This window comes from Mya arenaria, chromosome 3, assembly GCF_026914265.1.
Source record: "Mya arenaria isolate MELC-2E11 chromosome 3, ASM2691426v1".
NCBI lineage: Eukaryota > Metazoa > Mollusca > Bivalvia > Myida > Myidae > Mya > Mya arenaria.
In genome coordinates, this window is record NC_069124.1 from 35,411,404 (window position 1) to 35,533,299 (window position 121,896).

The following is a 121,896-nucleotide window of genomic DNA, read 5'->3' on the forward strand; positions in this document are numbered from 1 at the left end:
TTGAACTTAAATATAAAAATCTGTGACTTAATTTTTGTCAGCTGTCTTATATAACTGGTGTCCATGCATTTTTATCAAAAATTGGTTCGTTTCAAGACAAAAAATATATAAGTTTTCAAAACGTTCAATCTTTGAGAGTGCAGCTTTACAGTAGAATCAGGTATGTTTACGGGTGTCCCACACAGATATCCAGCTAACTACATTTTAACAAAGTTTGATTGAAATTCAATCATTGAATGGAACTTTATGAACAAACGCTGACTAATGAGTGACTTGTACTAAGTTTAACAGAGTTGTCCATTTAATTTTCTATTTACTGACTCGTATACCATCTTTTGGTTAAATAAATCATTTCATTTACATCTTCATATATCTGTACCTATAACCAAGAGCTTCTTCTGATGACGTCTTCACACATTGTTATATTTCAATATCCAGCCTTATAAAATGTCAAGAGTCCCCAAACTTAAAGATACTTTTACCAGATCTCTGGCTTTCTTGTAACAAATGTTTTAAGTCTGATGTAATAATGGCTGCATGCTAACTTTGATGTATCAATTATAACCGAATATAAAGTTAATGATGTCATTAACAAACAAAATATTTCTTACCGATTTGGATTCAGAAAATATTTGGAAATCCTTCAGAATTAAAATTCCATTGGTCTAAATGATCCTTATTGCCTTATACACAGACATGAAATGAAGAACAATCCCTTTGCATGTATTTGCTAAACATTCACTGACAACAGTTACATACAAAGTAACATATTATTTATCATACTTTAAATAGTATTTGATTGCTGTCAAGGGATAATTTTTCAAAATGAAATATTGTATTGTTTATATCAGAAACAAATCATACTGATTATGATACAGCTTTTTGTAGGCAACGGTTATCAGTGATACATATGTGCCATTCTTAAAATGTATAGAATTGAAATATAAAACATGAACCATTTAGCTGACTGTGCCCACCATTTAAGAGAATTTTCTCTTTTTGATTGTGTTTAAAGTGACATTTGTAGACACTTAATGACACAAATTTTGTGCCGTTATCAACAAATCCGGGTTGTTTATTGTTGTTGTTTTTTCAAAGAAAAAATCTTGATATTGTCGTAGCCATGGTGTCGGCATTTTCATTTTATGAAGTATTTTATTAACCTTGGCCGTAACTTAAAAGCTGTTAAAGATATTCATATGAAACTTTGTACACATGTTACTGGTGAAAATACACACATGTACTTAAAGTCCCATTACTCTTGCTTTAATAATAATAGTTGAGCGTAGGTATCCGCTTGGGGTGCTCTTGTTTTCTGTATAGCATTTTCCTGTGTTCATTTGTTTGTTATAATCCCATGTAACCAATGGTGCCAAATTTAACTAACAAATTATGTGTGTGATAGAATTGTTTTAGTTCTATGTATTCTTTTGTGCCGTGTTTGTTTGTCCCATGTACTCATGTGTTTCAGGTAGTATATACATTTGAATGCCTGTAATGTGCCTTTATAGATGCCCTTGTTATTTTTTATGATTTTATTTATGTTAGTGAGTTTCATGTTAGTTGTATAAGATGTTATAGTATACAGTTTAAATTATATTTCGGTAAGAATAATCCATGATATGCCCGTCATAAGACAGAACATATTATGGACTCACCTGCTGAAGGAGGTCGGGCGGCCATCACTAAGTTGTTAATGCTCTTACTCAAGAATTACTTGGGTTTGGCAAGGTTTGACAGCCAACCATGTTACCTCTGTCACGTCAGAGTTATGGCCTTTCAATTGCTTAAATAACTCAAACTTTAAAAAAAAACTTCAAAATTTTGACAGGTTTATCTTGGGATATTTTGCCACTCTTGTTCATATGATTACTCCACTTTTATCATAACTTGAAGAACATCATATGTTTGCAATTTTAATTTGTATTTAATATTCCGTCCAATATGATCATCTATCTGTTGTGGTATTGTAAGAATTGTAGTAAAATGATTACTATTATTGTAATCATAACCTTAACAATTCATTTAATATTACCAAATGATTATATTCTGATTTTTATTCAAAGACAAAATTTTCTCCTGTGAATCGATATAAGTTTACTTTTCTTCATTTGTTTATGCATGACAAGTTTTTTCCATAGCAGATTTGTTTCATTCCAGTATTAGTCTGTGATTTTTTTTAATATGTTTTAATGACATTATATTTAAAATGTTTTGTTGCTATTTCCATTGCGACAATTGACACTGGTTACATTTGGAATGCTATTCCATGCAGACAATTGCCACTAGTTACACTTGGAATGTTACATACCTATTTCCATTGACACTAGTTACATTTGGAATGTTACATACCTATTTCCATTGACACTAGTTACACTTGGAATGTTACATACCTATTTCCATTGACACTAGTTACACTTGGAATGTTACATACCTATTTCCATTGACACTAGTTACACTTGGAATGTTACATACCTATTTCCATTGACACTAGTTACACTTGGATTGTTACATACCTATTTCCATTGACACTAGTTACACTTGGAATGTTACATACCTATTTCCATTGACACTAGTTACATTTAGAATGTTACATACCTATTTCTATTGACACTAGTTACACTTGGAATATTGCATACCTATTTCTATTGACACTAGTTACACTTGGATTGTTACATACCTATTTCCATTGACACTAGTTACACTTGGAATGTTACATACCTATTTCCATTGACACTAGTTACACTTGGAATATTGCATACCTATTTCCATTGACACTAGTTACACTTGGAATGTTGCATACCTATTTCCATTGACACTAGTTACACTTGGAATGTTACATACCTATTTCTATTGACACTAGTTACACTTGGATTGTTACATACCTATTTCCATTGACACTAGTTACACTTGTAATGTTACATACCTATTTCCATTGACACTAGTTACATTTAGAATGTTATGTTCCTATTTCCATTGAGACGATTGCCATTTGGAATGTTATTCCTCTTACACAATTGACACTAGTTATATTTGGAATGCTATTCCATTGACACAATTGACACTAGTTATATTTGGAATGCTATTCCATTGACACAATTGACATTAGTTATATTAGGAATGCTATTCCATGCAGACAATTGACACTAGTTAATTACACTAGGGGGTATATAGGAGTGAGCTTGTCGGTCGGTCGGTCGGTCGGTCTGTCGGTTTTCATGGTTTCCGGACGATAACTCATGAAAGGCTAGACAGATTTGAACAATTTTTGGTACACAGGTGTAACATCAGAAGATACAGGTCAAGTTCGATATTGGGGCTGGTGGGGCCAAGGTCAAGGTCACTGTTACTAAAAATAGAAAAACGGTTTCCGGACGATAACTCATGAAAGGCTTGATAGATTTGAACAATTTTTGGTAAACAGGTGTAACATCAGAAGATACAGGTCAAGTTCGATATTGGGGCTGGTGGGGCCAAGGTCAAGGTCACTGTTACTAAACATTTGGAATGTTTTATATCTATTGCCATTAGCACAATGTAAATGCTTAACAGTGCAAAGTACTGCACTAGTTTTGTCATGATTAAAGTCGAGCTATTGCCATCACTTTGGTGTCTTTGTTGACCTCGAGCGAAAAATTTGAACCTAAAAATACCTGAAAAAACATTCACAAGAAACTTTGAGCATGTGATACCAGTGACAATACACATACTTAACACGGCAAGTAATTATAGCTTTGATAATAAGAATGATAATAAGAATAATAGTGAAAAAATACTTTTGCATAACTAAAAACAATGTCACAATATTTGTATGAAAGTTGGTACATATTGCCAGTAATGGCCCTTGAATGGGCGGGAAACCAACCAGAGTGTAGTTGAAAACCGCTTCTGGTGCTCAAGTTACTTCAGATATTGTATAGAAAATCCATTGATTACCATCTCTACATGGCTTGTGCATGTTAATTTCTTAAAGATCTGTTGAAATGCAATGATGTATGTTAATCTCATACAAATGCATACTTAATATCAACTTGAGAGTTTCTCCTACTTATTGATGAAAAGCCATACTTCATCTTTTCAGAAATATTTATGAAAACATATTTGTGAAACCACACACACACACACACATGTTAATTTTATTTACAAAATAATGGTTGTGAAATGTTTAAAAAAAAATCTACTTAAATGTGTATACTTGACACATAATTTATGTTGTATTCTATATGCATTTATTTATATTTACATAATCTGTAACTGTTATTTATTTGTAATAAAACAACAAACACAGCAATACTACATTTAAGTGTGCTATTTTGTGAAACATTTCTTGTAACTGCATTAATTAGAGTATGTTGACAATGAATGAATTGTCCAGTGAGGCTGTGAACTAGGTGTTAATGGAAGGTTGCAAAATGTAACTTGTATGTGTTGCCCACCAGCAGTGTGTACGTGTTGCCCACCATGTGTGGTGTATGTCATTCAGTTGTGTGTACGTGTTGCCCACCATGTGTGGTGTATGTCATTCAGCTGTGTGTACGTGTTGCCCACCATGTGTGGTGTATGTCATTCAGCTGTGTGTACGTGTTGCCCACCATGCAGGGTTCGAATTTAGACTCGCATACTCGCAAAATGCGAGCGACATTTGGAAATTGCGAGTGATTTTTATTCAAGCTCGCAAAATTCTGCGAGTGGCTTTTTCTAGACCACAAAATGTTAAAAGGAGAGTAGAATAAACATGAACTTAATTCCGCTGTGTAGTCGAGTGTAAACAGCCTATAAGTGGCATGTTTACACTACCGGTATAAAGAAGACAGTACGGAGTCACGCTCTAGTAGGTTTTCAAAAATAGAACAAATACGGAAAAGGCCAAGTTTTATCTCGAATCTTTCCGGGATGCTCCGAGGCGTGCGTAATACAAAGTAAATACGAATGACGTAATCACCTAGCTCAATCATTGGCTAAATTTAGCGCTTTTGCGCACTATATGTAAACCCCATCATCCTGTCAAAATGAATAGACATCGTTGATCGATATATTTCATGTTGCAAAGTATCCACGCTACATTTACTGTTGCTTTTTTATTTTAATTTTATTGTTTTTAATACTGTAGCTTGCTTGTCAAATGGGTATTAAATTACCCGATGGCGAGGGTAAATATACAAAGTGAACAATGTCAAATTATTGGACAGCTTTGTTATCAAAAAGCTGCCAGCATCAGACGGGTCTTTCCATACCCCCCAAATAGAATAAGCCATCAACAAGTTCTAGTAGTCGAGGCACTCAAGATTGATACTTTTTAATATTCATAATATGTCTTAGGTGTTAATTTCTACTTTAATTATACAATATTATAAGGGAATAAAGCAAATAATAAAATTGCAAGTTGATTTGTCATTTTGCGAGTTGCCTCAAAATGCACTCGCAAAATTTTCCGAGTGCTCCTCAAAGTTAAATTCGAACCCTGCCATGTGTGGTGTATGTCTTTCAGCTGTGTGTACGTGTTGCCCACCATGTGTGGTGTATGTCATTCAGCTGTGTGTACGTGTTGCCCACCATGTGTGGTGTATGTCATTCAGCTGTGTGTACGTGTTGCCCACCATGTGTGGTGTATGTCATTCAGCTGTGTGTACGTGTTGCCCACCATGTGTGGTGTATGTCATTCAATTGTGTGTACGTGTTGCCCACCATGTGTGGTGTATGTCATTCAGCTGTCTGTACAACATGCCCACCATGTGTGGTGTATGTCATTCAACTGTGTGTACATGTTGCCCACCATGTGTGGTGTATGTCATTCAGCTGTGTGTATGTGTTGCCCACCATGTGTGGTGTATGTCATCCAGCTGTGTGTACGTGTTGCCCTTCATATGTGGTGTATGTCATTCAGCTGTGTGTACGTGTTGCCCACCATGTGTGGTGTATGTCATTCAATTGTGTGTACATGTAATACACCATGTGTGGTGTATGTCATTCAGCTGTCTGTACAACACGCCCACCATGTGTGGTGTATGTCATTCAACTATGTGTACATGTTGCCCACCATGTGTGGTGTATGTCATCCAGCTGTGTGTACGTGTTGCCCTTCATATGTGGTGTATGTCATTCAGCTGTGTGTACGTGTTGCCCACCATGTGTGGTGTATGTCATTCAATTGTGTGTACGTGTTGCCCACCATGTGTGGTGTATGTCATTCAGCTGTCTGTACAACACGCCCACCATGTGTGGTGTATGTCTTTCAACTGTGTGTACATGTTGCCCACCATGTGTGGTGTATGTCATTCAGCTGTGTGTATGTGTTGCCCACCATGTGTGGTGTATGTCATCCAGCTGTGTGTACGTGTTGCCCACCATATGTGGTGTATGTCATCAAGCTGTGTGTACATGTGGCATACCGTCTGTGCTCTATGTCATCCAGCTGTGTGTACATATTGCCTACCATTTGTGCTCTATGTCATCCAGCTCTGTGTACATGTTGCCTACCATTTGTGCTCTATGTCATCCAGCTGTGTGTACATGTTGCCTACCGTTTGAGCTCTATGTCATCCAGTACATGTGGCCTACCGTCTGTGCTCTATGTCATCCAGTACATGTTGCCTACCGTTTGTGCTCTATGTCATCCAGTACATGTTGCCTACCGTTTGTGCTCTATGTCATCCAGTACATGTTGCCTGTTGTTTGTGCTCTATGTCATCCAGTACATGTGGCCTACCGTTTGTGCTCTATGTCATCCAGTACATGTTGCCTACCGTTTGTGCTCTATGTCATCCAGTACATGTGGCCTACCGTTTGTGCTCTATGTCATCCAGTACATGTTACTTACCGTTTGTGCTCTATGTCATCCAGTACATGTTGCCTACCATTTGTGCTCTATGTCATCCAGTACATGTTGCCTACCATTTGTGCTCTATGTCATCCAGTACATGTGGCCTACCATTTGTGCTCTATGTCATCCAGTACATGTGGCCTACCGTTTGTGCTCTATGTCATCCAGTACATGTGGCCTACCGTTTGTGCTCTATGTCATCCAGTACATGTGGCCTACCGTTTGTGCTCTATGTCATCCAGTACATGTTGCCTACCATTTGTGCTCTATGTCATCCAGCAAATGTGGCCTACCATTTGTGCTCTATGTCATCCAGTACATGTGGCCTACCGTTTGTGCTCTATGTCATCCAGTACATGTTGCCTACCGTTTGTGCTCTATGTCATCCAGTACATGTTGCCTACCATTTGTGCTCTATGTCATCCAGTACATGTGGCCTACCGTTTGTGCTCTATGTCATCCAGTACATGTGGCCTACCATTTGTGCTCTATGTCATCCAGTACATGTGGCCTACCGTTTGTGCTCTATGTCATCCATTACATGTGGCCTACCGTTTGTGCTCTATGTCATCCAGTACATGTTGCCTACCGTTTGTGCTCTATGTCATCCAGTACATGTTGCCTATTGTTTGTGCTCTATGTCATCCAGTACATGTTGCCTACCGTTTGTGCTCTATGTCATCCAGTACATGTTGCCTACCGTTTCAGCTCTATGTCATCCAGTACATGTGGCCTACCGTTTGTGCTCTATGTCATCCAGTACATGTTACCTACCGTTTGAGCTCTATGTCATCCAGTACATGTTACCTACCGTTTGAGCTCTATGTCATCCAGTACATGTGGCCTACCGTTTGTGCTCTATGTCATCCAGTACATGTGGCCTACCGTTTGTGCTCTATGTCATCCAGTACATGTGGCCTACCGTTTGTGCTCTATGTCATCCAGTACATGTTACCTACCGTTTGTGCTCTATGTCATCCAGTACATGTTGCCTACCGTTTGTGCTCTATGTCATCCAGTACATGTGGCCTACCGTTTGTGCTCTATGTCATCCATTACATGTGGCCTACCGTTTGTGCTCTATGTCATCCAGTACATGTGGCCTACCGTTTGTGCTCTATGTCATCCAGTACATGTTGCCTACCGTTTGTGCTCTATGTCATCCAGTACATGTGGCCTACCGTTTGTGGTCTATGTCATCCAGTACATGTGGCCTACCGTTTGTGCTCTATGTCATCCAGTACATGTGGCCTACCGTTTGTGCTCTATGTCATCCAGTACATGTTGCCTACCGTTTGTGCTCTATGTCATCCAGTACATGTGGCCTACCGTTTGTGCTCTATGTCATCCAGTACATGTGGCCTACCGTTTGTGGTCTATGTCATCCAGTACATGTTACCTACCGTTTGTGCTCTATGTCATCCAGTACATGTGCCCTACCGTTTGTGCTCTATGTCATCCAGTACATGTGCCCTACCGTTTGTGCTCTATGTCATCCAGTACATGTGGCCTACCGTTTGTGCTCTATGTCATCCAGTACATGTGGCCTACCGTTTGTGCTCTATGTCATCCAGTACATGTGGCCTACCGTTTGTGCTCTATGTCATCCAGTACATGTGGCCTACCGTTTGTGCTCTATGTCATCCAGTACATGTGGCCTACCGTTTGTGCTCTATGTCATCCAGTACATGTGGCCTACCGTTTGTGCTCTATGTCATCCAGTACATGTTGCCTGTTGTTTGTGCTCTATGTCATCCAGTACATGTGGCCTACCGTTTGAGCTCTTTGTCAACCAGTACATGTTACCTACCGTTTGTGCTCTATGTCATCCAGTACATGTTGCCTACCGTTTGTGCTCTATGTCATCCAGTACATGTGGCCTACCGTTTGTGCTCTATGTCATCCAGTACATGTTACCTACCGTTTGAGCTATATGTCATCCAGTACATGTTGCCTACCGTTTGTGCTCTATGTCATCCAGTACATGTTGCCTACCGTTTGTGCTCTATGTCATCCAGTACATGTTGCCTACCGTTTGTGCTCTATGTCATCCAGTACATGTTGCCTACCGTTTGTGCTCTATGTCATCCAGTACATGTTGCCTACCGTTTGTGCTCTATGTCATCCAGTACATGTTGCCTACCGTTTGTGCTCTATGTCATCCAGTACATGTTGCCTACCGTTTGTGCTCTATGTCATCCAGTACATGTTACCTACCGTTTGTGCTCTATGTCATCCAGTACATGTTGCCTACCGTTTGTGCTCTATGTCATCCAGTACATGTTGCCTACCGTTTGTGCTCTATGTCATCCAGTACATGTGGCCTACTGTTTGAGCTCTATGTCATCCAGTACATGTGGCCTACCGTTTGTGGTCTATGTCATCCAGTACATGTGGCCTACCGTTTGTGGTCTATGTCATCCAGTACATGTGGCCTACCGTTTGAGCTCTATAACATTCATATGTGTGTATATGTGGCCTACCGTCTGTGCTCAACGTCATCCAGTACATGTTGCCTACCACTTGAGCTCTATGTTATCCAGCTGTCTGTACATGTGGCCTACCGTTTGAGCTCTATTACATTCAGCTGTGTGTACATGTTGCCTACCGTTTGTGCTCTATTTCATCCAGCTATGTGTTCATGTATCCTACCGTTTGTGATATGTCATCCACTACATGTTGCCTACCGTTTGTGCCATTTGTCTGGATTCCGTTTGTGCTCTACATCTACATCAGGTATGTGCACATTGAACAAGTTCAAAATTGAATGTACAATGGTACAATTCGAAGAAAGAGATTGATGCGAGTATCTGCGTGACTACAAGTGTAAGTTAAAAGAGAATTTCGAAAATAACCTTAGGCTTTTACAAACGTATGGCTTAACGGTGTCTTACTAATCCTGTTTCATGTGAATAAAAAAAAGCTCTTTTTCTGATACAAACTTAATGCTTTTAAAAGAAAAATATTTTCAAATCTTTGCATGTGAAAGGCTGAATCACCACGTGTCAAAAGCATTCGAAATATTAAAATTGTGTGCAAGATCCGATTATCCCTATACCCTCTGGATATGGTTGAAAAATATTGAATTATAAAGTCAGGGCTGATAACATTCAGGAATAATTCTAAAATCAGGATTGAGAGCTTTCCATTTCAAACAATTGTACATTCATAATGTCTTACCCCTAAATGGGAAGACATTGTTTTTGCTCGATTTGTAAGTCTGTCTGTATGTCCCTCACAACTTGTGCCCGTTTCATAACTCTTAAACTGATTAAAAGATTTTGAAATAACAAATGTTCACCATATTGAGACGATTTGCAGAGCGAATGTTACAACCAGCTTGGTTCAAGGTCAAGGTCACACAGCTCAAAGGTCATATTACTACATTTCGTGTCCGCTCAATACCTGAACTGCTTGAAGGATTGTGAAATTGCTTACAACAAATGCTAATCATATTAAGACGGTGTGCATAAGGCATGTTACAACCAGCTCTGCTCAAGTCAAAGTCACGCTTACAGGTCAGAGGTCTTATGACTATATTTTGTGTCCGCTCCATTTCTCTTAAACGGCTTGAATGTTTTGAAATAACTCCCCACAAATGTTCACATTATTGAGAGTACCTCACACTTAGTGGTCAATGGTTATTATATAATTGTATTCAACATATGTGTATGGGTGTTGGGGTGTGTGTGGGGGTAGGGGGAAGAATACGAAAACAACCGTCTAATTGCATTTGATTTGCTGGTCATTTGTATTGAAAATAGTAATTGTATATTGCAATGGATATAAATAGATGTGGAAACAATTTTAACAGGGTCTAAGCCTTGGGTTCGAATTTCTCATACTCAAACTAAATTTTCAGGATTCTGAATGTTGATCTGTTCTTATGCATGACAGAAGAAAATTAGGAAAATATTGCTCCTATGGTATTTGGAACACACAACAGAATACGGAATCAGAATATGCGGCAGAGGGGATTTTGAACCCACAACATAAAGGATTTGACACATACAATAGAGGGGAATTGTAACACACAGCAGAGGGGATTTGGAAGACACAACATAGTTTGAAATACACAACAGAGGGGATTTGGAAGACACAACAGACGGGATTTGGGATACTTAACTGAGGGAGTTTTGAACACACAACAGAGGGAATTTGGAATACATAACAGACGGGATTTGGGACACATAACTGAGGGGATTTTGAACACACAGCAGAGGGAATTTGACACAGACAATAGAGGGGATTTGAAACACACTAAGGAGGGGATTTGGAACATACAACAGTGAGGGTTTGAAAAACACAACATAGAGTATTTTAGAACACACAAATAAATAAAGCAGGGGATTTGAAATACACAATAGAGGGGATTTTGGACACATAACTGAGGGGATTTGAAACACAAAACAGAGGGTATTTGGGACATACAACAAAATGGAAACACACAACAGAGGGTATTTGGGACACACAACAAAGGGACTCAGGACACACAACAGAGGGAATTTGAAACATACAACAGAGGATATTTGAAACATACAACAGAGGGGAATTTTAATCATACAACAGAGGGAATTTGAAACACATAAGAGAGGGGATTTGAAACACACAACTGGAGTACATGACACACATAAGAGAGGGGATTTGAAACACTCAACAGAGGAGATTTGGATCACACAACAAAGAGGAATAGGAACACACAACATAGGGGATTTGGAATACACAACAAAGAGTAATAGGAACACACAACATAGGGGATTTGGAACACACAACAAAGAGGAATAGGAACACACAACATAGGGGATTTTGAACACACAACAAAGAGGAATAGGAACACACAACAGAGGGGATTTGGAATGCACAACAAAGAGGAATAGGAACCCACAACATAGGGGATTTGGAATACACAACAAAGGGGAATAGGAACACACAACATAGGGGATTTGGAATACACAACAAAGGGGAATAGGAACCCACAACAGAGGGGATTTGGAATGCACAACAAAGGGGAATTGAAACACATTACAGAGGGGGTTTGACACACACAATATAGGGGATTTGTAACAAACAACAGAGGATTTGACACACACAATAGAGGATTTGAAACACACAACACACAACAGACGGATTTTGTAACACACAACAGAGGGGATGAGGAACATACATCAAAGGGGATTTGTAGCACTCAACAGAGGGGATGAGTAACACACAGCAGAGGGGATTTGGAACACAACTGAGGGGATTTGAAACAAAATACATGTAGAGGGGTTGTAAAAAAACTATTTGTACGACTTCATGTACTTGTGGGCTATTTTTTGTGCACTACGTGTCATCATCAAGGTATGTGTACACTGAACAAGTTTAGAATGACAGTACAATATCACGAGGAAAGTGATTTATGCGTAGCCTATAAGTACTTTCGCCAACGACTTTTAACTCAACTGCTATTTATATGTGTACACTTACCTACACACACAAGAAAAGAACATGCTGTGTTTCGCCACTATTCCAAATATTTAAACGTTGACGGATTTTTTTTACGATTATTATACATGACAAATCCTTCAGATTGGAAGAAACCCGTGAAACGCGTCTATTATTTTAGACTAATTGTCCATGATACTTCAAGGGCAGTTTATGCTTCTTTTTGAGAAAAATGTATCTGATATGAATCCATTTGTGGTATTTTGAAATTAAACATTGATGCCCTTTGCCATTTGTCGCATAATTAAACGTTGATGCTTTTTGTGGCATAATTAAACATTGCTGGCATGTGTCGCCTAATAAAACATTGATGTCATTTGTGGCATACTTAAACTTTGATGCCTTCTGAGGCAAATTTAAACCTTTATGCCATTTGTGGCATAATTAACTTTTGATGTCATTTGAGGCATAATTGAACATTGATGTCATGTGACATGACTTCACATTGATGTCATGTATCCTTATTAAACACTGGTGCCATGTGTGGCATAATTATACGTTGATGTCATGTGGGCTAATTAAACATTGCTATTTCTTTTTTTCTTTAAGCCCCACTTGTGTTTGTTATGGTTAAAATATTAAACATTACAATGATAATACCTTACCTCCATTGCTTAAACTTACATCAATGCTACAATTGCAATGTTATATGTCACTTATTTTGACATATCAGCCTCATATATCAGCTTGTCCTTTTAATCGGTCTTTTTAGTTGTTGTTTTTGTTAATTTATTTCAAATTTAAATTTGGTGAAGCAATTAATCATAAATGATAAATAAGTCGTATTTTTCTCTCTGGAAATTAAAATCGTCTGAGAGGAATTATTTGAAGAAAAAGAGGGTTATTTTGAATATTTACAATGAATATTTTAATGAGTTAGATTGTAAAAATATGATAATGTAAGCGCTTAACATTTTCCTATTTTATAGGTCCGTGATTTTATTGTGATTTTCAATTGCAGCGGTATACAACTATAGAGCGCTCGTTGAACTTAATGCATGTCACATATTGGAATGCCAAAATGGTGTTCAATATTATCCATGTAGAAAGGCAAAAATAACGGAAACGAAACGAGTACTTGTAATCTATATAGAACATGCAATACGAACGCCAAGTAATATATATTGGATGTAGTGGGAGAAATTTCCCAAATGCAATTACAAAATTAGTTCGTCTGGCCTTTTCCCTATTTAGTCAATTCATCCATCTTTTCTTCTGGTTTGTTTGTACAAAATCATCGTGGGAACTCTGAAACACTGATCTCTCTACGTTTACACGTGGGGAGTCAAGGCTCAACAGAGCAGTGCTATCAGGCTATCCAAGTTCACGTATGTATATCTTGGTTAAGGTTTGGAGGATGTTTTCTTTCAAGAGTGTCTGTATTCATATTAGGATCATATGGCATGCGGGGGTCATACCCGGGACTAGGGGTTTTCTCAACCTCATTCAAAATGCTTAAGGACTGATCCAGCGATTCACTTGATCCGAATATCCAGTTCCACGGGGATGACTCTTGACTCACACTCAGGTCAACAAAGATATCCACCTGATTGTCTTCTATAGGATTAATGGACATCCGCCGGAACCACGCTGGCCCTTCCTTCTCTATGCCAACGGGCCGAAGGTGTTCAAGGCTTTCCGAGAACGCGCCCGCGGGAAGCAATGTGTTCCCAAGTGTCGGAAACGATGGCACTTTACCAAGTGTCTCTTTACCATTCCGCTCTTCTTTGTTTTCTGTTTCATTGTTTTCTTTGCTATCCTTTTCGGCATCGGGTTTCTTTGCATTGTCTTTATCATCGCCGCCGGGTTTGTCCTTATCTTTATCTTCCCCTTCTACAGGTTCATCGACAGCGTTTGGATCATACCTTTCAATGATCATGTCATAGATGGGCCATCCTTGTTTATATTCTGACACAATTTCATCAATTTGGCCTTTAAAACTCAACGTTTTGAGGTTTAATTTCGTGCCTTTACTGGACAGTACGTTTTTCAGAAGCATTGGAACAAATCCACCCGCGAGGGTTGCTAGTGTCTGATTGGTCGAGGACATTTGGTTTGCGCTTCCAAATGCCATTACGACGATCATAACGAAGAACAAGAATACAACAATTATGGAGAACTTGCCCGTCGCCTTAAGAAGGTTTATATAGATCGGCCCGGGCGCCCCGTGTACTCTGACTTCACACAAGAGTTTGAATAAGTTCAATGGAATTCTTGGAGTATCATTTGAGTCTAAAAATAGCACAAGATGGCCAATTCTCCACTGAGCATCTTTCTTTTCTAAGTTAAGTGTTGTTGGTATTTCATCCACAGCTTCCACTGGCTTAACCTGAAACAAAAACAGAGCTTGAACAGAGTTTGACGAGGTATTCTCATAGCTGGTGTAGCCATCGCCAAAGTTGTGCAAAAGTATAAAATACGGGTTACAATATACATGTATATGTGTTTATTCTTACTTCAGTACATATGCTATCAATCACAAAACACATGGCGTATGTGTATTAATGCATCAGGTACGCCCATGCATGTTTATGTCGCAATGCCAATCACCCTTAACTTAAGTTATTGTTGAGTTATGCCCCTTGATTGACTTGGAAAATCCTGCTAGCGATGCTCACGCTCAAGATAGTGTTTTCTACTGACCAGACTATGTTTTCCATTCAATGAATACCTGATTATAAAAGGGATAATGAAGTAATCAGCTATCTTAATGGATTGTCATAAAATAGTACTGCTGCATCTCAGAAAATCTAGCGATGCTAAATAATTAAATAGCAGCGGCAAAACACATGATCATTCTTCAGTTTAGAGGGTTTTATGGACTGGGGAAACAATTGATCGACAGTCATGAACTGGGAGTACTTTTGAGTTGGCTGTACTCAATTAACTTTTTGATTCCGCTTACATAGTTCATGTAACTAACTCTCACCAAATAGTGTTTTAACCGATTTTAGACATTGTCACATTGCCCCTGTTTAACAGTACCACCAAAATAAGCCGCATATGATTTTTATGAGCATACATGTACATCTTCACCACAAATGACATGTAACATTTGCCGTATAAACTTGTAAAATGATTACTATAAACTGGTCATACCGGGAAAGCCATGTTTTCCTGCATACTGGACGGTAGGCTGGCCACCTTCTTCAGGTCCTCCACCTTATCCATAACCGCGTCGATAATCGTATTGTTAAACATCAGGTAGTTCTCGTACACATTATCGTAGCAACTATGCATGTAGACGATCACCAACAACGCCATGCTGACGTAACGTAACGTGGAACCAGCGTTAACGATGATTCCCATCATTGTGAAGACCAACACCTCCACAATGACCCCGGCAGCCTCCACAAAGAGTAAAACGGACGCAAGCAGAACCACGAGAAAGAAAAGGCTGACAAGCATCTGCACGAGCAGTCGTCGTAGCGCCGCCAAGCGGCCGAATCCGGTGATACAAGGACTTTGCCCTTCTTCTTCGGAAAAGGTGGTTCTAGTAATGTGAACATTCTTGTCAATTTTTGCAAGGTGTTTGTGGAACTTGTACGCTGTTCGCTTGGCTTTTCCTAAAGGTTTGCCTGAATCAAAGAAGTCATTGTCACTGCCGAGTCTCTTTCGAATATGGAATAGTAGTCTGTAGCCTAGATACACGGTTGGGACACAGTATAGCACAAATAGTATGGTCCAGAGGGGCGCTGTGACGGCGCTTATGATTGGACACGAGATCAAGGCAAATAAGCCCATCTTGCGGAATGGCCACAGCAGGAAACCTATGACCTCTTGTAGCACGTTAGTTCTTGACACATTTTGCATATCATGGAAGGCTGACCTCACTATGGCCTTCAGTTTGTCTCTTGTGGCGTCTGCGGAAAACCCTATCACCATGCCTGATATGATGTACACTGAATATGCACTTATAAACAGCGAGTGTGTGGGTGACAAATACTGAACTATGTTTGAACGGAATGGATTAAAAGTCCGTACAAGGCCTAGTTCGTTTATAAGTTCCTTCCTTGCGTCGATTTCCTCTTTTTCAAACTTGTAATAAATGAACGTTCTGAGATAAAACGGAGCTGGGACCAATAATAAACATATTATTTTAATTATCATCAACACAAGATTTTCCCACGTGCAAGTGTGCTTAAATAAGGGCGCCAATGACGCATATATGCTTTTATCGCAGCATGCTTTAAAAGGCTCAAGACGCCGGATTTTGCATCTTATTAAATTATCGTATATCGTCCGCATTAATCCTGTCGGCGGCTCGTTCGCTGGAATAATTCGCTTGCCTTTAACCTTAATCCGTAATTCAGGCATTTTCACATCAACTATTTCGTCTAGAGGAAAATTTTCAACGCACTCTCTGAGTCGATGCCATTCTGATATATCGTCAAGGGTAAACCTATGTTTGTACCGAACAGAAGTTGTCGTGCTTTCACTGACGAACATTTTGAATTTCAGCTCCTTTGCGAGTTTCACGACGTATTCTGACGCGACATAAGAGGCTGTATACATGTTGGATGGCACCAGAAGTGGACAAAACATGAACAACATTAGTTTTACCAGAAATATGCAGATGTACAACACGGTTATCCACAAATTGTCCTCCTGCTCGGAACATGTGACGTCACCTTCGGCGTCCCTCGCACAACATCGGTTAGCAAACACCGCTTTGCCAAGCACATCTCGCACAATCTCGTTACACACATAAGTCACTTCAGGCTGGGTAACCTCGTATTCAAGTTCTTCTTCGTCGTCTGCTGGTGTATTTCGGCGCGATTTTCTTTTCTTAAAGTTATCAAACACTTTGTGACGAATCATTGCTACCCTTTCTTCAGGTGTTAGTGATTTAAAACAGCCCTCTGGGACGTCTTTGATTTTCAGAGGTACCCTTTGAACACCAATGGTCAAAATGGACATTGAAAGGATGTCATAGTTGAATGATAACGTCAATAACGTCTTGCCGTGCTCTGACGTCGTCCTGTACCATTTCCACGGCTTATATGTCCGAGATTTGTCCGTTCTTAGCGGATCATCAGACTCATTATATATTTGAATTTCAAATATGTACATAACAGAGTATCGAAGATACTGGACTTGCTCTCTATCGAATGGCTTGATACGACAACTGTCGGATTCGCTGATGACCTTGTTAACAGTTTTGTTCCCGCGGACATCGTTTGAAGTTGCTTTTAAGTCATTTAAGTCTTTAGGAGTGATTTGGTTATAAACCGTTGGAGTTGTTGTTAAAAGTAATTTAGTTCCCGGGGATCGCGTGATGTTTGTAGCTTCCATCGAGGTCAAAGTCAATGTCAATATTACCAGCAAAACGGCGGGGAAACGGACTGCATTCACGAAGATCATCATTGCATCTTTATCTTCTATTCATCTGAAATAAAGTTAATATTCTATTTGTTGGGACTGTTTAATTGTAAATATTCATTAATGTACCGTCAAATGATATTTTCACAATATTCTAAAAAGGATAAAAAATGCATTAAATCTAATGGCATGAATTTGTAATTTACACGCCGCTCTTCTTGTGTCATATTCAATATGATAAATGTTCTGCAAGGGGTATCGTATTAGTTTCAATGCATCAGACACAACATCTCAACAGGTAAAAAACGCTGCATTGAATTGTAATATCAGAATCAATTAGGATGCTGAATTTTGATATTCCAATTTCATTTTGATATTTTCAAAACGCATTCTACTACAACGGATGGAAGCATTTGTAAAATATGACAACTTTTCATTAATATGAAACGGAGCTCCAACACAAATATTAAGATGTAAAGATAAATTCACAAGGAATTTGGTTCAGATTTCCTTTTGTCATGGTAAAAGCTTACTTAAGCCATTTAGGAACAATTTAGTTACCAGTGTACAATGAACACTATTCTGATAATATAATGTGTGTCAAAAAACGAATTATTAAACTCATCATTTTTTAATTTTTTTTTAAATCAGACATGCTGTAAAAGGAAGAGCTATAAAAATGAATGAACTGGATTTTATATTAACGCCTTAGGTTTCAGTATATTTGCATATACATTGTAATTCTTGAGAAGCACCAGTGAATGTTCCCACTTCTATTTCCACCGCAATAACTACCTTCTGGTAGGTACTATTACAAGAATGTCAAGTACAAGTGTACTTAAAGGAAGGGGACTGTGAACTGTCTGAAACTTTGAAAGTATTTTTAAATCAGCTATAACTATATACTCGTATGTTCTTTTCTGTGTTAAAATATGTCCCTTTAATGCGCCCTGATTTTCAGGGGCGGATCCAGAAATTGACGTTAAAGCACGAGTAACTTAGGGACGCAACCTTTTGACATGCACCCAGCTCACAGGACTGAAATTCATATGGTTAAAATATTTGGCAGGGGTGTTTGAGGATAATTCCCAAAGATTCTCTTTTTTCAATTCAAGTCCAAAATAATACATTTCGATCGTATTTTATTACCTTTTTATCCGATTTCGACATTCAAAGAAACGATTGGGGGGGGGGGGGGGGGGGGGGCTAGGACTTGAAACTTAAACAATGAATTTTTATTCTTACTGGACACTTAAAGTTTGATTGTGTCGCCATTCTAGTTTTAAGGTTAATAAGCCCTAAGTAAAAATGATTGATAAGAAACTATTCAAGTGAATAGTTAAATGTCGCAGTGAGTGACTTATAGAATATTTCAAAATCATAAAACATTGCCTGTCCGCATTAAATGTCAAATTTCCAGGTGGGTGTTTTACAAACTGTGAACGCCCATGCCAAAGTCAAACTTGTTGGTGTAACACTCTGTCAATATTTACCTTTTCCTTTTAATTCTCCAGAATCTGATAAAAAATGCAGTCAGTTATTATTAACTAATTAAACAGTCTGTACTTGTTTTCATTGATGTCAAAATCTAAAACTGGTTCAGCTGTTTTGTCGAAAGTTTCGCGTGGGATGTTTAAGCGATCGAAAAGAAAGCTTAATAAAAAGTATAGTTTGCACAGTTAAGTGTCTGATGTATTAAACTTGTCTTTTATGTGTAAAATAGCCATGTTTATTTAACTTTCCTCTAAAATTGGAACCATAATGTCTTCGACAGCATATATTTTGTTTATTAAACCAATGTATTTGTGTATACTTATTAACTTTGGAGGTATGGAAGCGCATATCGTTTATCCCGATGATGTGATGTCTTGTTGACTTGTTTTAGTCGACCTTAACTTATAAGCTGTGTATGCTGACCTGATCTAGTGGGGGGGGGGGGGCGATCGACAAATCGACATACATTTTGATTTTCTTTCGACAAAAACATGTTGTCAAGAGTACATGATCACATCATTGATAAATACGATATACGCTTCCATAATACAGACAAACTCAACATAAAAGATGATAATATCGTACTTTTAATTTTGCGTCAAATCCACTTTAAACCTCTTAAATGTTGAGTAGGAAGGACATTTTGGGGCGTGGGCGAAAGAAAATTTTAATAAAATTTCATTTCAAAGACCGTCAGTTCAGACCTATATAATGAGTCCTATTCGCTGCATTGTTATATAAAGTGCATGGACGATGAGAGATGTCTTGAAAGATTGTTGGTGTATTCCTTTTTAATTTGTTTGACATGCTCACATACTAGCAAACCTAGTTATTATTTGTTATCGTTAAATTAAATACTAATAGATAGTTCAATTATACAATTGCTTTTATAAACCCCGTGTTGTCATAGCAAGGCGGTTGTCTGTAGAGGTGCATCAGAAAAAGGTTTAAAGAGATTCATGAATTTTATTTTAGCATTTTTTTTTTCAAATTGAGCTACTCTACATACTTTAATAAATTACCAAATTGCACAAAAGAAGCACGATTTTATTTTTATTTAGACGGTTTTAGGTTTTACACTCAATCGTTTTGAAGCGTATTACTTGTATTTGCACGGTTTTGCACTCAATTGTATTGAAGCGTATAGCGTATGTACCGATGTTGGTGTGAACATGTAGTTATGTCGACATGACGGGATAAATAACAACATGTTGTCCAAAAATATCGACTTGTCTGCTTATTAATTATGTTGCATTTTGTCGCGGAATTTACAATGAACATGACACGTTGTGTTTAAATAGTCTTTTCGAAAAAAATAGGTCGGCATTTCGAATTAATACGTGAACAAGTCGACATTATTTTGACAACTTATATTGATATATCAGTATCACTCGTGAAGTCGGCGTAAAACACGTACCGACAATCATGATAACATGATCTCAATGAAGAATATACGATATGCACTTCCATACACTCGGAAAGAGACCCGTGTAAAAATATGTGAAACAGGCTAACAGCCTGAACCGCCTGTACCTTTTAAGTTGAACTTTGAAATACAATGTACTTCTAAAAATGTCCTCGATATTAATGTACCCCATGTACAATTCTGTCAAGTTTGGATATTAGTTTTGGGTCATATGAACGGGTTTATAGAGTCTAAAAACTATGTAAAATCGCTCCCGAAAATAATATTGGAAACAAGCTCTTGCCATGGTAGATTGCAAAATTGGCAATTTCACATACAATTTCAGTTGAAATAAAAAGACAAAACAAATATAATAATGTAGTTTCGGTCCTTTATTTTACATATAAGCCATGGGCGTAGCTAGCCCTGTCACTGTTTATCCACATGACAGGGCTAGCTGTTTATTAAACAGCCTTCAGCGAGCAATATCCTTTGAAATGAAACCTAAATCATATGGGCTCACAATTCAACATCATTTAAAATTACGGTCAATGGCATGATAACACGAAAATCTCATTTGTAAAGCGGATGTCTTAGTTGTATAGGACAAGTAAAAATGTATAAATTATAAAATAAGTCAAATGATATAAAAGCGATTGAGAATTCATTAAGAATACATTTATATCTCTTATCTAGATCGCTGTCGTTGGGAATTTAAATAAATTAAAGCCTTATTTATGAAGTTATTTCAGAAATGGTGTAATTGAAATGTAAAATGGTTTATGTATTGCCATTTGCACTATATTTTCCACTTCGAATGAAACTGCAGAAGTGCACAGTGCAATTGATATCAATAGAGCAGAATACAAATTGTTTTCATATTTTTCTCTTTTTTTATTCAATTTGAAATATTAATGTTTTACACTTTTCAATTATTCACTTTTATGTATCGAAATTGAAATATTAATGTTCTCAATAGGCGTTTTTTATCCTATTCAGGCACTTGTCAAAATATAATTATTCAGTCAGAAATGTGAAATGTTTGATACGCTGTACGGGTTTATTTATTTCCAGTGAAATGGAACATCGACTAACCTTAGTTGATGTGAGTAGGATTACTTTATAAATCATGAAATCTTCATTCACTTCTATCCCATTTGTTCATCTTTTGGCCATAAATAAGAAATTAAATTGCGCGGATTGTGATGAAATGTGGATCTTTGTGTATTTTTTGACATGTACTGTAAAAACGGTCACATTGTTTTATATTAAATACGAATGTCGATGAACATTTCAGTCTATGACTTTTAAAAATGCATTAAGATTCAGAATTATATTTATTGCATATAAAAAGCAGTGACATCAAGAATAGCTTAACGGGCTGTGTGTTTGTAAAGATGAAAAATGATTACATTTAATGATTTGTTTCCATAATTGAAGATGCAGTTGTATAGGTAAAAAAGGCGACAGAAGTATGCTATCTTGACATGATCCAGACTAAGTCTAATGCACGTATTTCATGCTTGTCTTATTTAATTGATTGCCAAAATAGTTGTTCGAAAATATTTCCGTTGCGAGGACGTTCTTTACAAAGCTGAATAAATGCAGTACGAATGTACGGATGAATGATTGAGTGAAAAAATGGATGAATTAGTTTATGAATGAATGAATGAATGAATGAATGAATGAATGAATGAATGAATGAATGAATGAATGAATGAATGAATGAATGAATGAATGAATGAATGAATGAATGAATAAATAAATGAATGAAAAACGAACGAACGAACGAATGAATGATTGAATGAATGGATGAATGAATGAATGATTGAACAAGGACTGGCACAAAAAAGAAACAAAAAACAATAAAACAAACGGGTGAACGAAATGATAACTATTTAAATGTCATTAAATCGAAATAAAATGTTACGAAGAGAAAAAATATTTGTACAATTATAATGTATAATTAAAAGTTTTGTTAGTATCAATGGAACTGGAGCATGAGAGGAACATCAAAAATCTAATTTAATCTGAATTATCAAACGTTACACATACCATGTGCCAAAGTGTCCGTCGTTAGTCCAGATAAAGTGACCAAGAAGGTCCGTCCTATCAGAAATCCCAACGCCAATTGAGGTTAATCATCCCTGTTCAAACATTGCCGCACAAGCCCCACATCACCCGGCCCTAGAAACTCACTACATAAGATAAGTGGAAGGCCTTTACAACTAGATATGATCTCCTCTTAAAGCATGGTTGCACCCATTTTACCTATTACGGTTAAGGCGTGTTAGGCCTAACAATTAAATAAAAGTGTTTGTTTCCGGTGTAGCATGTGAAAAAGTATATAAACTTGTTACCTATCACGGTAAATATCTCATGCATAATAAGCTTGTTTCAAATTATGCTTGTTACGGTCACATGACTAAATTTTTATTCTAGGTAGGACCCATGTAACGAATTACGGTCATGATTGTTAGGCCGACACGTTTATTTTTGTTTGTTTCGGGTAACATGCGGCCATACATTCAAGTTAGGCTCGTTTGACTTGTGGTTATTTGTGTTTAGATTTTCATTTCATGTCTTTCGCTTCCTGTTACGGACCTCCTTCACCGCCGCAAATGGTCGGTGGTCGCGTTTAAAGGAAGGAGCAGCGTGGTTACCCGGCACTAACATTTTCTATAGTTCGCCCCTTAGCCCAAGTGCTCATGTTCACGCAACCACCTTGAGGGGGTAACCAACTCAGAAGAGAAAGATCGATGAAGCGGGAATGCTTGATGAACGGCACCATTAACAAGTCTTTGAGGGATCAGACTGCTTTAAATACTTGAGATGTTTTAAGTGTAGAGTGACACGATCAATCAAAGCGAGGAGTTCATCGTCTGTGTCGTTCACTCTGTTAAATATGGTTCATATTTTGATCCACGCGGTGCAGTTCAGTGTTAAAAATAAAATTTCAATACCTTTGCTGAAGTAGGGCAGCCGATTCAGCTTTTATGTTAATTTCTTCTACTCTTCAGAACGACAAACGGAACATTAAAGGGACTCGCAAATGTTTTGGCCCAAAAATAATTTCCCGGTAATGCATCTCGAGAGGTGAAAGCGAAAAGGTTCTATCTTCTTCTTGATTTAATGTCACTTAGAACCTTTTCGCATTCACCTCGATCTGAAACACTGGTATTATTGTTATTTTACTCTATAAAAGCGGTACTGCAGAAAAATACAACTAAAGTATAAATAACAATGACATGGTTGTAGTGGGGAGCTAACCCACACTTTTATCGACAAGAATATAATAGAAAACCGGTACTTTATCCACTCACCCACAGGGACTCATACGAAACCTGTCGATATTTAAAAAATTATAGAAAACATTAGTAGCAGTTCGTGATGATGTCAATCAACAAAGCACACTACATTATTTCGTTGAATCTTGTTAGTAACACATTTTAAAAATTGTGGATACCAAAGACAATATTAGACTATATATATATATATACATTTGTTAAAGGGTTCCAGCCGTCAGTAACTAAGTTTTAATACCCCAAATGTTTTGCCACTCTTTATTGTTACTGTTACAAAAACGTGCATTTTACAAACCACGAACTAGTCCCTTTAAAGGGCGTAAAATACTCCATCTATGATAGCGGCGGCCGGGGGTTCGATTTCGTAAGCTATATTGTTTGGGGTGGGGTGGGGTGGGAGTGCGACAACGCGTCATTTGGGTCCGTACCACATCATTCGGAGCTCCTCGGCCATTTTTATCGAACACAACCTCGGATGTATTTGGACGGTGTACATACTCAGAAATTGATATGTTTAAACGTAATGACTTACATCTTTGGATTCTCAATTATGTTTGCAATAATACACTTCACTGGCAATCAAATTAAACTTAGATCAATAAATACAAGCTAAAACACTACATTTAATTAATAATAAAATTCAAATATTTACGAACTACTTCAACTGATGTACCGGCATACATCCTAGGTTGTTTTCGAGAAACATGGCCGAGGGGTTCCGAATGTTGCCACTTAGCTACATACTGTACATTATGTTATGCTACATGTGATCAATCCGGAAGACATTGGTTCGAATCCTGCTGATGCCAGTCATCTGTTTCAGTATTTTCGAGTAATCTGCGTCATCTTTATATCTACTTTTTTCTGTGTTTCAAACCGCCTGATTTATTCTGTATTTCAAAGATTTTTAAACATAAATGATTCGTATTTACAGATCCGATGTATCTTAAAAAAATCATGATTAACCTTCCACCGACGTAAATTAAGTAATGTGCTATTCATAGATTTAGAATTGAAACACAAAATCAAGAAATTAATATCGATTTAAGTACTGTAACGGCAATTAAAATTAAATAACTTTAAATTCGTTTAAATAATGGCATGCAAGTAACTTGGCGGGCATAATGGCGGTGGAATAATACAGCGATTAGTCAAAGATCAGACGCTGACGCCTCCCCCACCCCCTTCACAACCCCTTCAGGAGAGTAGATAGTTTTATAGAAAATGTGTGAACAAATAGAAGGCTCAAGACCACAGTTATCTGCCCCCCGTTGACCAAGATCCGGATGTGAATACAGAAACAAAGAGTGCTTGTGTTCAAGTATCAATATTTTATTAAAATTGAATGAAAAAGAAGCAAAAAATGTTCTTTTTGCAGAGAATTTGACACTCTATTGCAGAAATTGATAGTTTTCAATGTAAATATTGGAAAAATCATAGCTTGTGGAAGTCTGAAAGTTAGTTGTTTGTAGCCGATTGACTCCCTGGCGGAAGGGTTATGTATTTGAACTCAATTTTGACAGTCGGGTCAATGGTCAACATGGTGTTTTCTTGTGATTATATTTTGTGTCTTGAATTGTTCTAGAGATGCCATGTCCTTGTTTTTCAATTGGGGTGTGTATAAAGTCAAAAGCCAGGTCAGTGTCTATATGAAACATATAGTAAAAATAACTGTGGTCTCACGCCAGAACGTGCCAAACTATTTTACCAACCACAAATAGTCAAAACGTCCCTACTCAATATCGGGTTTCATTTACTTGCGAGATGAAAGCATTTTCAAATATCCTACTTCTATGTGTTTGTCAGTGAACTGTTATGAAATTAGCTCGTTGTATTTAAAATATTATCAATTTCCACTACCTATTCTAAGATAGGGACAGGCACATTTCGGTAACAGTTTGGGACCACTCAAAATATTTGTTTTGATTTTTATTATTACCTGTGAACAGAATTTTAAAAAAAGACTAAAATCACGCTCGTCGTACAGCTTTTCGGGGCTGTATTGGTAATCATTTACTGCAACCTTTTCAGTTTTCTTTTGCATTTTTTTTAAAACGGAAAAAAAATCGTAAGGTTTTGAATTAGAAGAATGACTGTTTTGTCTATATACTGAAATACACGCTTATTTTGGACTTTCATTTGAAAGGATGGCCTGTACAGTATATATCTCACTGGAATCAAGACCTGTCTTTCGCAGAAGCATTGGAATTATTTAGGTGTCCAAATTATCCTCATTTTTCATGAAAAAAAAATGTTTGAGATTGAGTGTTCACGGTAAAAAATACATAACGATTTGTCTATTTTGATCATATTTATTCAAAAGTTTAGCCCGTTCTGTTGTTCGAACGTCGCCGCGTTCATGGATGGAAGACAATCTAGTTCAAATAAGTTTTTTATACAGTTATTTTATCTAGTTATTTCAAACGTTATTTTAGATAAAATGTTTTGGAACGCTCCGGTTTCAGTATAAACCGCAGATTTAACAGCCTCATTGTCTCCAAGAGTATTAAATAATACATCAGTCAATTGTTACGACGGCCACCTCAGGTCAGAAGAATAGCGGGGACTTTGACTTTCGGTCCAGCTTATCCCAGGCAAAATCCCGCTCTGCTTGGACAAACTTCTGGTGGAAACCCCGCCTAATGCCCCCGCTTCCCCGGGACATCCTAGGTAAGACACCCCGCTATTTTCGACGCGAAAACAAAACCATTGAATTCACTCGGCACTGCGAGGCCACCTGAAAGGTAAAAACACGGCACATTTTCTCCGCTATCCGCAGTATATCCCCGGACCTGGGGGCGTGGTTACAATTGACTTGTGCATAAGTATCAACTTCTGACAACCAGGAAATGATCCAGGTTGCTATGAGGTGGAAGGAAGGCAGGGTTGGGACTGTGTAGTAGACAATTCTAGTGGTAGACCATTTCCAACCATTCCTCTGGAGAGCCGTCTGTCTATCCGGTTCTGCATCACTGAAGTTCTTAATGAAACACAAGTAATAACACAACACAATAGTGTTTTAAATAACAATAATCAAGTTATTAAACTTAGAAAATATATTGGAAGTGGATTCATGTAACACGAATGTAACACGAATAGTTTATTGAATGTGCAGATATATAAGCAGCGCACGTTTGAATTCTGGTAGTTATCAGATAATAGATCAGGAGGAAGTATTGTACTACTAGTATGTAATGTGTAAATACAATTACAATTAGAGGGGGAACTTTAAGGGATTTAATTGCTGTTGTTTTTTAACTGTTTACCTCTATATTAAATAAACGCCGCGGCTTACACGGCCTAAGGGAAGCTACGCCCCTGAGAATATATAAATGAAAACAAAAGATATCTTTTCTTTTACTACACAATTTTCTGTGTAACAAATGACAGTCTATGACGCTTAAGGTGGTTTGTAAGCTTATTTATACTCGCACTCGGGCCTTGCCCATTCGGCGAGTGCACCGTTTAGATTGTTAGTCATTTTAGTTTTTTGGAGCATAATACACAGACAAGAATGTAACCCTGGTTAGAGCTACCCTGGTTCTTTAACGTGCACCAGTGTATATCACTGCCACTCGGGACCCCCATTTAGCGTCCCTTTCGGAAGACGATTAGTATTTTAGTGATGCGACGAGGAATCGAACTTGCGACCGTTGGATTGTTAGTCAAGTGTGTTACCACTAGACCACGGATCCGCCACATGCCGCTTAAAGAGCGCCGCCTTCGTTTTATTACCGGAGTTTGGTAAGGTGGATCAAACACTTCCACAAACCTGTTGCCAAAATAATGCGTTGTCAGTGCTCCGTCAGACGGCCGTATTGTGAAAAGGTTTGTCGAAGTGTTTAAAGAAACTAAACTCTCAGTCAAACTCTAGTTAAAGACAGAAAGCGTGGCTTTGTAAGCTCTGTTTTATTTAATACGGTGAAGAAAGGGTGAAGATATCTTTGTTTAAAGTCTCCATTCGAATCAAAATGCTGCCTTCCGACGTAGCATTTATGACGCAATTTGTCACGTGGTATACACACACTGTAGGTGTCACACACTGCATGCGTCAACCACCTAAAATGACTTACACTATTATCGGAACACTCGCCGAATAAATAATCTCAAACACCCCTAACCCCGACGACATGGCCAATTAGGGCAAGACGTCACATGATGTTCAACACCATTTAGATATGCGTTATGCATTCTGTAATAGGGGTCTTGAAGTTAATATTGCAAAAACTAAAATTATGGTATTCCGTGAACGTTTGCGTTTGTTGCCTAACGAAAATTGGATATATGGTCGCAACCGCATTGAAGCCGTGAATAATTAAATGATTGCTGTACTCTGTTTAATTATATTAGTTATTATTGTTTAATTTGGGAATATCTAGCGGGAAAAGCTCTTAAGGCTTTATAAGTGTAAAGAATTTGATCTAAACTCTCATAGAGTTTGCCAATTATTAAATGTTTTTGTAGATTCTATGTTAATTTATTCATGTGAAATACGGGTTTATACTCAATCAATGATTAATATATTTTTACATAGGGGTATTTTTTTAATCTTTGCCCGTGGGCAAAAAAAAAGGATTTCCAGCATGGCCAAACATTTGAAATAACTTATCTGGGTTGGGAGGAATAATAATGTACGTAATGAATTCATTGTGACGAAAATGTTCTAGTCTGTGTGTATATGCCCATATTATATAGTCATTAGGCAGAACTACATAAAATATAGCAATAAAAGCTAGTTTAACATTGAATTAGTTAATTATTATAATAAGTTTAATTCAATGCTTGATTCAGGTAGAAATAATTAAATGTCTAAATTTTAAAATAATTCATTTCTAAATAACATCGGAATTTTGTTTAAGTAGAAAGGCGGTCTATTGTTAACCTCAAATTTATGAAAACAAAACATAAATTAATTTACTTTACAAAAGTCAATTTATTGTTGACATTTGTTTAGATCAAATTGATTCTGCTGTTTGTCTTCCTTTCTCCATTAAAAAATCATCTTTTATACAAGTTTAGTGAATTATTATTATTGATATAACTACCGTAGTATTCCTCTTAATGAATTAATATCCGTATTAAATGAAATGCGAAACTGTTCCTACAAGGAACATACATGTAGGAGTAAGAAGTGATCATAGTCATTATAAACGCATAGGTTTATACATTGATTTGCGTCATTTACGATTGAAGATGATTTTGTTTTATCTATGCGTATCTACGGTTTGTGACCTTTAGATATATGATATTTGATCTTTTATATAAATTTAATAAAAAAAATGTAACTCAAAATTAACTGAATTGTCTTTTTCACTAACAGTTTGTCCAAACAAACTTAAAAGCAAATGCATATGCTTCGGATTTAAAACTTTACGCACAAGAGGGAGAACAAAATAAAAATAAAAATATATCCTAAGATGTCGTCAATATTATGCACTAATACTCATAATTATATTTCTTGTTTTAAGACTAACGAAAAAGGTACGTATGTTATGTACGGTCACATAAAGAATTTGGAGGGTTGAAATAGTCTACCGAAAGGTCACTTTGTTATCAAACAAATTCCCCAAAAATGCATAATTTAAATAATAATTTGAGCAGCAATAGGGGAAATGTCAGTATTATGGATTTCCTTGTCTTTACTATCTTTCAGATAACATTTTTTGTGTTAATATATAGAAAACACTACTGTTGATAAGTGCAGATTGTCGGAGGTCATGGCGGATAGCAACGGACAACTGATAAGCCCCGCCTAATCTGGACGCTGATTGGTCAGTCGGTTATCGTCCGGCCAGTTTGACTGACAGGCCGCGTCATGTTAATTACCTCGCCCCTCTGTATTTAATAACACCAACTATTAACATCTGTTAATAAATGTGAGCATATTTAATACGCTCTGCAATCATCTTAAAGAATCAAACATTCCTAAGGCTGTTCTTAATAATTCATCTTAGAATGTGCATCCTCGTTGTACCGTACTGTTTCCCATAATGCAACACTATTACATATATTAACATATTATTATTTATTCTTATACAACAATACTATATCCTAATCCTTGTTGATGTAAAAAGAAGTATGCTTATTTTTGTACTAACAATGTATATACACTTGACATATAGAAGATAATGCCATGTGTATAGATGACGAGATAAGATATACTCGTAAGTTTTAAAAACGTGTGTTATGTTCTGTTAAAAAATAATACAGGTTCATGTACACCATTTGCCACTTCTAGATGTTGTCCTTAAACCAAAATAAATTAATTGCTAATGCACCAGTCAATTGTAACCACGCCCCCCCCCCCCCCCCCAGGTCCGGGGCATAGCGGGGACTTTGACTTTCGTTTTAGCCAACCCTGGGTAAAATCCCCGCCCTGCGAGAACGAACTGATGGTAAAATCCCCGCCAAATGCCCCCCGCACCCAAGGGACCCTAGGCAAGGCCCAGTCCCCGCTATATTTTGCGTGAAGCCAAAACCACCGCATTCACCCTGCACTGCGGAGCCACCTGAAAGGTAAAAACACGGCCCATTTCCCCGGCTATCCCCGGCATACCCTCGGACCTGGGGGCCGTGGTTACAACTGACTGGTGCATAAGTCATCCATTATTTTTTAATGGAAGCGGGGGTGACATATTTTTGTTTTCTTTTCTTAGATGACTGTTTAACCGTTGAATATGATTCGTGCTCTTTTTTATTGCATATCACCAGGACCGTATACATGTGTTTCCGGACGAACCTCGAACACGATCAAAAAACATGTCTTCTTATTTACATGTGAATGATATACGTTCGTCGACACCGTAGGTATGAATAAACGCCGTTCCCCTTCAGTACCGGACTGATACGCAAATACAGACCATAATTCAACATTTTTATTTGAGTCAATGCAACTTACGAGGCTTATTTATATGGTTTCATAATGGTCCTTTGTTATTTACAATAGCGTATGCGATGACACCTACTTGTAACCAGCTGTTGTACGTATTGATGTTTTCGACTGTATTTCAAAAGCAGTTTCAAAATGAATAAACATATTACAACCATAAATACAACAGCTGTATAACATATGATCTTGTCTATATGACTAAAGGCCCACCAGATGACCTGTCCGTCCAGTTGGTGCCACGTGGAGCCCCGGATGTGACGTATGTACGGGTCAAGCTCACGGGATGTTAATAAGTGCAACGTGTCGCGCCGTTTGAACGTGCGTTCACGTACCGTTAAGTAGCCCGGCCCCGTCGACATCATGGTGGTCAGGTAAGGCAGCAGCCACCATGTGTTGGCGCTCAAAAGTCCACAGAGAATGTACCAAAGGAACGGATCTCCAGGTTTTGCGATTAAGAAATCGCCACCTACACCAGCGGGCTGTGTCTTGTACATTATCATACTGGTGCGATTGGACAGTTTGCTAAAAATGCCATACAGATCTTTTCCCGAAGTTCTGATATCCAAATCAACATATATGCCTCCATATTTGTGTAGAATCGCGTATTTGGCGGCATCAACCCGCCTCACCCAGTGTCCATAACTGCTATATGTAGGCACAAGCCAGGGATAGTCATTACGTATAAGCCGTTCGACCATTCCGGCATTCCAAAGCGTGTAGTTGTAACCAAATTTCAAAGAATATTCTTTGCTCCAAACATATTTCGCACGCCCAAAACGTGCCGGCATTTTCAGCGAATCAACTCCAAAGAAACACTGGTGAATTCTCCTCGGAAATTCTACATGTGTTAAATCCAGGCCTGTGTCGATCTGTGTGTGGCACGTTGAATCTCCCACCCACAGTCGCCATATGTTGACTAGAATTACGCTGCATAGGACGGAGATACTAGTTACAATTAATAGACACAATATGCAACGACACTTTCGGTGGCGAGAGGTCATACTTCGGAATACGTTACAGGTGCATTTGGAGCGAGACACTCTAGAGGACGCAACGAGTGAAGGCGAAAGGTACTGAAGCATATTTTCAACGTTTTATGTTGATTTATCACATTTTATCTTCCTTGCCTTCTGATCTGAATACGATTCGATCTATAATTAAAAACAGAGTACATTACATTATAAATATCCACGTAAACCAGTTTAAACTCTCACAAAGCTATATATTTGACAGTTAAATATAAATTGGGTGAAAGGTGACACCACTAACTATCCACCATTATCCTTTCCTTTTTGAATCAATGGACCAGGAATTAAAAGCAAACATGTATAGAACAGACAACGATAAGATTGATCATAACAAGATATTACGGTGTTCCTTTAGGGTCATTGAGTCTTCGCGCTGGAGCGAAGACGCGAAGGGACGAAGGCGAAGACATGCAGGCGAAAGGTCGGAAATACGAAGGCAAAGGTAACGCTCCTTACTTTCGCCCTCGTACTTTCGCGTCTTCGCCGTCGTGTCTTTGCCAGCGTACCTTACGCTCCTCGGCCTTCGTTTTTTTTCGGACGACGGCGAAGACATGACCATACGAAAGTACGAAGGGATGAAGGCGATGACACGATGGCGAATATACGAAGGCGAAGAAGCAAAGTTACCTTTGCATTTTCGCCTTCGTACTTCAACACTTCCGCGCCTTCGTCTTCGCGTCTTCGTACTTTTGAGTACTTCGGCGTCTTTGCCTTCGCGTCTTCGCCTTCGTACGTAAGTACTTCCGCGTCTTCGTCTTATCCTTCGCGTCTTCGCCCTCGTACTTAAGTGCTTCCGCGTCTTTGCCTTCGCGTCTTCGCCCTCGTACTTAAGTACTTCCGCGTCTTCGTCTTATCCTTCGCGTCTTCGCCCTCGTACTTAAGTACTTCCGCGTCTTTGCCTTCGCGTCTTCGCCCTCGTTCTTAAGTACTTCCGCGTCTTCGTCTTATCCTTCGCGTCTTCGCCCTCGTACGTAAGTACTTCGGCGTCTTTGCCTTCGTGTCTTCGCCCTCGTTCTTAAGTACTTCCGCGTCTTCGTCTTATTCTTCACGTCTTCGTCTTGTTCTTTAGTAATTTTACATATTCGCCTTCGTTCTTAAGTTCCTTCGTGTATTCGCCTTTGTCTCTACGCGTCTTCGCTCCTTCGAAAAGACACGATGGCCTAACAGAACATCATGTTAACATTATTATATCATTGAACCTTTTAGCATAATTATGTAGCCTCACTTTAGCGACTCAAATTAAGAAAAAAAATAATAATATTATGTTTAGTTACTAAAGTATGCGATTTTAAATACCCCATTTCAGATTTGATCCAGTGTGAAAAAAATACTTTCTATTTCGTTCAATTACATGCCAAACATAAATATTTTTTCATTGACCTTAAGGATAGTAATACAAAATGAACACATATATAGGGGTACCACAGACGAGATACTTTAATTGTAAATGCACTCACATACACAGCTAAAAGTTCAAATGTTCCAGCTTAAGTACCTGGCTCCTATGCTCTCATACATATCCCAAATATGAAAAACAACACACTATTAAACACTGACGTCATATGTAAAATCACTGCTGCACCCGCTCTAAGACAACATCCCTTGAACTTCCATAATAATAGAATAAAAGAAAGAAAACAAATAAAAATACAGCGTCACGGTAAAAAAAGATGTATAGAACAACAATTATATGTAAAAGCAGCCAGAGTCAACGCCAATTTGACATTAATGAATTCGATGCTTAGTTTATCATTTCTGAACGTCGAATAATCAATTCAATACAAGCATTACACGAGGAAACTTCCTTATTTACGCACGAGTTACCAAGCCCATGCCTAATATTACTCTTATAATCCTCAAGTTACCGCTAACGTAGTAAATACATTTACAGTTTTTAAACATTTTGTTCAACCAAAACACGTTTTCAAACAAGTATATAAGACCATGAAATAAATTATGCAATTGCTCCTCCGTTTTAAAAAATCTATTGTAACGTGATCAATTTTTAAAATTGAAAATAATTTTTCCATTCAATGAATAATCTGATATATTTAAATTAATACTTGAATACTAATGTTTCGAAAATTTCAATATGTAAACTGTATACATATTATGATATATAGTTTAATGGTCACTGTCTGCAGTACCTTGAAGTATTCTCATTCTCTTTTGTCATGTACTTTATATGCATGCACCTATAACATGCTATAATGTTTGTGTTGAATACCCACGCCATTGCTTTTTGTGGTGTTAATTACAGAGTATTTGAGAACTAGTAAACAAAATGGAACATTGATTTACGCGCAGAATTAAACGAAGCATAACGATGCATTATAAATGTCGAACATTCAATGTTTAACTTAAAATTACAGGACAACAAAAACAGAGACATAAGTTTTATTAACAACGCGTTATACATCGATATGAAAACACCTAAACATTATTAACACTACTTTTATTACATTTTGATGAAATTAAACTATCTTTGACAATCTAAGTTAAATTGTATGTTCGGTATTTAAGAAAATGCACAACCTACAAAACCCTTTAAAAACCGCATTGCTGTCAGTAGCAACAGTATAAATATAACATATAGTAATTTAACATATATACAATACAAATAACTACCAACCAACAGTGTAATAACCATGACACTAACCTTAGTTTTCCCTTTATTACTTAGTTTATTCGTACTAGTATGTCATAAGGTAAATATGTAGGCGAGGTGTCGTCTTACAGTCAAGTGTGTGTTCATTCGGAGCTCCTCGGCCATTTTATCGAAAACAACCTCGGATGTATGCAGGTACATCAGTTGAAGTAGTTCATAAAATTTTGAATTATATCATTAATTAAATGTAGTGTTTTAGAGTTGTATTTATTGATCTAAGTTTAAATTGATTGCCATTGAACTGTTTTATTGCAAACATATTTAAGAATCCCAAGAGTAATGTCACAAAGTTAAACTGCTAAATAAAATTACTACGCGATCTACTTGCAGCGGACTTAAACGTACCACTTTTTGAGTATGTAAACCGTCCAAATACATCCGAGGTTGTTTTTGAAAAAAATGGCCGAGGAGTTCCGAATGGTGAGTGTTCGGTTTTTTTGTCACGTGATCGCTTTGGTCTATTGTCATTGGATAGTAAGTCCGATATTTAAAGAAAAGGCGCGAAAAAAATCTGGTGTCATCGATAATTGTAAAAATACCGGTGTCAAATACTATAATTCATGATGATTAGTTGAGCTGTGAAGATGAAATAAACACTCGTTTATTTACTCAGACGCATTGATGTATTGTTAATGTTTTGTAACCATGTTTTTGTAAAAATACATTATGTTCTGATAGCATGCGTTTAGTAAATGGCAGAATGGTTTGCTGATGAGCTATAGAAACAGTCAATATGTGTAACGATGGTAGCATTCATTAAACACTCAACACATTTCTTCAGTAATTTTAACACAAGCGTCTTCCTCATTACTTAACTCGTATTAGATATTGTTTTACATTAACACAAAGATGAAAAAAAAAAACGTTAAGTAAACTATTTATATTCCATTTGCCCAGAACAGAGACATATCGTCTATTAAACATGAATATTGTAAACAATTATAATGTATGAAGAAATATATGTATTACAAATATAATACAATTCTGAACGTCAGCATCGAACTACGTCAAGTTGATTACGAAACCATATTAAAGGGGCTAGACACCAGAAGATCCCACAATCGGCATGTATTTATTTCCACAAAACAAGCCTAGAATTGTCAATACGAATTATGCTACGTATGCCACGGCAGCCCCGTTTCAGACAACCGTGGAGAAAACGGGATAAACGTGAGACAGCGCAGGGGAACGGGATATGCAAACTAGTCAGACCGTTATTGCCGTGCATGCCGGGCCAGAATTTTAAACTGTCAAAAAATTTGCCACGGCAGCCACGGTGTGGATGAGAAACGTAGTAGGTCTTAGTAAAACGGGGTAAACGCAATGACACGTGACAGTAAGTGACAGTACGTGACAGTTCGTAATAGGCCGTTACACAACTTTTAAATCGTCCGTAGAGGGGCGGGAATCATATGTAATCCCCGGCATCTGACGTTCCTTTCTAGTTGTGTCACGTTGTGCTTCGTTTTGTCACGGTTTTCACGGCAAGCTAGGGAGGACGATAGCCGTTTCGTTACGTTTCATTTGCGGTGAAAACACAAAATCTTCTTCATCTTGGGAATTCACGTTTACTTGTCGAATTATTCTGATACAGTGATTGCTGTTGCCTGGGGGATTTTCTTTATACCGTGGACACAAACGTAATCCAAAGGTCTGCGGTGTTCGCGTTCGATGCATAGGAGGCCTTGACAAAACGTGGAAAACGCATCAGACCTGGATGAAGACGTGAACAACGTGAGGGATCAGAACGTATCGGACCGGGACGCAACGTACATGCATCGCTGGTAGACCGCGCCCGGACCTTAGTGCGCCTTGGACGAACCACTTTTTCGCCCCTACGGCTTGTCACGGTTACCTTGATAAAACGTGAGGAAACTTAGCACAACCTAACAAAACTTGATTATGGAGACAGAAATGGCCAAAATCCCACGGCGCAATACGTTTCGGGCAAACGGGGCTGCCGTGGACACCGGGAACATAGTGTAAACGTAGCATAAGTAAGAGGCCAATAATACATCACTTTACATGATTAAAAGAATATTGCGGTGAACTTAAAATATCGCATAATAGTTTCCCAGTTTATAATGTGTATATTTAGCATGCGAAAGTCACGTGCTTAATACAGATAAATACGACACTATTTTTAAATTTACTGGAATTAACGTGGTAGACAAAGGGACAATAAAACCACTATCGTACAGTTGAATACCCAATTTCTGGGCATCGATTTTCTACATATTTTGCATTAATGTTCAAAAAAGACCAAAACATATTTTAAATTTATTTTTGAAAAGTGCATTTGAAAGAGAAAACAATTCTGCATCGTAATCCGCTGGAAGATAAGGGATCGGATGTCTATAAATAGCTTTAAAAGGCAAAACAAGTTTTAGCTTCTTCTTAATTCAATGTAACTTTGAGTGACCAACAAAACCCTAAAAAAGGACCAAAATGTTAAAATCATACTATTAAAACAAACCTATCATCTTCAAAAGTAAGAATTATCCTAACACATATATAGGAAGTAAGTTGATCGGTTGAAAAAGTAATTCGTGAGAACTGTTTAACCATATTTTCCGTGTATATCTCTACAGGCCTTTTTGCTTCACGGGATTTGTTGGCAATAGCCAGTAAATTTCGAATAACGCAACAACTGTGAGAGATTCGAATAACACAACCACTGTGAAAGACACATGTATCGTAAGCGATGTAATACATCAGTTAGTAAGATTCAATGCGTTTTACACAACGATATCAGTTTTATGCAAGTATTTGACTACTTTACGGTTTCTTTTTTCTTGTAATTGTATCATCTGGTGTCTAGTCCCGTAAAAATGTTATAAAGGCGTTCTAATCCTATAGAAATAAATAGCACACATTAGGTTGACTGGAATAGTTCGTATTTTGCATAAAGTCAATAAATTTCATTATAATAGGCCAAACGAAGTATATTCGTTTTAAATATATTCTACGTAAATCATCGTATACATTACAAATACAAACGAAATGAAAATCATCTTCAATATCACCAGTGTTACAAATGGTGCAATTGCTTTGATTATGGGCAATTTCATTTTTTACCGCCCAGTTTCAATACATAACTGGTGAGACGAGAGTCTTAAATTAGAAATCAAAAGACAAGATTGTGTGATGATAAAATAACAAGCACACACGTATGAATAAAACCAAACTGGGTCACAATGAGTTATATACAATGAGAACTTCAGAACGTCTCCGGCATCATATGCCTAGATACTACTAACAAGAAGTCTGTTAGTAATTATATTTCTGATAAAGTATTAAAGGATTATTTACTATTTTAAACAATAACATGACAATCATGTATATTGATGATTTCGAATAATTTTGTAATAATCTTCCAATCACTTAACGGGGATTTGAGACTGTTTGGAACGATTGATAAAACAAAGTATTTGCTGTTGATAAATTGCTTTATGAATATCTTATCGTATCATGTGACAGTTTCAAGCAACTCTAAAACTAAAACTCTCATCCCCTGACAAAATTTCCTTCTCTGGAGTAGGCGAACCTTTCTTACATCAATTGTGTGGCTACCATTTTCCCGTTTACTCCTTTCTGAAATACGAAAAGATACCCAATCCTGCCTTAAAAACGTTATTTTGGAAATAAGCAGTACTTACTGAGTTCATTTAAGGAATGAATTGCGGGGTTGATGTCATTATCGGGGTATGAACGCAATTGGGTTGGTCAATGTGTGTGGGGGACTCCACGCGTACTTTGACCAACCCAATTGCGTTCATATCCCCGATAATGAAATCAACCCCGCAATTCATTCCTTATACTTACACCAATAGTTCATTATTTCATCCAAGAATTGTTAAAAAAACACTTCATTTCATTTAAGAAAACCTTTCAGTAATCCGTTCTTACCCATTCTGTAAATAGAACGACCCGACTATAACCGGAAACATATTTTTTCAAATGACGTCACAATAACGCGGGAAAAGATCAACCACTTGAAATCACTTTAAAACGTAAAATTGAAACACTTCTGGTACCAATATATTTAAAATATAATAAACTAACATCGATTGATGAACGCAAATGCCGAGATGAACGCAAATGCCGAAATGACGTTCATTTAAGGAATGGAAGTTGAGGTGTAAATATTATGATTTTAACTGGGATACATGTATTGATACTAATATAGATGTGTTCACGTGTAATGTTGCAAACCAATTAATATTGCTGTTTCGCTTATATGTATAACGTCCAAACTGTCACCATTCGAACATCAGATCCACCTTGGTTCCATAATGAAATCCGTAAATCTATTCGCAGAAAAAATGGTGCTTACAAACTAGCAAAACATAAAAACATCCATTCAGGTAAGTCAACCCACAAACGCATACGAAATCAAACAAACACACTGATACGCTAAGCAAAACAATATCAATTTAACAAACTTGCAGAAGCAATAAGTGATCCATCAAACCAATCCTCAGATATTTTGAAACTCATAAAAAATACAGCGCTATACAAAACTATAGCACGCAGCATCCCGTCACACAGACACAACAATCAGTTATACGAAGACACCTTGGACAAAGCAAACATTTAAAAAAATTCTATTGACGTGACTCCACTTGAAATTGAAGATTACCTTCGTAATCTAAAAAGGGGTAAAACTTCTAGTCCTGACCTAATTAATGATGTTGTTTTAACGGAAGTCTCAAAGGCACTGCCGACCCCGCTTGCAAATCTATAACATTACTCGCTGCGTACAAGGAAAGTTCCCCCACTGCCGACCCCGCTTGCAAATCTATAACATTACTCGCTGCGTACAAGGAAAGTTCCCCCACTGCCGACCCCGCTTGCAAATCTATAACATTACTCGCTGCGTACAAGGAAAGTTCCCCCACTGCCGACCCCGCTTGCAAATCTATAACATTACTCGCTGCGTACAAGGAAAGTTCCCCCACTGCCGACCCCGCTTGCAAATCTATAACATTACTCGCTGCGTACAAGGAAAGTTCCCCCACTGCCGACCCCGCTTGCAAATCTATAACATTACTCGCTGCGTTCAAGGAAAGTTCCCCCACTGCCGACCCCGCTTGCAAATCTATAACATTACTCGCTGCGTACAAGGAAAGTTCCCCCACTGCCGACCCCGCTTGCAAATCTATAACATTACTCGCTGCGTACAAGGAAAGTTCCCCCACTGCCGACCCCGCTTGCAAATCTATAACATTACTCGCTGCGTACAAGGAAAGTTCCCCCACTGCCGACCCCGCTTGCAAATCTATAACATTACTCGCTGCGTACAAGGAAAGTTCCCCCACTGCCGACCCCGCTTGCAAATCTATAACATTACTCGCTGCGTACAAGGAAAGTTCCCCCACTGCCGACCCCGCTTGCAAATCTATAACATTACTCGCTGCGTACAAGGAAAGTTCCCCCACTGCCGACCCCGCTTGCAAATCTATAACATTACTCGCTGCGTACAAGGAAAGTTCCCCCACTGCCGACCCCGCTTGCAAATCTATAACATTACTCGCTGCGTTCAAGGAAAGTTCCCCCACTGCCGACCCCGCTTGCAAATCTATAACATTACTCGCTGCGTTCAAGGAAAGTTCCCCCACTGCCGACCCCGCTTGCAAATCTATAACATTACTCGCTGCGTTCAAGGAAAGTTCCCCCACTGCCGACCCCGCTTGCAAATCTATAACTTTACTCGCTGCGTACAAGGAAAGTTCCCCCACTGCCGACCCCCCTTGAAAATCTATAACATTACTCGCTGCGTACAAGGAAAGTTCCCCCACTGTCGACCCCGCTTGCAAATCTATAACATTACTCGCTGCGTACAAGGAAAGTTCCCCCACTGCCGACCCCGCTTGCAAATCTATAACATTACTCGCTGCGTTCAAGGAAAGTTCCCCCACTGCCGACCCCGCTTGCAAATCTATAACATTACTCGCTGCGTACAAGGAAAGTTCCCCCACTGCCGACCCCGCTTGCAAATCTATAACATTACTCGCTGCGTTCAAGGAAAGTTCCCCCACTGCCGACCCCGCTTGCAAATCTATAACATTACTCGCTGCGTTCAAGGAAAGTTCCCCCACTGCCGACCCCGCTTGCAAATCTATAACATTACTCGCTGCGTACAAGGAAAGTTCCCCCACTGCCGACCCCGCTTGCAAATCTATAACATTACTCGCTGCGTACAAGGAAAGTTCCCCCACTGCCGACCCCGCTTGCAAATCTATAACATTACTCGCTGCGTACAAGGAAAGTTCCCCCACTGCCGACCCCGCTTGCAAATCTATAACATTACTCGCTGCGTTCAAGGAAAGTTCCCCCACTGCCGACCCCGCTTGCAAATCTATAACATTACTCGCTGCGTACAAGGAAAGTTCCCCCACTGCCGACCCCGCTTGCAAATCTATAACATTACTCGCTGCGTACAAGGAAAGTTCCCCCACTGCCGACCCCGCTTGCAAATCTATAACATTACTCGCTGCGTACAAGGAAAGTTCCCCCACTGCCGACCCCGCTTGCAAATCTATAACATTACTCGCTGCGTTCAAGGAAAGTTCCCCCACTGCCGACCCCGCTTGCAAATCTATAACATTACTCGCTGCGTTCAAGGAAAGTTCACCCACTGCCGACCCCGCTTGCAAATCTAAAACATTACTCGCTGCGTTCAAGGAAAGTTCCCCCACTGCCGACCCCGCTTGCAAATCTATAACATTACTCGCTGCGTTCAAGGAAAGTTCCCCCACTGCCGACCCCGCTTGCAAATCTATAACATTACTCGCTGCGTTCAAGGAAAGTTCCCCCACTGCCGACCCCGCTTGCAAATCTATAACATTACTCGCTGCGTTCAAGGAAAGTTCCCCCACTGCCGACCCCGCTTGCAAATCTATAACATTACTCGCTGCGTACAAGGAAAGTTCCCCCACTGCCGACCCCCCTTGAAAATCTATAACATTACTCGCTGCGTACAAGGAAAGTTCCCCCACTGTCGACCCCGCTTGCAAATCTATAACATTACTCGCTGCGTACAAGGAAAGTTCCCCCACTGCCGACCCCGCTTGCAAATCTATAACATTACTCGCTGCGTTCAAGGAAAGTTCCCCCACTGCCGACCCCGCTTGCAAATCTATAACATTACTCGCTGCGTACAAGGAAAGTTCCCCCACTGCCGACCCCGCTTGCAAATCTATAACATTACTCGCTGCGTTCAAGGAAAGTTCCCCCACTGCCGACCCCGCTTGCAAATCTATAACATTACTCGCTGCGTACAAGGAAAGTTCCCCCACTGCCGACCCCGCTTGCAAATCTATAACATTACTCGCTGCGTACAAGGAAAGTTCCCCCACTGTCGACCCCGCTTGAAAATCTATAACATTACTCGCTGCGTACAAGGAAAGTTCCCCGCTTGCAAATCTGTAACATTACTCGCTGCGTACAAGGAAAGTTCCCCGCTTGCAAATCTGTAACATTACTCGCTGCGTACAAGGAAAGTTCCCCGCTTGCAAATCTGTAACATTACTCGCTGCGTACAAGGAAAGTTCCCCGCCAATGGAAACTTGCTCATGTCAGTGAAATATTTAAAAAGAACGACCCTCAGGACGTCAGCAACTACAGACCCATTTTTCTGCTGAGCGTTCTCAGTAAGGTCCTTCAACGCATAACTCATACACATGTTTCCAACTTTTTCATTCGAAACAATGCTATATCGACTCTCCAATTTGGGTTCGTCCTGTCAATTAACTAGTGCCCGTGTATCATTCTGTGTGTATCCAAAGCTTTTGATAGAGTATGGCATCGTGGTCTGTTATTTAAGTTACAAAAAAGTTGTATAACAGGGCGTCTTCTCTCATGGTTTGAGGAAATCTTATTACGTTAAACAGTTTTATGTTACTTATTAAGTGGGATTCGCAAACCATAACTAATTAACCTGTTAGTGTGAAACATCTTAAAAAAGGTAATATGTGGCAGTTCTGGGCACATTCAAGCCTGTTTTTAGTGTTATGATATTTATCTAATTAAAAGGGTAACGCAAATATTAACTAGATTAGCTAGATAATTATCGCGAAAATTAAGTGGTTAAAACGGATCAATTCGTACTTTCGGGAGCATTTTCTGATATAGTTTCCATCTCGGCGGGAGTTCCCCAAGGTTTAATTTTAGATTCATTTCTGTTCCTCATAAATATTAACGATATCGTCGACGAATAACAATCAAAGATAATACTTTTTTGCTGACGATACGACACTATACATCGTAGTTGATAAATCTGTTGAGGCTGCTAATACATTGAATTCTGATCTTTCGCTCGGCTTTATATGCTCGTGAAGTACCTGCTCACAATTACCAAGGGTCTAGGGTAAACAACATCCACCATGCTCGCCTTCGAATGCATTGCAACATTCCAAATGCACATCTCTTTTCTAAGAATATCGTAGAAAGTCCCCTGTGTACATGTGAAGCAATAGAAGACACTTACCACTTTTTTCAAACGTCCATTATATACTATCCAAAGAATGGTCTTGTTTGGAAATCTCAGTACCATTACCACTATAACTATACGCATATCTTCCACCAAGTACAAACATTTATTGCCAACACCAAACGTTTTACAATTAATTTCAATATCAAACATACTCACCGTCTCTGACTCGGCTAAGCAACTTCTCCTTCCCTCAAATCGCTTTTCCGTTCTATTCGTTCACTCTTGTTCTATCTTCCGCACTAAACAATGCGAAACTATTCTTTAATTTTATGCAAATAGAAATACATGTATGGCAATTTCTGTTTTGCCCCGCGATAACGACATCCGCTGTTTAAATTATCAATATTTGTTTATTCTTCTTTGGTGACTTATTGTGAATTATGAACCACACATGTCAACATGCATGTCAATTTTGGTATTTCGCACCACATGTTCATTTTTCTAATGATATATAGAAGAGAGACTTATAAAAAAGCATTTATGCTTACTTCTCAATTCTGTAGATGCGTACTTTAATTGCTATTAGGACTTATTCTTGCTATCTTAAATTTTCAAATATTGACTATCATAATTACTATGTGATTATCTGACTACTTGGTATTATACGTGTTTTGAACTTAATATATTATCAAAATAAATACTGGTTCAACAAATCATCTTGACCTCTTACACGAGTAAAGGAAAATGTGGTTATATGGATATAACCCCCCTAGAAGCTGTGAGATAATTTAAGTTATCATGCAAGTTCGACCAGTTCCTCATAAAAATGTAGGTGAAAGGCTCGTGCCGGGTGCGCCCAACCACCTATGCCGCCCGAATATGAACATAATGATGAAACAGGCGCGTCAGTCTCTTTGACACACTGATCAGTGTCAATAACATTGAATTCATCGGAGAATGTTTATACATCATCATGTAACTCAGCTTGAAAACGTGACAAGCTTTGGTAGTGCTCGGTACACAACGCTCAAACATCGGATTAGCTCAGGCCAGAGTTTTTCTATCTTTAGATTTACGGGAGATTTTTCAAAAAGTTGGGTAAGGAGGAGGAAATAAAAATAAAAATAAAATGCATAAAATGTCTCAAAGGAGAAATAAATAAAAAATAAAACGGATTTTTCTCCGATTTTTTTTATTTTTTAAATCTTCTTATATCATGAAGACAAAACACACCTTACTTGTGTCAGCTATTTCATAGGCTGAAAAAAGGGTGATAGATCACCATAAAGTTTCAAAAGCATAATTAAAAGATCCTTTTAATCACTGAAAATATTGACCTCAACACTGTGAGTTCAAGCGCTCATTGAAATTAATTGTATATATTTGTTCGAAAGCATCTATGCATATGAGGTGCATATATTATCAACCCATGGATTTTATGAAACATGTCAGTGTAATAAAGAAGTTTAAATGGCCAATTCTAACCTTTTGCCCACAATATAAGCATATCCTTTCCATTGTGAAGTAATCAAACATTGAACACAGTTTCAGACACGGTATAATAAGGAGGTCAAATGTGTTTTTCTGTCTTTAACGAAATAGCACCGTGACAATTTACCGTGATGTGGTTTTTATATAGAAAATATAACCAAAAAAAGTAGAAGCCCTGATGGAAATTCCTCTTCACTTCAAAGTTTGACAGGGCTTACGGATACACAGACAGTCAAAATCTACATTTATGTACTTCACCAAAGAAAATTCGGGAGCATTAAGATAAATTTTACAAGTGTTATATGTTTCAAAAAAACAGGTCTAAGAACTGATTTTAGAATCAGTCCTGAAAAATATCCTTCTAATTCCAGCTATGCCCGTTGGCAATAAGCAACGGATAAGTTTGACTTCTTGCACTGACTGCCAGATATCTTATGTTCAGATTTTTTTTGTTTTATCGGAAACACACACTATGGTATTATTACATCATTTTCAGTATTCTATAACGATTTAAATTCTAAATCATTATTAAACTAATTAACAACTACGAATATCACGATACCTTGTGTTTTTCTCTTCAAATATGTGATCGTGAAGCAGTGTGTTCAATGCTCCCCAGAGTCAAATTCAGACAAAAATATCCATTTTGACTATGATGAACACGATATCATTTTGCAGTTTGTGTTTGTCAGAAGCTATACATTTTTGCGCTGTAATCCAATTCATCCTTGTTAATATACGACGTGCGCCAACGACTTCTAATAGACAAATATACAACCCACGAATTTCTGTCTCCTTATTTTGACCGGAAGTTTCGCAATCATTCCACGAAACGCGAACAACATACTGAATCTACAAAAAAAAATCACAATAAACACGCTCTAAGTTCACCACGGTTTTATTTAAATAATGAAACATAAACATCGGAACGTTTTTGTAGTAAAACATTTCTATATAGCTGCAGAAATTGTGAGAAATAAGGGGTATGACAAAAAGTACTTTCACTTTTGACAGGACGTTGTTATGGTAACGGGTACCTGTTCTGTTTCCCCGCGTATTTCCGACTGGTTTACGTGGTTTGTGCAGTAAAAAGACCGATAATGAATGACAATTGGTACACCAGTTCTGAGATATGGGTTATAGAACACTAATTTTATTTTTTTCTTAACCTTGGAGCAACGTTCGTCGGAAAAATAAAAATAAAACTACGAAAATGAATTTTATTTTTATTTGGGTTTTGCAATATTTAGGTACGGCGCTCCCGTAAATCTAAAGATATAAAAACTCTGGCCTCAGTATCTGGTGATTTTTTTCAATTCATGTAATTTATATATTTCATGTCAAATGATAAGGAGAAGTGAAATAAAAGAGAGATAGGGTTTAAAGACTGCCCGTCGAGATAAAATATATTTTCCGCAGTTTGTATTTTGCGTAGGATTCGTGAATGGGGAAAACCCATTAAAAAGTATTTATTATGATTGAGGTGAAAGCATTTATTTCTTCTTTTATTTGAATTATTAGGTCGTTAATAAGTGAACAGAGCAAAGGGTAGAAACGATAACTGAAGTTTTGTGTACACTGTCCTATTGACATTTCAATAAATTCAGGCTCCGTCACTGTCAAACCATTTAAATAGTTGGTGATATAGTTAAGCAATCTTGCTTTACAATGAGACGTAATTAAGGTCCTATACGAGGGCCATTCAAAAAAATACGTACATTAAACATTTACCAGAGGTAATAATCATATTTATGCATACGAAAGAGATCGTCAGATTCTGTTCGCTTAATGTGTTTGATAGTAATATTTTTAAATAGGTGAGGTCGAGTGATTTGGAGCAACCCTGCGTATGACGTCAAATGACGTTTTTTTTATCATTTGTGCATGAAGACCATTATTCGGCTTCAAAATTTATATAGTTGTTTTGTTAATTTGTAAATATGATTTTGACTACAAAGTAAAATATGCCGTAACAATAAAACCAATGCCCTCTTAGTTGCATCAATCATGCGGTTTCTTTTCTCAAACAGCACCATGTTTGCATAGTAAGCACAGTCCGCTGAGAGAACGTCTCTATCTCATGTTTCTCAATTTTCAATAGGGGTTGTCATTTTGTTGATGTCAAAAAGGAGAAAATTGCTATGACAACTTCTAATTGTATCATTAAACGAATGTATAACTGTTCTCGCTGTACATACATGTTGTTTTAGAGCACCTTTTAATAGAAAACTTTACAGAATGGAGTATTTTACGAATAATTGTAAAAGTTGTTGCCCCGTACGCACATCTTGCTGTCATGAATTTTTATCACTCACTTAAGTAAAAAGGCCTGATTTTCAGAAAACTTCATTCAGGTTGGTCTTACACCTTTATATTTTATCAATACTTCATTCATAGGGCATTCATTCACTATGTATGCTGGTATTATACGCATGTATATATTTTAAAGTTACTGAAATACATACACACAGCCCCATTTTATACAGTGTGTTCCGTCGTAGCCATTTATTGCTTAAACAATCACTAAACTACAAAGAAATGTATTTTGTCTGTTTTCCTTGAAGAAACTTTAAAAGAATATCTCGATTTCTATAACCAAATATTAGAAAACGACGTAATAAACAATAAGAAAGCTTTTAAATATAAACCTAAAGCTGTCAGAGGAGTGATGAATACGCTGGCTTGACACTGGAATGGTAAACTATTTCTTTGAAAGCGGGCTCTAACTCCGCCAACCATTGGAGATTGTAATCAAAGTCAAACTTTACCCGTTGTGTATGCTGCTAAACATGTGTACCAAAAATATTGAAATCCGTTAACCTTTTCATTAGCTTTCATGGTCCGAACACCATATTTTGACAAATTTTAAGCTGTAACCAAAGCCGTAATTTACCGGTATTTTATGGCGTTAAACATGTATACCAAAAGTTTAAACCCGTCGACACTTTCTTGAATTATTATTTTTTATAGAATAATCCACACTGGTTTGGTGAGGATATCATATAAAAACATTGCCTGACCAACTTTTTGTCCATTTTAATGAAGATTGGTAATGTAATCAATGTTTTCCTTCATTACTTTTGACCCAGTAACCTATTTTTTATTTACCATAAAACATGTGCCAAACTGATCTCGATGTCATAAACCCTAGGTCAAGTGGTAATTGATAGAAACTATCTAAATGATCAACTTTTGGAAAGAAGGTGCTCTTAAATTCTAGGACAAAGACCTTCACCTTTAAACATTTTGATCCCATTATCATGTTGGTCATCTTCCGGCCAAGGACATCCAAGTTTCAATATTTAACGTTTTTTTATATTCAACAATCCATTCCCTAAGTTCTGCGCAGATAGACGTTTCACAAATATGATGTAAGTGACCTTGACCTACTGACCCCAGAGAAGCGGTCATATTCTAAATATAATAATAGTGACTCACACTGACTTCGAAAACTATATCACGCAGAACCTCCAGTTATTGTTACAAGGTTCAAAGTTCAAAGTATTTGGGTTATTTTTCTGACAAACATCTTTTTCCGTGTCCTTTGGTCCTGAAAGGATTAGAGGTCATCCCCTTTTCAAGTGCAACCGTCCACTATAGTTTCGGTAAAAGTTATTATTTTATGTGGAGTTTTTCAAAACACTGTTGGCCATGCCCATTCATTCCCTGTTGACCTTATCTATCCACAAAGCAATAGAAGTCATCTGACCAATGGCGACCTATTAGTGAAATTTCATCATCATGGTACAAACATTGTTCAAGCTATTGTTTCAAAACTTGACCTTGACAAAACTGATCCCCCAAAACTGCAGCAGTCAATGTGGTCAGTGGCAACTTGTGGAATTTTTATATTTTTAGGTTATTGCAAGGATAAGATATGGTCTACTCGCTAACTGACAATCAAAGAGACTAACATGTACATATGCAAACCAAAATGGCCCTCTTTTCAAATGGAGCATAAAAGCACTCTTTTGACCAGGTATTTGCTTTGCAAAACTGTATTTCATAAGCATTCATGTACATGTACGTAAAAAAGTTGTCATGTTTTGATAACACTTAAAACAAATATAAAATGTAATTGGTCTAGGTTTATAAAGCTGTTCCAGCTCAACAAAACACTTATATATTAAAATTAAAAACACAACTACTCGTATACATTTTAAAATAAAAATATCCATCTTCTGTAAAATCCACACAATATCTATTAAAAAGTTTTCGCAATTTCTGCCAGAGATGAATATGTGCCAGTGACAAAACCCAGCAAGCCAAAGACAACAATCACAATGTTCTTGATCCACGTCCCTGCTGCGCATTCGAATGTAAACAGTTCTATCACAGGTGGGATTATGAGCGCAAGGAAAGAGCTGGCAAATGCACCGACCAATGCCAGTAAGAGATCCAGGTGGGGCACTAACGCTGAAAGGCCAGCTGAAAAATAAAGACATGGGTTTACAGAGGGGGGTTTCTACCTAATATGGGGATGTAATTGAGCCCTGTTCACAATTCAAAATATGCTACTTTTAGAGAATCATGAAGCATTAAAGCAGGATTTTCATTTGACAATGGCATTTTTTCAATAGGATGTATGAGTAGTGGGCAGTAATTAAAAAATGCTTTTTACTACCATTTTTGTACTGTTCAGAGCAGAGCTAAATGTTTTTTTGTTTTGGATTAAAACAGTAAAAGTCATGAAGATTGGATAAAAAGGTTAAATTGTGTATTGGTGTTTATATGTTTACAGAGAGCAAGTGAATTGAGTTGTTGACCGATGTTGATAGGTTTTATTTTTCTAAAATTTGACCTTACGTCCAAGTTTTTGACCTGAAGTAACCCATATTCATATTTTATCAAGACAACATTCAGACAAGAATTCTGTCCATGTTAAAAGTTTCATAACAATTGGATAAAATTTATTACTTATAGTTTTCTCTCCATCAGATTTAACCTAGTGACCTAGTTTTTGACCTGAGATTTTTACCCATATTCATAATTGTTCAAGACAATATGCAGACAAGTATTCTTACGGAGTTTCATAATAATTGGATTAAAATGAATTTATGACAAGGATTATTTTCTCCCAAGGTGTAGATGGGAAAAAAATCTGATGTGAGGTTACATGCAAATGCCACTAACATGCTTGAGACTACATTCCATTGTTTGTTAAATGTGAGTTTGCTTTTAATAATTATCATGAAATGGTGAGTTGTTGTGTGGGAATCATCTCCTATGTGAAGATCTATTATTCAAGCTCTGATCAAAAGCACAAAAACACATTTCCAGTATGCAAGACTAATCTGCCCTCATGTTCATATAAATAGAAGAAAAGTGTGAAAGAAGGACACGTATACCACAAGACCACTCTAACCCTCTATATGTTTCATTGTGGTGCCCTAAACAAAGACTTATCATGCACATTTACTCATATACCTTTATATAAAAATCATACTTACCAATGCATATAACAAGAAATATTCGAAACACAATCTCTCCTCGATCTCGGCCAGATATTGTTTGAAGTTTGGGGTAACGATTCTCTAGTTTTCTCACTATAAAAGGCCATATAATGTTGACTGGCACATATAACTGAAGTCCATATGAAATAAACAGCGACACAGCGAACATGAGCTTCACTGACAGGAATAACCTGCAAATAGAATCAATTGGAGATGAAATATTGTGAAATGGTTAACAAAGCATCCATCTCTGGGGCTGTATTACAGAAGCATCTTTGCTCATGCACACAAGGTCAAGCCAACAATTACTGTCAAATCCAACCTTTCTTCATGCACACAAGGTCAAGCCAACAATTACTGTCCAATCCAACCTTTCTTCATGCGCACATGAACAAACTAATGTTTGCCGGAATTTTTAGTTTTGCTCATTCACACATGGACAAACCCATCTGTGCATATGTCTGTATGGACAAACCCATCTGTGCATATGTCTGTATGGACAAACCCATCTGTGCATATGTCTGTATGGACAAACCCATCTGTGCATATGTCTGTATGGACAAACCCATCTGTGCATATGTCTGTATGGACAAACCCATCTGTGCATATGTCTGTATGGACAAACCTATCTGTGCATATGTCTGTATGGACAAACCCATCTGTGCATATGTCTGTATGGACAAACATATCTGTGCATATGTCTGTATGGACAAACCCATCTGTGCATATGTCTGTATGGACAAACCTATCTTTGCTGAAAATTTAAGACTATTTTGACTTAAGTGTATATTATGAAATGCTATATTTTTTTAACAAACTTCTGTTTTTATAGAGTGTTTTAAGTTTTTAAATCTTTAGTTATTAAAATGTAATTGAATAGTACGGTATTATATTTGCCATAGCAGTGTCTACTTTTGGCTTTAAACTGTTAAGGAAAATATCAAATATGAGGAAGATTTTGTTTTAATTTAAGGTGGTTCTTTACTACAGCCACAGGGCTCTGACCCTTCCTCAGATCATGTATCCTTAACATGATAATTCCAAATCTAATTCGAAATGATTATCAAGTACATAATAACACTTGTCTCTAAATTAGCAAGTCGACCAATTATCATTGTGTATTTAATCTTTTGATTTGGATTCATATCATAATGATATTTTTGGCGTAACAACCTTCACATAAACCTGCTTAACAAAGAAGAGTGTTGATTTTTTTTTACTTATACTTATTCCACCATCAAGCCAGTCTATAGATGCAGGGCGAGTATGAGCTCTTCGTTTCAATAAAGATCTTAGTCAACCTTGGTCTTGAATTTAAATAAATTTAGTCTCATATTGTTACTATTTTCCTATATATTCCATCAAATGAACTAACTCAGTAATATTGATGAACAATAAGAAACTGTTGATGAAATAAATGAAATTAGCTTGTCACAATTTGTTATGTTTATTCAGATTTAAAATCATTTGAGTTGCAATTATGATCCTTGAATGAAACTGGCCCAGACCCCAATATCATGAACATACTTAAGTCTTGTCTCAGCTGAGAACTTTATTTGAATCTTGTATATATACAGTAATGTTAACGGAAGAAAAAGCGTTAAGTTCTTTATTCATATTCTTATTTGTAATTGTTCTTACAAATACTCTTTAGCAAAATATATATTTAAATAAGATTAATATAATTGTGTTCAATTTTTGAGCTATTACTCGAGAACAATTTTTCTCTAGATAATTAATTTTCTTTAGAATATTTATCAATGATGTTGATCAACATAATAAGAGAATGCACTAACAAAGAGTGAATTATTCATGATTTTTAAGCAAGCCATGCTGTTATGTGGAAAAAATTAATTGAGACTGAGAAAAGACTATGTCCATGATATTCGGGCCTGATCTTTCATGTGACATATCATATTGTATAGAAGTCAAGTATAAGATATATTTATAATCATCTAATAAAATTAATATAAATAAAGTTTTTCAAACCAGTTATCAGATGGTAGATTCAGAGTCACACTGCCTTTGGCATCGTCGCCATATTTCAGGAATCCATAGAAACCCACAGCCACGTAGAGGGACACTGTGATTGTGAGACCGAGGTTAAGAATGCCTGCTTTCCCCAGGAATGCTGTAGGTTCCCGCATCTTGTCATACAGTGGCAAAACCTGGTAATAAACGGATGATATAAGTATGGAATTGTGTGAGACTAAAACACAGCAGTTGATAGCTAAGTATGGATGTTTTTGGTTTTGTTTGAAATGAATGTTGTAGACCTTTAATGTCATTTACTCTGTATGTTTGGACTGACCATTAAATATATACAGGAAATATATAAATTGCATTGTTGTTTTTACAGAAAAGTACATAAAGTATTAAATATTTTATAGGATTTTACCTTAAGTTCTAACTTATAAATCATAATTTATAAATGCATTGGTAATTTTATGGTTATGCTATATTACTTTAATGTACATGTAAAATTAAATGTACATAAGATACAACAAATAATAAATACACACTATATATGAAATATGTAAAAATTCTAAAATTAATGACAGGAATGAATCAATTTTAAACATTACAAACCAAAAATATTAATACAAGCTATCATACCAAACCAATCCCTTCAAACGCAAACACTGCTTGCCCGAAGAAGAGAGGCAGCGTTGATAAATTCCCAACAGCTGGACGAGCCAGGAAGTCTGGAAACGTGTTCAGCAGGTGAACGAATATTACCACAAGACCAAAAAGGTTAAAAACATTTGCGACTGCAGAGAATGGAGCAAGGGCTTTGAGACTCCGCACGAGAACGTATGGGATTAGCAGCACGCTCACAAACACGACGTACAGTTTATTGTCGAGAGCCACTATGTTCTGATGCTCCACAACCTGACAATATAGAGCATAACATAAACAAACTATGAAATAGATGTCACTTCAACTGTATCTTGGTGTAAAAATGGCCTTCCTTTGGGCATTACGCCACCAAAAGCAATGTTATAAGCCTATGGCATTCACTCATGTCTTTTTTATGAAATTTGAAAGAAAACAGACAAGCTCAAAAATACAAGTTTGTTGCAGCCCTATTTACACAATAAACATCTTTTTTATAATTTCATTATTTTTATGTATTTTTTGGCATGATATGAATGTTAGTAACAATCATATTTAGTTTGCTTAAATAAGAACCATATATGATTCTCGGGTGATAACAAGTACTATCATTGACAAAGCCTGGACTGAGGATTATACCTGGAACCCTCTGAGCCAAAGTCCAATACACTTACCACTAAGCCATCTACATTTCTAAACCTTAGAGGAGCACAAAAGAGGTTGATGTTAATTTTAATGCATTTTCATGACTGTGTAACTCATTTGACTTTAATAATTAAGACAAAAAAGCATATGATTTGTGTACAGGTAAAAAAATATAAGCGATATTTTGGCACTTTTTTAACAAGGGAATTTGCAGCCACATAGCTTTTAATTGATTTTCCTTTTTAACAAAGGTTTATATCTTTTTATCTGTACTTAAACCTTGTGCTTTTTTATTTTGATCATTAATGACAAAGAAGTTAAAAATAATAATACATTAAAATAAACAAACATTGTTTTGGCATGAACCTATATTGTGCCCTTTTAAACTTGATCTGATCAAGATAATGCAACAACCCAGGGTTCCCCCTGTTGCATGCAATGTGCCAAATGCAACAGATTTCCAAAAATGATTACCACTTTTTTTCATTCAGACAAATTTACTGCAATAAGCTATTTTTCGTCATTCATTTATTATTATTAATTTGTATAATGACGTACCATAAGCGCCCTTTGAGCAGCCCACGCTAGAGCATAACTAGAGTTATCACTGAAGGTGATTAATACCCCCGAACACCGCCTCTCATTATGATTTATCATTGTATGAAGTTTAATGCTATTCCATCAAGTAGTTTTCAAGTTACTGTCCAGACAAAAGTTTGACAAATCCCCCACAGAAAAGGGCAATAACTCTGTAATTTGCAAAAAATAGTGTAGTGATTCATGTACACTGAACTCCTTTTCATTGTGCTGTACCATTGTATAAAGTTTTATTACATTCCATCCGGTAGTTTTTAAGTTATGTTCCCGACAGGAAAAAAGGGCAATTACTCTGTAATTGGCTGAAATAGAATTGCAGTTCCTGTACACTACACTTCCTCTCATTATGATATATCACTGTATGAAGTTTTATTAAATTCCATCCAATAGTTTTCAAGTTATGCTCAGGACAAGAAAAAGTAACAAAGGGCAGTAACTCTGTAATTATCTAAAATAGAATTGTTGTTCCTGTACACTGCACTCCCACTCATTATGATCTATCACTGTATGAAGTTTTATTAAATTCCATCCAATAGTTTTCAAGTTATGCTCCGGACAAGAAAAAGTAACAAAAGGCAGTAACTCTGTAATTAGCTGAAATAGAATTGTTGTTCCTGTACACTGCACTCACTTTCATTATGATCTATCACTGTATGAAGTTTTATCAAATTCCATCCAATAGTTTTCAAGATATGTCCCAGACAAGAAGAAGTAACAAAGAACAGTAACTCTGTAATTAGCTGAATTAGAATTGCGGTTCCTGTACACTGCACTCTCACTCATTATGATCTATCACTGTATGAAGTTTTATTAAATTCCATCCAATAGTTTTCAAGATATGTCCCAGACAAGAAACAAGAGCCGTCGTAAGACAGCGCGCTCGACTACGCCCCTTTGACTTAGAATACAATAGCGATGTAATATTACCAAGTTTGGTCTCTTTATGTCAAACCTAACTAAAATTATTCGATACATAAGGTGACTTTAAATGCTGCCCTCCCACCAGCCTGCCCAAACAATGACGCAAGTCATTCAAATAACTTGATTTCCCATTATGAAAATGTGGTTAAGAATATACAAATATGCCTTTCAAAAAAATAAAAAAAAAAATAAAAAAAAAAAATAAAAAAAATTTCAAGGGCCATAATTTGTATTTAGGGTTAAAATGGAGTTATGTTTCTTGTTGTAAGATGGTCGTAAATAATTTTGAATTTTATTAAGTGCATTTAATGAACGGTATAGAAGTTTTTTATTAAAATCCCAACTTGCCCTTAACTTTTACTTGCCTAAAACTTTAACCTAAGTCAATCAGGGGCCATAACTTGTATTAAGGATATGGAGTTATGTAACCTCATTGGGTGATGGTCCTGAACAATTGTGTGAAGTATTAAGTCAATTGAATGAAGGGTATAGAAGTATTTATAAATAAATATCCCAACCTGCCCTAAAACTTTAACCTAAGTTCCATAGTCAATCAGGGGCCATAATTTGTATAAAAGATAATATGGAGTTATCTAACCTCATTATGTGATGGCTCTGAACATCTGTGTGAAGTATTAAGTCAATTGAATGAATGGTATTGGAGTTTTAAGTGAAAATCCCAACTTGCCCTTAAACTTACAACCTGCCCTAAAACTTTAACCTAAGTCAATCAGGGGTCATAACTTGTATTTAGGATAATATTGAATTATGTAACCTCATTGTGTGATGGTCCTGTACAACTGTGTGAAGTATTAAGTCAATTGAACAAAGGGTATAGAAGTTATTAATAAATATCCCAACATGCCCTAAAACTTCCATAGTCAATCAGGGGCCATAATCTGTGTGAAGTATTAAGTCAATTGAAGGAAGGGTATTGGACTTATAAGTGAAAATCCCAACTTGCCCTAAAACTTTAACCGGACGCCGACGCCAACGCTGGGGCGAGTAGTATAACACAACTATTCTTCGAATAGTCGAGCTAAAAAGTAACAAAGGGCAGTTACTCTGTAATTACCTGAAATAGAGTTACGGTTCTTGTGCACTGCACTTCCTCTCATTGGCTTTACCATTGTATTAAGTTTTCATAAATTCCATCAAGTAGTTTGCAAGTTAATGTCTGGGAAAAAAAAATTGACAGAAAAAAGGGCAATAACTCAGTAATTAGCCAAAGTAGGGTTATGATTCTTGAACACTGCACTTCCTCCCATTGTGCTTTACCATTGTATGAAGTTCCAATGAGTTCTATCCAGTACTTTTCTCAGGACAAAAAAAAAGTAACAAAGGGCAATAACTCAGTATTTAGCAAGAATAGAGTTATGGTTATTGTACACTGCACTTCCTCTGATTATGCTCTACCATTGTATGAAGTTTAATTCAATTCCATCCAATAGTTTTTAAGTTATTCTCCAGACAAGGTAAATTGCAACGGACCGACCGACAAACTGACGGACAAACTGACGGACCGACAGACCGACCGACCACAGGGTGACTCCAATATACCCCCTTCAAACTTCGTTTGTGGGGGGTATAATAATCAATTTTAATATACTGCATAGTATCAGAACTGTCAAAATTTAGGATTGTTACCTATATGGATGAGTTTGGAAATTCTAGGTAATAAGATGAAAATGTTACCTGTTTAACATTGACTGCAACAAACACACAGTAGACGCAGCAGAAACCAAACTGGGTTATGATAAGAAATCCATTGACAAAATTCCTGAAAGTAAAAGAATTTTTGCGTTCTATTCAACACCTTATAAAATATTTATGCTAAATGAAATAAGATATATCAGCATCTTATGCTTTTGCCTTTCAAGATATTGGAGCCATGTCGTCAGGAATGCTTAACAAATACTGTAGAAAAGTATTTATGCAAAATGAAATAAAATATAATATTTTTTTATCAACATCTTATGCTTAAGCCTTTTGTGAAATTGAAGCCATTGTGTCAGATATACTTAACAAATACTATAGAAAACCTTGCGAATATGATTGAAACACAAAATTGCTAAGAAGGATCTCACAAAGTTATGTTCAGTACAGCGAGTTAGTCAACCAATTACATAATCAAACAGTATTTTCTTACTTCCCAAACTTGCTCCAACCCTGCATGCATGGCGTTCCTGTTGCTAAAGACTCTTCCATAACAGATGCATAGTCAAGGTGCTTCACGCCTTTCCTACAAGTACGTACGTGTTAATGTTTATATCATGACCTAAGTTAAACCCCTAAGAGTAAGATGGATACAATAAAAATAAGGTAAACAGACTTAAATATTATAATAACTGTATGATTCATAATTTGTTTGGCTAAACAACTTTAAATCATTTTTTTTTTTGGGGGGGGGGGGGGGGGGTGAGATTAAGAGTTTTGCCAAATTTGACTCATCAGCCATGTCTGGTAAACTTTTACTAAATAAATAGTCTTGCCAAATGTACAACAGAGGAAAAATAACATGGAAAGCATGATTTGGTCTAGTTAAAGCTGGCGATTGATTCCAACAACAAAACAAACTGCATACCATCTTACCTTTTACAGAGCTCATTTCCGGAGATAACCAGAATGTGCATACAGTGGGTGGCGATGATGCCCAACAAGAGGACGATAACAAAGCTCACCCAGAGCCCCCCATTCTTGAAAGCGACTGGCATTGCGAGGATTCCCGTACCCACCATCCCCTTCAACAAATGCATCAGGCTCTCCATGTTCCTGGAAATAGACCCAACAAATCTTTTCATTTTTGCTCTATAAAATTATGGTACAAATATATTTTTGTTTTAAGTTTAGTAAAGAATGTTTTAATTACCCTTGATAAACGTAAAAAGGCAGCTAAAAGCTGACATGCATGGGTTATTTTTCATTATATTTCTGGTAATCTTCTGTCACATTTATTTCATGATCAGTCATAATACAGAAGAATGATAATTGTTCTTGTTCACTCATTACTTTTTTTACATATACATTATGTATACCGGTATATATCTCTTTAAAAAAGAGAAAGCGAATTGACAAGCTATTTATAAACATGTCAAATGGGTAACATTTAATTCTTGACTATAAAATACCACACAATGACATAATCTCAGGGTGTGTTTTTCGGCAATTGTTATAGCATATATGAGGTTATGTTCTCAACTTCCCAACATCCCAAAAAATGATTTTTTTTTCAAAAAGTTGCATAAATCATGTTTGGTTTTGTATTCAATTGAAGAAGTTCTTGTTATAAAACAGTTTATAGTCTATGGTTGTTTAAGTTATAAATGATTACAAATAAATTGTTAAAGAGTATTTGAGTATACCCCATTTACATAATTATGTGAAAGACAACAAGTAAGTTTCTCCCAAACAAAGGAAAAGAAACCACTCTGAATTCATACAATTATAAGTGATTTAAAATCATATTTGCAATTTGATGGCATGGACATTTTAGATGCGTTAAAATTGGTGCACTTCATGAGTTAAAATCATTTTATTATCTATGGACTGTTGGTAGGTAAATAGTTAAGTTGTTATCAACTATATGTAACTACTCGGTACGCCAGAGCTCATAGTTTATCAATGAAACATTTCTTAAGTTAACATTAATTGATAATGTTACACGTGAGCTTCATTCAGAACATACCATTGTACTAAAGAAATATGTAAATCATGATATCAAATTGAAAATACTTTTTTTATTGGTTTAATAATTTAAAGAACACTTGTCAATCCCATACACATAGATCTTTCTTTTAAATACCATACATATCTTCATCAATAGTTCCATGTCAACTTCTGTATATAAAATCAACACTATGTCAAAATTTTTATTAAAACAATTAAAAAATATTTCATGCACAATTTGATTATTTTTTGTCAGAGAGCTTACGTGGTTGATGTGAGAATTACGCTTTCCTCAATGCTTCCGAATTCCCCTGATTTGCAGACAATATGACTACCAGACGCTGTCAAAATGTTAATGTCTACCGATCTCCTACTGTCAACATCCTCATTGACCGATCGTGATCTTGGAGTGGCTCCCCGTGGGTGGGGTGAGCGCTGTGAGGGGCGGGGCGACTCTCGGATCGGCCCATTTTCCATAAGGCTGTCCTCTTCTTCCTGGCACATATCGTACGAAATGACAGACTCCCCACGTTTCTTGTCCATAAGAAATGGTGTGGACTCATCACTGGCCATTTTTACTCTTTTTTCTTGGTTCTATATCACTATCAGTACAATTATAATAAAGCTTACTGTTTAGAATGCTTAGTTTTACACTGATGTAGTAACATCATGTTCACAACATGCTTGATTTATTCCATAGGTCATGGTGCATGATTATTATCCCAAATATCCTTCTTAACTTCTCTGAATCATCACCCTCCAGTCTGAAATATATTATTTATTTAGATGTAACTACATTGTACTGTATAACAATTGAACATCAAGCGTTTTACACAATGCAAGTGACAAATTAGCCTGTTTGAACCCACTCACAAATGGTTCAGGTTCAAGTGGTAGAATGTCACATATAAATGTATCATTATACAATCAGGCTATATGTACCATGGGATGCGGATACAGCTGGTTGCAGATAACACTATTGAAAACAATCCTTTCTAGTATTTGGTCATAGTGATAAACACAATTAGAAAATATTCTGGACACAAGGGAGTAACTAGATTAATTTTGCACAAGCTACAGAGTGAAAGGCCTTATTAATATTTTAACCCATATTACTGGTATAACAAGTCCATTAAACCAAATTGATGATTCTTTAAAAAAATATGTTTAAAGTGAATATCATTATTACTATTGTATAAACATGTATATATTTCAGCAAAGATAATATCCTGCAGCTAATTGTTTAAAACTGGGTTGTTGTTTTTCTTTTTTGTCAAAGTTTGCCTTGTCAAAGTTTGCCAAGATGTTTATTGACTAGTCAATACATACTATCCTATAAGTTCTACTAACCAATCAGATCATTCAAATGTGCAAATTTGACTAAGATAACCGGTGGATAACTTACACAAGTTTTATACAATTGACTCATGTTTTTTTCCTGATAATCTTTCCATGATGTTAACAATTTTGGCACTTGAAAAGATTATATCTGTTTATTATAACCTTCATGTACAGCCAATGAGATCACCCTCCAAAAAAAACCTTGCCTAATCATTAAAGGGGCACACTATAAAAAGATGCCAAAAAATAATGCCGTATTTGTTTAACTCATTTGACTCAAGTGCCACAATGAGACAAAAACAAGATTTTTAATATGGAGAATCAGAAATTATGGCTAATTAATTACTTGTATGAGTTAGGAAAGAGGAGCAGCCTTTACATTCTATCTTTACTTTTATTAAAAAGCTTAAAGTAAAGTGATGTAACAGAAAAATACTCTAGATAAGTATCCTATGTGCCTTATTTCCATTAATTCTAACTAAAGTTGTTGCGAGGAAACCATTTTTCTGTTTTTAGTAACAGTGACATTGACCCCACCCTAAAAAAGCAATCCAAAGTTAGCTCTTCACATAAGCTACCAACACACCAACTTTCATTACTATCCATTAATTCTAACTAAAGTTATTGGGCAGAAACCAATGTTTTACACCCGCCCGCCTGCCCACCTGCCCGCATCTCTACCCAACAACATCCCCGTTCAATAACCTGATTAACAATAAATAAATATCACCAATATGTTGGCACTTTTGAAGCTGAATCTCCACATGAATCATATCCTGTTTTTGTTTGATCATTCAAGTCCATCCAGTCAAGGTGAAATATTACATGATGTGCTGATATAATTACATAAAACAAGCGTAGCTGAAACAGATGTCTCAATATTTGTGAAAAGTTTCACAGATCAAAATAATGTGTGTCCATGAAACAATTGGAGAATTTATAATTTGAACGGTTACAATGGTCTAGTTAACAACTTTATAACTCTAACAAAGAACAATCGGCCCAATATGTTCTAACTATCACTCAACACTTACATTATTAACATCATTGTTATACTATCATTTTCAAATAAACTGATTTCAGGAAATTGGACGACTAAAGAAGCTGACAGAGTGAACAACCCCTTAACGTCATGAACATTTTACACAAAATGTTTAAAATATCTAAGATTATGATGTGTTTTTCATAAGGGCAAACCAAATGTTGACGTTATATATCTGTTAAGGCATAAAACTGCAAAAGCGAATGATTGAGGGTCTTTTTTGAAGGATGGACATACAAAAGTCATAATTTCAAAGATAAAACTCAGGCAAGTCAACTCTTAATAAGTGAAAGAAACTATTCTGAAAGAGTCTTCTATCATAATGTAACTTTGAAGTTTCTCAGAATCTGAGAAATACATGTATCAATAAATATGAGGGGTGATAAAAACATGCAGAACTAGAACTCCGCGAGTCGGATGTGTCGCCTGACGAATTATTTACTGTCGACATTATAGCTGTTTGATTGGCATTTTATTCATTTATAGACAATGATGTTGCCATTTAACTTTCAAGTGTAGGTGGAATTTGAACCCTCAATCAGATATACCTACGGAATAAGTTTCAGGTTGAAACCTCCTATAGTTTACGAGATATGCCGTGGACAAAATTAACAAAGGGCAATAACTCTAAAAATATGGCAGCAAGAGTAACGGTTCTTGTGCACTGCACTTGCCCTCAATGAGATCTATCTAGCTATGAAGTTTCAAGTTGATACCTCTTATATTCTTCAAGATATGCCCCGGACAAAACTTTAAGCATGAAAATTAACAAAGGGCAATAACTTTAAAACTAAGAAAGCAAGAGTTACTGTTATTGAGCACTGCACTTGCCCTCAATGAGATATATCTAGCTATGAAGTTTCAAGTTGATACCTCTTATATTCTTCAAGATATGCCTCGGACAAAACTTTAAGCATGAAAATTAACAAAGGGCAATAACTTTAAAACTAAGAAAGCAAGAGTTACTGTTATTGTGCACTGCACTTGCCCTCAATGAGATATATCTAGCTATGAAGTTTCAAGTTGATACCTCTTATATTCTTCAAGATATGCCCCGGACAAAACTTTAAGCATGAAAATTAACAAAGGGCAATAACTTTAAAACTAAGAAAGCAAGAGTTACTGTTATTCTGCACTGCACTTGCCCTCCATGAAATCTATCTACATATGAAGTTTCAAGTTGATAACTCTTATATTCTACAAGATATGCCCCGGACAAAACTTTAAGCATGAAAAATAACAAAGGGCAATAACTCTAAAAATATGGAAGCAAGAGTAACAGTTCTTGTGCACTGCACTTGCCCTCAATTAGATCTATCTACATATGAAGTTTCAAGTTGATACCACTAATAGTTTAGGAGATATACCCCGGACAAGCGAAAATGGGACGCGGACGCCGCCGCCGCCGACAAAAGTAACCCCTATATGTCGTCTTTTCAGGCGACACAAAAATGCTCTTAAACAAAACACACTGAAACATGATATGCAGACCAGAAAATATAACATATTCATTCAACAAAACTAACATTATAGGTCTGGGCTAATTTCATAATGCATCTTAAAATAGTGAAAAAAATTTAGTGTTCAATTCAAAGAAAACTAGCAATGTTTTAAAACAGAAAATATGAAAATAAGAAAGGAAAAGTTCAAATAATAAAAACTTCCTGGACATCAATTTTGAAAGTTTTTGTCTCTCAAATGTTAAGAACTTTCCCACTACACGGCCTGTAATCGCCAGCTCCACCACTGTATGGTGGTGCAAAGAAAAAGAGCTGTCGACACTTCCGTGGTGGAGCTGTGCCCTATGTATACATGGACAAACGTGAGTATGATTTATATTTTATTTGATAATTTCATTTAACGGACATATTTCGAAAATCGGAGAATGTGGTACCGTGTAAGAACACTTCTACTGTAGGCTGGTTACTATTTCGTTTCAATATTGTGCAAACTGTGGTGCCAGGAGCTTTTCTCCCGAATCAGACTTGTGCATATTTTGAGATCTGATTGCATAGCAAGTACATTTCAGTGCTTACACACCCCGTAAGAACATTCTCACGCATGCAAACATAACTGTTATGTATAGTACCTATGCCGGAACACAACAAAATTAATAAGCACTTCTTAAAAAGGAAAAATGCACATATTTATTAAAGTGGTGGCGCTGTTGCCCTAGTGGTGGCACTGTCGAGTAGTGGTGGCGCTATCGAGTATGTTTTGCACATGAAGTAATATAAAAGATTAAGGCTTTTGAAAGAAATACTTAAATTGCTATGTTTATCATTCATTGAACATGATGCTGGTATGCATACTACTTGCGGAAACAAAACTCTTCGCGAACTACCTTATCCTTACTTAAAACTATTTCGAAAACAAACGGCTAGGTGCTGTTTATTTTTACCATAGAACTATAAGTATCTATCATGTGTGTCCGGTTATGAGGGAGGTATTCTTGCATACCGGACGTGTGTTTCCGGTCATTTGACCAGTGCTGGAAAAACGCATCTTACACCCCCCATGTAAAATGAGTTACGCGCAACAACGCGCTTCTTCTTATTTCAATACTAGACAGACTAGTCATTCTAAAATGACTACAAGACAGACTAGTCATTCTAAAATGACTACTAGACAGACTAGTCATTCTAAAATGCCGTCCAGGCTTTTATTAATGATGGTTAGCCTGGACCAGGCTAACCATCATTAAAAAAAAAAGCCTGGACGGCATTTTAGAATGACTACTAGACAGACTACAGTTTCAGTTTCTAATTGAATGAATATTAAAGTTAGAAGGCGGGAAAAGTCAATTAGTATAATTTGGCAGTTCAAGATGCTGAGCTAAACAAATAATGTTGATCACTTCGTACCATGATATGTTTTTCCACGAACTATATAAATAATTTACTACACAAACTTTTCGTCTCCCCAAAGTGAAAGTTGAATTCATTAAATGTATTCTACCGCATGTTTTCGAAATACACAGTTCACAGAATCAAACAATTGCAAAAAAAAATCAATGAAGTTTATAGCAATTTAATCTTATTGACTGAATTATATTAAAATCGTATAGTATTTTAACTTCATAATCCAACTATATTCGTGGTAAAAACGAACTACTTCGTTTCTCTGCGTCTAGTTTCCAAAATGGCTGCCAAAAGCAGGAAGTAGGATTGTCTGCCTAAAAATGAACGTTTGGTGAGTAAGATTCCTTTTTGTACCTTATTTTATAACACAAAATAAGCCGATATATTGAATTACTTTAAAATTCGTAATTTACTGACCACTGTGCGGAAATACACAATTCGGGATTCTGCCATGAATAGATTTCGGACAGAATAGTTCGGACATTTTCTTCAGTAGTGGGTATGTTTTGTGTTTTAAAACAGAGTTATGTATATTAATATCATAAAATTTATTATTGTGTCTCTGTTATGAGCCATGTGGCGAGTTATCTCAGTTTGCATAGCACTTGATGGCCTGAAAACTTACCGCCACACTACCTTAACTGACCTGTCATTATACAAAAAGCTAATGTAGTCAGGGTAATCATGACTAGGTGTGACTTGCTTTTAAGTGCTCTGAAACAAATAACCTATACAATGTTAACGGTAGCAGATTATTTCCCAAGATAGTATTTTGCTGTATTGCAGGTCATTGCATAGAAAATCTGCATCTATAATAAGGTGTTACTGTGTAAAAGCCATGTGGTCTTTCTGGAGGAGGGGTTTTAATCCTTACCCGCTCTTTTTCTATTCGTATGCTTATTGGGGAACAGGAGAAGTCATTCCATTATGAAGTTGTGCAATTAGAAAATTGTTCCAGTTTTGGAGAAGGCATCCTAAGTATTATCTATTAAGGGCCAAAAAATTGGTTTGGTTGGGGTTATGCACCAGTCAATTGCAACTACGCCCCCCCCCCCCCAGGTCCGGGGGTATACCGGGGACAGCCCTGGAAATGGGCCATGTTTTTACCTTCCAGGTAGCCCCGCAGTGCCAGGTAAATGTGGTGGTTTTGTCTTCGCACCAAATATAGCGGGGAATGGGCCTTACTTAGGGTCCCTGGGGTGCGGGGGGCATTTGGTGGGGGTTTACCAGCAGTTAGTCCCCACAGGGCGGGGATTTTGCCCGGGCTTGGCTTGACCGAAAGTCAAAGTCGCCGCTATTCCCCTGACCTGGGGGAGGTGTGGTTACAATTGACTTGGGCATTACAACCTTTTCAAAACCAGGTAGGGTAGGTAGTTTTTTTTATTATTGTAAGAACGTTATTGTCATACTTGGGAGTGGTGTTAAAATAATTTTCTGTATAAAGCTTCAAAGGTTTTTAAACAACATATTAAACACACACTATTTTTTTAACCGACAGACTATAAAAACGGTATGGTTGACACCTATTTTGTAAGTAGGATCAGGTAACCCAAACCAACTGTTTTGATTTTTGGGCTTTGTTGCCATCTTAGTTCTGATTAGATCAAAGCCAATTTGTACATGTGCCATCATTTTATACGAATAGCTAAATTTGTTGTCCTATTGGGTTATGTTGACTAGACCTGTATACTCTTTGTATTGGATGTACTTCTCCAAATATGGTACCATACTTCTGGGAATAGAAAATGTATGCTCGCACGGTAGTGAAAATATAATGTGGATTGATAAAAATCCCCTGGTCTGATCTCCACAAATATGGCACACACAATGGGTACAACTTAGTGGTGGTAAATGACTTCTCTTGTAATCATTTTTTCTATTTTTAACCAAAGGGCCTTTCAAATTCAGGTCATTACTTACTGGTAGGTTAGGTGGGCTCTTATGTGGCAGTATCTAATAGCACTTTGACTTCACAACTGAAGAAAACAGCAGTTGGTTATACGCTCTACATTGTTTTTGTATTCCATTTTGCAATGGTTAAGGCTGCACATAGCAAGATATAGATAAAAAACTTTGAGATCACGTATCGGAAAAGATAACAATACCTCACTGAGGAATGGACATATAAATACATGTTTGTATAAGCTTTTAACATTACTAAGTATCAAAATCCCTGGCAATGTAAGGGAGCTACTGTACCATCAATGATGCTACTGATTTAAGATTTAACTCACTACATTATAGTTACAATGTACCTCCCTCACTAAAGCAAGACAATGGCAATGAATGGTAATTCAAAAAAATTATTCCAGGAAAGTTGCATATGGATGAGCAACAGCTGAATTTGCTGCTGGAGTGTTCAGTATGCCTGGACCAGCTAGATGATACCAGCAAGGTATTGCCCTGCCAGCACACCTTTTGTAAGCGATGCTTGGAGGAGATTGTGAGCACCAAGCACGAACTGCGGTGTCCAGAATGCAGATTTCTTGTTAGTATTTAATTATTATGCTTCATAAAATTTATGAGTTTCACTGTGTCTTTTTCAAATTTGTAATATTGGTTTATTTCATAATGAAGCAAAAATCATTGTGTTGGCATCAATTGTATCTTTGAATGTATGATTAAAAGTATTTTGTGTAAGGAATGTTTGCAATAACTTTGTTGATAAATTAAAACAGTTATCTTTATAAAAATTGAAGGATTACTCATTTCTTCAATTAAAGGAAGTTTGGAAGTATATTACTCCCAAGAAATAAGCTTAAACTTCCAAGATTGATGCCTTGAAGGTACAAAAACTTCCATAATTTTTTAGTTAAAGTTCAAAATATCATACCTGGTGTCAATTCTACCTTCATGGTGATATTTTTAGTCTTAACGTAACATGAATTATTTTAATATAAAATTGTGAAGTTGGCAATTCATAGTTGCATTATTTTTTTTACATAAAAAATAAAAAATAGTGGAATAAATTGCTGTGTTCAAGAAACTTAAACTTCAACATGTCAGTAAAAAAATCCAATATAGATGGTAAGCAAATTCATACTTCCAGTTTCAAATTCTTAATGGAAGGCCTGAAATTTAATTTACTTCTTGTATTGTCTTAAGCCTATAAAAATGTAGCATGGCCTGTTGATTTACTAACCATTTTATTAATGCCAGACTTACATATATTTTGATCGGTGGGATAGACGCTAATCTGTTTAAGTCTTAAGGTTTTTAATACCAGTAGTTGTGCATAAAAATTTATGTTGATTAATTGCAGGTTGAGATGAGGGTGGAAGATCTACCCAGCAACATTTTGTTGATTAGATTACTCGAAGGTCTGAAGGCCCAAGCCCGAAGTGCTATCGCCCAAAGTCGTAAACGTGAGAGTGTTGGCTCCCCTGGAAGTACCCAAGCCGATACCTCAGCTGTTGCTACCTTCGCCCGTCAGCAGCAACAGCGACAGGCTGCTGCTGGCAACAGGCCACATGCCAAAGCCCTTTTTAACTATGATGCGAAGGATCCTGGGTAATCCTTTAACCGTATTAATTGTCAGTACTCAGTAGTGACCTTAGCATAAACTTGTAATATGGTATACATGCACCAGCACTTAAAGGGGCACAGAATGGGTTGATGCCAAAAAATGTTTTTGCATTTTTAATGCATTATTATCTTTAAATCATTTGACTGTAATGATCACAACAACAAAACATCTGATATGTATTTAGATAAAAAAAATATAAGCGATATATCGGTGCTTTTTTAACGAGAATTTGTGGCCTTGCAGCTATTAATTAAAAATACAAACATTTTTCAAAGGCGTATATTTTTTTAACTGTACTGAGTACACAAATCATATGGGTTTTTTGTTTCAATAATTAAAGTTAAATGAATTGAACATAATAATGCATTATTGATTAAAGAAAAAACAACAACATTTTTTTTTATCCACTTGTACTGTGCCCCTTCAATGATAATTCCATTCTGTTAAAAATGACTAATGATGACATAATGCTTTATTTAGTCAGAGCAGAACTTCAGGTTGAGAGAAGAAGCGTTTAATTAATAATTTTAATGCTGCTATAAATTTCTTAGACTTAATCTTGCTTGATTTATTTATCATTTTGAAATAAAGTTTTTTTTAACATGTCTAATGTTTTTCTTCTGTCATCTGCAGGGACCTTTCATTCAAGAAGGGTGATATTGTTTACCTCAAGAAGCAAGTAGATGAAAACTGGTACCATGGTGAACTGAACAATCAGCATGGCTTCTTTCCTGCAACTTATGTGCAGGTAAAACATGGAAAATTTGTATATCTGCATTGTACATGGCAATAATTGTTTTTAATACAATACTAGGAATTATCCCACAAGAATATGTGCACTTTACATGTATTTAATTGTTCCAATACTAGGAATTATCCTAAAGTAATATGTGCAATGACATGCTTATAATTGCTTCAATACTAGGAATTATCCCACAATATTATTTGCATTGTACATGTACATAATTGTTCCAATACCAGGAATCATAGAAGAATATGTGCATTGTACATGTACATAATTGTTCCAATACCAGGAATCATAGAAGAACATGTGCATTTTACATGTACATAATTGTTCCAATACCAGGAATCATAGAAGAATATGTGCATTGTACATGTACATAATTGTTCCAATACCAGGAATCATAGAAGAACATGTGCATTTTACATGTACATAATTGTTCCAATACCAGGAATCATAGAAGAATATGTGCATTGTACATGTACATAATTGTTCCAATACCAGGAATCATAGAAGAACATGTGCATTTTACATGTACATAATTGTTCCAATACCAGGAATCATAGAAGAATATGTGCATTGTACATAATTGTTGCCCCAAGAATCTGTCCATTTAGGCCTAAACATTAAATGCTATATGTTCAACAAGGCCTTTGTGAGGGAATTTGTCACATTCTGGTGACAGCACTTGATAAATTATATAAGATTCATATCAGACACTTTGTATTTAATTCTTATATTGAACATAGTGGTTTTGAAGTTGATTTTGACCAAGTCAAACGTCTTTGTTTCAGGTGATCACTCCGCTACTCAGCACAATCCCACAATGCAAGAGCTTGTACGACTTCAATCCCGACCACGAGGATGACTGTCTGGCTTTCAAAAAGGTAAGCCTATTCCTAAACCATACAATTGTTATGGTTTACTTGGGTCTAGGTTTGTGAACGTTGAAATATGTAATTTTTATATTGAACGTCACCAAGCTTGAACATATTACATTGTAAAAAAACAATGTTAAAATCTTAATATATGCTCTCTAGTGGTTTAACGAGATTTATCAGTGAAATAAAAATGATTTTAAACAGTCTAATTTCTGAAATGACTTTTTTGGCATACAATCTAATGGGGTTTCCGAAAATCAACATTTAAATGTCCTTTTATAACCTTTTTAGGCATGTTATGAAAAGAAAATTATTTGTTGAGTTCATGTGAACCTCAAAAGTAATTCTTACACTCGTGGCTATGCCACTCTTGAAGTATAGCTTTTAGCTCCCTCTGTGAAGTATATTGTGATCAACTGAAACAAGAGATGTTTGTCAAGCATTATGCCCACCCTGAGCGCCATGTTTTCAGGATTATTTTGACAAATGGTCATATCTTAAAACTGCCTCAAAGGCATCCAATGTCAAATCAGCTGTCATTTCAGTTCATGCATATTTCATTCAATTGTCCAAATATTATTGACAGTATGGCATTCAGGGGGGGGGGGGGGGGGGGGCATAATGTTTGACAATTATTTCTTGTTTCACCTCTATATCTCGTCTTATTTCTTCAATTTCAGGATGAGATAGTGACAGTGATAAGAAAGGTGGATGAAAACTGGTTGGAGGGAAAGAAAGGGGACAGGATTGGGATCTTCCCTCTCTCGTTTGTACAGGTAGCAAAAACAAAAAGTTTTCTATATGCAATTTAACTGTATGAAAAGATGTTGACAACTGCAGACATTTCAAATGTTAAAAATACAAAAAAAAGAAGTAAGGATTGGGACACCGTTTTAAAGACATCATTTGGATGTTATCTGAAATTCATGTACTGTTTTGAGTATTTTTGGGATAAAAAACCATTGTAATTTATATCCTTTTTAGGCTCATAATAAAAATAATTTGTTATGTTCAGTGTAAGATCACAACCAATTTTGCTTTGTGATAACCTCAAAGTAAATATTTCACTCCTGGCATTTAAAGCTTTTTGTGCTCACTTAGTGAAAGTTATTGCGATCTTGCACTAAATGACCCTCCAATGAATTATTATTTCTGTTACAGTTAAATGATCCTGCAAAAATACTCTTAAGGCTCTCGGACAAAACCAGGTAAGCATAAAAAATGAAATTGTTAACCAGTTTGTCAAAAGATAACTGTTGAAAACAATGTCAGGGTTCATTTGTAAACCTTCTTTGCTTAATTTGGAGCAATTTGATCAGTGAAATGAACACTGTGTATAAAAATTTAATAGTAAGTCTATTTGAGAAAAGTAATTTTTGAGTAATGTCAAAGTTTTAACTAAAATTTACATGACATTTTTGTGTTATGCGAGATTCCTATTTACAGTATTGTGAGCAACCATCAATCAGGCCCTCCAGTCACCCCCGCCCATCCCGGGCCATCACTCGCACCAGGGCCCTTGCCCGCAGTCCATCAAAGCCCGTTACCGGCCCGGCCAGGCCTTCCACCCGCCCACCGATCCTCCCCACACAGCTCAAAGGAAGGATCCCCCGTCCACAATCAACATACTCAACAGAACAAACGACATTCACTCACTGCTTTACCACAAAACATCCGTCTACCTTCACACGCCATCCAGAGACGTTCCCTTGATAGTAACACAGTTGCGGCGGACCTCCTGGCTTCTGGCGGTCAGTCATCAACCACTGTGACTGAACCGTCGTCATTGACCATTTCATTCCCATCGCCACTTGCCTCTACTACTGCCAGTGCTAGTACAAATGCTGGAAGATCTGACGATGGAAACATTGCAGGTTGGTTTGTTGGAGTATATATTTGTAAGTGGCATGTTTATTAAATGAAAGAGAAAAAAATATCAATTACCATTTACATTTTAGAATAATTCTAAATTTTTGTATGTATGTTTGCTACAACTGATGAGATTGGAATGACTTGAAACTAAGAATGTTGGATAGGCCAGTGTGAAGTAAAGGGGAAAAGTAGTAGTTTGTTTATTAAATAAAGTCACTATTTAATGCATACTGCATTATTCTGTCTGATGAATGTCCAGAAAGATTGTGTTACAATGATTGGGTTATGATAACTGATAGCCAGTTGTGCCTCGAGAGCCAAGGTTTTTTAGTATCATTTGAAAGGGTTTTGTGATAGAGTAAGAAAAACAATATTACAAAGATTTGGCATTTAATGATCACATAATAGATTATTTCATGTCTGATTTCATTTGAAATAAGGATGAAAATAAAAAGTGGAATATCTTGATCTATAGTTAAAGTATATTTTTTGACATATGAGTTATCAGTAGGCATTACCATTTCAAATGAAACCAAAATAATACAGGGTCGCCAGGCATAAAAAATAACATAACTGCCAATGGCTTGACTGAATGACACACTTGTTTGTGCATTAGAGACCTTAGATCTGTATATGTAAAACACACCACAGCATTCTGTGTGATATAGATGCAGGACGGACTGCAGACCACCATGCCATGGCCATGGAGCCAGCTCCCATCAGTCTTCCCACCAAACGTCTGCCACCAGAGACCCCTCATTCTGCCTCTAGCCCACCAAGACCCTCCCATGATGCACCCACAGCCAGTGGCTCATCAGCACCCATGTAAGCAATATGATTATACTGTCTTACAATGCCCCTACAAGCAAAAATAAATTATTAATATTAAGCAGGATTATTTCAAAATATTCAGTTTTGGGCTTCCTGTGAAATTAATTCTACAAGATACAAGAATCTTTATTTAAAGTCGGGTATATTCCAACATACAGAAAAACAAACTTGATTTATCTTGAAAGTACTAATGACATTGCCCCGCTATTCTTTTCTCAATCTCATGACATCATGACATTATATTTTTTGCTTGTGTATTATCATTGTCAGATACCCCTGATACACTACCATGCTATGCTTTGTTTTTGCACCATGGGAAATTTGGCAAGGAAAATCTGGTAATCATGAATAATCAATGAGGCAGTTTCACTAGTTTTGCAAGGTACATATACCAATGCAGAAATATGCACAGACATTTATACTAACGTTTTTCGCATAGAAAAAGTATTATGATTATAGCTGGAATAAAGCTCTTTCCGCCTCTTCACGACAAATTTTAAGCAGCAGCTTAGATAACTGACAATACAGAGTTATTGAGCAGTATTTAGTTCTAACATGCAATTTTGTAGAGTTGTCTCCCCTGCCTCATGCATATTCATATAAATGAGATTTTGTCAGTAATTTCCCCACGATATAAAGTGTAATGGAAGAAAGTACCATGGTTGCTGACATTGACGTTACCGGTATATTGACTATGAGATCCATTTATGTTTGTCACTGTTTAACCTATGTTCCATTACCAAATCAGATTTGTGAAAAATATAAAAATTCAAATCTAATGCACTTGAAATTATTTTTGTATCTGTCTGTATTTTTTATTAATGAGTCTAAAAAAAATGTTTGCCTTATATTAAAATATAACTAACTTGAGAGAAAAAATATGTTTTGTTGTCATTTGATGACAAAACATGCCTCCAAATTATATGCCAAGTACATGTATCAGTACTTGTAATTTGTACTTTCTGGGTAGTTCACCCTAATATGAATAACTATAACAGTTAAGCCAACAGAATCATTGTCTGAATCATTGTTGAATCATGTGATAACTCTGGACAAAATAAAACCAATACACGAAGAACTGAATTCAATACAATCTCATTAGATATAGTAGGTATTCAGAGCGGTCTTAATGTGATCTAGCATCATGTCAATTGCTGCCTTTTTCCATTACACAGTTACATAGCATTATACAACTACAAGCCTCGAAAGCCAGACGAGCTGGAGTTAGTAAAGGGAGATTACTACAGCGTGTCTGAGAAGTGTATGGACGGCTGGTTTAAAGGGGTCGAAATCAAATCTGGCTCTGCAGGAGTCTTCCCTGGAAATTATGCGCAGGCTGTCAAGTATGTGAAGTAAACTGTTCTGTCTGACACTTTACACCATAATGTTGAATTTAAAAACCATTGAGGAACATTTTAAACATGGTTATGAAATTAATGAAAAAAGGAGTTGTGGGTTATACCCCAACAGAGGTTCTTTTTCATTGCATCTTGATAAGGACACCATTACTGCTTTTACCTAGGATTTTGACTCGAGAGCGATTCATGTCAGCTTTGAACTTAGAGAGTATTTTGTACATCCTCTCATTAGTAAATTTGTCCCGGTGGCAGCCATTCCAATTGCATTAATTTATAAATATTCATTAACTGTTAATAATTATTTCAACACACCTGAAGATCAAAAGCCATATAAATAAAGCAACTTGGTGCAATCAATCCTCTTATTACTGGTACATTTGCATTGTAAATACTGCCCAAGTCACCAGTATATCTAAAATGTTACTTTATACAGAACACACACAAGTGGCAAGAGTACCAACAAATCTCCGAGTCTTAAACCTCAGCCAGCATCCCAGTCAGCAAGCCCCAGCAGCAACAGCAGCAACAGCAGTAGTCCGAAAGTGTCCAAGCCAGGCATATCCCCACCCCGTCCCAAAACCAGTAGTTCAGAGGCCTCAGGGAGATCTCGGAGTCGAGGTGAGGGAGAGAGGAGATCTAGTAGCGTGGACAGGGGCATTCAACCCCCACCTGTCATTCCCAGGATTGCCCCACCGCCGAGTAAAAGTATGCAGCTGATGTTTTATATGTCCATCTTTAAATGTAGAGAAATAGTGTTATCGTTATGGGCATTGACTACTGTATAGCTGCAAATGTTGTTGCATTTTAGCTGCTCTGTTTAACGAAGAAACAAGGGGTGGTATTGTGAGATATTCGTGGCATAACAAAAACTTGAACCTTGGTTGAATTCAAATATTTAAGATATTTAAATGAAACTAGGTACACCAGTTTCATGAAACATGTATAGCAAAACCACCTATAAGCCTTAAGTGTTTGTCAAATCAATGAGGAGATTAACTATATAACCCTGTACAAACAAAATAAATGCACTTTGAGTTGGACTTAAGTGCTCATTTCTTAAATTATAGTTTGTAATTATCAAGGGGATGTAATCAAGTAAAGCCTCATATTGAGGAAATGAGAGATTCCATGTACCTCTCTAGTTGTGCACAGAAATATCACCTTATCACATTTCAGACAAGTCCTCGGCCTCCAGTCCCAACAGCCCGGTTCTAGCCACTGGTCCTCGCACCACCCGGTACGTACGAGCCTCAAAGTCTACAAGCCCTAATGTGGGTGCCCGCTCTGAGCCAACCACTGCAACAAGCGCAAGCAGCCCCGTGTGGAAACACTCAGTTACGGCTAGCGCCAATGTCACTCCGCCCAATGTGATGGTGGGAGCTACAGCTAATACTGGGTCTGGTGCAAAGGAGAAGGAAAAGGTGATGATTTATTTTTCATTTAATAAATAGGTCATGCTGTTGAATATTAACCATTAAAGTTTTATCCCTAACCTAACGCGAAGTCATTTGCAGTTATATCTTTTAAATTGACTCATTGATTTTATAGCCATCTTGAGAAAAAGAACATGTTTTTACTCTTACAAAATGTAACTTTTAATTCATTTTCACGTTATACACTAAAAGACTTTAAAAAGCAATTCATGTACAAGAATATTATTATTTACAAAACAGAAACATGTTCAGCAGATCAATGAAAATTAATTCACAAAGGAAGTTACTGGGCTGGACATTTTTTTTGTAAACCCGTTACATGCATGACTTTCAATCTTTCACAGTCTTATCATTTACTTTTTCAGAAAAAGGACAAGGAGAAGATGAGCTTAATGAAGCGACTGGCGTCAGCGGGGAAGAGTAGGAAGTCGCGGTCAGGAGATCTTGATGCCTCACTTAGTGAAAACAGTGTGCAACATAACAGGTATGACAATTCCAGCATTATTCCAATATGGGCACTTTCATCCAAAATATTGTAAGATCACCAATTTTGGATTTATATTATGGTGATATCACATTTTAAGTGGAAAGCTTGACTTGCAAAGTCAAATAAACATTGTATTATGTCCTTTATCTTAAAATTTGTTTCAAACTACAGTTGAAAACCATTGATCTGAAATGTTAAGGACCAAACAATTTACTTCGGAATAGCGGTGTCCAGATTCACAATTTTCGGCAAATGACAGCATTTGCGAATTATAAATACTAAGTTGTTACGATTGCAATGTTGGTCACACGTTACCAATATGATACACACAGATTGAGTTGTCTTTCATTTACAAAAATATTTGTTAATTTAGTGTTTATAATTTTGTTATTATACTTCTTTATTAAAACAACATAAACATTTAAAACAAAATGACTGCACATGTATGCATTTGGATTGTTCAGTAGCAGGTCTAGTAAATAATGCGGCGATCAAATCAGATGAGATAGACATTTTCGAATGATATTTAGATTTGTTAACCAGCAATTACTACATCTACATCACTACATCACCTTAATGAATCGCTCATTTTCTGACATCGATGTTTGTAACATACGCGTGCTCAATGTCATTCTTTAACAAGCGCTAATTGTGCTCCATTGTCACTCAAGCCGATGCCCGAGTGCATTCGCAGTATGGTGTGAGAAAACTTTGACACGATTGAGTTTAAAATAAGAATTGATAAATAGGTGTGAAAAAACAAATTGGGACCGTAATATTTACTTCGAAATAGCGATTATTTCGGAACAGCGGTTTCGGAATAAAGACCCCAAAAAACAAAGAAGGAGTAAAATCGGGACCGAAAATAATTTTAAAATAGTGATAATTTTGAATAAACGGTATTCGGAAAAGCATTGTTCAACTGTACATATCATTACTCCTTAGGGATACTGATTTGAAAAAGTGATATTAATAAATGCAGTACTTAAGATGGTAAAACCATCCCAATACATAAATTTGCGTGTTTGTGTTCCTGTGTGGAAAAAACCTAGTGACAATAAATTTACTGTTACTCAAATTGTTAGCCTTTTTCATCTGTTTTAATTTACCTTTGATGTTGTCCGCTCAAAATCTCCAACATTTATTGAAATATCTTTATGAAGCTTGGGTCTCATGTTCTACCCATGAAGAAAATGTGCAGAACCCATGTTAGAACTGTTCAAGGTCAAGGTCACAGCCTTAAATCATGAATTGGAAATTTTTGTTTCAACTAGGGATGGAAGCGAATATCCGAGTATCCGGATATCACGCAAGTATTCGGATACCAAAATGGGTATTCCAATATTCGTTAAGAATTAAAATTTCAATGAAATAGCTTAGCAGAGACATAGCAATTGTTATAAAACTTTTCAGATGAAAAATTTCAGGTGATCAACAGTGTCTGTCGCGAAGTGGGTATGTGTCACAAATCGTTTGCTAATTTGGTGTTTGTACAAGGCATGATATTGTGTCCTTGTGCAGCACCCTGTGAAGTTCTATGACCTTGTTTACAATGACAAGTGTTGTTTTATGATATCAGATGTGCTTAATTGACACTAATTGGCACTAGTTGGTATTAAACGGATTGATCATTAATCCGCAGGAATTGATCGTCCAATCACAAGATAAGGGTTGTGCAATCAAAGCTATTAATGACCAATCGTATTTTTGATGAATATGCATGAAGAAATTATTGCTATCTGAACAATAAATATAAAAACAAATTTGTTTATCTTTTCACTTTTCAATCAAATTTCCATCATTTTGCATCTTGTAATTGTGTTTTGAATTATTAATCGTTATTCCTGTATCATGACAACGGAAATATGCCTCCAACATTGACTTCAATTTTTGGAAGTATTTCACAAAATCCGAGGATGGTAAGTGTTGTGTGTCAACTGTGTAATGTTAAACTGGTATATTGTGGTGGAACTTCAAATCTTAGAAATTACATGAAAAAACACCCCGTATGCCGTCCACCGACCACGCCTTCAAAGTCCACCATGAGGCAGACAACTCTTGACGTCACCATGTCCACTATTTTTTTTATACGATATGTAAACATGTTTAGTTTATTAATAAATAAAAAAAGTACACGCATGTAAATAAAGAAAAATCAGATTGCTTTTTGTCTTCTTATCTTTTCCGCAATTATATCCTTCATCAAAAAACACCGCAGAAATTGTAGGTATTGCATTAAATCAAACAATATAATGAAATAAAATTACAATCGACTAATCAAATAATCAAAGCGTCATTTAACATGAAACCTGCTGATAAATAACAAACTCGAAAGCACGTGGCAGTAACCAAGCAACCACCTCGGCCGAAGTGACTATCAAATTCGCGAGGTGTTTATGTGGTATTCATCATGAGTTTTATGACGTAAAATGAGTTGTTTAGCTTTGATTAATACATTATAAATTATTAAGACTGAGAAAGAATGAATGAAAAAGTGAAATTGCCATATGACGAATTATAAATTAAGTGGACACTTGTGTCAAATAACAGAAGGTGGGTGACATATAATAGGAAATTTACTTATTATGAAAACAATTTGATACGAGTATCCGGATAGTATTCGAATACTTGATACGAATATCTGGATACCGATTTGGTATCCGGTTTCCATCCCTAGTTTCAACCCCCTATATAATCATTCTTACAATAATTGATTTTTTTCTGCAAATGTCCTTGATAACGAAATCATAAAGAAAGCATCATGTACCTCTTCAGGTTCATACCAACTAAACGTTTGTCATATATTTCGTGACTAAGAGAGGTGTTATATTACTTAACTTGAAAAAAATAATATTTCTTATCTTAATTCAGACTTTTTTGTAAAAGGGTTCTTTTTATTCTAAAGACCATTGATGCTAAACATGAAATTAATTTTTTATATAAACCTATCATATTTTACAGGTCAGGATCGTTTCCGAGTGACATGAAAGTGACTGTTGTGTCAGAGAGTAGTCACAAAAAGACTGGCTCCTTTGATTCTTCTTCCTCCTCTGTCCCACCGCAGAAACCAGTCCGCCCAAAACCACTTATTAGAGAAAAGTGAGTATTTGGATGTATACTCTTTTGTCATTTTTAACTAGGTTTTCAATTAAGGAACGAGACACATGAGGTTCCTATGAAATGTCTATAGTTGTCTTCACTATGAAGCTAGAATAAATTAGAATGACTAGAGGATTCTAAACAAAATTTTATATAGTCGAACCCCGTTGGCTTGTACTCCCACGGACTGGCGAAAATACATTGAGTTTCGGGAAATTCTAGCCAAGCGGGAATGCTTACATTCAGTAGAAAAAAGTGGTCCTTCACATCCAGTTTGAGCCAACGAGGAAATCAAGCCAAGCTAGTTCAAGCCAACAAGTTTTCTAAAAATCATGAAATTGGGCAGAGACAAATTCTAGAAAAAAACAACAAGTTTAATATACATCGTATTGAATGTGATATTTTATTTATATCTTAAACACTAATCTCATGATTTCATTGCATAAAGTGTTGCTATATAATTTTCACAATTTACAATGCTATTTATTTCTGATGGCACATCATAAGTTGATTTACTAGTTATATTTCAGAAATATACAAATAATTATTTATGATATAAACTCAATTACAGGGACCATATGTTTATCAACTTATTAATGAGGCATCTCGCTATAGGTACCGCTGTACAGAAAGTTACCCTGCTCAGAGCGAGATAGAGCTGGAACTTAAGGTTGGCGACATCATCTATGTCCACAAGAAGCGTGACGATGGATGGTACAAGGGGACCATGCAGAGATCAGGGAAAACTGGTCTCTTCCCGGGAAACTTTGTCGAGAAGTGCTCTTAATCTTTAGTGTGTGTGGGGGGGATCTTCTAGTAAGAACAGTTTAATGCAATACTGTACTAACTAAATAGGGTAGGGGACAGATATTAATATGTGTGGGACAGCTTATGATGGAAAGCATTTGATTCGGAGAAAGTGTTTTGAAGCTAGTTTAAGTGAATGCAATAATGATCCAGTGTTTAACTAATATTAACCAGCCATTGAAACCTGTTGTTAAATATCTTTTTTATAATTATTTTTATTTTTTATCACCCTGAAATTGTGTTAAATATAAAACTATTAATTACAGAGATTTTCATGAATAATCAAACAATTTTTTAGCTAATCTGTCATGTTATTGTCATAGCCTTTAACTCTTTTAACCTCAGCTATAGTTCACGTTATTCACATGAAACTTGATACACATGTTTCTAGTGTTGATATGTACATGTGTAGCAAAGCCAGCAAGTCTTGCTTTATATTTGTCAAGCTATGCCCTTCAATGTCATGCAAATACTTTTAACTTGGCAATTATTTTATTACCTTCAAGACAATCACATGAAATTTGGTCCAGGAGTTGAACCTGGCAATGTGTGGCAAGGCCAATAACTCTCTGCATAAATGTTATTCCTCTTGTTTGAAGAAAACCAGACAAGCCCCGCAACACTCTTGTTAGATATACCAGTATGTGTGCATGCAGCAGATCTGGTTATTTATTGTGAACCACCATCCTGAACATTATCATTTAAATATGCTTTTATAATGTTGAATATATTTTGATGTCATAGATTTATAGCTTTGGCAAGAGAACTTGCAAACTTTTTTCTTAATAATGTGTAATATTAATCAAAAGATCAAAAACAGCGTACTGTCTTTGTTACTTGTGTACTTGCTTGAAACCAGGTCCAAATTTCTCAACATATCGTAAGCGTAACAGGGTTAAGTATCATTTTTCATTTACTTCCTATATTACCAAGCAAAGAATTGTAAAGATTATCTTAATAATTTGCTCTTAAGTCTCGTAATGCTTTCAGAGAACATTATACAATTGATAAAAAAATGGTATGCTGAGTTGATCTTATTATAAAGGACTTACATGTAAGGTTGTTTGAGAAACTGAGGCATGTTGTAACTGATTTAAACCATGTTTTCTGACCAATGGTGTACCAAGCATCTGTGATCTTGTTATGTTGACCATGACAGATTGTTGTACAATTGTTATTAATTGCATAATTTTTATTATTTTTTGTTCTTCCGGTAGTGCTTTAATTGGAGTAAGAAATATAATATGTATATATGGTTGGAACTTATGATTGCCACGGTAATGGCTGTAAAACCAGGACCCATGTTTACTTATATCTCAAGACTCAAAATAAAAGGAATGGTATTAAAATGTGTTTTTTTTGTCTTTAAAAAATATTTTCTTTAGTTTGGACTTGAGACAGTTTATAAATATGGGCTCTGCATGGGTCCATTTTCCCTTTAAGTCTTGAGCTTGATATTACTCTTTATTTATTGGATGTGTGAATACTGGTGAAACTTGGCGTAAAGAAGTAATTTGGCCATTATGGCTCTTCTAATGACAAACCTATAACAAAATAAAGATATGTCATTGTGAGTCTTGAGTTTCAACTTCTCAAAACTTGTATTTTTCAGATATTTTAGCAGAACGTTACTTTGAAAATGATAAGTGTGCAATGAGACTTGTTGTCAGTGGCAATTTATCCTTGTTGTGCAATGATCAAAGATGGCTTAATATTTGATGGACGCACATATTTATGATCTATAAATAAACTGTTGATGTACATGTACATGTTTATTTCGAGTGCAATCTGAGTTATTACAATGTTATGTTTTGTCAGCTTATGAAGCCACCAAGGACTTTATTCTGGAACACATTTTAGACCCTGTTGTGTTATGAGGCCTAGTTGATCAAATCTTTAATAAAAAAAAATAATTGTATTTGATATAAGTAGATTCATTTGGTGTATGGTGCATCAATATGCAGCTGATAGTTCTTAAAAACAGAGAGTCTATACTCCTAATAACATACACAAATAATCATATACAGTTTGTCATCTGCAAACAATTAAATGCCTGTGTTTGTGTGTGGGAAGGCCAGCTTAGCTTCAACAGGTATGTGGGCACCAACACCCCAAATAAGCCTGGCGGAGGGCTACAACTCCATAAATGGGCCTGGCAAAGGCCACCAACACCCCAAATGGGCATGGTGAAGGCTTACAACACCCTATATTGGTCAGGCAGAGGCCACCAACCCCATATTGGCCAGGCGGAAATACTGATGATCACCTTATGATTATTCAAATGTTTCATTGATATAATATTGTGCCTCATTATCTACTTATTTTAAACCACTGTAATGTCTGTATGAAATTAAACATTTAACATTTATGTTGTGAACTGTGGAGATAATTGTGTTGGATTCAATTTATTTCAAGCCTGAAGATTGCTTCGATTTTTTTTTCTTGTTAACATTTCATTTTTTGAGCTACAGGAAGTATCTGCTTACACTTGCATTTATGTAACTAACAATGCCCAATTAGTCATTTCACAATTGTTCTATATTACAAGCTGTACTTTTTGCATTGTCTTATAGATTTTTTTTACGACACAAGAGTCTAATAAAAATATAAAAATTCATGTTTCCATTTATCTTGCATTGCTCCCTACAGTTCAATCTTCACACTGTGCTTGAACACTGTGTGTTATAGGACTTACTGTTTTTCAATGATATGAATATTGGGTAAAAACTATCTAATATGATTATAGCCTTGGTGTCATTGCATGATATTAAACATTGCCATATTAGCAAAATAAATGATTAATGAAGGACTGATTCATTCCTATAACTCTGGGTAAAATATTTTGAGTTATGCACAAAGAAAAACGTCAAATAAGTTATTTGATTTGTTCATTACTGATGTTTGCAAAGGACAGAGACTATTTTAAGTTAGTTTTCAATATTGGTCAACTTTATCATGGGAGGCTTAGAAGAATAACGAGGGCTGTCGTACAACAGCACTCTCTACTATACACCGCTTTGTCTTAGAAATTAATACAATTATTTGATTCTTGACAAAGTGCCCTAAAAAAATGAACCACAGTTCATAAGTCAATCAGAGACTCTAATTTGTATTAAGAATATTATGGAGTTATGTAGCCACATTGTGTGATGGTCCTGAACAACTGTGTGAAGTATTAAGTGAATTGAACCAAGGCTATTTGAGTTATAAGTGAAAATGCCAACTTGCCCTTAAACCTTAACTGCACAAAGACGCTTGGGCGAGCAGTAAAGCCTCCTTATTCTTCAATTAGTCGAGCTCAAAAACATAAGCCTTGACTGTTATTCAACTGATATTGGGTTATGATGAGATAAAGTATTTTTATATGAGCGCTCATAGAAGGGAATGTATTATAGTTTCACCTGCAGCATATGACCAGGCGGTATCCAGTATGATGGCTGAACAATAGCTTTTATATATACCAAGTACCGGTAATAAGAAGCATTTGTACAATCATCCTCAAACTTGGTCAAATGTGTATGAGCAGTATATCTTGGATAATTTTGATAACCAGCCATAAGCAGTCACTCTAGAGTTACTGCCCTTTCATTATAGAAATTACCTAAAATCAGCCTTGTTCGAACAATAACATAAGCCTTTGTCCAATCATCACCAAATTTGGTCATGTGTACAGGCAGTCTCAGTTTTGGTTGGGTTCAATAACCAGCTATGTATCCTCAGTCACTCCAGAGTTAAGACCCTTGAATTGGCAAGCTTTCTAAACTTGGCTTATGGTACAACCACTTGTTACCAAACTTGGTGTCTTAATAATAGGATGGGCACATTTTGCGACAGTTGGCACTCTTGTTCTAGGATGTTATTGATATAAACATATTTTCACAAATTTTATTTGACATAAACATACAAATATATTAACCATAAAAATATACTCTGATATGTGTCATTGCAATGTACGATGGGTGCTAAAATAGGCAGAATTGCTCTTATTTCTTATTAAATGAATGAAACATGATAAAACTTTTATGATGAAGTAATGAAATGAGAGCACATTTCCGTGTATTTTTATAACACCCTTTGCAAACATGTACATAAAATACATAAACTTGTAATATACAAACATCAAAAACCATCAATATAACATTCTTTAAAATGATTACTAGTATTACTATATTCCACACAACAACCATAAAATGTTTAATTTGTGATAAACTGCATTTATTATGAAGAAAATAATTACACTAGTCAAAAACCTACTGGTTTTCAACAAACTTAACTTATTGCTAAAGTATGCCTAATTGAGAAATATGTATTATTCTACTTTGCTATAACTTTGTAACCAAACTGTGCAAACCAATTTAAAAAAAGAAAAAATACACAAGAAATCTCAAATTGTCAGGTAAAGTTAAACTTTGACCTGAAATAGACCTTCACCTTAATGGTCAGTTTGAGAGCATTACATCTTTATTTACCTCAAATATGTTAGTATTCAATAGTTACCAAAAATACAAGTAATACTAATCATGGCTCCAGAAAATGATGTGATGTTTTTGTAACCATGGTAACCACCATGATGTCACATGTCCACTTTTGCTAAATATGAACTTGAGAAAAATATACCATGAACCAAAAAAAAATCACACAAATACCTCTGGTACTGTACAAATGTGTAATTTTTTCCAAATTCAGTAAAATACAAGTTGATTCATACAATCATGTCTTTATAACATTATATTCTTGTCAAGCATTCAAATATTGGTCTATGGATAAAAAGTCATTTTTGTTCATATCATCATGGCAAAAATATTCAATAACAAAAACATGTGAGCTAAATCATGCCAATGCAAAAACTAGAGCGCTGCAAAGTGAATGCCAACAATTGTCTGTATTTTTTGCAATCAAATAAAGGGCATAACTCAATAATTATTAAATGTCAGAGTGAGTGCCTTGCTGTACATTGTGCGAATTTTCTCGGGCAACATGTGTAACAAAACTCATTTGAATAACCTGAAAGTTTTTTGAGTTGTGGCCAATTTCAAGTTAGAGCAAGCTGACAACAGACACTGCAAAGACTATGACAATACCTTGAAAAACAGACAAGCTTAGAACGAAGTAATGAATGTATGTATGCATATGTTATATTTAACATTGAAATTATAAATGATCGCATATTATGTAAAAAAATAATGCTGCCCTATAATAAAGTACATGGTACTTCCAACAACTTTCTCCATCTTGAGATTCTAGTCAAAACCAATAATACCCTTTAATGACCTTGACCCTTAAAAGACATTCATCCCACAGTGACCTTGGCAAGGCAGTTATCTGGTTGGCTGTGGACTTCCAGGGTTGCTATGACGACCTTTATCATAAGTTTTGTTGTAACCTGTAATGATGAGATTATTACACATTAAACAAAGTAAGTTTATCTCTGACAACATTAGGCCAGACAAAGAGAATGTTTTTTGCAGATTTTCATCCGGATGTTTAAGGAATGGGACTGGTGTGGTATTTTTGCAGATTTTCATCCGGATGTTTAAGGAATGGGACTGGTGGGGTATTTTCAATTCTAAGTTAAAAACATATGGTTTGTTTAATGTACAACTCTTTCCAGATTTTCAACAACTTGTTTCAAAAGTTGATTTTTTTTCAAATAATAAAACATTTGCATAGAATTTTCGGACCGCGGGGTGAAAAATCTAAGATTTTGTCATTGGCCGAATCAAAAGTAAATTATAAAAAACAAAAAAAATAATCAAGATACAAAGTTCAGGTGGTTGCACAAAAAATCATACCAATTTTATTGCACTATTATGTTGAACTCAATTGACTTCCATGATAAAAATAATGCATATGATTTGTGTACAGATTATAAGTTCCTTCTATGAGTGTTTTAAAGATTCATCCCAACCTGAGCATAGGGTGTTTTGCAGAAACGAGGTTTGGTATGAACCTATAATACACGTCTTGTGGCCATGGATGATGCTTTTTCTCCCACCTCAGTTAAACAAAATTAAGTAAAAATGTATTTTTTGCTGGAACTCTTTTGTACATAGTGAAAATAAATGTGTATGGATATGCGATCATTTGTGGTTGTCATGGATATGCGCACAGTGATTCAGATTTTGTTAACAGTCAAATCGGTCTTTAAATAGTTCTAAGGAGAGTAAAGCATTATTTCTTGAAAGGTGCATGAAAACTGTTTTATGGTGACATTGAAGAAATAATTAATTAGCATTCTTAATATTGCCACAAGACAAGGTTTCCATGATGCTACAGGCGAGCCTTCATCAAGGGAGGTAATTACAATGTGAGATCCACACGGGTATTTTATCTTAGCACATGGGCAAGATAAGAATTTCTAGCATGGTTCATAAATTATTGGATCTACTTAACTGAGGTGGGAGAAAAGGATTTCCAGCAAGGCCAAATATTTGGATCAACTTACCTTGAATAGGAGAAAATAAAATATTTGCAATAATTTGGTGTTTTATTAAATGGAGAATTTGTGGCCACATAGCTATTATAATTCAAAACCCCATTTATAAAGGCCAATATTTTTTTATCTGTTCATAGATGTATACCTTTGTGTTGTGCATCTATCTAGTGTTTGCACCTTTTAAACTACCAGGTATTATTGTGAGCGGGTTGGGAAATATCAAACAAATGAGTTATAAATTGTGGCCGTACGTGTACAGTAAAAACTTTTTTCCATTGTCTAATCCGACTGATTAGTGTTCTGTTAAATAAAATTCCTTGGAAAAACTTACCATACGGGAAATATTTCACAATCATCCAGATGGAAGTGTTATTCTTCAGGATTTTCACAGCCTGAAAAAGATGTCATATATCAGTACCAAATAGAAATATTCTCTAGGAACAATATCATTCCAAACCACAAAATACATTGAATGTATAAAACAGCACATACATGCACATGTATACATGTTCATATAGTCACTGGTCACATGGGTTCCAGGTATCATTTGAATATCTGGAATGTTGTTTTTTCAAGTATGGCCTAGGTTTAGTTTTGGCAAGATGTCAACACCAAGGTTATAACAATACTACAACCTTTTTCCTTCGAAAAAGAGACAAGCTAAAAAATGTGTTTTCTACATTATTTTTAATACAAATGCAAAAAGTATATACGAAAAAAAATCAAATATGTCAGGATGGAAAAATCTGACCCTCGAGCATTCTGCATGGCATGTGCCCTTGGGTTAGACTTTTCAATCAGGAAAGTTGAAACATTGAAAATATGTTGTTGTTTTTTAATATTCAAATTAGTAACGTGTACTGTATACACAGACTAAAAAGGTGAAAAGAAATTATTAATCCTGTACCACAGATCATGTGACAGCTTTAAGATTCTATGAGCTTTTACCTCTCCATGATCTATGTGTTCCAAATTGGTATCGTTCACCGACAAAATCTGAAAATATAATAATTTAATAAAAATGATAAAGAAAGGTATACCTTAACACATTGACAAACAGCTGATTGCAACTACTTATTATTCAATCAAACTGTAAAAAAGTTTTCTTAACTGAAAAACTACAGTAGCCATTGTACCAAACTGGTTTAGAAAGGATTAAGGTGGCCAAAATGTTTATTGAGACTTATAAGTTTGTCTAAATTTAAAAGAAAAACAATAGTTGTAAAATTGCTGGTATAGTGATGATTATTGATGTCAGCTGAGTTCTGGACAGGGTTTTAAATACCAGAATGTTTTTAGATCATAATTTTGTTGGCGAAATCATAGTAGGTTTCATCTTGGTGCTGGTGTGGTTGTATAGAAATTTTCACTGATGGTTCATAACTCAACAAGTGTTTTATTACTACTTCTTGGTCAACTACATGTGTAGTATGCCAAACCTCATCAAGAACAAAAAAAAAATCGTCAAAAGACTAATGAAAATTTTGACCTGATCTCCTTCTCTCAAACCTAGTCTGTCAGCCTCGCTGTTCTGCATCACCTGTAAACACAATGCCCTTGTAGATAAGTGTGATGTGAAACCAATCCTTTTACTGGTCATTTAAGATAAGTTAACCTTTAGACACTAACACAATATTTTACTGATTAAAGTATTGACTCTTATCTTTTCGTATGCCTTTCTATACAAAAGGATACAATCCCCACCCCTCCAGACAAAATCCCTACACCTCTTTCTGCAAAGGCAGACAAAATCCCCCAATGTTTTTTTTTTTTACTATGTTTTATGTTTTTCTCTGTATAAATGTTGTAAAATGTCAAAACAAATTTATTTACACTGTGTACAACATATATATATCTGGTAAAAGATCTTGGAACAGGTTAAGAACAGTGAAATATTATATGGGTAGTATTTGTCTGCCTGTGCAAAAACTGGTGTTGGTGGTGGTGGGAGGAGGGGGTGGGGTCTGTCTCCTTAAACAAACAGCATACCTTGGAAACAAATATTCCACAGTTGTGCTCTTTGCCTCCTCTTATGTTAAAGCCAAGCTGAAAAGTTCAACAAAAAAAATAAATAAAATACATACGGTAAGTAAAGGACAGCATTGTTAAATAACTAATATAAATATAAAAAAAGTATCATAATTATTACAATACATCCTTAGATAGGATATTATTACATGCCAATATTGGAAAAAGTTGTCTCGGCTGTTTTGATTTATTATGAATACAAACATGCTAACTAGGCAGCAGTTTATTTTAAGATAAAATCAATTTATTAAACAGTTAACCTACCTGTTCCGATGTTTTATTTCTTTGCAAACTTATGTTCCTTGGTAGAAATCGTTCCAAGTCTGAACAGTAGTCTGGGTGTTTGTCCCTCTGTTAACAGAAAAGAATGATTATGTTAATAACAATTCCTATTTATAATATTTTTCTACCCACTTATCATGCATATTATTTTTTTATAATTACTGATATAATATTATGTGACAAAACATATCGGTATTCAGAATCAGAATTATTCAATAAAAAATCATGATTTTATTTCTTTCACTGATGTAAAAAACTGTATATGATTTTCTAATATATAGACACGAGGTATTATTGTGGGATGTTAAAATTTACTTTCCAATCTGATGGGCATCTATAAACCATATATACCTTTCTTATTTCGAATAAAGTAATAATGTAATACTTAATTAAAATCAGGGTGTTTGGTGTGACCATAGTCAGTAAGTCAATAATATTACACTGCACACAAACAGCATATTCACAACATCAAATAATATTGAAATACAAATGTGTTATGCCACAGATTAATTCGATGTTACAGGCAGAGCTAACATTTAGTACATAATCTAGCCAGTCGAGACATAGATATATAAACAATGCAGAAAAACAGGGTAAACATAAGCTTACAGGTTGGGCATAACCACTCGTACCATATGTATTGACTGCACTAACCAGTGTTTTTGCACCCCTGTTTTGGGAAGCGGTTGGGGAAAATGTGTTGTTTAGACTACAGGGTATATGGTTGAAGGCCTTTATGCCTCATTTTCTGTGGAAAATACCCTGAAACATCACTAGTTATGTTTTACCAGTAATTTGCCTCGCCAACAGCTCAGGCCTGACAGGCCATGAAGGCCCGACAGAATCCCTGATTATTTATTGGCCAGAAATTTCAGAATGTCTAGAACTTGCAGTATCTTTAACATTTTGTTTGTTTCATTCCTTAATAATGAGTGGATATTGTATAGTTTGCACCAATAAAGTTTGAACAAAAGTATCCGAAATTTTCAGAATTCAATAGACAATTTTCACAATCACTTAACCTCTTCCGGTGGACACCACGGTGGTGGACCCTCATACGGCGGCAAGTATTGGGGTATAGACTCCGGGGCCTCTTGACCTCGCATCATTTCCTGTTTACAAATTTGTTAAAACAAGAACAACAACAAATAAATAAAAGTATCAAACGGAAGTGGTAGCAGGCAATGGTGGTGTGGTTGTCAGTTTTTCGCTGGAGACAGACAACAGTTTAGTACGGTGGGAAAACGCTGAAACAGAATGAGCCGACGGTTTGTTCACTTTAAAGTCAAAGACATGACGTCAGTAGCAAATCATAAAAAAATGAATTAAATGTATCACGTACGTAGGAATTATTCTGTCGAAATGGTTTGCAAATGTTTGCATACGCACTGTACTGTGGATGTGTACGTGGTATGTGTGATTATGTTTTATTTGGTGGCCACGACACACTAACTTTTCCTACAACTGAGTATGTAGTGGAGACTACTTGCTATTTCATTCCTACGACTAAGTGATCTCGTAGCCACGACTTAGATTGTCGTGACCACGAGATGACTTAGTAATGTGAATGAGATAATAAGTTGGCCGAGAAATGACTATGGACTATCTAAGAGCATTTCTATCTTAAGTTGGATAATTAATTTTAAACATAAATCCAAACTTAGGTTATAAAGGTATACACATAGAAAAAAATTCTAGAGACACAAACTCAAAATACTTTTTACTGTAAAATAAAGAGACGTTCTATGCACATGTTATATGTCGTTTTTAATATATAGCAATATTGACTATATTCCTTAAGACTTATACATTGTATAACTTTAAAATCACTCATGTTGTCTTATTCTGTTTGCTGATCTCCCATAATTAATCAATGTGAACAATTATAATAATTATGAAATCCAGCCTAAAGATGAAAAAAACAATAACTTGATTAATTGAAATCCAACCAAGTGATTATTAAAGTAATTGGTTACAATTACCTTCATTGATTGGCTAAATTAGAAAAGTGTGAATCTTTGAACTTCCTTTGATCAGGCATAGATAAAAGTGGTGGTGTTTGCCAATAGTAAGCTGTGAAAGTGTGAAGTGTGAAAATGATTCTTTTTGAAAATAGTATAAAAATAGTGAAAGACCAGGTAGCACATCACATTCAGTGACTGCCCTCAAAAGCACACACATACAATCAAATATTGTACAAAACCTGAAACATGGAGCTAGTAAAAGTAGCCTCAACCATGAGAGAACAATTAGTGTCTCTACAGGCCAGCGACAGCAACATAGCAGCCATTGGTAAGTAATGCCGGTATTAAACAAATGTTATATACATGTTCTCAAATATGAAATGAACGAATATTAAATAAGAACTTTAATACAAATTGTATTATCGATATTGTACATGATGAACTAATGAACCACCAACGAATATTTATTTATATATATATGTAAACACCCCTTACACCATGTATTTCTTCTCTTTGCAGACTGTCATCTGTCTGAGCTGGGTGGAGCGTGTCTGAGAGCGGAGTTGGAGGTGAACCAATACCGGCAGCTACATCTGCTCCTCCGTCTGTCTGTCTGTGAGGGTGTACATACCATGTTCACCACATACTCTAACAAGAAATGGGCTCAGGTTGGTTTCCATTCATATCATTTCAATATCTACTTTGTAAGTCATATTTTTTATTTGTATTTTAGTTTCATGATCTTTAGCGTTATTTCTCCACTCAAAGAATCTCTTGTTTTCTTGTAGGTGCAGTCCACAGCCCAGTCCATCAAGTCTCATTTGGAAGCAGACGACAGCGAGCCGATGATATCACCAGTGACACCATCATCACCAGTACGAATTAGCACAAGGCCTGACAAGGCAGCAGCCCTCTGGGCCAGCATGGACTCCACCATGTACAGGACTGAATAGATGTGTTGTGTGACCATTATGGTAGTGCCATGTCGATACAATGTTAATTTATATTTGTTTAACATGCTTTTTGTATTATTTATACATGATGTTTGTTATTTGATGATTATGGATGAAGGTGATTAAATGAGATAAAATCATCCATGTGTTCTTGCTTATTTTATTGACAAAGATACAGGAATCTTTACTTAAAGTTGGGTATAACACGAAACATTAGCTTAATGAGCTATTTTCTTAAATAAAAAAAAACATACATAACATAACAACTTAAGAACGAACTGGTGACCTGGAAATAAAAGCATATGGTTTTAAATTATATAAAATATTGAATAAAGTATTTACAAAATTTATATTCATGGAATTACAATAACGAAATGGAGTAAATGGAATATAGCACTGTATACATTGATTACATGAACTAGTTTTCCCGGCTGTACGGCCAGTCCACACGCGCATGGTTCCGCTAATAACCACTGTGAAATGGTTAGTTCTTTCAAGAGTCTACTCATTAATCAACTCGGTTTGTTGCACCAAACATAAAATACAATACAAAATGCCCTATTGCGTAGGGTGACTCCATGGCATCTAAGTTAGTTTATTTATAATTCACAATGAAATAAAACAAAAACAAATAAAACACATGTCACCTCTATCCCTATGTAGCATTGTTTTGCAGCGCGCCATATACAATTTCAATCCCAAAGACCATATTCTAACTCCTGTAAAATGTATGTCATCAAGACGTCACCGTAGCACAGAAAACTTATCGTATATAGACATAAATTGGCGTTTATACAATGCGTCATACAGCATCAACGTGGATTGGTCATTAAGGACACAAACTTTACAGAGCGAATAGCCGATGTCTGCGGATTGTATAATGTGCATTATTTAAGCCTTAACACGTGTTTGTGATTTTTATTAGATTGCAATGTACATGTATAATTAAGTATGTGGTTAATTCCTTTTTTCGAAATAATCAAATACAAAAAAGATTTCAAGTGACGGAATTGTGTTTGTAAATTTTCTTTAAATTCTACCAATGAATATCGAATTTTAAAGAAATGCAGTTGTTAACGTGAATTGTATTTATGCTGTTGTTAACATGAATTGTATATATGCTGTTGTTAACATGAATTCTTCCCAGCTAAATAAAGCAAACTATGTTTGAATGGTATACTCTACAAATTCAACCTACCCTGCATATTTTATTCTATTTTATAGTTTGATTTACTCTCTCAACTTTGACCATAAGGACAATAATTATGTGTAATAAGAACTTGTCATTTATTTCATAAATACTGACAGTCAATGAAGACGCACCACAAATTGATCCAATGTGACTCAGTAAGATTATTTTGACTTGAATTTACTTTAAATTAAGTCAGTAGTATATGTCCAACACATTACAAATGGACAAAATGAGGTTTGTCCACCTCAAAGTCAAAGACATGACGTCAGTAGCAAATCATAAAAAATGAATTAAATGTATCACGTACGTAGGAATTATTCTGTCGAAATGGTTTGCAAATGTTTGCATACGCACTGTACTGTGGATGTGTACGTGGCATGTGTGATTATGTTTTATCTGGTGGCCACGACACACTAACTTTTCCTACAACTGAGTATGTAGTGGAGACTACTTACTATTTCATTCATACGACTAAGTGATCTCGTAGCCACGACTTAGATTGTCGTGACCACGAGATGACTTAGTAATGTGAATGAGATAGTAAGTTGGCCGAGAAATGACTATGGACTATCTAAGAGCATTTCTATCTTAAGTTGGATAATTAATTTTAAACATAAATCCAAACTTAGGTTATAAAGGTATACACATAGAAAAAAATTCTAGAGACACAAACTCAAAATACTTTTTACTGTAAAATAAAGAGACGTTCTATGCACATGTTATATGTCGTTATTAATATATAGCAATATTGACTATATTCCTTAAGACTTATACATTGTATAACTTTAAAATCACTCATGTTGTCTTATTCTGTTTGCTGATCTCCCATAATTAATCAATGTGAACAATTATAATAATTATGAAATCCAGCCTAAAGATGAAAAAAAACAATAACTTGATCTATTGAAATCCAACCAAGTGATTATTAAAATAATTGGTTACAATTACCTTCATTGATTGGCTAAATTAGAAAAGTGTGAATCTTTGAACTTCCTTTGATCAGGCATAGATAAAAGTGGTGGTGTTTGCCAATAGTAAGCTGTGAAAGTGTGAAGTGTGAAAATGATTCTTTTTGAAAATAGTATAAAAATAGTGAAAGACCAGGTAGCACATCACATTCAGTGACTGCCCTCAAAAGCACACACATACAATCAAATATTGTACAAAACCTGAAACATGGAGCTAGTAAAAGTAGCCTCAACCATGAGAGAACAATTAGTGTCTCTACAGGCCAGCGACAGCAACATAGCAGCCATTGGTAAGTAATGCCGGTATTAAACAAATGTTATATACATGTTCTCAAATATGAAATGAACGAATATTAAATAAGAACTTTAATACAAATTGTATTATCGATATTGTACATGATGAACTAATGAACCACCAACGAATATTTATTTATATATATATGTAAACACCCCTTACACCATGTATTTCTTCTCTTTGCAGACTGTCATCTGTCTGAGCTGGGTGGAGCGTGTCTGAGAGCGGAGTTGGAGGTGAACCAATACCGGCAGCTACATCTGCTCCTCCGTCTGTCTGTCTGTGAGGGTGTACATACCATGTTCACCACATACTCTAACAAGAAATGGGCTCAGGTTGGTTTCCATTCATATCATTTCAATATCTACTTTGTAAGTCATATTTTTTATTTGTATTTTAGTTTCATGATCTTTAGCGTTATTTCTCCACTCAAAGAATCTCTTGTTTTCTTGTAGGTGCAGTCCACAGCCCAGTCCATCAAGTCTCATTTGGAAGCAGACGACAGCGAGCCGATGATATCACCAGTGACACCATCATCACCAGTACGAATTAGCACAAGGCCTGACAAGGCAGCAGCCCTCTGGGCCAGCATGGACTCCACCATGTACAGGACTGAATAGATGTGTTGTGTGACCATTATGGTAGTGCCATGTCGATACAATGTTAATTTATATTTGTTTAACATGCTTTTTGTATTATTTATACATGATGTTTGTTATTTGATGATTATGGATGAAGGTGATTAAATGAGATAAAATCATCCATGTGTTCTTGCTTATTTTATTGACAAAGATACAGGAATCTTTACTTAAAGTTGGGTATAACACGAAACATTAGCTTAATGAGCTATTTTCTTAAATAAAAAAAAACATACATAACATAACAACTTAAGAACGAACTGGTGACCTGGAAATAAAAGCATATGGTTTTAAATTATATAAAATATTGAATAAAGTATTTACAAAATTTATATTCATGGAATTACAATAACGAAATGGAGTAAATGGAATATAGCACTGTATACATTGATTACATGAACTAGTTTTCCCGGCTGTACGGCCAGTCCACACGCGCATGGTTCCGCTAATAACCACTGTGAAATGGTTAGTTCTTTCAAGAGTCTACTCATTAATCAACTCGGTTTGTTGCACCAAACATAAAATACAATACAAAATGCCCTATTGCGTAGGGTGACTCCATGGCATCTAAGTTAGTTTATTTATAATTCACAATGAAATAAAACAAAAACAAATAAAACACATGTCACCTCTATCCCTATGTAGCATTGTTTTGCAGCGCGCCATATACAATTTCAATCCCAAAGACCATATTCTAACTCCTGTAAAATGTATGTCATGAAGACGTCACCGTAGCACAGAAAACTTATCGTATATAGACATAAATTGGCGTTTATACAATGCGTCATACAGCATCAACGTGGATTGGTCATTAAGGACACAAACTTTACAGAGCGAATAGCCGATGTCTGCGGATTGTATAATGTGCATTATTTAAGCCTTAACACGTGTTTGTGATTTTTATTAGATTGCAATGTACATGTATAATTAAGTATGTGGTTAATTCCTTTTTTCGAAATAATCAAATACAAAAAAGATTTCAAGTGACGGAATTGTGTTTGTAAATTTTCTTTAAATTCTACCAATGAATATCGAATTTTAAAGAAATGCAGTTGTTAACGTGAATTGTATTTATGCTGTTGTTAACATGAATTGTATATATGCTGTTGTTAACATGAATTCTTCCCAGCTAAATAAAGCAAACTATGTTTGAATGGTATACTCTACAAATTCAACCTACCCTGCATATTTTATTCTATTTTATAGTTTGATTTACTCTCTCAACTTTGACCATAAGGACAATAATTATGTGTAATAAGAACTTGTCATTTATTTCATAAATACTGACAGTCAATGAAGACGCACCACAAATTGATCCAATGTGACTCAGTAAGATTATTTTGACTTGAATTTACTTTAAATTAAGTCAGTAGTATATGTCCAACACATTACAAATGGACAAAATGAGGTTTGTCCACCTCAAAGTCAAAGACATGACGTCAGTAGCAAATCATAAAAAATGAATTAAATGTATCACGTACGTAGGAATTATTCTGTCGAAATGGTTTGCAAATGTTTGCATACGCACTGTACTGTGGATGTGTACGTGGCATGTGTGATTATGTTTTATCTGGTGGCCACGACACACTAACTTTTCCTACAACTGAGTATGTAGTGGAGACTACTTACTATTTCATTCATACGACTAAGTGATCTCGTAGCCACGACTTAGATTGTCGTGACCACGAGATGACTTAGTAATGTGAATGAGATAGTAAGTTGGCCGAGAAATGACTATGGACTATCTAAGAGCATTTCTATCTTAAGTTGGATAATTAATTTTAAACATAAATCCAAACTTAGGTTATAAAGGTATACACATAGAAAAAAATTCTAGAGACACAAACTCAAAATACTTTTTACTGTAAAATAAAGAGACGTTCTATGCACATGTTATATGTCGTTATTAATATATAGCAATATTGACTATATTCCTTAAGACTTATACATTGTATAACTTTAAAATCACTCATGTTGTCTTATTCTGTTTGCTGATCTCCCATAATTAATCAATGTGAACAATTATAATAATTATGAAATCCAGCCTAAAGATGAAAAAAAACAATAACTTGATCTATTGAAATCCAACCAAGTGATTATTAAAATAATTGGTTACAATTACCTTCATTGATTGGCTAAATTAGAAAAGTGTGAATCTTTGAACTTCCTTTGATCAGGCATAGATAAAAGTGGTGGTGTTTGCCAATAGTAAGCTGTGAAAGTGTGAAGTGTGAAAATGATTCTTTTTGAAAATAGTATAAAAATAGTGAAAGACCAGGTAGCACATCACATTCAGTGACTGCCCTCAAAAGCACACACATACAATCAAATATTGTACAAAACCTGAAACATGGAGCTAGTAAAAGTAGCCTCAACCATGAGAGAACAATTAGTGTCTCTACAGGCCAGCGACAGCAACATAGCAGCCATTGGTAAGTAATGCCGGTATTAAACAAATGTTATATACATGTTCTCAAATATGAAATGAACGAATATTAAATAAGAACTTTAATACAAATTGTATTATCGATATTGTACATGATGAACTAATGAACCACCAACGAATATTTATTTATATATATATGTAAACACCCCTTACACCATGTATTTCTTCTCTTTGCAGACTGTCATCTGTCTGAGCTGGGTGGAGCGTGTCTGAGAGCGGAGTTGGAGGTGAACCAATACCGGCAGCTACATCTGCTCCTCCGTCTGTCTGTCTGTGAGGGTGTACATACCATGTTCACCACATACTCTAACAAGAAATGGGCTCAGGTTGGTTTCCATTCATATCATTTCAATATCTACTTTGTAAGTCATATTTTTTATTTGTATTTTAGTTTCATGATCTTTAGCGTTATTTCTCCACTCAAAGAATCTCTTGTTTTCTTGTAGGTGCAGTCCACAGCCCAGTCCATCAAGTCTCATTTGGAAGCAGACGACAGCGAGCCGATGATATCACCAGTGACACCATCATCACCAGTACGAATTAGCACAAGGCCTGACAAGGCAGCAGCCCTCTGGGCCAGCATGGACTCCACCATGTACAGGACTGAATAGATGTGTTGTGTGACCATTATGGTAGTGCCATGTCGATACAATGTTAATTTATATTTGTTTAACATGCTTTTTGTATTATTTATACATGATGTTTGTTATTTGATGATTATGGATGAAGGTGATTAAATGAGATAAAATCATCCATGTGTTCTTGCTTATTTTATTGACAAAGATACAGGAATCTTTACTTAAAGTTGGGTATAACACGAAACATTAGCTTAATGAGCTATTTTCTTAAATAAATAAAACATACATAACATAACAACTTAAGAACGAACTGGTGACCTGGAAATAAAAGCATATGGTTTTAAATTATATAAAATATTGAATAAAGTATTTACAAAATTTATATTCATGGAATTACAATAACGAAATGGAGTAAATGGAATATAGCACTGTATACATTGATTACATGAACTAGTTTTCCCGGCTGTACGGCCAGTCCACACGCGCATGGTTCCGCTAATAACCACTGTGAAATGGTTAGTTCTTTCAAGAGTCTACTCATTAATCAACTCGGTTTGTTGCACCAAACATAAAATACAATACAAAATGCCCTATTGCGTAGGGTGACTCCATGGCATCTAAGTTAGTTTATTTATAATTCACAATGAAATAAAACAAAAACAAATAAAACACATGTCACCTCTATCCCTATGTAGCATTGTTTTGCAGCGCGCCATATACAATTTCAATCCCAAAGACCATATTCTAACTCCTGTAAGATGTATGTCATGAAGACGTCACCGTAGCACAGAAAACTTATCGTATATAGACATAAATTGGCGTTTATACAATGCGTCATACAGCATCAACGTGGATTGGTCATTAAGGACACAAACTTTACAGAGCGAATAGCCGATGTCTGCGGATTGTATAATGTGCATTATTTAAGCCTTAACACGTGTTTGTGATTTTTATTAGATTGCAATGTATAATTAAGTATGTGGTTAATTCCTTTTTTCGAAATAATCAAATACAAAAGATTTCAAGTGACGGAATTGTGTTTGTAAATTTTCTTTAAATTCTACCAATGAATATCGAATTTTAAAGAAATGCAGTTGCTAACGTGAATTGTATTTATGCTGTTGTTAACATGAATTGTATATATGCTGTTGTTAACATGAATTCTTCCCAGCTAAATAAAGCAAACTATGTTTGAATGGTATACTCTACAAATTCAACCTACCCTGCATATTTTATTCTATTTTATAGTTTGATTTACTCTCTCAACTTTGACCATAAGGACAATAATTATGTGTAATAAGAACTTGTCATTTATTTCATAAATACTGACAATCAATGAAGACGCACCACAAATTGATCCGATGTGACTCAGTAAGATTATTTTGACTTGAATTTACTTTAAATTAAGTCAGCAGTATATGTCCAACACATTACAAATGGACAAAATGAGGTTTGTCCACCTCAAAGTCAAAGACATGACGTCAGTAGCAAATCATAAAAAATGAATTAAACGTATCACGTACGTAGGAATTATTCTGTCGAAATGGTTTGCAAATGTTTGCATACGCACTGTACTGTGGATGTGTACGTGGTATGTGTGATTATGTTTTATTTGGTGGCCACGACACACTAACTTTTCCTACAACTGAGTATGTAGTGGAGACTACTTACTATTTCATTCCTACGACTAAGTGATCTCGTAGCCACGACTTAGATTGTCGTGACCACGAGATGACTTAGTAATGTGAATGAGATAGTAAGTTGGCCGAGAAATGACTATGGACTATCTAAGAGCATTTCTATCTTAAGTTGGATAATTAATTTTAAACATAAATCCAAACTTAGGTTATGAAGGTATACACATAGAAAAAAAAATTCAAGAGACAAAAACTCAAAACACTTTTTACTGTAAAATAAAGAGACGTTCTATGCACATGTTATATGTCGTTTTTGATATATAGCAATATTGACTATGTTCCTCAAGACTTATACATTTTATAAGTTTAAAATCACTCATTTTGTCTTATTTTGTTGGCTGATCTCCCATAATTAATCAATGTGAACAATTATAATAATTATGAAATCCAGCCTAAAGATGAAAAAACAATAACTTGATTAATTGAAATCCAACCAAGTGATTATTAAAGTAATTGGTTACAATTACCTTCATTGATTGGCTAAATTAGAAAAGTGTGAATCTTTGAACTTCCTTTGATCAGGCATAGATAAAAGTGGTGGTGTTTGCCAATAGTAAGCTGTGAAAGTGTGAAGTGTGAAAATGATTCTTTTTGAAAATAGTATAAAAATAGTGAAAGACCAGGTAGCACATCACATTCAGTGACTGCCCTCAAAAGCACACACATACAATCAAATATTGTACAAAACCTGAAACATGGAGCTAGTAAAAGTAGCCTCAACCATGAGAGAACAATTAGTGTCTCTACAGGCCAGCGACAGCAACATAGCAGCCATTGGTAAGTAATGCCGGTATTAAACAAATGTTATATACATGTTCTCAAATATGAAATGAACGAATATTAAATAAGAATTTAAATACAAATTGTATTATCGATATTGTACATGATGAACTAATGAACCACCAACGAATATTTATTTATATATATATGTAAACACCCCTTACACCATGTATTTCTTCTCTTTGCAGACTGTCATCTGTCTGAGCTGGGTGGAGCGTGTCTGAGAGCGGAGGTGGAGGTGAACCAATACCGGCAGCTACATCTGCTCCTCCGTCTGTCTGTCTGTGAGGGTGTACATACCATGTTCACCACATACTCTAACAAGAAATGGGCTCAGGTTGGTATCCATTCATATCATTTCAATATCTACTTTGTAAGTCATATTTTTTATTTGTACTTTAGTTTCATGATCTTTAGCGTTATTTCTCCACTCAAAGAATCTCTTGTTTTCTTGTAGGTGCAGTCCACAGCTCAGTCCATCAAGTCTCATTTGGAAGCAGACGACAGTGAGCCGATGATATCACCAGTGACACCATCATCACCAGTACGAATTAGCACAAGGCCTGACAAGGCAGCAGCCCTCTGGGCCAGCATGGACTCCACCATGTACAGGACTGAATAGATGTGTTGTGTGACCATTATGGTAGTGCCATGTCGATACAATGTTAATTTATATTTGTTTAACATGCTTTTTGTATTATAATAAAACACATGTCACCTCTATCCCTATGTAGCATTGTTTTGCAGCGCGCCATATACAATTTCAATCCCAAAGACCATATTCTAACTCCTGTAAGATGTATGTCATGAAGACGTCACCGTAGCACAGAAAACTTATCGTATATAGACATAAATTGGCGTTTATACAATGCGTCATACAGCATCAACGTGGATTGGTCATTAAGGACACAAACTTTACAGAGCGAATAGCCGATGTCTGCGGATTGTATAATGTGCATTATTTAAGCCTTAACACGTGTTTGTGATTTTTATTAGATTGCAATGTATAATTAAGTATGTGGTTAATTCCTTTTTTCGAAATAATCAAATACAAAAAAGATTTCAAGTGACGGAATTGTGTTTGTAAATTTTCTTTAAATTCTACCAATGAATATCGAATTTTAAAGAAATGCAGTTGTTAACGTGAATTGTATTTATGCTGTTGTTAACATGAATTGTATATATGCTGTTGTTAACATGAATTCTTCCCAGCTAAATAAAGCAAACTATGTTTGAATGGTATACAATACAAATTCAACCTACCCTGCATATTTTATTCTATTTTATAGTTTGATTTACTCTCTCAACTTTGACCATAAGGACAATAATTATGTGTAATAAGAACTTGTCATTTATTTCATAAATACTGACAATCAATGAAGACGCACCACAAATTGATCCGATGTGACTCAGTTAGATTATTTTGACTTGAATTTACTTTAAATTAAGTCAGTAGTATATGTCCAACACATTACAAATGGACAAAATGAGGTTTGTCCACCTCAAAGTCAAAGACATGACGTCAGTAGCAAATCATAAAAAATGAATTAAATGTATCACGTACGTAGGAATTATTCTGTCGAAATGGTTTGCAAATGTTTGCATTCGCACTGTACTGTGGATGTGTACGTGGTATGTGTGATTATGTTTTATTTGGTGGCCACGACACACTAACTTTTTCTACAACTGAGTATGTAGTGGAGACTACTTGCTATTTCATTCCTACGACTAAGTGATCTCGTAGCCACGACTTAGATTGTCGTGACCACGAGATGACTTAGTAATGTGAATGAGATAGTAAGTTGGCCGAGAAATGACTATGGACTATCTAAGAGCATTTCTATCTTAAGTTGGATAATTAATTTTAAACATAAATCCAAACTTAGGTTATGAAGGTATACACATAGAAAAAAATTTTAAGAGACAAAAACTCAAAATACTTTTTACTGTAAAATAAAGAGACGTTCTATGCACATACTATATGTCGTTTTTAATATATAGCAATATTGACTATGTTCCTCAAGACTTATACATTGTATAAGTTTAAAATCACTCATTTTGTCTTATTTTGTTGGCTGATCTCCCATAATTAATCAATGTGAACAATTATAATAATTATGAAATCCAGCCTAAAGATGAAAAAACAATAACTTGATTAATTGAAATCCAACCAAGTGATTATTAAAGTAATTGGTTACAATAACCTTCATTGATTGGCTAAATTAGAAAAGTGTGAATCTTTGAACTTCCTTTGATCAGGCATAGATAAAAGTGGTGGTGTTTGCCAATAGTAAGCTGTGAAAGTGTGAAGTGTGAAAATGATTCTTTTTGAAAATAGTATAAAAATAGTGAAAGACCAGGTAGCACATCACATTCAGTGACTGCCCTCAAAAGCACACACATACAATCAAATATTGTACAAAACCTGAAACATGGAGCTAGTAAAAGTAGCCTCAACCATGAGAGAACAATTAGTGTCTCTACAGGCCAGCGACAGCAACATAGCAGCCATTGGTAAGTAATGCCGGTATTAAACAAATGTTATATACATGTTCTCAAATATGAAATGAACGAATATTAAATAAGAATTTTAATACAAATTGTATTATCGATATTGTACATGATGAACTAATGAACCACCAACGAATATTTATTTATATATATATGTAAACACCCCTTACACCATGTATTTCTTCTCTTTGCAGACTGTCATCTGTCTGAGCTGGGTGGAGCGTGTCTGAGAGCGGAGTTGGAGGTGAACCAATACCGGCAGCTACATCTGCTCCTCCGTCTGTCTGTCTGTGAGGGTGTACATACCATGTTCACCACATACTCTAACAAGAAATGGGCTCAGGTTGGTATCCATTCATATCATTTCAATATCTACTTTGTAAGTCATATTTTTTATTTGTATTTTAGTTTCATGATTTTTAGCGTTATTTCTCCACTCAAAGAATCTCTTGTTTTCTTGTAGGTGCAGTCCACAGCCCAGTCCATCAAGTCTCATTTGGAAGCAGACGACAGCGAGCCGATGATATCACCAGTGACACCATCATCACCAGTACGAATTAGCACAAGGCCTGACAAGGCAGCAGCCCTCTGGGCCAGCATGGACTCCACCATATACAGGACTGAATAGATGTGTTGTGTGACCATTATGGTAGTGCCATGTCGATACAATGTTAATGTATATTTGTTTAACATGCTTTTTGTATTATTTATACATGATGTTTGTTATTTGATGATTATGGATGAAGGTGATTAAATGAGATAAAATCATCCATGTGTTCTTGCTTATTTTATTGACCCAAGATTTCAGTCGACAAAGATACAGGAATCTTTACTTAAAGTTGGGTATAACACGAAACATTAGCTTAATGAGCTATTTTCTTAAATAAATAAAACATACATAACATAACAACTTAAGAACGAACTGGTGACCTGGAAATAAAAGCATATGGTTTACAATTATATAATTTATTGAATAAAGTATTTACAAAATTTATATTCATGGAATTACAATAACGAAATGGAGTAAATGGAATATAGCACTGTATACATTGATAACATGAACTACTTTTCCCGGCTGTACGGCCAGTCCACACGCGCATGGTTCCGCTAATAACCACTGTGAAATGGTTAGTTCTTTCAAGAGCCTACTCATTACTTAACTCGGTTTGTTGCACCAAACATAAAATACAATACAAAATGCCCTATTGCGTAGGGTGACTCAATGGCATCTAAGATAGTTTATTTATAATTCACAATGAAATAAAACAAAAACAAATAAAACACATGTCACCTCTATCCCTATGTAGCATTTGCAGCGCGCCACATACAATTTCAATCCCAAAGACCATATTCTAACTCCTGTAAGATGTATGTCATGAAGACGTCACCGTAGCACAGAAAACTTATCGTATATAGACATAAATTGGCGTTTATACAATGCGTCATACAGCATCAACGTGGATTGCTCATTAAGGACACAAACTTTACAGAGCGAATAGCCGACGTCTGCGGATTGTAGAATGTGCATTATTTGAGCCTTAACACGTGTTTGTGACTTTTATTAGATTGCAATGTATAATTAAGTATGTGGTTAATTGCTTTTTGCGAAATAATCAAATACGAAAAAGATTTCAAGTGACGGAAATGTGTTTGTAAATTTTCTTTAAATTATACCAATGAATATCAAATTTTAAAGAAATGCAGTTGTTAACGTGAATTGTATTTATGCTGTTGTTAACATGAATTGTATATATGCTGTTGTTAACATGAATTCTTCCCAGCTAAATAAAGCAAACTATGTTTGAATGGTATACTCTACAAATTCAACCTACCCTGCATATTTTATTCTATTTTATAGTTTGATTTACTCTCTCAACTTTGACCATAAGGACAATAATTATGTGTAATAAGAACTTGTCATTTATTTCATAAATACTGACAGTCAATGAAGACGCACCACAAATTGATCCGATGTGACTCAGTAAGATTATTTTGACTTGAATTTACTTTAAATTAAGTCAGTAGTATATGTCGAACACATTACAAATGGACAAAATGAGGTTTGTCCACCTCAAAGTCAAAGACATGACGTCAGTAGCAAATCATAATCAAAGCGCGAGGCGCTGAAAGACTATCTGCGGGCAAATATATGAGAGGTGCAAATTTTATTTGAACTATGGGAATGGGTGAAGGGCACATTGATAAAAGTGAAAAATGTGCCGAGGGCCAAGAGCGCTTTTGCCCACACTGGGCGAGGAAACAACAACATCTTTACCTATTTTATGCCGTCTTGTGTCATTTTGTTTATGTAAATGTCACTTCAATCGTCGTACCCCCCCCCCTCCCCATGTATTTAATGTGACAATGCATGCTAAATATTTTTCGTTGCTTTTATTAGATATCATACGATAGGAAAATACAATACATCATATATAATTTCCTTTAATGAACATACACGTTTTGTTTAAGGAAAATCATTTTTTTACAAACAACTTCAGCAATAATTCCTTTCAAGATGCACAGCTTATCACTTAAGTCGACGTATCCCCATGTATTTAAAGATTCAAACTGAGCCTTAGCAGACTTTACCGAATGTTACGCACTAAAAGGGGGAGGGTGTGGGATGGGGAATGTCCCTGTAGCCGGTTGGGGGTTCGGAGGAGGGGGTATACCCAGTGGAAACAATGGAAAATGGAACGAACATGTTGAGCTCTGAAGTGTATTTGGAGGGATTAATAGGTTCGATGCCGCGGACTTTGTAGTTACCAAGTGATTGATTTCGGCTCAGAAAGCTATCTATCACAGGGAAGCAACGTTTTCTTTGGCTGCTCTTCCTTTTATTCTGATATCAATTTTTAGCTTAGCCCTCGACCTTTCATTTTTCAAATTAATGTTACGCACATGCGTAAGTGTGTAACGCTGGCTACGCCCTTGACAATGCATGTCCCTTTCAATCGCTTCTAAAGATTTTCAGTGCTTTGATTACATAGTATACGTTATGCAAGTTTTATTAACATACACGTTTTAACTGTTTAAGGAAAATGATTTTATTTTTACGAATAACTTTAGCAATAATTCCTATCCGATTGAAAATGCAGAGCTTATCAGATGGTCGTTTTCCCGCGGTGAGGGCAAGCATGTGGTCAGTTAATGTATGTAGAAACTATTTTTAGAAAATCAGTCAGTTAATGTAGTTGAAACTATTTCTAGATTATCGGAAATTGTCTGTTCTAAGAATGGGAATATGATTGTGCCTTTTCAAGTATTATTGATAAATAAATGTTATTTATGTTTTATGTAAGTATCTGTGTAGAAATAATACTAGTGCTGTTATGAATGCTTCGCACTCTTTGGGTTTTTACAGGTTAAATCCGAACTACTTTGCTTCATCAAAAGTATTCATAACTCACTGTCGTATCAGGGAATGTGTGTTAGAATAAATTGAAAGGCTAATGTCCAAAACTATGCCAAGAATACACCGGAACGAAGCTTCTACGCAAAAAATGTGAACATCTTATTAGAAAAGTATACGCCTAAAATCATAGAATGAATAGTCTTTTGTTTTTGTACAGCAGGCAAATCATAGTATTTGAAGCATTAGCAATGCGAAACCTGGGATACAACTATTTTGACTTTCAGACAATCATTTTTGTTTCTTATCTCATAAAAGTTATATTAGAAATACACCCTTACAAATGAGCGTGCTTCATGGTTACAATAACACACCCTGCAGGCGATGGTACCTTTGCGGTCGGTAATAATTTCTAAAACATCTTGGTCTGAACTTAGAGTGAATATCAGTATGTTACCTTCCTACCAGAGCATCTATTATTTTGCCCACACTAATCTGATAAATATAACGATCTATAAATAGTTATATTCTGCTAAAAATAAAACGCCGGAATACAGCGCGGAAATAGCCGAACAAGCAAGAACTCATACTCGGATAATCTATTTTTATGGTTTCGACGTCATCTTTAGCGTTATTTCTCCACTCAAAGAATCTCTTGTTTTCTTGTAGGTGCAGTCCACAGCCCAGTCCATCAAGTCTCACTTGGAAGCAGACGACAGTGAGCCGATGACATCACCAGTGACATCATCATCACCAGTAGGAATCAGCACAAGGCCTGACAAGGCAGCAGCCCTCTGGGCCAGCATGAACTCCAGTCCATGTACAGGACTAAATAGATGTGTTGTGTGACCATAATGGTAGTGCCATGTCGATACAACGTTAATCTATATTTGTTTAACATGCTTTTTGTATTATTTATACATGATGTGTGTTATTTGATTATTATGGATGAAGGTGAATAAATGCGATAAAATCATCCATGTGTTCTTGCTTATTTTATTGACCCAAGATTTCAATCGACAAAGATACAGCAATCTTTACTTAAAGTTGGGTATAACACGAAACATTGGCTTAATGAGCTATTTTCTTAAATAAATAAAATAAAGCTAACTATGTTTGAATGGTATACTCTACAAATTCAACCTACCCTGCATATTTTATTCTGTTTTATAGTTTGATTTACTCTCTCAACTTTGACCATAAGGACAATAATTATGTGTAATAAGAACTTGTCATTTATTTCATAAATACTGACAGTCAATGAAGACGCACCACAAATTGATCCGATGTGACTCAGTAAGATTATTTTGACTTGAATTTACTTTAAATTAAGTCAGTAGTATATGTCGAACACATTACAAATGGACAAAATGAGGTTTGTCCACCTCAAAGTCAAAGACATGACGTCAGTAGCAAATCATAATCAAAGCGCGAGGCGCTGAAAGACTATCTGCGGGCAAATATATGAGAGGTGCAAATTTTATTTGAACTATGGGAATGGGTGAAGGGCACATTGATAAAAGTGAAAAATGTGCCGAGGGCCAAGAGCGCTTTTGCCCACACTGGGCGAGGAAACAACAACATCTTTACCTATTTTATGCCGTCTTGTGTCATTTTGTTTATGTAAATGTCACTTCAATCGTCGTATCCCCCCCCTCCACATGTATTTAATGTGACAATGCATGCTAAATATTTTTCGTTGCTTTTATTAGATATCATACGATAGGAAAATACAATACATCATATATCATTTCCTTTAATGAACATACACGTTTTGTTTAAGGAAAATCATTTTTTACAAACAACTTCAGCAATAATTCCTTTCAAGATGCACAGCTTATCACTTAAGCCGACGTATCCCCATGTATTTAAAGATTCAAACTGAGCCTTAGCAGACTTTACCGAATGTTACGCACTAAAAGGGGGAGGGTGTGAGATGGGGAATGTCCCTGTAGCCGGTTGGGGGTTCGGAGGAGGGGGTATACCCAGTGGAAACAATGGAAAATGGAACGAACATGTTGAGCTCTGAAGTGTATTTGGAGGGATTAATAGGTTCGATGCCGCGGACTTTGTAGTTACCAAGTGATTGATTTCGGCTCAGAAAGCTATCTATCACAGGGAAGCAACGTTTTCTTTGGCTGCTCTTCCTTTTATTCTGATATCAATTTTTAGCTTAGCCCTCGACCTTTCATTTTTCAAATTAATGTTACGCACATGCGTAAGTGTGTAACGCTGGCTACGCCCTTTACAATGCATGTCCCTTTCAATCGCTTCTAAAGATTTTCAGTGCTTTGATTACATAGCATACGTTATGCAAGTTTTATTAACATACACGTTTTAACTGTTTAAGGAAAATGATTTTATTTTTACGAATAACTTTAGCAATAATTCCTATCCGATTGAAAATGCAGAGCTTATCAGATGGTCGTTTTCCCGCGGTGAGGGCAAACATGTGGTCAGTTAATGTATGTAGAAACTATATTTAGAAAATCAGTCAGTTAATGTAGTTGAAACTATTTCTAGATTATCGGAAATTGTCTGTTCTAAGAATGGGAATATGATTGTGCCTTTTCAAGTATTATTGATAAATAAATGTTATTTATGTTTTATGTAAGTATCTGTGTAGAAATAATACTAGTGCTGTTATGAATGCTTCGCACTCTTTGGGTTTTTACAGGTTAAATCCGAACTACTTTGCTTCATCAAAAGTATTCATAACTCACTGTCGTATCAGGGAATGTGTGTTAGAATAAAATGAAAGGCTAATGTCCAAAACTATGCCAAGAATACACCGGAACGAAGCTTCTACGCAAAAAATGTGAACATCTTATTAGAAAAGTATACGCCTAAAATCATAGAATGAATAGTCTTTTGTTTTTGTACAGCAGGCAAATCATAGTATTTGAAGCATTAGCAATGCGAAACCTGGGATACAACTATTTTGACTTTCAGACAATCATTTTTGTTTCTTACCTCATAAAAGTTATATTAGAAATACACCCTTACAAATGAGCGTGCTTCATGGTTACAATAACACACCCTGCAGGCGATGGTACCTTTGCGGTCGGTAATAATTTCTAAAACATCTTGGTCTGAACTTAGAGTGAATATCAGTATGTTACCTTCCTACCAGAGCATCTATTATTTTGCCCACACTAATCTGATAAATATAACGATCTATAAATAGTTATATTCTGCTAAAAATAAAACGCCGGAATACAGCGCGGAAATAGCCGAACAAGCAAGAACTCATACTCGGATAATCTATTTTTATGGTTTCGACGTCATTCTGCTACTAAAGATAGAGCGCATTGAGACAAAAAATGGTTTAAAACGACATGAATAGAAGTAGTTCTTTAGAGTTTGCGGTCTTAAGACTACCTGCGCGCATGCGCATATAGTCTAAAAAAATGAATTAAACGTATCACGTACGTAGGAATTATTCTGTCGAAATGGTTTGCAAATGTTTGCATACGCACTGTACTGTGGATGTGTACGTGGTATGTGTGATTATGTTTTATCTGGTGGCCACGACACACTAATTTTTCCTACAACTGAGTATGTAGTGGAGACTACTTACTATTTCATTCATACGACTAAGTGATCTCGTAGCCACGACTTAGATTGTCGTGACCACGAGATGACTTAGTAATGTGAATGAGATAGTAAGTTGGCCGAGAAATGACTATGGACTATCTAAGAGCATTTCTATCTTAAGTTGGATAATTAGTTTTAAACATAAATCGAAACTTAGGTTATAAAGGTATACACATAGAAAAAAAATTCTAGAGACACAAACTCAAAATACTTTTTACTGTAAAATAAAGAGACGTTCTATGCACATGTTATATGTCGTTTTTAACATATAGCAATATTGACTATATTCCTTAAGACTTATACATTGTATAACTTTAAAATCACTCATTTTGTCTTATTCTGTTTGCTGATCTCCCATAATTAATCAATGTGAACAATTATAATAATTATGAAATCCAGCCTAAAGATGAAAAAAAAACAATAACTTGATTTATTGAAATCCAACCAAGTGATTATTAAAATAATTGGTTACAATTACCTTCATTGATTGGCTAAATTAGAAAAGTGTGAATCTTTGAACTTCCTTTGATCAGGCATAGATAAAAGTGGTGGTGTTTGCCAATAGTAAGCTATTGAAAATAGTATAAAAATAGTGAAAGAACAAAAAATGAATTAAACGTATCACGTACGTAGGAATTTTTCCGTCGAAATGGTTTGCAAATGTTTGCATACGCACTGTACTGTGGATGTGTACGTGGTATGTGTGATTATGTTTTATCTGGTGGCCACGACACACTAACTTTTCCTACAACTTAGTATGTAGTGGAGACTACTTACTATTTCATTCCTACGACTAAGTGATCTCGTAGCCACGACTTAGATTGTCGTGACCACGAGATGACTTAGTAATGTGAATGAGATAGTAAGTTGGTCGAGAAATGACTATGGACTATCTAAGGGTATTTCTAAGTTTATAAAGGTATACACATAGAAAAAAATAAAATTCAAGACACAAACTCAAAATACTTTTTACTGTAAAATATAGAGACGTTCTATGCACATGCTATATGTCGTTTTTTTATATAGCAATATTGACTATATTCCTTTAGGCTTATACATTGTATAAGTTTTAAATCACTCATTTTGTCTTTTTCTGTTTGCTGATCTCCCATAATTAATCAATGTGAACAATTATAATAATTATGAAATCCAGCCTAAAGATGAAAAAACAATAACTTGATTAACTGAAGTCCAATCAAGTGATTATTAAAATAATATGTTACAATTACCTTCATTGATTGGCTAAATTAGAAAAGTGTGAATCTTTGAACTTCCTTTGATCAGGTATAGATAAAAGTGGTGGTGTTTGCCAATAGTAAGCTGTGAAAGTGTGAAGTGTGAAAATGATTCTTTTTGAAAATAGTATAAAAATAGTGAAAGACCAGGTAGCACATCACATTCAGTGACTGCCCTCAAAAGCACACACATACAATAAAATATTCTACAAAACCTGAAACCTGGAGCTAGTAAAAGCAGCCTCAACCATAAGAGAACAATTAGTGTCTCTACAGGCCAGCGACAGCAACATAGCAGCCATTGGTAAGTAATGCCGGTATTAAACAAATGTTATATACATGTTCTCAAATATGAAATGAACGAATATTAAATAAGAATTTTAATACAAATTGTATTATCGATATTGTACATGATGAACTAATGAACCACCAATGAATATTTATTTATATATATATATATAAACACCCCTTACACCATGTATTTCTTCTCTTTGCAGACTGTCATCTGTCTGAGCTGGGTGGAGCGTGTCTGAGAGCGGAGTTGGAGGTGAACCAATACCGGCAGCTACATCTGCTCCTCCGTCTGTCTGTCTGTGAGGGTGTACATACCATGTTCACCACATACTCTAGCAAGAAATGGGCTCAGGTTGGTGTCCATTCATATCATTTCAATATCTACTTTGTAAGTCATATTTTTTATTTGTATTTTAGTTTCATGATCTTTAGCGTTATTTCTCCACTCAAAGAATCTCTTGTTTTCTTGTAGGTGCAGTCCACAGCCCAGTCCATCAAGTCTCATTTGGAAGCAGACGACAGTGAGCCGATGACATCACCAGTGACATCATCATCACCAGTAGGAATCAGCACAAGGTTTGACAAGGCAGCAGCCCTCTGGGCCAGCATGAACTCCAGTCCATGTACAGGACTAAATAGATGTGTTTTGTGACCATAATGGTAGTGCCATGTCGATACAATGTTAATTTATATTTGTTTAACATGATTTTTGTATTATTTATACATGATGTGTGTTATTTGATGATTATGGATGAAGGTGAATAAATGCGATAAAATCATCCATGTGTACTTGCTTATTTTATTGACCCAAGATTTCAATCGACAAAGATACAGCAATCTTTACTTAAAGTTGGGTATAACACGAAACATTGGCTTAATGAGCTATTTACTGAAATAAATAAAACATACATAACATAACAACTTAAGAACGAACTGGTCACCTGGAAATGAAAGCATATGGTTTTAAATATATAAAATATTGAATAAAGTATTTACAAAATGTATATTCATGGAATTACAATAACGAAATGGAGTAAATGGAATATAGCACTGTATACATTGATTACATCAACTAGTTTTCCCGGCTGTACGGCCAGTCCACACGCGCATGGTTCCGCTAATAACCACTGTGAAATGGTTAGTTCTTTCAAGAGTCTACTCATTACTCAACTCGGTTTGTTGCATCAAACATAAAATACAATACAAAATGCCCTATTGCGTAGGGTGACTCCATGGCATCTAAGATAGTTTATTTATAATTCAGAATGAAATAAAACACATGTCACCTCTATCCCTATGTAGCATTGTTTTGCAGCGCGCCATATACAATTTCAATCCCAAAGACCATATTCTAACTCCTATAAGATGTATGTCATGAAGACGTCACCGTAGCACAGAAAACTTATCGTATATAGACATAAATTGGCGTTTATACAATGCGTCATACAGCATCAACGTGGATTGGTAATTAAGGACACAAACTTTACAGAGCGAACAGCCGACGTCTGCGGAGTGTAGAATGTGCATTATTTAAGCCTTAACACGTGCTTGTGACTTTTATTAGATTTCAATGTACATGTATAATTAAGTATGTGGTAAATTGCTTTTTGCGAAATAATCAAATACGAAAAAGATTTCAAGTTGACGGAAATGTGTTTGTAAATTTTCTTTAAATTCTACCAATGAATATCGAATTTTAAAGAAATGCAGTTGTTAACGTGAATTGTATTTATGCTGTTGTTAACATGAAATATATATATGCTGTTGTTAACATGAATTCTTCCCAGCTAAATAAAGCAAACTATGTTTGAATGGTATACTCTACAAATTCAACCTACCCTGCATATTTTATTCTATTTTATAGTTTGATTTACTCTCTCAACTTTGACCATAAGGACAATAATTATGTGTAATAAGAACTTGTCATTTATTTCATAAATACTGACAGTCAATGAAGACGCACCACAAATTGATCCGATGTGACTCAGTAAGATAATTTCAAGATGTCATGCCAACGGGTTTTCAACTGGTTAAATGCATTATATCTTATTGAATTCTGAGCAAACGAGACGCAAAATGATACTTTACAGTGTTTTCAGTATTAAGATTTTATTGTGCTTACTTTAATAAGGTATATCACAGGTCAACAAAAAAGAAATTCATAAATATACATACATGCACAAAAGTACATGTTGCCAAACATCTGCACATAAAAACAGCCAAAATTACTGTGACAACAAACATTTAAATTCCAAAACCATCATGAAATATTTCTCAAGATATGCATTTTTTAAAAAGTAAATTAAATATATCCTGTAAGGACAAGTGATAAAGATAAAAAAATATCTGCTATCACAATAATTTTAGATGCATTTGTTTGCAAAAAAAAAAAAAAAAAAAAAAACAGATTCACATTATAACAATATTTTCATATTTTCTTCAAATAATACATCTCGATCTACATGATCATGAATTGATCAGGCTTGATCAAATTACCATAAGTTCCGAAATACTGGTTTCAATTTATAGATCGAAATACTGTGTAAAAATTCATTCTACAAAATGTTTATTTCTAGCAAAAACATTCTTTTGTCTAAAAAAGGAACACAGTTTATTTTGACATCAAAATCAGCAGTCATTTCCTTGAAATGAAAGTCAAAATGATACACAATAATTGCAGAAATCATTTTTTTTTTTGTTATTTTACATATCACAGACATCAAAGCCCAAAACTGATGAGACGAGACAAACTATCATCCTTTGAGCATTAGAGCAACGTTTTAAGTTTTTTGTTAATCTTCAAAATTGCCAACAAAAATCATAAACATTATTCATAACATTGAAAAGCAATATTTATAATAAATGGAAACAAAAGTTGTAAGCTTATCTTTCCTGTTTTTAATTCTTTCATAACATTTAAAACCAATAAGTTCTCATGGACATGAAATATTCATAAGCTTTAAATTTCCTTTTATCAATATTTTATTTTCACGCAAAACATCTGCTTATCCATAAAAATGGCTTAAGCTGACTTTTGAGCCATTGCCCTTCTCATCGGGTGCATCTTTTCATCGTAGGGATTATCCAGGCATGTCTTAAGACGTTGCTGGTACTCGCGTTCAGCCTGCATGCCCATGTAATATTCATTCTCCTCGCGCTCAAACCGATCCCGGGCGTTTGCCTGGTTGTGTTCAATCTGTCCAGCCAGGTCTCGCTGGTAGTTCAAGTGTTTTTCCCGATTGCGAGCAGCCTCCTCCTCGTCGTGGCCTAGTGATTATTAAAATAATTGGTTACAATTACCTTCATTGATTGGCTAAATTAGACAAATGTGAATCTTTGAACTTCCTTTGATCAGGCATAGATAAAAGTGGTGGTGTTTGCCAATAGTAAGCTGTGAAAGTGTGAAAATGATTCTTTTTGAAAATAGTATAAAAATAGTAAAAGAACAGGTAGCACATCACATTCAGTGACTGCCCTTAAAAGCACACACATACAATCAAATATTCTACAAAACCTGAAACATGGAGCTAGTAAAAGCAGCCTCAACCATGAGAGAACAATTAGTGTCTCTACAGGCCAGCGACAGCAACATAGCAGCCATTGGTAAGTAATGCCGGTATTAAACAAATGTTATATACATGTTCTCAAATATGAAATGAACGAATATTAAATAAGAACTTTAATACAAATTGTATTATCGATATTGTACATGATGAACTAATGAACCACCAATGTATATTCATTTATATATAATATATGTAAGGGGTGTTTACATATATATATAACACCCCTTACACCATGTTTTTCTTTGTTTGCAGACTGTCACTCTTTGTAAGTCATATCTTTATTTGTATTTTAGTTTGATGATCTTTAGCGTTATTTCTCCACTCAAAGAATCTCTTGTTTTCTTGTAGGTGCAGTCCACAGCCCAGTCCATCAAGTCTCATTTGGAAGCAGATGACAGTGAGCCGATGACATCACCAGTGACATCATCATCACCAGTAGGAATCAGCACAAGGCCTGACAAGGCAGCAGCCCTCTGGGCCAGCATGGACTCCACCATGTACAGGACTAAATAGATGTGTTGTGTGACCATAATGGTAGTGCCATGTCGATACAATGTTAATTTATATTTGTTTAACATGCTTTTTGTATTATTTATACATGATGTGTGTTATTTGATGATTATGGATGAAGGTGAATAAATGCGATAAAATCATCCATGTGTACTTGCTTATTTTATTGACCCAAGATTACAATCGACAAAGATACAGCAATCTTTACTTAAAGTTGGGTATAACACGAAACATTGGCTTAATGAGCTATTTTCTGAAATAAATAAAACATACATAACATAACAACTTAAGAACGAACTGGTGACCTGGAAATAAAAGCATATGGTTTACAATTATATAATTTATTGAATAAAGTATTTACAAAATTTATATTCATGGAATTACAATAACGAAATGGAGTAAATGGAATATAGCACTGTATACATTGATTACATCAACTAGTTTTCCCGGCTGTACGGCCAGTCCACACGCGCATGGTTCCGCTAATAACCACTGTGAAATGGTTAGTTCTTTCAAGAGTCTACTCATTACTTAACTCGGTTTGTTGCACCAAACATAAAATACAATACAAAATGCCCTATTGCGTAGGGTGACTCAATGGCATCTAAGATAGTTTATTTATAATTCACAATGAAATAAAACAAAAACAAATAAAACACATGTCACCTCTATCCCTATGTAGCATTTGCAGCGCGCCACATACAATTTCAATCCCAAAGACCATATTCTAACTCCTGTAAGATGTATGTCATGAAGACGTCACCGTAGCTTAGAAAACTTATCGTATATAGACATATTGGCATCTATACAATGCGTCATACAGCATCAATGTGGATTGGTCATTAAGGACACAAAACTTTACAGAGCGAATAGCCGACGTCTGCGGATTGTAGAATGTGCATTATTTAAGCCTTAACACGTGCTTGTGACTTTTATTAGATTGCAATGTATAATTAAGCATGTGGTAAATTCCTTTTTGCGAAATAATCAAATACGAAAAAGATTTCAAGTTGACGGAAATGTGTTTGTAAATTTTCTTTAAATTATACCAATGAATATCAAATTTTAAAGAAATGCAGTTGTTAACGTGAATTGTATTTATGCTGTTGTTAACATGAATTGTACATATGCTGTTGTTAACATGAATTCTTCCCAGCTAAATAAAGCAAAACATGTTTGAATGGTATACTCTACAAATTCATCTTAACATGCTTAAGTCTGTGGTAAATTCCTTTTTGGTGGTACGTAGGAATTATTTCGTCGCAATGATTTGCAAATGTGTGCATACGCGTTGTACTGTGGCTGTGTACGTGATATATGTGAATATGTTTCTATCTGGTGGCCAGGACATACTTACTTAGTCCTACAACTAAGTATGTAGTGAACACAACTTTCTGTTTAATTCCCACGACTAAGTTAACTCGTATGCACGACTTAGATTCTCACATTCTCGAGACTTATATATTTAGTTGATTCAGACCACGAAACACCTAAATCTTAAAAAATGTTTTCACATTTTGTCAGCGGTGCATTTTCGTTGTCTGTCAAGTGAATAATCAGCAAGCAATGCTATTACAATGAATACGAAAGATACATCGGGTCAACAGGCATCAACATTTAATATTATAGTTTACTGACAGCTTAATAGAGTCATCAAATAAATATCTTATTTATGGGTCGGACTCCTTAAAATTCCATAAAGGAAATCAAAATATGGGTTTATACAAAACTGTTTAAACAGCTGAATATGATCTTAGATACACTGACGTTGGCAATTAATCGCTTCATATTTTAAATTGCCTGCGTTTTTGGTTCATACATTTTAATGGAAAAAAAATTGAAACAAGAAATTAAACATACAATCATACTGTTTATTAAAAATATGATAAACCACACGTTCGCTGGTTATCAAATTGGAACGTAAACTATTAAACAAGCTACGATGTATAATCGTAAAAGCACGTTCGCTGGTTAATTGGAACGTGAATTATTATATCAGCTTCACTGTATCGCCGGTAAGGCACGTACACTGACGTAAGACAGAAAAAAACTGTTTAAATTTAAAGATGCAATCATATTCAAAATAAAAAGACACAAGTACGTTCGAACAGTACATGATTATCCAAGTAAGTATTGGCATAATGCAGACAATTCGGCATTGTATCGCTCAAAATAAACAATGAGAAGAAGAACTAGGTTTTAATGTCTTATATTTGACTGCAAATTGAATTGATATGAATTGAATTGAATTGAACCATATTATGTTTTGTTTCCTTTTATACAACTGTTTATTATATATATTCAATATAAGATCCCTCTTAATGAGCTCTGACCTTATGTCTTGTAATATGATACGATTTGTATGTATTTATTTATCACAATAAGCTGCATAGTGTACGTTAATAAGGTACTGTTATGTTCACGCATTTAACAAATCACGCATTTAAACAGATATATTAACAGAGAATGTCGTCAGTCAAGTTTGATCATATGTGACAGTATCGGTTAAAGGAGTGTCTTTTTAGGGCCTCATTTCAATAATGACTGTAAGGCTTAAGATCGTAAATGTCGAGGCGTTACCACCGTTTTTTGGCCGAAACTGCGTTTCAATTATAAAAGTTATCGTAAGGACATTTATCATTATATATTCTGTCCTTTACTATACGGGTATTCACGAGCACTCTTAAGCAGCGTAAGTTGTACGACTACACGGGCACCTGTAGCTGTATTCAGTAACCCACTTACATAATACATGTAGCATATTTGTTTAGTTTGTTTTGAAACGTTCATGCTTTTAATATTAAGTTTACTCAAAATCAGTGATTAAACACCTTGTCCAATATTCGTTACGGCTACGATTGATTGTTCGACTGCGCCTGCTACCCTTTTTTTGTTACATACGCACGCACTGATTTATCCCATTGGTAGACTTTCTGACAAATAGCAAAATAAACTGTTGTGTGTTTCGCCTGTATTGTTTTCATGATGATTGGACAGAAACATCATGATTCTAAAATCGCAAATGGTATAAATAATAATTAAAATTTGTGATACAAAATAAAATAAAAAGCACACATTAAATTATATATCTTCAAAGGAAATAAAACATGCAAAAAGGTAAACTTAATTTATTAAGCCGTGTTAATTTGTTGTAGTTGTATATGACTCATTCGGAACTCCTCGGCCATTTTTTCAAAAACAACCTCGGATGTATGCCGGTACATCTGTTGAAGTAGTCCGTATTTGTTTTAATAAAAGCATTAATTAAATGTAGTGTTTAAGAGTTGTATTCATTGCTCTCAGTTTAAATTGATTGCCAGTGAAGTGTATTATTGCAAACATAATTACGATTCCCAAGAGTTAAGTCATAAATTTTAACTACTAAATAAGATTACTACGCGATCTATTTGCAGCGGACTTAAACGTACCACTTTTTAAGTATGTAAAACGTCCATATACATCCGAGGTTGTTTTTGAAAAAATGGCCGAGGATATCCGAATGTATATGACTCTGTCCTTTTTTGCGAAATGATTTTTGTTGATACACGTACTGAATTTAAAGTTTTAAAAACAAAAACATGCGTTGAAAAAGTATACATGTATTTTATGTTTCAGAAATGTTTCGTCGGTGCGTGTTGCTTGCGTGCTGCGTATATGCAGTTTGGGCCGCTCAACTGGTAGGTACACATAAACATTGTTAGTTTAAATAACTCCCGCAATACCATGTTCTGCACGCTTTACAACTTAATAAACTTGTTCGTGTGACCACAGGGAAAATGAACTCGTAACTATCCGTATCCCCTCGTTATGTAATGCGTGTATTTGGAATGCCAGAAATACGTTCGATTCCAAGGAATTTTCTCTTACCTCCCGGATGACCACTCAATCTCAGAATAAACTGACAAACATGTAATTTACATTGAAAATCATTAATGGAACATGTTTGTAATATTTAACCACACAGTTTTCTTTTCAGGCAGGGAATAACGTTGTTACGGACGAACACGGTGACGTGTATAGTATTGAACAGACGGAGCGAAAAACTGGCGGGATGGAAATGACCATCAAGGACTCCCAAGGCGTGAACGTGCTCCGCGTCCTCAACGTCGAGGTACTGGACTTAGATATGTTTTTTTAAGTTTAAAAAATTAAATGAATCACTCAAATCACCATTCTTATATTTCAAGTGTTATTCAAGTTTTGTATAACTTAGTGTTTTATATGTTGGTTTTAATCACACTCCTTTAAGGAGTGGTGCTTTAATTTGCGAACATGAAAAAATAGAATGAGCCATTGTGTGTCATTTGCGTTATCAGAAATATAATTAAATGTTTGCTTTTTTAGGGAGTGCACATTGAAATTCCAAGCGACAGGAAAGTGTGCATAATTAGAGATGTAAGTAGATCACATTTTAAAGTAGTTTGGCTTGACAACCATGTTAACTTTGGCCATATACTTGTTTAAAGTTAAAAACGGTCTATAGTGTAGTTGTCTTCATCTCACACATGTTTGGGGAACTCCACAAGGCTTTCCAATGACCTTTTAAGTAAATGGTATTATGAATGAAAATTATAAATAATAATTGTTTATTAATTGAAAGAAAACATCATTCACATTTTTTTATGATTACTATCGGACCAAGGCATTTATGTATAAAACTTTAGTTACAATCTAGCTTAAAGACATTAGTATATATTTAAAAAAAAACTACTTGTATAGAATGACTTTTCATCAGTAACGGAGGTAAAATAATATTAAAATGTTACCTCAGGTTTATACCTAAATGTCTCTGTATTACTCTCATATAGGTATTGAATGAGTTGGAGGCTGCCAAGTGTTTCGAGGAAGTTCCATATACGGACAAAGTGCCAGATGCGGTGCGGTCACTCTGTGCGGGGATGGAGATCATTAAGGCCCGGTCACTTAAAGACTGCAAAGAGGACCCGGTTATGACGAGTAAATGTAAGTGTTTTATATTAAATACCATGCGCATCCAGTTCGATCTAGTATCATTATGGACTAGTATCATAGCTTCTTTGAAATGTTTTAATTTGAAATGATTATTATGGTCGTAGAACAATTCTTTTCCGCAGACCATAGGTTTCCAACGTATGTCGGGAATAAAATCCATCACTGTTTCATTTTTATTCGTAATCAGTTTCAATTCCTTTATACAGACACCATTGCTAGGGTCGCGGACGCCAAGTATCCCTGGGGCTTGTGTTGCCGATGGCGGCGGTACCCTGGATGGCCATGCTGGGGAAGATACGGGACGTTCCCGCTCTACTGTCCCATGCCCTGGAGCTGGCGGTGGATCTGGGTCCGCCATTGTGTCTGGGGTTACACCTACCCCATATGGTAGACCAATACACACGACCCCTATTTTGTCTGATTGGGTACTCAAGCGTCGTTGCCATCGTCGGATACAAATAACCGTGACTTGTTGTCACCGGAAGAATTATGATAGACGGGGCATTTAATTATCTTGCCTAGAAAAGCCATTATGTACACTTCAGTCGGCCATTAGCTTTCTTCTCCTTTTTAATGTTGATAATTTATCATTATTAAGAATGCACAGTTTCAGTCAAACCGAGCCTATTGTTTTCATGCTGTTGATGTATACTCGTGCTTCTAAAAAATCACTGTATTTATAATGATTTGTATAACGTTACATTTGATGGAAATCTGTGAATAAATATTGTTTGAATAATCTCCAATGAATTATTGTACCTGGGTGGGCCACGTGTAGTCACCATCGTGGAATACCGACTGCGAGAAAGCACAATAGGAACACCTTCAGCTATTATTAAAATAAATTATTCCGACTTTGTCATAGATGGCCTTTATTCACGGCTGATATGAAAGTTGAAGTCGAGGATGTAAGCCTCCCAAATTTGACCACAACTTACCTCACCAAATTCTGTTATCTTGTATAGGTGCCACATGCTATCGTTTGAATGTGTAATGCTTTAATGTATATGGATGTACTTAACAATGTATGAACATAAACATCATGACCACGAACAAACACACACACACACACACACACACACACACACACACACACACATATATATGTATTGCGTAGATCGCCGACTAATGTCTTCAGTTAAAATGTATTTGTTCAGTTCAAACAAATTCAGAAATAAATGCACAATGTAAATAAATGTATAAAATGTTGCTATGTGGATCGGAAGACGCGCATTTTAAATACTTTGTAAATAACAAAAAAACGAACAAGTGATGTCACACATTTTGACCAACAGTCCGTAAACAATTGTGTGTGAAGAGAAGTTTTATTCTACCGGAGGGAGATGCTCATTGCCATACAATAGATTGTTGTTGTTGTACAACGGATATCGGAACAGCAAAGGAAAACATGTTCGTTCATTTATCCGACACTGGATTAGGTAGTGGACAAACACACATTATTGTTAAGCACGGAAGTAGCTTCGATAGGGTCGTCCGCAATTATATATAAACTGGTTTCATCACCAAAGAGGCAAATATAGGCTAGGATATTGGCGAATATACCGTTAATGTTGACTTGAAAAATGGAGAGGGCAAGGAATGGAGCCCTGTGGTACGCCGGCGTTGATGGATTTCTAGCTTGAATAAGAATTTTAAGAATTAGATTTCTCCACTAGCCTGCGTAGGAACGACAGTCTAGTACGTTGGTGGCGATCAAAACTGTGTGAGGGGCCTCCATCGGGTAGCAAAGAGATATATGCTAAAATGATTTTTAGAAGAAAACAAAATATATTCGTATACAACTCCGAAAATAAGCACATTAGAAACAGAAAATGTGTTTGTGAGTGAAAATAAACGAGTGAAATAAAATACGATATTATACTGAACTCGATTGAAGGCGTTTTGTTTGCCGAAACTAACAAATCGAAACTTGACATCCATGTAGAGACATTTTGACCATCATTAAATCAAGTGCATGGGTGAAAATGAGTCTACCACAATATAATTCAATCGGTGTTAAAACGATTTATTAATCTTACTTTTTGGCTGTTGTTTTTTTATTCCAAGATATAGTGAAAATGCACGTAAACGCAACCTGGAAAACAGCAAACCGTCATATATGTTAATAGTGTAAGCGACCTTCGAAATACGTTAAGTTACATGAATATAATTTTATGCGAACGTGTATTGATTTATGATATGTAAAATTAAATGTAAGATTAAGACCAGTGTAACTTTTGCATTGTACGGTAATATTGACGGGAGTTAGAGATAGACATATGTGGATTCTCCTCTTAACGGATTTGTTCACCCAGATACTAGTATGCTATTTCGGGAGTTTTGCTGTTTCATTTTATGATAATTTATGACATCATTGTGTGGCATTGTAAGTAGATGACCATTTTTCATTCAATGCAATGCTCCATCTATATGAGCACATCATATGAGTTTGCAACTTTGACATTGGACAATACATTCATGTCAGATGTTCACAAAGGAAATAAGCATCACGACTGCGTGAACGATGGCCTTTTTGCAACATATCATATTTATATTAAGGTCATTCAAGTTCAGGCTCACGTCGTATCATTTAGATTTTTTTCTCTATATAGTACAGTCTCTTTCGGATTATTGATTAGAAATACAGTATGAACTGAGACGAAAAACAATCGGTACAGTAGATTAAATCTGTATAAAATTATATACGAAATATTTGAACGAAACTGCATAAAATCACCTAATCAGGGCCGAAAAAACACTGTAACGCTACCTGCACGGCTGTACAAACCGGCTACGCTTGCACTTGTACCCGGCTTGCTACAATAATATCTGAATGATAAAGCTGTCACAGGATCCAAGAAGCGTATGGAATCGTGCATAATCTGGACTTACGTTCAAACGCTACGTTACTGCTCAGAATAAACCGCGTCAAACTCCAAGCAGTGTTACTTCCCTTACAGTACAGGGATCACTGCCACCATGCAAATCACATGACCATGGATAAATACCACGTGAAACATAGATAAAGACTGTAAATTATCTTTAATTTCAACCTCCATTCATCTTGAATGATTGAAATGTT

General features: G+C 35.8%; 7 protein-coding genes across 14 annotated transcripts in view; 3 read left to right on the top strand and 4 right to left on the bottom strand.

Annotated features, from left to right (window-relative positions):
* LOC128229197 (protein inturned-like) overlaps positions 1–4,202 on the top strand; it is a 23,319-nt gene extending 19,117 nt beyond the window's left edge. The window contains exon 17 of the mRNA XM_052940938.1: positions 1–4,202. This exon is cut by the window's left edge and continues 1,419 nt beyond it. The gene's annotated coding sequence lies outside the window, so the exon portion shown is untranslated.
* A 9,166-nt stretch (positions 4,203–13,368) lies between these two features.
* On the bottom strand, positions 13,369–22,737 carry LOC128228500 (uncharacterized). The gene is made up of 3 exons (XM_052939841.1): positions 22,581–22,737; positions 15,404–17,693; positions 13,369–14,633 (listed from the first exon to the last, which is right to left on the bottom strand). The coding sequence occupies exons 2-3, from the start codon at positions 17,669–17,671 to the stop codon at positions 13,629–13,631; spliced, it is 3,273 nt and encodes a 1,090-aa protein (XP_052795801.1). The 5' UTR covers positions 17,672–17,693; positions 22,581–22,737; the 3' UTR covers positions 13,369–13,628.
* Positions 22,738–30,691: 7,954 nt separating this feature from the next.
* Positions 30,692–43,168, bottom strand: LOC128226949 (uncharacterized). Of its 6 annotated transcripts, none has more exons than XM_052937076.1 (2): positions 43,069–43,168; positions 30,692–31,870 (listed from the first exon to the last, which is right to left on the bottom strand). In XM_052937076.1, the coding sequence occupies exon 2, from the start codon at positions 31,799–31,801 to the stop codon at positions 30,764–30,766; it is 1,038 nt and encodes a 345-aa protein (XP_052793036.1). In that variant the 5' UTR covers positions 31,802–31,870; positions 43,069–43,168; the 3' UTR covers positions 30,692–30,763. The 6 variants fall into 6 exon arrangements, with proteins under 6 accessions (XP_052793036.1, XP_052793031.1, XP_052793033.1 ...); XM_052937071.1 differs by lacking the exon at positions 43,069–43,168 and adding an exon at positions 34,407–34,540; XM_052937073.1 differs by lacking the exon at positions 43,069–43,168 and adding an exon at positions 33,243–34,380.
* Positions 43,169–48,329: 5,161 nt separating this feature from the next.
* Positions 48,330–63,626, bottom strand: LOC128228883 (proton-coupled amino acid transporter 2-like). The gene is made up of 9 exons (XM_052940425.1): positions 63,489–63,626; positions 58,507–59,005; positions 57,168–57,347; positions 56,725–56,817; positions 56,271–56,355; positions 52,413–52,688; positions 51,786–51,964; positions 49,794–49,987; positions 48,330–48,771 (listed from the first exon to the last, which is right to left on the bottom strand). Exons 2-9 carry the CDS (start codon positions 58,812–58,814, stop codon positions 48,548–48,550), a joined length of 1,539 nt encoding a protein of 512 aa, XP_052796385.1. The 5' UTR covers positions 58,815–59,005; positions 63,489–63,626; the 3' UTR covers positions 48,330–48,547.
* Positions 63,627–63,749: 123 nt separating this feature from the next.
* On the top strand, positions 63,750–81,138 carry LOC128227953 (E3 ubiquitin-protein ligase SH3RF3-like). Of its 2 annotated transcripts, none has more exons than XM_052938938.1 (15): positions 63,750–63,816; positions 65,798–65,973; positions 66,748–66,995; positions 67,645–67,759; positions 68,548–68,640; positions 69,315–69,410; positions 69,796–69,842; positions 70,081–70,508; positions 71,175–71,331; positions 72,513–72,680; positions 73,129–73,400; positions 73,872–74,116; positions 74,494–74,612; positions 77,577–77,714; positions 78,330–81,138. In XM_052938938.1, the coding sequence occupies exons 2-15, from the start codon at positions 65,809–65,811 to the stop codon at positions 78,499–78,501; spliced, it is 2,463 nt and encodes an 820-aa protein (XP_052794898.1). In that variant the 5' UTR covers positions 63,750–63,816; positions 65,798–65,808; the 3' UTR covers positions 78,502–81,138. The 2 variants fall into 2 exon arrangements, with proteins under 2 accessions (XP_052794898.1, XP_052794899.1); XM_052938939.1 differs by having other exon boundaries at positions 73,129–73,313.
* Positions 81,139–82,398: 1,260 nt separating this feature from the next.
* LOC128226689 (PDZ domain-containing protein 11-like) lies at positions 82,399–88,444 on the bottom strand. Its single transcript, XM_052936669.1, has 7 exons — positions 88,290–88,444; positions 87,250–87,336; positions 86,947–87,003; positions 86,447–86,497; positions 85,906–85,953; positions 85,289–85,349; positions 82,399–83,904 (listed from the first exon to the last, which is right to left on the bottom strand). The coding sequence occupies exons 1-7, from the start codon at positions 88,374–88,376 to the stop codon at positions 83,840–83,842; spliced, it is 456 nt and encodes a 151-aa protein (XP_052792629.1). The 5' UTR covers positions 88,377–88,444; the 3' UTR covers positions 82,399–83,839.
* Positions 88,445–116,913: 28,469 nt separating this feature from the next.
* On the top strand, positions 116,914–119,555 carry LOC128226187 (uncharacterized). 2 transcript variants are annotated; one of them, XM_052936079.1, is made up of 6 exons: positions 116,914–116,960; positions 117,459–117,520; positions 117,808–117,954; positions 118,188–118,238; positions 118,652–118,805; positions 119,021–119,555. In XM_052936079.1, exons 1-6 carry the CDS (start codon positions 116,951–116,953, stop codon positions 119,203–119,205), a joined length of 609 nt encoding a protein of 202 aa, XP_052792039.1. In that variant the 5' UTR covers positions 116,914–116,950; the 3' UTR covers positions 119,206–119,555. The 2 variants fall into 2 exon arrangements, with proteins under 2 accessions (XP_052792039.1, XP_052792040.1); XM_052936080.1 differs by having other exon boundaries at positions 117,820–117,954.
* Positions 119,556–121,896: the final 2,341 nt, after the last annotated feature.

Bases quoted from the DNA above. Each gene is read 5' to 3' on its own strand.
- LOC128227953 (XM_052938938.1), top strand. From the start codon at position 65,809: ATGGATGAGCAACAGCTGAATTTGCTGCTGGAGTGTTCAGTATGCCTG. The intron at 65,974-66,747 runs GTTAGTATTTAA...GATTAATTGCAG, and splicing joins GTCCAGAATGCAGATTTCTT to GTTGAGATGAGGGTGGAAGA. The intron at 77,715-78,329 runs GTGAGTATTTGG...ATCTCGCTATAG, and splicing joins AAACCACTTATTAGAGAAAA to GTACCGCTGTACAGAAAGTT.
- LOC128226689 (XM_052936669.1), bottom strand. From the start codon at position 88,376: ATGATGCGAGGTCAAGAGGCCCCGGAGTCTATACCCCAATACTTGCCG. The intron at 86,498-86,946 runs GTATGCTGTTTG...TTGTGTTTACAG, and splicing joins GTGGAATATTTGTTTCCAAG to GTGATGCAGAACAGCGAGGC. The intron at 85,954-86,446 runs GTCAAAATTTTC...TTATATTTTCAG, and splicing joins GTTTGAGAGAAGGAGATCAG to ATTTTGTCGGTGAACGATAC.
- LOC128228500 (XM_052939841.1), bottom strand. From the start codon at position 17,671: ATGATGATCTTCGTGAATGCAGTCCGTTTCCCCGCCGTTTTGCTGGTA. The intron at 14,634-15,403 runs GTATGACCAGTT...TTTTTGTTTCAG, and splicing joins AGGAAAACATGGCTTTCCCG to GTTAAGCCAGTGGAAGCTGT.
- LOC128226187 (XM_052936079.1), top strand. The intron at 117,521-117,807 runs GTAGGTACACAT...TTAACCACACAG, and splicing joins CAGTTTGGGCCGCTCAACTG to TTTTCTTTTCAGGCAGGGAA. The intron at 118,239-118,651 runs GTAAGTAGATCA...ACTCTCATATAG, and splicing joins AAGTGTGCATAATTAGAGAT to GTATTGAATGAGTTGGAGGC.
- LOC128226949 (XM_052937076.1), bottom strand. From the start codon at position 31,801: ATGCTTCAGTACCTTTCGCCTTCACTCGTTGCGTCCTCTAGAGTGTCT.
- LOC128228883 (XM_052940425.1), bottom strand. From the start codon at position 58,814: ATGGCCAGTGATGAGTCCACACCATTTCTTATGGACAAGAAACGTGGG. The intron at 51,965-52,412 runs GTATGATAGCTT...GTTTATTACCAG, and splicing joins CGTTTGAAGGGATTGGTTTG to GTTTTGCCACTGTATGACAA. The intron at 48,772-49,793 runs GTAAGTATGATT...TTTATTTTTCAG, and splicing joins ATTTCTTGTTATATGCATTG to CTGGCCTTTCAGCGTTAGTG.